The sequence below is a fragment of the Leiobunum rupestre genome, chromosome 4 (assembly GCF_980474605.1).
Source record: "Leiobunum rupestre chromosome 4, qqLeiRupe1.1.hap1, whole genome shotgun sequence".
NCBI lineage: Eukaryota > Metazoa > Arthropoda > Arachnida > Opiliones > Sclerosomatidae > Leiobunum > Leiobunum rupestre.
The window spans coordinates 45761726-45905904 of NC_143387.1; the positions used below are offsets into that span (position 1 = coordinate 45761726).

The 144179-nt window shown below is 35.5% G+C and overlaps 2 protein-coding genes across 9 annotated transcripts; both read left to right on the top strand.

Moving 5' to 3' along the window:
- Positions 1 to 225: 225 nt before the first annotated feature.
- Positions 226 to 27529, top strand: Set2 (SET domain containing 2). 3 transcript variants are annotated; one of them, XM_090172449.1, is made up of 22 exons: positions 226 to 523; positions 3614 to 3709; positions 4777 to 8400; positions 9110 to 9238; positions 10114 to 10165; positions 10242 to 10318; positions 10392 to 10593; positions 10653 to 10750; positions 10817 to 10976; positions 14459 to 14828; positions 16114 to 16368; positions 16461 to 16705; positions 17310 to 17523; positions 17581 to 17647; positions 17731 to 18176; positions 18453 to 18517; positions 21777 to 21833; positions 22256 to 23289; positions 23364 to 23661; positions 24228 to 24509; positions 25746 to 25931; positions 27114 to 27529. In XM_090172449.1, exons 2-22 carry the CDS (start codon positions 3660 to 3662, stop codon positions 27279 to 27281), a joined length of 8079 nt encoding a protein of 2692 aa, XP_090028575.1. In that variant the 5' UTR covers positions 226 to 523; positions 3614 to 3659; the 3' UTR covers positions 27282 to 27529. The 3 variants fall into 3 exon arrangements, with proteins under 3 accessions (XP_090028575.1, XP_090028576.1, XP_090028577.1); XM_090172450.1 differs by lacking the exon at positions 3614 to 3709; XM_090172451.1 differs by lacking the exon at positions 21777 to 21833 and having other exon boundaries at positions 227 to 523.
- A 4046-nt stretch (positions 27530 to 31575) lies between these two features.
- LOC149947971 (voltage-dependent L-type calcium channel subunit beta-1-like) lies at positions 31576 to 108939 on the top strand. 6 transcript variants are annotated; one of them, XM_090172477.1, is made up of 13 exons: positions 31577 to 31727; positions 31793 to 32013; positions 34599 to 34685; positions 103551 to 103667; positions 103737 to 103859; positions 103972 to 104105; positions 104175 to 104272; positions 104356 to 104492; positions 104564 to 104715; positions 104801 to 104913; positions 104976 to 105223; positions 105297 to 105605; positions 105673 to 108939. In XM_090172477.1, the coding sequence occupies exons 2-13, from the start codon at positions 31933 to 31935 to the stop codon at positions 106453 to 106455; spliced, it is 2382 nt and encodes a 793-aa protein (XP_090028603.1). In that variant the 5' UTR covers positions 31577 to 31727; positions 31793 to 31932; the 3' UTR covers positions 106456 to 108939. The 6 variants fall into 6 exon arrangements, with proteins under 6 accessions (XP_090028604.1, XP_090028603.1, XP_090028605.1 ...); XM_090172481.1 differs by lacking the exon at positions 31577 to 31727 and adding an exon at positions 100931 to 100985 and having other exon boundaries at positions 31973 to 32013; XM_090172478.1 differs by having other exon boundaries at positions 31576 to 32013; positions 104368 to 104492.
- The last annotated feature ends 35240 nt before the right edge of the window (positions 108940 to 144179 follow it).

Sequence of the window (144179 nt, forward strand, 5' to 3'; positions counted from 1 at the left end):
TCGATGTGGAACTAATAATGCGGCCTGGGCCGACTTGTTATTTATTTATATTAGATAATTTCCAAAATGCAACGCATTGCGTGTAGCCGTAGAGTGAAAATTAATTTCTTTGATTGCAAGTATAAGAAGAGCTATCTATCGGCAAAAAATAACAAAATTGCGTGGCTTTTCAATGGTATCGTTTTATGTATAATAACGGTTGTGAGATGGCGCTATGCCGCCAAAGGTTTTGACCTCCATTGTTGGAGCATGCGATGCTTCGCGAATAATCGACTTTTTTTCTGCAACTGCCAAAGGGGACTCTAGATAAAATATTCCTACGTAGTTTATGCGCATACGCAGAACGTCAAGGACAATTTAAAGGGAACAAAATGGAAGACGATAAAACTTCGTTTTCGGGCGTCGTAGGTTCCCAAATTATATTATTTAATTGATTTTCAAATACCAATAATTCGAAATGTGAAAATAGCGTTTGTGCACCGAACACTATGTCGGACATGTACGATCCAGCATATCCAACTCGGTGAGATACAATCTTAAATATTTACAACATAATGTATATTCTCTGTGCAAGGTTTAGGGTTATTTCGGCATCTCAACGTTTACTTCATGGCGTCGACGGCGTCAGTCTCTGTCTCTGTGTATTAATTTTTGAAGACAGCATAAAGAAATGGATTTCGCTTTAAGTACCTCGGTTTATACTTAAATCTATGTGACTTGTGATACAGCTATGATTTTCCCCTCGGTTTAAAACAATATGCTTTTGTTTCTCATGAATAGGGGTAAAGCTATTTTTAACAAAAGGCTTTTGTAAGAGTAGATCATTATGCACGAATGTTATATTTGGAGTGAGTTCAGTATCTGGAGATCATAATATTAAATGTGCTTCATCAATTATGTAATGTGTATTATAACATTTATATAATTATTAATTATATTTGGTATCTGTAATGTTGGAGCAATTCTGTTAGAGCGCTAATATTGTAACTACATTTAAGACAATAACCTCACTGCCATTTTTCATTCAAAGTTTTAGGCCTGATTACAATGAATTTCATAATTTATTGTTTGGAAAATTAAAAAAATTATCAGAATTATGTAAATATAACATTTACTAAATTTAATTATCAGTTACCTAATAATGACTGTTAAGCTGTTCACAAAAAGGGGCACAAGATCATTTCATAGTTGTCATTTGCTTGTTGATATTTAAATAACTGTTATTAGTTTAAAATTTAACTGTTAAAATGTATGTTATGAAGTAGGTATAATATAGAGGTGGTCCTCATAAGAAATTAATGTTTCCTTTTACATTCTCAATTTTTTTCCAGTGTGAGTTTTATTTTTCTAATATTTAGTTAAAGTTACTCACTAAAAGGGAACTAAATCTTTTGTTAGCGCATGATTATAATATCCTAAAGCTTAAGTGAATGTATGTACTATAAAGTGCTAGCAGTTGATGCGTTTTTTAAAAGTTAGTGACGTCACAGCCGTAGCTTCCGTAATGGTTGTCATGAAAACTCGCGTTTTTTCTCAATAGACGTTTAACATTGGTGACGTCGCAGGGTTTCAAGCTGCTGGCACTCTATAGAAAAAAAACCCAATGTTTAAGGTTAATTTGTATTTCTAGTAATCTTGGGGTTTACATTTTTGAAGTTATAATTATTATGACTAATTATGATGAAATCCTTGTTCTGCTAATGTGTCTATTGTCTTGTTCTAGAAGATAAGTTTTCAATATGAATACTTTAACCTATATTTGTGGAAACTATATTTTAACATTTAAATTGGTTTTATTATTTGAAGTATTTTTGTGGATTTAATTAACTTAGTAAGAATATCAGAATTATAAACAAAAACGTTAATAATGAACTGTTAAATTGTTTAATTCGAAATAGAAATCACCCCATTTATGTTTAAGTGCAGCGCTGCAAATTATTAGCGTTCTTTAAAATGATCTTTTAAAATATCTTTTAAAATTATTTTTTTTCTAGTTTCAATAAATCAGGTTGTTTTTTTTAAGAATATTTTTTATTTTATTGATATTTAGACACTTTTTTTTTATGGCAAATTGAATAATAATTTAAAACTAATCTTTTTTAAATTTTATCAGTACTTTAATTTGCTCAGAAATGGCATTTCTACAGAAACTATTGTAAATTTTTATAAATACATTATTATTAATTGATTTGATTATTGGTTTACAAAAAATAACGCTGTGGTTAATTTTCTAATTAAGGCTTATTACTTATTTTTTTTACTATTACCCTAGAGCCTCAAAAGATTCACTTAGGTTACTTAAATGTGTTATCTATCTGAAAATAAAAATATAAATGAATTTGGTTTTTTACCGAAACATTGTTTTTTCATTTTGTGAATTAATAGTGTAATGTTAGATAAGATGGCTTAAACATTTAATTATAAATTTTTTTCAACTAGTCATGAAAATATTTTATTTTAATAAATAAGATTATTTTATAAAATTGCAATAAAGAAACATTTTATCTTTATAATACTTTATATTAACTATATCTAGAATGAAATTATTTATATAATTATATCATTTATATTTATTATATTCATACCTGCCAGATTGGCTGTTGTATTCGCGTATTTTTTCATCATTGTTGTATTTATAAATTATCATATGCAATAAATTTATTTTGATAGATTTGAGCTGTAAGAATTAGCCCGCAGTTTAAAACTAAGTTAAACAACAACTTTATAAATATAAATTTATCACTTGCTTGTAAAATGATTGAGAAATATTTATAAAGCATGTAATTGTTTTTTTTTTTTTTAAATTATCAGCTTAGTTAATTTTATATAAATGCCTTGTTAAAATTTAAATTTAAAAATAATTTTTCCGTAATATGTAAGTAGTACAGGAATCCAATCCATTGAAATTAGGACACTGTACAAAGATAATATGTTATGTAAATTGTGAATGTATTTTTTATTTTTCATCTACAAATTGACAAATATTCCTAAAAATATTAAAAATGTTAATTGTCATTATTCTTGCAACAGTAGAGGTAGTTAGTAATTGGTTACTTTCTTTACCATGTTACCTTAATGGCATTTGAGTTTACAGAATAATTGAGACCTAGCCCCTCTATTTTGGTGCGCCCAATAAAAATTTACCATGTAACCAAGTCTAAAAAGGAAAAATATAATCTTTTTATATTGACCAATCCCAATTTTTTTTTGTGTGCAGCACCTGTACATTATTGAAAAATATTTAATTGAATTTTAGACCCTAAGGTGTAGTTGTATTTTCACGTTCAAGATTTATTTTAAAATCACTCCATTGCATTGACATAAGAGGCAAAACAGTTTTGTTCTTATTTGATACTGTTTGTGTGATCAAAAGTTCCATATTGTGATCAGTTCATCTTGTTTGTTTTCCATGTATAAAATTTACTCAGATAATATTTAACGTTAGAAAGATTTAAGGCCACGAAGAATGTTTTAAGAGAACCCAGAAAACGTGTATAGTGTGATTTTACGCACATATTTTTTTCTAGAAAATAACATAATTATTGCCACGATTTAGTCTTTTATTAAAATTCTTGCTATAATTTTTTTTTATATTTATACTTTAAATTTTCAGTTGCATGCATTGAATCATAAGAATGAGAAACATGTAATTGTACTAAATGGAGAATCAGAACCTAGTTGATAATGAAGAGTGCGAGAATGTACACAGGTACTTGTATAATCATTTGAAATAGCGTTTAATATTTCATAAAATGTCATAAACATTTCTGTTACTCAAATTCAAATTTATCAAAGAAATTAGTTAGCATATTTTGGAGTAAAGAACCAAACCCAAAAGTGATCGTGGGTTTGGTTTACAAAATTGGCATATTGCAATATGTTTGTCATAGTCATTTTGGTCGTATAAATTATTTAGTGCTCATTATGATACACAAAACTTGATAACATATAACATAATTTTGTTGATAAAATGAACAATTTTGCACTGGGGGCTGTAGTCTGAAAACCATGCACTTTGACTTAAATTAATAATACAATTTATGAGCACTCTTACTCAAATACAAAACTTTTTATTTGAAACCTAGCTATAGTTTGGAAAATACGAATTTTATTTTTTTTTATATTCAGGCTCGTGGATTATTGAAGTAATTAACTGATAATTTTTAGTGCATATTTTTATCTAAGGCTGAAAAATAGGTGCGCGAAGTACAGCTAATTAGTAAAATGAAAAACCTTTTTCCACTTATTTATGTGCATGATTCTGTCTTATTTTCCATCAAGTATGAAACACAGTAATTTAAATGCTATCTTTACCTTCTAAAATATTTGTTAAATTGTATTAGTATTGTGTAGTTAAAAAAAATTATAAAAATTATTGAATTTTTTAATGAAAAATCGTAACGAAGAAGTCAGCATAAGAAGCTAGACTTGTCAGTTGTACCATAAGTCTATAATATTGTTCCATAAGTTTGTCATTTTGGGGAATATTTTTCTGAGAGGCGCTTTCAAGGCTTAGTGTAAAATCAAGTGAACGCAAAACTGCGACGAAGCCCGTAATGCAGTCTGTCTTGTAAAACTATTGCATGTGAAGAATAGGAAGTGTCACACTTATGTAACAATATTATGCATATATCTTTCTGGGCTCTAGCCTGTTACTGTATTGTCCGTTAACACCTTAAAATTTTGTGATATTTGATATTAAGTAATTTTAGTAAATTCTTTCATTATCTATTTTGTTTTACTTTGTTTTGAATTTACAAATCTTTTTTTTTTCAGTGATGCTGAGTTGAGAAAAACTAAGAAGCTTAGTCTACCATCTCACGCAAATCGAACTAGTGGAGCTGAAAAGAAACATCTTGCCAGTCCTCACCATACTGCATCACTGTACGAAGGAGTTTTTTCGCAAATATCAGCAATATCACCATTGAATTCTGATTCGGAGAAAATGTCACCGTATAGAGGGAACAGGAAGGATTTACCTTTGAATGGCTTAAGCTCCAGTCAATTAAGGACAAAACCTTCACCAGATAAAAATCTTCCTATTTATGAAGAAGAAGATTTTGATCATCCCTTTCAGAAAAGTACCAATGTTGTTCAGAGCACGAAGTGGGAGGATTTAGGAATTACGCCTCTTTTAAAAACTGATTTGTATAAAGACATTTTAGAAACTATTCCTGAAGGGAAAAGTGAAAACAAGTTTCAAGAGGAAGCTCAAGACAATACTAGTCCCATTAACACTTCATCTAATGCTGGTGATGTGAAAGAAAATGTTAATGACTCTACTGAACAAAAGATTTTTAACATGTGGGATAATGTTGGTGGTTCAACTTTTGTTAATGATCTCTATGATGATATTGAAACTAAAACGGTTGTATCAAAAGAAGATACCAAAAAATTACCTTTACCCGAAAGTGAAAGTTATACGTGTATTCAAAATCATGAAAGTTCAAAGGTGTCTCCAAATTCAGACCCTAATGAATGCAGCTCACCTTGCTTATCAGTGCAGCTGTCTTTAGTTCCTCCTCATAGTTCAGATGGGGTGAATATTGATAGTCAAGTTCACCCAGAAAGAAGTGTTTCCTCTCATGGTGCGGTGTTTAAGCAGACTGAATCAGATCATGTTGAATTTTCTACAAATATAAAATCCCAAGTAAAGGATGAAAGTATTAATCAGCACCAAAAATATGAATTTGAAATGCCTGTATTGATTGAAAATGAAAAATGTGTGCCGGAGACAACAACTACTGAAATAAATGACTCTGATTCAGTTTATTTAGGTGTAAATAACAAAACAGAAGGTTCTAATCAGTGCTCGAAATTTAAATTAATTGAGCCTATTTCAAAACTTTTTGATGGGGACTCCAAAATTATTGATACGGCAATGCCACCAGTATTGGAAATGGTGGATTCTGAAGTTTCTCATTTCCATGAAAAGGAGTTATTACAAGAAGTTGAGCCTAAACAATCGATTGAACCAACGATTGGTCAACAGCAAGTACGGCCACAAGATGACATTGTAAATATAAATTTAGCTACTGAAAATGTAAATTATTTATCTAAAGAGACTATAGATAATGTTGAACAGCCACCAAAACTTGTTGATCAAGATTTTGAAAATCCTATTAATGCGTTTGAAAATGAATGTCCAATATTACTTTTATCACCAGAAAATACCAGTACTGTTAACTCTAATGAAATACGTTTAACTACTCAAAATATTCTGTCAGAATTATCACCACCCACACTTTGTGATAGCCGAACAGTTGTTTCCTTGCCCACAGATTTGCAAAGTCGAAACATTCTTCCTTTAGATGTGCAAAATGCCAATATTATTGTTCAAAATTTCCCATCCGATGCTAAGTTTGTGCAATTAGATCTCACATATACCAGTACTGATTTAACCCCAATGCAAGATGACCAAGTTTTAAACTTTGATAAAGAGTGTTGTCATGCTAAACCATTAGAGTGTCATTTGAAAACTGAAGAGGAAAGTCATATTTTGCTTGATGCTAAAGTTCAGATTGTCCAGACAAATGAGGTTATATTTGAAAATATCAAAGAGAAAGACAGAACAAAAATTATCGAATCCATTGAGAATATAGAATCTGAAAATGCATTATCGCCTAACAGAAGAGAAACTGATATTGAACCATTGCCTGACAAAGACAGACTTGAAACTGTACCATCTCAGGAGAGAGAAGGAACTGTAACTGTACCATCTCAGGAGAGAGAAGTAACTGAAACTGTACCATCTCTGGAGAGAGAAGGAACTGAAACTGTACCATCTCTGGGGAGAGAAGGAACTGAAACTGTATTATCTCTGGAGAGAGAAGGAACTGAAACTGTACCATCTCTGGAGAGAGAAGGAACTGAAACTGTACCATCTCAGGAGAGAGAAGGAACTGAAACTGTACCATCTCAGGAGAGAGAAGGAACTGAAATTGGACCATCTCAGGAGAGAGAAGGTACTGAACCATCTCCTGATAAAGTAGATGCTGAAAGAGTACCATCTCCTAGGGCTTCTCAAAGTCAATCTATACCTGATGTACCTGTGGTGGAGAGAGAAGGGGCCCTCTATACATGTACTGGTAACATTGTTGCTAGTAATTTTGATGTGGTCTCTGGAGAAATTGAAACTGAAGTTGTGCTCTCTCATTCTCATGAAGAGGTAGTCCAAGACATTTCTGGAAATTTGCAGGAAATTTGTGTGGAGCCATCCATATTAAGTCAGAGTGAGCGTTTCTATAGGAAGTACATTCCAGGCAAACGAATGCCTACCAATCCAGTTTATGATCTCCCAGAATCTGCAATTTCTGACAGCTCTGAGAATGAACTTCATAATTCTGATAATTCTGAAATTTGCCATTTCTCAAAGCAACTTAATAAAAATTTTGAAGTAAATAATAAAATTAATGTAGAAAAAAATCTTCTTCCTAGCTGCTCCGAAACAAAATCATTAGTCACATACAATCAGGGGCTGTTAGAATCTGAGTTTTCACAAAACTATGTTGAAACTGCGTGTATAGTAGAGTCATCTTTGTTAAAAAATGTTTCAGATGAAAGTCAAACTAGCGACTCATCCTCTTTAATTAGTCAAAAAGAGAATGCTCAAACGCATGATAAAATTAAATCGCAACTTAGGGATGACAGTGAAGGTCAAGCTTCGTTAGGTGAAAACAGTGAAAGCAGTGAAACAAAAGACAACTCAATAAAATCTGAACACCCTGTTAAAAGAAAATATAAGAAATCAAGCACTGGTACTCTTCACGGTTCCAGCAGTGAAGGCTCAGGATCACCAGCTAATGAAGATCAGCCAGTGCGGAGGAGTAGTAGAATTCGATCTCTTGAAGAAAAAAGAGAGAAACAAAGAGAGTTCAACCGAAAGAAAGATAGTTCTTTCAAACATAAAAAACATCCCGCTTTTAAAAAACTGTCTTCTTCTAGTTCAGTAGCTATGGAGCTTCAGTCTATTGCTGAAGATATTAGTCAAGTTGCTGAAGTGTCAAATTGTATTTCTACTGATGAAAACAAGAAAATAGATTCAAATGTTTACTCAAGAATCACGTCTAAAGCCTCGCCTTTTTTAGATGCCAACTGTATATCTCCGATCATTGATTCAAGAAGAAATACTAATGACGATGACTCTAGAAGACCCGAAAAAGTAAAGTCGAGATGGCGAAGGAGTAGTGAAATGGAAGGAGGTCACTCAAGCACACCATTAGGTTTACCTTTAAAGGTTTTGAATAACAATAGCAGTAGTCAGACACACTGTCTATCCGATCAAACAGAGCCAACACAATCTTTCGACCATAATCAACTTATCAAAGATGAAGGCAAAATTGAGAAAGAGAAAAGGCCTAATTTTGAGACCATTGAAGAAAATATTTATTTGTTTGAAAGGTACTTTGTTTGCTAAGGTAACTTAGTAGTATTAAAAGTAAATAGGGGAATTTGGCATCTGTAGCTTTGAGGCATGGAATATGTCGCTTGAGTACTAAGGAAAAAGTCTGCTGTTTTGCCATTATATGAGAAATATATAGGAAACTGCTCAAAATATTTTTGGATGTCATCTCTCCCCTATTTACTTAGTCATTGTTTTTAGCGAATTCCACTTGCCTTATAAAGTATGCTAATTAATTTTGGTCACTTAGCATGCCCCGTGATTCTACAGATTATAATGCCATGAGGAAAAGAGTAGCTACCAATGTAGCATACTTTCTAAATTCCTACACTTTGGCTGCACTCGGAGAGGGTTAATGGAATTTGCTATTAGTTAACTATTTAATTAATCTAGTATTACATATGACCATGAATCTATTCATTATACGCTTAAACATCCATCTGCAATCAAGTTGTAGGAAGGGCTAGCTGAAGGCATATGATTCCCAACTTTTGGAGAGGTCCCCATCACTTGGGTGTATAAGTCTAATATATAACTTCTCTTCACGAATTACAATTACATTTATAAAGATTTACTTCTGCCTTGCTCCAAGATAAATTAGGATTAGTTAGGGTATTGCATCTGCCAGTTAGATAATTTTGGATGTTCATATAATGAAAAAATTCATGAAATGGTGCGGTTCTTAAAAAATATTGTATTTATTTTCAGAAAAAAGTCCAAAAGTAAAAAAGAAGTTCGAAGAATGGTGTGTGACTGTACGTTAACCAAAGAGGAAAAGGAAGAAGGATACCTAGGCTGTCTTGACGATTGCCTTAATAGACTTCTAATGATCGAATGGTGAAGATGATTTTGGATTTTGTTGTATAATCATCAGCACCCTTATTCTGAACCACTATATTTGGCATTTGTAGTAATTGTGGCTTGAAAATATAATTACAATTGATCGATTTCAAAAATACGTTTTTGCACGCAACACAACCTTTACATTATGAGGTTTATTTATCTGCTTTTATACGCTAACATGGCGACGTATTTTCTCAAAACAGAAGAGGTTTAGATCGAGATACTGGTCCATAATTTTGCAATAGAACTGAGTTAAAATTGAATTTCCTAACCTTAATGGACTGATTTAAAAAAATTAACCCATCTATTGTCAAACGACTATTTTTAAAATATAATTTTTCATATAAAAACTTATAGCTTGCCATTGGGTAGGGTTTGTTGTAATCGGAACCTGAGCAGACCCGAAAAACCTGACTGGTTAGTTTAATCTGATACAGCAGTTGAAAATGCTGGTTGTCATTTCAGGTAGGCTGTCAGGTTTGGGTTACTTCAAACAGGACCTGACAGCCAGCCTAGGCAATAATCGATGTAGGGACATAATAAAGTAAAATTTTTTCCATGCACAAGATACCTTATAAAGATAAAATTTCATAGGAATCTATTTTCTGAAGATAGAAATCAATGAGCTTTATGGATTAGAATTTGTTCCATATACTTTTAAATTAAAGCAATAATATGTATCTCTTTTCCGATCCCATAGCGAGAAATCAAGTAGTTAATCAGTCCAATAAGGCTTATTGTTAGATACCTTTTATCTTAAAATGTGCTTTGTCGCTCTATTAGTAAATAAATGTTCCTGCATATTTCAGATAGAAATTTTGAAGCTTGTTTTCAACCCTTAATTAATTTTTTGTTATGTTTTATTTCAGTGGTTCCCGTTGCACATTAGGAGAATTGTGTGCAAACAAAAGGTTTATGAAGGTCATTATCTTTTGCCAAAATTGCATAAACAATTTATGGTATACAGATATGTTAAGAGTTTATTTTTGTAATCTAGAAACAATATGCGAAATCTGGTGCATTTAAAACAGACAAAAAAGGCTGGGGTCTCAAAGCCTTAGAAACAATGGAAAGGTTCATATTTCATCAATTAGCTCTAATATTTTTGGTTTTTAATAATACATTTAAACCATTGTTTTCATTTCAGCGGAACATTTATTATGGAGTATGTTGGTGAGGTACTAAGTACTCAAGAATTCAAGCAAAGGGTCAAGCAATATGCACGGGACAAAGTTGATCATTATTATTTCATGGCTCTGAAGGGGGATGAAATTATAGATGCTACGTTGAAGGGGAATATTTCTAGATTCATTAATCACAGCTGTGATCCAAATTGCGAAACTCAAAAAGTAATATTTTTATTTTTATTTTCTGAAGTCTTAACTTAATGTATGGCATTATAATGTAGTGGACTGTAAATGGTGAATTACGTATTGGGTTTTTCACAAGAAAAGATGTCAGTGCACATGAGGAGCTCACATTTGACTATCAGTTTCAACGCTATGGGTAAATTTTTATCTTTAAAGTTCATTTTTTATTTATAATGTTTTTTTTATATTTCTTATTTTTCAGTCGTGAAGCTCAGAAATGCTACTGTGAAGCAAGTAACTGTCGTGGGTATATCGGAGAAGAAAGGAAAATGTCATTGGAAAAGCCTGGCAAAACTATTCTTGCTCCTAAAAAAAAGAGAGTTGCTGAAGAGAAGAAAAAAGATGAACTTGAGGACCTAACTGTAAGCAGTATCTTTTTTTAGTAGGGGATTTAATGACTTATGGAAGCTATTGTAGGATATGGATAAATTTAAATGAATTTAAGTTGAATGTAGGTTTAAAAATTAGTTAGCCTTTTTTCTTGGGATTCTTAAGCCTATCTATAAGTTTAAGCATATTTTTGCCATATTTTGAAATTGAACAACAAAATATATCTTCAAAATGTATAAACATTTTTGTATTGGTATGAAATTATCGAAATTTGAACATTCAAATTAAATTTAATATCGGAATTTGTTAGATTTATTTAATTTTATCCATACGCGATTGCAATAGTCAATCCCCCATATTTTGAAGCAAAATTAGCTTTGCTTTTTGCTGTGGTTTTGGTGGAGCTAACCAAGGCCTTCTCTTCCAGCCCTCCATAACGCAGCTGATGTTCTTTTCCGGATGTCAAGCCTTGGTAGTGAACCGTTGTGAAAAATTCACTTTCATTTTAATATTGTACTAAGCCTTGATTTATTAAGGTAACTATAAGGATAAAAACCCCGTTGATTAATGTGTAATGAATTTAAAAGCCTACTGATTCTGGCAGAGCATATTAATAATGCTTTGGGTTCTTAGTTCCCAGTTTACTATAGTGTTGTTCAATTTCATGTATGGCTAAAAACATTTGGGCCAGATAATTTCGAAATTTTTAGGGTAGTGATTTTTTATAATTTAATCATTCAAGGCGCTTTAAAACGTTTCTAATATCGTGGGCTAAATTCTTTATTGCTATTTGGTATTGGGACCTTTTGACGCTACAATTTCCTTGCAAACTTAAATATTTTGGCAACTATCCTTCTACCTTGGAAGATAGTCATGACAGTTTATGTCCAAAAAGTAAAACCAGGCTACCTTCAAATATATTTTCACTCATGCGCACATTAAGTTTTGCAATTCTTTCTGAGAGAGCAATGGTGGTGCCAGGGGAAGCTTATGTAGGCTATAGCCTACTTTTCATTTTACTTGTGGAGCTTACAACTCTGCTTTAAAGTGAATATAACCTGCAAAGCAATCTTTATGGAAGACCCCTTAAATTTTCAAACTACCCTGTACAGTCGCGCCAAACATTTCTAAAGCCAAAGGCAAGAGCGGCCAGAGCGGCAAACTTTGTTGTTCCACACCAAATACCCGAGGTTATATTCCCTTTAAGGGGCCCCAGAACTGCCTCTCCTCATGGTTATTTGTGGTGCCCAAGGAAGCCCATTTCACATGCTTAAATCCAAAAGCAGGTTTTACAAAGAAAAATTGAGTACTTAGTAAAAAATATTTAAATTATAAGAAATCTTAAAGTATTAATTATTTTTAATGGAAATGAAGATTGAGACAAGTCGATTTACTTGGTTTTGGAACTTAGGTAGTGATTAACATTCGGTAAGGGCCCCCATTTCGGGTAAATTTTAGCGTACACCTCCTAAAATCCTGTGACTGCCACTTTGAGAGAGGGTTATTTACTCTTTAGCAGAGTCAAAATATTCCTGTGCAAAGTACATTCATTTCTGAGCTATAAGTATTTTAAAAACCCTCATTATAGACAAATAACTATGAACAACTCATCATATAAGCACTGCCCTAAAAACAAGAAATATATTTATTTCTATCTGGGCTGCGTCAAAATTCTGAGAAGGAATTCTTATCTTGTGAAGAGTTCTTCGTGAGAATTTTTCTCCCCGTGAGAACTCGCTAAAATGCGTCAAATGTAAAATGATTCTTCTAAAGATGGCGGCTTACAAAGTTACGATAATCCCACGAACGTAATAAACTAAGCCTTTGACAATTAATATTATTTTTACAGAATTTCACGACAATATATGAAGGAAGGAAAGATTTTATTTATAATTTAAAAGGAAAGGTTTCATAGGAAATTTAACTAACCATTCTATATTCTCTGAAATTAATAATCGTCCACAAAATTATCATAATGTTTATTTTCTTCAGCATCAAGCAAACTTATTATAATATTAGCTGCCATTTTTATTTGTAATTTGACCGAGTGAGAATGCCTCCGAGCATTCTCACTCTTCTCAAGAGAACTCGTGAGAAGAGATTACGTCACCTCCTGTGAGAATGACCGTCAAAATTTTGAAAAGTGAGAATTCTCACTATCAAGGGAAGAATTCTTAGAATTTTGACGTGCCCCAGATTATAAGCTGTAGAAAGGAGTGAGGTGTAACATAAGGTGTACAATGTATTTTCCATTTCATCAGCTGAGGTCATTGTCAGTAAAAAGCAACCATGTAGCATGGAATCAGAAAATAAATTTACCATAGTACATTTAAAAACAATTAAATTTGAAGATTTTAGTATTGCTCTCCTACAAAATATTTAGTTTCTCGTTAATTAATTAATTGCAAAAAAGAAAAAGTAGATTAATTAAGCATTAAGATAAGGTTTAAGATTACCCATCTCTAATAGATGCTGATATTAGTGAATTATAGACTTTATAGAATGCCTGGGCAAGAAATTATATATGTAGACCCTTGGAATGCCTTAGGAAGACTGATTCCCATAAAACAAATGTGGTTGAGGTATCACTTATGCCTTGGTACGCTAGCTTGGTGCCAAATTGAGCATAAAGCCTTGTCTCTGCTAGAAGTTTACTTTAAAAAATTTAATAATTTATGTGGAACAAGAAGAATTTTATAAATTCTATAAGAACATTGCGTTAGAACGATTTGGTGATTCTTAAATAACTTTTCTGCTAAGTGAGTTTTAAAATGCATTTCACTGGGTGTATTTGCATCACGATGACAATGGAGCCTTAGGTGTCATGAATGTATACATATATAATATCCCGGTATTAGTTATAAACCTTATCGTTTAGAACCATAGTGATCATGGCCACCCTGGTCATTCAAAACGTGAATTAATAATTTACAAAGCAACTTTTGTGTAGAGACTTTTCCAATAATTAAAAAAAGCATGAAACTAAATTTGGGAAAGACCTTTTTTGGTGTGATTATTGCAGTTTTATCCCATTTATTCTCAACCCATTATGTTTCAAGATAAAATACGTCAGGGGATACAGCCAGTTGGTTATTCCAAGTAATACTGTGATTTTTTTATAATTGTTATTAGCAGTCTATAATATTTTGATAAGTATGACACTTACTATACTTTACCGTTTTTGCTTCTGGCTGCTCATTGTCTCGCATAGTATTTGACAAGGGCTATTTTTGTTCTGTGCCAAAGTCAAAGTAAATTATTTTCCAGAGACGCTTTTGGAAAAATATTGTTTACTTTTTATTTTTTCTGTTTATTTTTCTATTTTGAGTTTGAGGGAAAGATCATTTAACAAAACAAACTCTACAAGGAGAGTATACATATATTTTCAAAAACCATATCATTTGATTGGGAACCATAAGCTTTTTCATTTGACAAATATTGTCCATACTCTCATATCTATGCAATATTTCAGTTTCTTTTCAATATATTCAAAACAATTTTTTTTTCCTTATAGTTGGAAAAAGAGTTGGAAAAACTTACTAGTGTTGGTGGTCTTAAGAATCGAGAACAAACATTGATGTTGAATAGATTGATGGTTCGTGCTGAGGCCAGAGAAATGCGACAGAGAATGCTAGACATCATACAGAGTACATCGGAGCAGGCATGCCTGAGACTCTTTGTAGACTACCATGGGCTTACTTTACTTTGGAGCTGGATGGTTGACCTGGGGGATGATGCTATTGAACTTAAAAAACAAATACTGGAAATCTTAGCTCTGTTGCCAATTTCCAATAAGACCATATTGCTAGATAGCAAGGTCATGAGTGTTGTGCAAAAATGGTCTATTCCAGAAGCTGTTTCCCTTGTGAAAACAGAAAATTCTTGTAAGTAATAGTTTTATTTACCTATCATTATTATGGTTATTCATTGTACCATATGTAACATTAGTAACTCATAAGTATGGCATAAAGGTATTTTATTTAATGAAACCTTGTTTACGGGATATGACATAAATTACATCACTTACAACTCCTTGATGAAAAGCGCACCATCAAAAGAAAGGCAATTATCTGTCTTTGACAATTTATAGTTTGGTTCGTGATTAGCTATCTCGAGATTGTTTCCATGGTAATCTTTCAATATAACATGAAATATAAGCATTTTTAATTAAACAAGGTTTTATTTTAATTTTTTCTGTGGCATACTTAAGAGTGATACATGTTATATGTCATTATATTTTTGTATATCAAATTGGAAATAACATGAACCTCCTTTCTTCTGTTATTGGGCTGTGGAGGTCTGGGGGCAGTGAAGCCATGGGAACAATGGGAATGACACTTTCTCCGAATTTCAAAATTTGTGACAACCTTTTTCTTATGAATGGATATTTGAAAACAAATTTGTGTAAAATATTTATTCAACTCTTCAATTTTTGGAAACAAGTTGATAAAGTCTATTTATTCCCTTCCAAAAACATGACTTCACTATACCCATGGTTGAAGGTAAGCGTTCAGCATTTTAAAGTATAGAGACAACATTTGTTAAGCTCTTGAGTGATTTTTACTACACAAATGAACCATATATATATAAAATGGTCAGTGCTATAAATTTTAATGTATAATTTTAGTATTGCTTAAGAGCTCTCCTCTCTGTGGGTCACACTGTACTTGGTAAAGTATAGTTATTTAGTGTGTTAGTATTTGTTCCACACTTCAGCAGTCAAATTTGGGTTGTATGTTGGTATTTTACAAGTGCTAGTACGTAATAATTATTTGAAAATATTTAACTCAAAAGTATCATAATTTCACTAAAATAAATTTACTATTTTAAATATTGTTATTCTAAATCCAATGGTTGTATGATTCTATACTATAATTTCTGAAATTTATGGCTTTTTAGTTTATGATAAAATGTCTTTTCTGTCTTTATTACTATCATCATTCATTACTTCTACTAGGAATGATTATCTCAGCAATTGCAGATAAACAAATTTTTGATTAATTGAAAGGTGAGAGCAATATTTACTTGCTGTGAATTCTTGTCTCTACTTGAAAGGTTCATACAGATCAGAAGGAAATCCCTGGCAGATAATCATTCCAGTTTAGTTGCAGTATTTTGTTCCAGTTCCAATTTTAACTTTTTATTTGATTGTATTTTGATTATCTTTAGACTTAGGCAATGAATTAAAGGATGGTGCTGATCTGTCAAGTGGTACTCCATCAGGCAATGAAACTCCAGTTTTAAATGAAAATAACAATGATAGCTCTTCTACTTCACTTCCACCCAAGGAACCTATTTATACTTCCGAAGAGAGTCCAGCCAAAAAAATTAAGCTGGAAGCTGATGCTACCATTAACAGTCAAGATGAGGTTCAATTGCCAATTCCCATGTTGGAAAACCTTAGTCATTGGCCATCCATTGATGGTAAGTAAATAAATTTAATTAACACCTCTTTTAAGATTCTTTCTTTATGGATTTGCACTTGCCCTCTAATGCTGTAATATGATCATTTTAAGATGATTTTATGGAACTGGAAGATGTTTGTCTTTCCGATATTGTTGTTGGTCAAACTTTAAGGAACCTAGTCAATGATGTTTGCAAACAATGCGAAGAAAATATTTTATTAGAGTCTGCTATAGAAAGTGAAGAAACTGACTTGCCTAAAATTTCTGAAGTTCCTGAGAGCTCTGAAGAGCCAAAGAAGATAATTGACATCCCCAGTTTGGCAACTGCTCTCTTGGAGTCATGGAGTGGTCTTAAAGTAGGCTTATTAGAACTTGGTATTGCAAAGGAGCAAAATGCCCAATATCATGTGCAATCAATTTTAGTGGTATATTTGTTCGATAAATTAAAAGTTGTTTCCTATTGTAGTATTAATTATTTAAATAAACCACTAGGTTAAGTAATAATCAGCATTAAGGCAATCAAGTTTGACATTTATTTCAAAACTGAATTTAGAACCTCTATTATTAGCACTGTTAGGAAGTCGTCTACAATTAAAATTTTAAATGATCAAATAAGAAAAGGTATCTTCTGAGGTAAATTGATGCCATAAGCCTAAATTTAGCAGTAAATTTTTCTATTCTAACTAATTATGTAGGTCAATTTTTAAATTAAACACAATCTTCTGAAATATATAAAGTTGTCCATAAGAAATGTATATTCCTAGGTTTTCCAGAATTTGCACAACCTTTTCTAGAAATCAGCATTACGTTGTAATAATATAAATATTGTGAAAGTTGAAAAAAATTATATAAACTTAAAATCTTCTTTTAGGCAATTAGCATTTTGCTCTTTTAACAATTTTTATATAAGAATGGGCCAAACTATGGCAAATGAAAGCATTTAATTTTGTTATTTACCAGGAAATATTTAGAATACCTCGTTTGGAACATCAAAAACGTAAACAAGATGAATTGGAAGCATCATCGGTACTTCAGGACAGGGGAAGAGACAGAGACTACTATGATAGTCCTAGTCGAAGAAGGGACTATGAAAGAGAATATTCTTCAAGGTCAAGAGATTATGATAGATCTAGAGGTTATGATAGAAGTAGAGATCGAAGCCCAAGATGCAGAGGTTTGTGCCTCTTAATATTTTTTATATTCTTATTTATAATTTAAAACATTTACCTAGATGATGATGATCGCAGGCGATCATCTTATGATGATACCCATGATTCATTTAAGTCAAAGAAGTTCATGTAAGCAGAAGATTACTGAATTTAAATAAAAAAATTTAATATAATAATCATAATAAAATATTCTCTTAATTTTGCGGGGAAAGGTCTTCTTCAATAACAACTGGTCCAAAATTAACTAAAGAAGAACGGCGTCAACTCTTTGAATTGGAAGTGAAACAGCGTGACCAAGAAGAAGCACTTCGCCGACAGCAAGAATATCTTGCCCAACTGCAGGCTGCTGAACTGACTGTAGTACCACAACAATTTATGATTCCGACAGTTTATGATACTGGAGAAACACCATGTGGTCCTCATCCAGATTACATTGGCGAAGCGGAATACGTTGTACCAACAGATTATCCTATTGAATTTCCAGGGCAGATTGACTATATATCATCCGAATATGTTGGACCTTCAGAATTTGTGGAGATGTCTGACTACATAGGGCCACCACCAGATTATGCTACCGAATCATATGTGTTTGATCCAACAACTGGAACTTATCATTACGAAACGAGCCCTAGTTATAATGAAGCTCCTCCTGGAATGGGTAAGCATCTTAATACTTGATAAAACTTAACTATTTCATTATTCTAGTGCACGTATACAATAAATTGCATGCAATATTCAGAAAGCAAAAAATACCTTTCTCTTTTATGTTCAAATGTTATGAAATAACCTGAAAGAATTGTGGTTTTGCATGTCTTGTCAAATTTTCAACCTATTGCAAATTAGTTATTGTTTAGTGTACAATTTATGAAATGTCAGGCTCACCACTATTATTATCATTACATATTTTTTAACCTAATGCTTTGTGTAATTAAAGAATTTCCTGAACCACCACCAGCTCTCATACCAGTTTATCCACCACCATCAGGATGTGCAGAATCGGTAAGTCAGCCAAATGTATTTGTTAAATGGATTAGTAAATAGTGTAAACTCTTCATTTGCTACATAAGGGATAGCATGAAACCTTTATCTCTGTTGAAGTCATGGTTATAGGTTTTTTCTGTATGAAATCCTTTTCAAATTAAGTTGGTCACATAGTTTTTATAATATTATAAAAATGTAGGACAATTGTTATTTAGTACATTGAGAGACATATTGGAGTGAAGTGGCTAATGCCAGAGGTAGGGAAAACTATGGCGACCAATGATCTGAATTTTGCAATCAGTTGTAACTGAACATTCTGAGAGTATCACAAAGCCCAATTTTTTATTACTACCTAGCTGTTGGCGTGTTATCTATAGCACAATAAAACAAAGGTGATTGTTTAGGCTGACAACCAGCCTAAAGGTTAAAATATCCTACCTGAGAAAGAGTTAGTTGACTCTCTCAGCTGGAAATAAATCCAAATGAAATAAAAATTTAAACCAGAAGTAATTTTCTGAAGATCAGTTCTTGGTTCCTGACCCTTTTGCTTGTAAAATCAGTATTGGTTATCCATTCAAGAAGTGGACATCTAGGTTAGAGGAAAATTATCATGGTACAAAATTTTGTAACTAAAACTAATGATGGAGCTGATTTTTTTCTTTATTGAACTAGAGATATAGAGGTTATTGGAAATACAGCTTGAACTTTACAAATTTTTGCACACTGTTATTATTTCACATGGCTTTGACAAACTTTGGCAATTGGCTAAAACTATAAATCAGATACTGAACCTAAAATTTGAGCTACTGTGAACACTTCAGGACTGAATATGCTTGCATTTGCTTTTCAGTAAATTTTTATAAACCTATAACCAAAGATAGGTGTATAAGTGAAGACCTTTAATAGGTACTGTTAAGGTGATTAACCCAAATTTACTTTTCTTTTCCTGGGATTTGCATTTTAGTGATGCTGCTCACGTTGCTCCACTTTTGAGTTATATTGTTAACTCTATACTAGATAATTTGATTTCAGCAGCTATGACTTTAAATTTAGTTTTGAAAGTTTTTGGTTGACCTCACTTGTGCCCAAAATTTTATTTGAAGCTTTTTACCATTTATTTTAGTCTTAAAATTCATAAAATTCAAAAAAATTCTCTCTTACGAGTATTTGTAGGTAATTGAATAGGAATTTCCATAAGAATGGTATTGGAGTTACGTCTTTTACATTACGCTTACAACAATATTTGAATGTAAAAGTATAAAGTAATTGTAGTGTATATGTATATCATTTTATCATGCAGTTTGATAAACCAGTGCCATATAATTATATCCTGAGCCAACAAAAGGAATGTTTATAACCTCGTTAAAACATTTACAGGGTGCTGCATTGCCCTTAGAGCCGCACATGCTTTTTCGAAAAACATGGGTGTATTGTAAATTTGAGGTGAAATACCATATTACCTCAAGGGGGGAAATGAGCAAGCCATTGTGTATATATATTTTTAACTTATTTGAGGGAGCTGTGGTTTATTTTAGTGCCATAATCTGACATTAAAGTACAGGATATTCTTGATACTATACTTTTATTTTTTATATTTGTGCATATATTTAAATATTTTAAATACCAAGGCCCTTGTGACTTAAAGACAAGCTATTTTTTCTTTATAAAGGTAACAGTAAAGTGGGATTATTATCCTGTACTTTAGTGAAAGTAAGGGAAATAATAAATTTCTTTGAAAAAGATTGTATAGTCAGCAACGACTAGTTTCCTGGGAGAGGAGGAATATATATTAGTTGCAGCAAGTAAGGGTAAATCATATAGTTAGCAAGTTTTTCCCTAGTTTTTTCAAACAAATACATGTTTTTAAAAACACCTAAACGTTTGAAAGTATTACAGCCTGATTTAAAAGATAGACTTTCTATTATTTATAATATTTTCAAAATGTTTATTTATTTTTTGGTCTGGCAAGTAATTATTATTATTTTTACATAAATTTTGAAACCTTTTATTTTAAGTATTTTGAACATTAATTAGAATACTACATCAACATTGTTTTTATTATGCTGGAAAAAAATGTTTAGTCATTTTCAATAAATCAATCCATTGGTATTTCATTTAAATTTTATTTTTTATCATTTTTAGTTCAGTTACTAACTTAATATTTAGTATTTTAAGTTATTTTTCTATAATAATAATAATAATAATAATAATCAGCTAGGCTTTCTTATTTATGGAATAATGTAAAACATACGTTGCTCTTTTGCTCATATGATCACATAGTATTTCTCGTGACGTATTCAACAATTAATAAGAGTATACTGCCTTACTCAGCTTTTGTTTGATCTATTAACTATCATTCAACTTGACTCTCTGTAGATAATATTCATTCCACTATTTCCAGTTTACTGGTTAGCTCTCCCTTCCATATGTTCATGCTGTATTCCCCTCAAGCTAGAGGCCTACTGTTTGCTAAATACATTTATTCATAATTCACAAGCGCCATGAAGATTAGTCAGAAATTTTCTCATAAAGTAAATTACTTGTAATTCTTAAAGAAAACTATCTCTACCACTATAAATGTAAATGAGGTACAAAATTTTGTTCAGTTTTGTTGAATCATGAAGATGTATATGAATATTATACGATTTAAATATTTGAAGCAGCTCCATTTGCGACTTCTGTTGGCTATCAATAGTTTATGAAAATGTTGTGTAATTGGGCCTTTACGATACACCCCTGTGTTTCAGGGAAGCACTTGCTGATCCAAGGGTTAACTCAGCATCCTGTATATTGAAGTTTGAGTTACTTATTCATTTTCTAAATGGCACTAATAAATAATTATTTATTTTAATAATAAATTACAAATATACATGTATTAATATAATTTAAGAATTCAAACAAATACTGTAAAATTGTAATTTAAAGAAATTCTTATATTTAAAATCCTGGTTTCACCCCCTAACTGCAAAAAGAGTTCAAACATCTTTACTTCCCCTATTAACCTCTAAATCATAGCTATGGTCTGTTAAAATTGGCAGAAGTTACGATTCTATGTGATCAAGTGGGGTGTTGTTGTACGAAAGCAAGGAAATAATTCGAACCTTTTTTTTTGGCAATGAGGGGTGAAATTAGACCATTAAAAACCAATACCAGGAATGATATTGTATGGTCCTTCTAACATCCTTAGAATGTTAAAAATTTAATTTCATTAGGCGACAGATTTAGACAGTGTACTTGTATTTTTGTGCTCATTTTAATTTGAGCTTTGGGTATGCAGAATAACAATAAGCATAAGGAAAGGGAAACCACATTCTTCTGGAAAACTCCTGAAAAAGCAAGTTAAAAACTTAAAAAATAAATGTTTATAAAAATTTTGCTTATATCTGATGTTAATAGTGATACCTTTGTTTTAAGATTCTGTAATTTAACAAATTGTATCACCATAATTCCCCACTATGTACACTTTATTTCCGAGTAATGGATATGAGATTATGAAAAGTATATTCGTAAATCTTTCAATATAGTGTTATCATTGTGGTATCACTGTTTCCAAGATATACAGTCTTCACTGCTATGACAAAAAGGCACATGGCATGATTTGTATACTAAATGAATTTTATAGCTTGCTTTTTGTGAAAGTGGATATTTTTTATCTATAGTTTTTATCTGAAATATATATCCTGCATTAACTGTTCTGCCATGTTTTAGAATTAGCCAGTGACTTTAAACTCATAAAAATGTTTTTGTGTATTTTAGGTGTCCTTTATATCTACTGTTGTTTCTTCAAGTAATATCACGTCAAATTCTCCACCAGATGATCTCGATGAGTATGAGGAAGAACTTGTACAACGTCCCATACAACCGATCAAGCCTTCATTACTCAGACCCACCGCATCATCTCCTGCACCCAAACCAATCTCTCCATATCCTTCACCGATTGAAGGGCAATCTCCATTTGAAGTTCTCTCTCCAGAAGATGAAGAAGATCACAATACAATTGAAATTCCTTCTCCCTCTGAAATTCCATTACCAGTAGATATTCCTTCCCCATCTCAAATACCACTTCCCACCTCACCAGCACCAAATGAAGATGTCGCTGTTGATATACACTCACCATGTTTGGGTTCCCCTCTGCCTGAAAAATTGCCGTATTTGCCAAGAATTCCTGAGCATAAACTATTTATGCCAGAATCTCCAGAAATTAACACTTGCCAATCCCCCGAACAACCAAATTATATATCATCTGAGACATTAGTTTTTGCACCTATACACACAAGTGCAGTTAAATCTCCACAACAAAACAATTTTGTGTCTTCAGAATCAACAGCTTTGACATCTCAATCATTATCTTTGGATTCTCCTAAATCAACCGATTTTGTGTCGCATGAACCAAACACCAGTTTGTCTTCTAAATTTGTAGCTGTGGCTTCTGCAGAACTATCAACATCATCACTTCTAGAACTAAATACTTTGACATCTCCTGAACAACAAACTTTTACGTCTCCTAAACCAATCAACTTCTCACCTATAAATGCTGTTGTGTCTCATTCTGGAGAAAACCAATTGGAAGGAGTATCTTCTCCAACAGGAATTGCTTCTCCGTTGCAATCCACATCTCTTCCAAGACCAATACCATCAACAACGCCTCTTATGTCATTATTACAGTTACCTCAAATGTCAAAATTATCAGCTATGACAGAGTCATCTCCTACTCCGGAAAATAGTCCTGAAGCAACAGATGAAAATTCATTTACAGTAATGTTACCATCTCCAATGCCTACATCTTTTAGGTAGGTAACAGTCGTCAAAATCATACCCTGTTTTAAGGATCTTATGCAATTGACAAAATAAATTTTTATCTCAGTTTTGATCAGCCTTCTCTAATACAAAGCTTATTGCAAAGAGTGACAGCAGAATCATCTCCAGCATCTCCCTTGCAAATGGCTCTTCCACCTGTAAACGCAACTCATTCTTCCAGTACTCAACCAACAACTTCACCAGTACCCGGAATTTTAAGTCCAGCACTCAATCAGCCGAACAGTATTTCAACAAGCACACCTTTTGTTTCTGGTCAGCCTCCTTTCCTACCAGTGAATCCTCAAGGAGGGCCTTTATACTACATGCAACCATCTGGCGCTGTGGTTCCTATAACTGAGCAATCTGTAAGTAATCATGTATTATGAATATATGTAAAGATCCCAACAAATAAATTAATGATAAAAAAATTAAGACCAGGCCTTATTTTATAAAACTAAATTGGCCTTGGAAATTGCCCTCTGATATTTAGTGAAAACTAAAATCATAATTTTACCTTGTACAGTAACTTATTTTACCTTGTACTATCACTTATTTTACCTTGTACAATCACTTATTTTACCTTGTACAATCACTTATTTTACCTTGTACTATCACTTATTTTACCTTGTACTATCACTTATTTTACCTTGTACTATCACTTATTTTACCTTGTACTATCACTTATTTTACCTTTTACAATCACTTATTTTACCTTGTACAATCACTTATTTTACCTTCTACAATCACTTATTTTACCTTTAAAGAAGTCTTGCTATTTTATTTAAATTCCAGAACTCCACTATATGAATAATTGATTTTTAAAAAATATATATATATTTTGGGAATCTTGTCAGTGTATAGTGTTGTGTAATTATGATATTGTGATTAAGTTTTTAATATATTGAAATGGAACTGTTACGTGTTTTTATAGCTCGCATCCGTACCTGGTGCAGTACCGTTGGTTCATGTAGCAATGGCTCCTCAAGCACTGGAAGAATCTTTGCCATCTCAACCGGCTAAACCAAAACGTCTTAAACTTCCGCCTAATTGGAAAACAGCCAAAGATGGAGAAGGAAATATCTATTATTATCATTCAGTAACAAGGCAGACACAGTGGGATCCTCCACCTGGCACTATTGAAGAAGATGAACTACCTATGGATGCTGATACTCCGACGTATGAAGAAACTACAACAACCTCCACTACTTCTAGGGTATGTGATTTATACATGCGTACAAATTTTTACTATTATCTAACTTTGAAATGTAGAAACCAAGGGTTAAATAGTTTTTGTATTAATAATATCATCATATATTTTACATTTCTAAGAATCTTTAATCATAGCATTGTTGCCTAGTAACTATAGTCGGTAATACATTAAACTTCTGAGTTCTCATGAGCAATAAATTAGTGATTTTTACAAAAATATCTATATTTATTTCATTACAATCATCATAAACCTAATTTTCTTTCAATCAATGTTTACAATGCGAATACGAGAACAAAATTAAAGTGGAAAATCAGAATTGAATTACCAACAATTAAATAGTCAGGCCCAAAATTCTTTTTTCGCCAGACTATCAAAGGGTTTTTCCCAGGACTTGGAACATTCAACTCATTTTATGATCTTATTGTCATTTGCACTATGGTGCAAAATCCAATTTCATTGATGTCCTGCACAGTGAATTTTCTGATAATTGCAAAATAATTGATATTCAGGCCTTGGCTTAGCTCTAATAGTAGATGAGTACTTTTGGCCTTCCCCCAAAGCAGTTTATGAACAATTTAGAGCTACACTTTTTTCTGGTTCAACTGAATGCAAAAGAATTGGTAGTGGTAGCTCAGTACAGCTTAGCGCTAGCAAATATTTTTTACATATTGGGTACCCTTATCCTGGATTTAGTAACAGACTTTCCAGTTGTTATAAGTCAATATATTTACTGTTAAGAAACTTGTTATAACCAAAACTGTTCTAATCAGAATATTTATCCCTATAGTGCTGATGTTATTTGCTTTAATTTACCTTCACCAGCTGCTGCTGATTTCTTGTGACTTATTAAAGCTATTGCATATTGTTAATAAATCAGGAAATATCAATATGAAGTGTAATTTTACATTTAACATTGTTAGGCAGAGTAAGATTTCAGTCGTGATGGGGTTAAACTTGTGTTTAAAATTTCAGAATTTATTTTTGCCAGTGGATTATTTAAAATTTTAAATTATTTTATTTTATAAGATTTTAATTATATTAAATTTATTTTGTTTATCTTGTTTGTTTTTATTTAAATGTATTGCAAATTCTTAAATTTTTGTGAATTTTTGTAGTTTTGGTAAATTTCCTCGGTGGTGAAAAACAAAGATTTATTTTCTTTGTGAAATGATTAATTTATTGATACTGCTTATCAAATTTTTTTTTCACTGTTCATGGTATTTTTTTTTATTCTATCAGCACTCCAGGAGGAGGACAACAACAGCTGCAGCTGATACATCAAGTGAATTAGCTAAGCGTTTGAAAGAAATATTTCGCACTAAGATGTCATCATACATTGTACAGTGCCTCAATCCTTACCGAAAACCAGAATGTAAACTTGGAAGAATAACTAATACGGATGATTTTAAACATCTGGCAAGAAAGGTACAGTTCCTCTTTGTAGCCTCATAAATGAAATGGCCTTTTAAAAATGACATTAACAGCTTGTATAAATCTTACATTTGGCTCATTTTTAGGGATGCACCAATATATCGGCCTATTTTTCTAATATCGGTATCGGCCAATATCGGCATAAGCTGATATTGGCCTATACTGGAATTAGAAAAATATTTAAAAAAAAACATTTAAAAATAGGAAAATTCTCGATTAACCTAATGATAATATTTTATTTTGTTGGCCGCGCCATGTACGCCAAACTTTAGAAGCTAGATCATACCTTTTTTTAGACATAGAGTTACGAGTGTAAACAAATAAAAAACAACGATATTCGATTTGTGATCGAAAATATGTATCACGTAAAATGAAAAGAAACATTCGGATATGATCTTGCAAACTTTTTTAATGAAAAATTAAAATAAAATGGTATGACAGTGCACTGGAACCGTCTTTTATAATGATTTTATCATATGATAGACAGGGTTGGCTGATTTAAATCAATTTTTATATAGTATTTTTCAAAAAGAAAAACCTCGCCAATTGCTATGATTTAGGTTTAAATATAATCTTTCTTGTACTTCCCCCTTAATGTTGCATTGGATTCTACCTGTGGGTGGGGATTCTGCCGAATTTTTTTGTAAAGTACCAAAATAGGTTTTAAAAAATAAAAACTTCTATATGATTATTAGCTTAAGTTTAGTAAATTCATTATACATATATATAGATTAAGTCTTTAAAAATTAAAACATTTGTTTAAGGTAAAATTATGATACTAAATTATATAAAAGTTTGAAATCTTAATTAAAATAAAAATCAATAAAAATCCGATTTAATTAAAAAAAATCGAATTATTTATTTATTTTTTTTAAATCAAAAAATTCCCAACCCTGAGATAGATAACTTTGTTAATATTGGCCGATATATCGTTCAATATTCCTGCTGATATTATCGGCCATCAATAGCCAATATAGTGGTTGTACCTTTATCGGTGCATCCCTACTCATTTTGTACCGAGATAGTAGTAAACATATAGGATTTAGAGTATGTTTTTAGGACAATTGTGGAAATTTAAATTATCCAGTTATATTGAAGAATTGAGTGAAATGGCCTATTTACCTATCTGTACTGAAAAGACTAAGATTACGTAATTGTAAAAACTTTTTTTAATAGCTTACGCATTTTGTCATGGCAAAGGAATTAAAACACTGTAAAAATGTTGAAGACTTGGAGTGCAATGAAAACGTGAAACACAAAGCCAAAGACTTTGTACACAAATACATGGGCAAATTTGGATCAGAATATAAAAAGGAGAAAACTCTTTCACCGAGAGACTTTTAATGCTTGTAATAATTTTATTAGTAAATGTAAAAATAGTCAGATTACGCACTAATGAAATTTGATAATGTCAACTATGTCTATACTTAATTAGTAAAAACAAATCATTTAATAGGGTTTTAGGCCAGTGCATCAATGTTTCCCTGTGGAATGTGTTTGAGTAAAATTTTTTGACGTAAATGTGAAGCAGCTCTAAATAGCTTGCTCATAGAGAAGTTGATATCTTATGTAAATAAATTGTTATATTTTTACCTTTTTCATGTGTTACTTTAATACAGTCAATTTGATATTACAATGAATAATTCGTTACATTTTTTCATGTTATTTGAAACATCATTAAGATTTGCTAATTTTACTATGTTTAATAAGAGCCAAGTACTATGAAGGGATAGCTTTACTTTTTATTCATACATTCAGCTTGTTTTTAGTTTAACAGTGCAACTGTTTTATTGCGTTTGCACTTTGCCTATTATCAACCTAATTGTCAACCATTACAAAGTATTTTTTTCTGTTATCAGTTAATACCGACCCCACACCATTATCTACAAGTGTCTTCACTACCTCATTTGAGTGGTGATTAAATAAAAATTAAAAAAGGAGACCCTGATTGGGAATTAGCTTAATTACCCTTATTTATTTGATATTACTAGTTTGCTTTCCATTATTTACTTTTGATATTACACGTTTTTTTCTTAGTATATGTAAGTAAAGCTATATGTGGTGTTAGACACTGGATTAGATCATTCATTTCCGTTTAAACGGTTTCCTCATATTTGAACTTTCGAGAATGGTTGCTTCTCCCTGAACGCCGGTGTGCTGCATGTAGAACACCTTTACAGGCGTTAGTAGGTCAATTATAGACCTATGGAGTAACTTCCGCGTACAAGGTCAGAATGGCCACACCTATATTATCAATGTCTTCCTTTAATTACACTTATTTTATTTTTTAAGTTTTTGGGACTTTTTCGCCTATGGTAATTGTGATTGAGATAGATGGCAATCAAATAAAGTTGGAAATCATTTCGAACAAAATTTCATCAGATATGGTGTCACACGCACAGTCAATTACTAATCCAAATTCCTGATAAGTATTTCAAGCCTACGTTTTTCTGAATTTTCAACGAAAATATTATATTTTTTATTTTATATCCAAATTACCTCTCCTATAAGGCCATATAATTTTTTTTTTTTTTTAGTTTTTCTGTGTTACCCTGCAAGGTCGTTTTTCGTAAAATAACGAATATTAATGGCAACCTTGAGTTTACATAAGTTAAATATCCGGTATCAACCCGAAGTTTATCTTCTGGCATCAGAACACGTTTTCTCCATAAAGCTCTGATATTTTTCTAATCACGTTCTAGTAGTCGGCATTATTGGGGAATAATTTTATTTACGGTCAAATAATATATCTGACGTAACACTATTTCACTTCGAACACTAGCAGGGCCGTCTTTACCTAATTGGAGGCCCCTGGGCAAAGCTATGGGCGATCCCCTGTAACTCCAACCCAAGTTTCTAACCTCGAGTGCGAAGTCCATCGTCGCTCTACAACTATCGGTTCAAATAGTTTCACTTGTCCTACTAAAGGTTACTGAAGAAGAAGCTTATTCTGAGTTTAAAAATACCAAAAACCAAAAGTCTTTATTCGTTTTAGATTTACGAAGCTTAGGGCTTTCGAGCAATGTTAAAAACATTTTTTGTGATTAAAATTTCTTTTGCATTTCACAATTTTAAAAATGGGGCCCTCCAGAATCTTGGAGCCCCTAGGGCAGTGCCCTTTTTGCCCAATGGGAAAGACGGCACTGAACACTAGCGAAAATAAGCTTTTTCTATAGGTTAATCAGCCTCGAATGCATAATATTTTTAGGTTTTGCACATCTTAATAATAATAATAATAATAACCAGCTAGGCTAATACCCTTGGCACCACCTTAGGCCTAAGTCATCAAGCGACTTTTGAAGTCTTTAAATTTAGGTGGCCGGGTTACAATGGATTTGGTGGCACCTTCTTTAACCGGTAAAGCTAGTGAAATATATCTAGAACCGCCGATTTTTACGCACCCCATTTTGTCCACTTAAGGCGGTAGTGGGTGACAAAGTGTCATTGTATCGTTTTATATTAGGTCTCGAGTGGGTGGAAAACGGGCCCAAAGCACACTTTGCTTAGGGGCATCTAAACGCGGCTCCCCTTACCTGGCCTACTTTCGTCTAACCCCTGGTGCCGCCACTGATTTCAGACAAGCAAGTCGAGGTACGTGACTTTTGAAAGAAATTAGAAATAAGATTGTATCGACCCTGTTTTTGTTAGCCCCCATTATACCACTGAGATCACGGACGATGTGTTAAAATTATTTTACAAAACGAATCATTCCCTTTCTCATTGCCTAGATATAAAACAAAAACTCGATTTTAGACTTTCTTAACTAAGTTAAAGTAGCCTTCTTATTTAATAGTTCGTGGCTTACTTTTATAGTACTTTCAATAACTCGCCGCCCAAGGATAGTATTAATTAATCTACAGCCTTTGGTAACTGAAGAGTGGGTAGATATTACTAGCCATTTTAAGTCAAGTATTGTTAGGGTAAGTTTCATTTAATAACAACTATACTATTAACTAAATTCCCGGGTATCGTCATTAGTCCAAAATAATAATCAGCTAGGCTAATACCCTTGGCACCACCTTAGGCCCAAGTCATCTAGCGACTTATAATGCTTTCAAACAGGGTTAAATTGCGTAGGAGGGTGGTGACAAGCCCTTCATGCCACGCGAGCTAACAGCTCCCTACACTTGCTATTACCGTTAACCTCAACAATTTTTTATGGAAAGGGGAAACCCCTTCAAAGTTGGGAGATAACAACTCAACGCGGAAGGAGTGGTTCCGAGTTTTCACCCAGTGCCACATGCTGGGATCGAACCCGGAAAATTTAGTGTAGCGCAAAGAGAGTTAAAAGATTTTCGAAGATGATGTCAGAGTGCAACTTTAATGTTCCTGGTGCGTTAAAGCTATTTCGTTGCATTAGCCAACCATCAGAGAAATGTATGTAGCAGACTACCATTCGGGCCAATCGAACTTGATTCTCTCTTACATTCACCGATTGCTCCTACTTTCAAAAGCCTAGGATTTCTTCTGCCGGTTTTCCCTTAAGTTTTCTTCCCGCCGCGCAAATATCCTGGTGGTAAGCCAACGTGTTCCGCGGTTGGCCTACCACCAGGATATTTGCGTGGCGGGAAGTAAAAATAAAGGAAAACAGGCAGAAGAAATCCTAGGCCTTTAAGGTATTTTCATCAAACGTTTAGTTGACTAAGTCTAAGTAGAGTACATTGGAAACCTAATATTTTGCGTATTTCTCGGGGGGGGGGGGTTTATAATTTTGTCATAACGGGGGTTCTACATAGGGAAAATAATGCCCTTGATCCGGTAGATATACTTTATTCACCGTATTTCATTTACTTCTGATATAAAGACGACAAAATACGAAATTAATCTTAAGTAACGTAAAAGCCCATTTCAATCCAAAATGACCCTCAATTCATATTCTCTGTATTGAGCGCGTGATGAAAGTACTTCGTGTTACGAATGTTTATATGACAAATTTTATTTCCGTTACACTTTTTTCGGTGAGTCTATTGTGTTTTTACGGTAGCGGCCGCTATTGGTAAATTCGGGGATCGATAGCGTGACGTACCTACTATTAAAGTGCGAGGCCTGAAAGGGTGGACAGTGCTTTCTAATTCCCGATTCACAAGGACGATTTACATAACTCACTTTTGACCATCTGAAATGTTGACAAAGCGTTTACCATGTTTTAAAGGTCCAAAGTAAATATAATTTTTCATAAATCCAAGAAAAATTAAATATCTATATTAAATTATTTTATGATCACGTAGGATTTCTCAAAAAATAGAACACACATGGTGATAGTCAACACGTCTATCGATATTTTTAAAATTTATAGTTTGGCGTTATGTTTTAGAATTTTTACCGTAAATTAACTACGATACCTGAAATTGAGACCTATGCCAATATAATAGAAACAAATATTGCTTTGTGTTTATGAAATTACAATCTTTAAAAACAAACGTTGTTAATAAAAACCAAATAATGTCTTTGTATATAATCTACAGAAATAGATAATGGAAGTCAAAACTTTTTTTTAATAGTATCAGTTTAAATATCGCAATAGATTTGACGTGACTAAAAATTAACCAGCTAGATATATTTTTAATGACAATTTTAATGCCACTGAGGCAGTTTAAAATTCGGCAAAATTAGCTCAACTTCAATATTTTGTTTCCGTTACATTCGGGGATAACTACGCGAATTGCGAGCAATATTTCTGGTCGATGAGGCGAGTTGTTCGTCTCGCGATGGCTGGTCTGTAGAGCGGAATCGATCCGTTGTCCGGAACCCCGCACGGAGCTCGAACTGATATGGATTACGGCAACCAAAGTACGCTTCCTCTTGTATTTACCGCAAAAACTTGTTAGCGGCGTACATTTTTGGTTTCGTGTTAGTTTTTGCCTTTTATTTAGTTGAATTAAACGGCGAAATGATGTTCCAATTGGACCAGTGAGGAGCGATTAGTAGCTCGGCAAAATGAGTTGGAGGAGTCATCGGAAGCCGCTTTCCGCTCGTCTCCGTCAATAGGACCGTTATGGAGCTTCCTTCATCTCTTGGCTCCAGGGAACAGTTCTTCCCCTTAGATGAACTTCCGCAGAACGCATTCAGATCCAAGGTACACCTTTCCAAATACCGATTATTCGATCTTGTTCATTTTAAGAGCCGCTTTGAAATTTTCAACAAAAATGGCTAAAAGATTCCCCGAGGTGGATCCTAACATGACGCGATCTTTTACGAAGCCCCTAAGCCTCGTTCACGTCAAGCAACCGCCGAAACCTAGCCAGTCAGTGCCTCCGAAATCGTCGTAGCTTTCTCGTACAATTTAATTAAAATTATCGAAATATTGGTCGAAATATGATTGAGCTAAAGCTCTAAGAAGTTAGGTTTGGCTAAAAACGTTATCATCTTATCGATTGCTTGATTTCAAATTGAATCACGCTAGTCGCGATAAGGGGTTTTTGCCTGGAAAGACATTGAGTCAACCTTCTAGCTCACTTTTTCTTTCCATATCGATAGCTTGGAAAACCACATTTATGCTCCACTATCATTCAGATTTACTTCTTTCAAAACGCCGATTCCACTAGATTAGATTAAATTAACAATTTACATAGGCGTAGGAAATTACTTGCTTCCGTTAAAAAATTAATTCGTGTAACACTGTTTTACTTTTTTATAATTATAATATTTATAATTGCGCTAAAATCAGGGACGGTTTTAAATATACCAAATCAAAATAGTGTATGGAAACATTAACAATTTAAATTTAAAAATCGAGATAATTTTTGTGTTATTGCAAATCAATGTTCTTAAGCGTTTTTGGGGTTTCGTGTATACTTTTGATTGGTTAAATGCATGTGTGTTACTAGTATTATTACTTATATCCAATTTATTTTAAGGATAAAGCATTCCTCATCAAATTTCGAAACTAATTTAGTTTAGATTTGTCTAAAGGGGACTAATGTTTGACTGTCTGCATAGGCTTATAGCCAACTCGTATGGCAAAAATGCCAGATTTTAGGTGGCCAAAATATAAAATTTGAATTAAATGATGGCAAAAATTTAATATTTTAACTAAATAAGGACAAAAATATGACATTTTAGCTAAGTGATGGAAGAAATATCACATTTTAGCTAAATAATGGCCACAATATCACGTTTTAGCTGAATAGTGCTCAAAATATCACGTTTTAGCTAAATAGTGCTCAAAATATCACGTTTTAGCTAAATAGTGCTCAAAATATCACGTTTTAGCTAAATAGTGCTCAAAATATCACGTTTTAGCTAAATAGTGCTCAAAATATCACGTTTTAGCTAAATAGTGGCCAAAATATCACGTTTTAGCTAAATAGTGGCCAAAATATATCGTTTTAGCTGAATAATGGTCAAAATATCACGTTTTAGCTGAATAATGGTCAAAATATCACGTTTTAGCTGAATAATGGTCAAAATATCACGTTTTAGCTGAATAATGGTCAAAATATCACGTTTTAGCTGAATAGTGCTCAAAATATCACGTTTTAGCTGAATAGTGCTCAAAATATCACGTTTTAGCTAAATAGTGGCCAAAATATCACGTTTTAGCTAAATAGTGGCCAAAATATCACGTTTTAGCTAAATAGTGGCCAAAATATCACGTTTTAGCTAAATAGTGGCCAAAATATCACGTTTTAGCTAAATAGTGGCCAAAATATCACGTTTTAGCTAAATAGTGGCCAAAATATCACGTTTTAGCTAAATAGTGGCCAAAATATCACGTTTTAGCTAAATAGTGGCCAAAATATCTCGTTTTAGCTAAATAGTGGCCAAAATATCACGTTTTAGCTAAATAATGGCCAAAATATCACATTTTAGCTAAATAATGGCCACAATATCACGTTTTAGCTGAATAATGGTCAAAATATCACGTTTTAGATGAATAGTGCTCAAAATATCACGTTTTAGCTGAATAATGGTCAAAATATCACGTTTTAGCTGAATAGTGCTCAAAATATCACGTTTTAGCTAAATAATGGCCAAAATATCTCGTTTTAGCTAAATAGTGGCCAAAATATCTCGTTTTAGCTAAATAATGGCCAAAATATCTCGTTTTAGCTAAATAATGGCCAAAATATCACATTTTAGCTAAATAATGGCCACAATATCACGTTTTAGCTGAATAATGGTCAAAATATCACGTTTTAGATGAATAGTGCTCAAAATATCACGTTTTAGCTGAATAATGGTCAAAATATCACGTTTTAGCTGAATAGTGCTCAAAATATCACGTTTTAGCTAAATAATGGCCAAAATATCTCGTTTTAGCTAAATAGTGGCCAAAATATCTCGTTTTAGCTAAATAATGGCCAAAATATCTCGTTTTAGCTAAATAATGGCCAAAATAGATTTAGTTAGAGTAATAATTTGAATAACATTCCTGTGTACCAAATTACATCAATCTGGTACTATGTACGGATTGGTAGATAGCGAGATTTGTATAAGATAATTGGATGGAATAATATTTTACGAAGATTCACAAAAATATTACCGCCTTCGTTAAAATCGATCTCGTAGCCATTTCTATGAGGTACAAATAAACTAAACAAAGTAAAAGCGTCAAATATTATTAAATCCTGTGATAATAGAAAAATACGTGTTTTTCAACACGAATTTAAAAATCAAGTACGGTGTAATTTGATGATAAAAACTTGATCGTCTTTTCAGTCGGGTGGACGCATTTCAAAACGTGGGCACAGAAGTAAACATTCCGATGGAAGTGTCTCCGATAGCTCAAACAGCTTTATAAGACAGGTAAGCCTACTTTCGAGTCATCACTGCTTTTGTAATGAATTTTTCATTTTCAAACTTGCTTTGCTTGATTGTCATAAAATTTTAGAAATACACTTATTTCAAATGGTAAATTGATCAAATATATCTCGAAAATAATGAAGGAAACATTATTTAAAATATCTAAGCTTAATTCTTGCGAGACAAATTTGATTCAATAGTGCACATTTTAAAATAATATTTACACTTTCAATGTAAAATCAGCCAACCATTTAAAGTTAAAAACTTTAATTGCATTGAAACTAGTGTACAATTATTGTTACTAAAAATATCCATCGTTCTCCTTATCGATAACTCTTGTGTGTTCCTGGAATTAGACCCACACCCACCAGAATTTCCACCGCAAAATCCCTCTTATTGACTTTCTCCGAATTGAGCCGCATTGAATCGGGAAATAAAATACTGGAAAGAGGATTCCACTCACATCATTAAACATTTAAATTTGAAAATTCACCTAATCTAGAAATTAAAATTTATTTTTGTAAAAATGTAATGATTTAAAGACGATAGAAATTCTAAATTTAAAAGTCAGTCAAGTTCTCAAATTTAAAAAATGAAGTAGAAACTGAATTTAAAAATTCGCCAGCAGATGGCAGCCGAGTGCTTACGGCTTAAAGGGGCCGAAAATCAATTGTTAAAGGGGATGGCAAAATGGAGGTGGGAAGCGAATCGATCTTATCCGGGCTTGCAATACAATGATTAAAAGTAGAGACAACTTTGTTTGTACTCTCCGTTTACGCTTCCATTACCTTGATGAAAATTTAACGCGTAATTTTTTAGACTGCCACCAATGATAATATTGCAAAAATTAAGGGTTAAAAAACGCCCGTGTTTTGGGATTAAAATTCAAATTAAATTGGTTCGGTGGTCTACCACAGATATTTCCTTGGAATTAATAACATTGCGCAGCTTACCGCGTTGAAGGATTATAAATTTAAGTGAATTAAAAAGAAATGAAGTTGCTGCAAATATTTCCCGTAGACCGGTAAACATTTCGTATTTAGTATTTAAATTTAATTTTTTACTTCCCCTTAATGGATTAAGTATAGAAAATTTTCAATTTTTATTAAATTATAAAGTGAAAAAATATAATACCCTATTAAGAATAAAAAATTCCAAGAAAAATCAGCTTTTAACGCGACCCCAAAATAGTAGCTTTAAATTTAATTACCAAAACTAACTCAATTTATATTAGTAAATTATTTTTTAATTTTGTTTTTGGTAATTTGTAATTTACGGTTTCGTGCATGTAATCTCGCGACTACATTCTCGAGCTATTAGTCATTGTAATCTTTAAAATTAATGGCAGCAAAAATCATTAAATTTATAATGCGATTGCAATCAATAATTTCCTCCACTTCATCTATAAAAAAAAAACTTGACATTGTGTTAGAATGATGGAAATCTTTCATATTTTTCCCTTCAATCTTACTTCCGGTTTCCTTAAAGGGAATATAACCTCTAGTATTCTAATAATCGACGCTTTTTTCTAGGGATTTTCACTTTGTGATAATCCTTAAAATTGTTGGAAGCTATATTCCCTTCAAGCGAACTGAAAAAACCCTCGGAGAATCCGGAATGATTTCGTTTGTTTGTTCAGTGTGTACACTTTTTTGAAAGCTCTTTCTCTTCGTGTATGTTGCGGTGTAGCACCACGAACGTATTTAGGTTACTGAGAATGTAAGTTTCTCTTTGAAAGCGAAACCGTCCATTTTCCTACTGCGAGGAAAATCTCGTCTTGATTTAGTTCTAGCAACTTTAAAAATTTATCGATGTAATCATAGATTTTCAATTATTGTTTCAAGTTAATATTTTAAAACAAGGCACCACCTTAGGCCTAAGTCATCAAGCGACTTTTAAAGCCAGTAATTCAGGTGGCCGTGTTGCAATGCGTAGGAGGGTGGTGGCAAGCCACGCGAGCCAACATCAACGGCTCTCTACACTAACTATTACCGTTAACCTCAACAAGTTTTTATGGAAGGGGAAACCGAAGAGCTCGGGGAAAACCCCTTAAACCAGTGGGGGAGAGAACTTGCAAACTCAACCCGGCGAAAGTACTAACCACTCTGCCACCTCATTTCTAGTCCCCGATAGATGACGTTACTGTTTGTTTTATTCGAGCTTTTCTATCTGGCATTGGTAGTCATGGTTTCCTGTAAACGACTCGGCTCATACGTTCTTAGTAGCCTAAATATGTTCTTGGTAGCACTGAATGTACGTGTAGCGTTTGCAAAAACAAGTTCGTCATTGGATGGGAAATAGATGCTCGGACGAGGCGCGTTTGGGGGAATTAAGCCCAGTTCATACTATACAATTAATTGGGCTACTTAATTGAAACCAACTAATTGTAAGCAAGAAAATTGAATAGTGTGAACAGAAAAATTGTAACCATTGTTCCAACTTTCTCTGTTCACACTGTACAATTTTCTTGCTTACAATTAGTGGGTTTCAATTAAGTGGCCCAATTAATTGTATAGTGTGAACTGGGCTTTAGTTAATGTCTTCAAATATTGGTCATATTGATTTCCGTAAATATATTTTATGAAGGTGACCTTTTTGACGCCACGATGAAGAAAGGATATGTAGCGAAAATCAACCGAGAGTCACACTTACCACTATTACGTTGTTACTTATGATAGTACTCATAGCAGAAATTTACGTCACTGTTAATAGCCTAAATATCAAAATACAACGAAGCCGAGTAAAATAGATAATTATTGTGGCCAATAACAATTTGAAAAATCACGATTTTTTTCATGATAAAAAATTAAAACGAAATCAACGAGTTTCATTAAATTTGTTCATTTAAAATTGTTACTCTTACTACCAAATTGAATCAATGTCCTAAATGTCAATTTTAAAATGTTACACCCCGTTAATAATAACAGGGTACTTCCATAAGTAACCTTTATCTTTTAAATAAACAGATTCTCTTAAAATTTCTTTTTACCCATTTATTTTCTTCCGTTTGCTAATCCGTTTGGTAGGTTTTCGTATATTTTATTTTTGCTCATTTTTTTAACAATTTTTAAATAAAACTAAATAGTCTCTTTTATTGTATAATTTTTAACATAAAAGCAAGTTTCGATAATATCGAACACACGCGCAGTTAGACGAAAAAGCAGACGAGGATGATGCTTTGACCTCATACCTCAGCGTGACCTCGGTGACTTTTGACGTCAGCTAAGGCTTGTCTTTGTTGTGATATATGTAATGGATAATTTTAAAGCCAATAGATGGCGGTGCGTTTATTGAAACTCTCTTACTAAGCCACGACTCAAAGAAAGTTAAATATAAATAATGGCGTTTATTAGGTCGCTTATGTCACAACGAACTTAAGAAATGTAGCAAAATTGTAAACTGTCGGCTTTTTACATAAATCGCGTGTAGGATGGGCGTTTGGTAATCGACGCGGTAGTTATCGTTGTATCGGCCAACGAGGTAAAGCTGGGCATATTCGCTTTTAGGAAGATTTACTCGTCCCTTATGAAGTAGCGGGTGACTGTGTTTGGACGCGATCGCTAATTGCTTAAAACAGGCCGAGCGTAGACCTGGACGAGGCAGTCTCAGACAGATGAATTGCTTTTACTTTAACAGCTCTTGAAGCGGAAAGTTTTATTAGTCTTTCACTCGTAACGGTTATGCCCGACCACGGCTCGCCCTCCGACTAATAAAGTACGCCACCTAGCTGCCAAGCGAAGTAACGGGGGTGGGGGCGCTTTTGGCGGACTTACGACAAGCAACAAATTTAGACTCGCAGGAAGAAAAAACATTATGCAGGAAACATACGGCTAGACAGAGCGACGCCCCCCCCCCCTCGCTGTCCTCCACCCTCCCCCCCCCCTCGTGGGATATTTATTTTTCGCCTTTTGTCAGCCTCCCTATTTCTTATTTCGCTGCGTTTTATTTAATCATTCGACTTCTAGTAAATCAAGTAAATTATCACGATAATGGCGTTACTTATTTATTCCATTTTTTGCGGTTTATTCGACTACGAGGTATATTAGAATAATTGTAACATATTTTGAAAATATTTATGTACGCTCCCTAAACAGTTAAAAGAACCATCGTAGTGGTATTATCAAAAGCGACATAAGACCCAAAAGTGTGTCAATACGGTAAAATGTCTCGAAGTAAAAAGAGGGAGTGGGAGAGGGGGTTGAAATTTTCTCCACTCCAGCGCCGCCGAGTGTGGCGTTTTAGAACGTATGTCTACGGGCGAGTTAATCGAAGAGACAAAATCGCGCCAGACCATAGACTAAATAAACAGTTACTAGTACTATTCCAACTAGTAAGTTATGTAGTCTATTGTGAGACTAGCTCTCAGAAAATATTTTAACGGGCGCAAAGGTAGAGTTGACACACTTTTAGGTCTTATGTAACTTTTGGTATTACCTCTGGGTTTTACCAGTTCGTCAGCCAGCGTTGCCAACCGTCCTATAATTATAGTACATTTCGATAATATTACCTTTTGATTTTCTCCGTACTATAATTTTAATCGCGTAGTATACAGGGTGTTTCAAAAGGTTAAGCAAAAATTTTAAGGCGTTGTTGAGAAGTATGCTTGTTTTTTCCCCATTTTCCTACGATGAGTTGAAAGTGCACCAGAGAGCCTGAAAGTGTGGCCTACTAGATCCTGGAAGTAGGCTGCAGCAACCGCAAAACCAAGCAGCAGGGACTTACAAGCGAACATTAAGGTTTGGGTTCGTGTGATATTTAAAAAAGGACTTTATAAACAAATCGAGGTAACCAGCGTAAAAAAGTAAACTTGAACAGTTTTTCAAGTCCCTGCTGCTTGGTTTTGCGCTTGTTGTAGGCCGTGAAACTTGGAAATTGCGTCAAAATAATTATAGCCAACTATGATCCAGTGCTGACACGGTATAACAAGTAATCAAAGCTGGCCGTAGTTGTACTATAATTTTCTAGATTAGAAAATGCGATAATTTCTGGGCTTCGATTTTTCAAGTTTTGGGATCTGGCTACGCTGGCGTCAGCTCCTTCCCAGACATTGCTACCTATGGTGTAATGGGCTAGAGATGCTGGAATTTCCCCCCTCCGGACACGTGACCTCCCTTTGTCCATCCTTGGGGTTAAAACGGCTTGCTGTAGGCTCAAGCCAAGTTTGAAGCGAGTAAATCGTTATGAACGTCAAGATGTCTTAAAAAGTAATTCTTGTGATGACGTCAATCCATTACTAGCTCTCAGTAAAAGTTTCCCCAAACTTATGAAACAATATTATAGACTTATGATAACATTTGGATTTGAAGTAGGTTTCGTATCCCCTGTAGCACATGAAGTCGTTTTAGGGTTGGGGTTCGGTCGAAAAGTCGCTTTATAGTCGACGACCAAATACCGACCTAAAAACGTGCGAACGTCTTTCGACACTAAAACCGTAAATCCTTTTTTTGGGACTATTTATGGTCGGTATGCCGACCATTATCCGACTTAAAATAGACCTTAAATTTAAAAGACAAAGAGTCTTTTAAGGTCGGGCTTTGGTCGAAAAGTCACCTTTCGGTCCTGGTCCAAATACGGACTCTAATAGTCCTAAACGTTTTTGAGAATTCCTCGTGAGTACGTTTTCGGTCGCTTTTAAAGTTGGTATAGCGACCTAGCATTTTGAACCACAAGCCGAATCTAAGAGTCTTATCATTGGAACTATTTAGAGTCCAAACGCCGACCTTGAATTGTAATAGCTGTCATGACTTGCAAAAGACATGACACATTTATAGCCCGAGCAACGGCCGACTTATATCCAACATTTATTTGCCAATTAATCGCTCAAAACTGTGAAACTTTGGCGAATTAATAAAACAAATTGAAATATTTTTAAAATAACTTCCTTTCTGTATTATATTTTTTTGAAAAAGATTATATATTCAATCTGATAATGTTTCCGTATTAAAAATCTCTCAGCTCAAGTAGGTTACATTCGTTTACCTAAATATGTTAGGCTAAGATATTAATGAATATCCATTCGTTATTGTTACTAAACCCCAAGAAACTATAGAACTTTGTACTCCAGATTCAAGAGCTTTCCGATTGATGGAAATAAACTCATTGTTTCACTCCCGTTCATGGGACTATTTATATAGCTATATTTATGGTTTTATTTGGTTATTTTCAGTCACATAAAATATCAAAAAGTAAGTCGTTTCGACGTAATTATACAGTACATTCTAAGTCGGGATAACGTCGTTTCGGGGTCGGTTTTGTAGCCAGTTTCAGTTGGTTTACAGTCGTATGGGATGAAACCTTTAGGGTCGGCCGACTCATTTACCCCTAGGACATTTGGACCTTCAAAAGTCTATCTCGTCGACGGTCGGCCGACGTTGCCATTTTAAGTACAAAAGCCTACGTCGGCCCGACTCTGATTTGCTACAGGGGATGTTAAATCTTGTAAATGCCGTTTAAAAAAACGGATTATTGAATTGTACGCATCCTTCGAAACAGATGATCTCTCTTTTCCGATTAAAGGGGTGGGGGGGGGGGTTTCTTCGCAGCGCGATTGTTTCTTGGCGTGTTCATATTCGCGTCTAAAGCGCACTCGATAATGTATCTGCGCGTATATAAAATGCGGAAAGCCATTTTTTCGCTCATCCCGGCTGCTGAAACGATGCGTGCCTTCCGTGTTGCGTTTTCGTCGAATGGCGGACAGGGTGGAACGCTGTAGGCTCATACGATAAACATTAACGATTTTTCGAGATATTTCGATCTCTTAACGGAGTCACGATATGGTCGGCCAAGAAGATACAACGCCGACGACGACGACCGCGGTGGAAGTTTCAACCAAGGCAAGATACCGTAATGACTCGAGACTTTGTTTCGCGTCAAAATGTGGACGCCGCCATTTCATTTCGCTACGTCCACCATTCTCGATCGAATAGTAAAGATTGTAGATGTCGATTTAATGCGCCTACAGTAATCAGGACCGTGCAGAGAAATTTTGGGCCCTGGGCAGCAGCTTATGTCGTCGTAGGCCATTCTAACGGAAATTTCCGAGGGTGGAGGTAGTGAGGTGGGTTGCGTTGAAAGACCATGTCCTTTCCAAATATCACTCTGGAAGGATAGCCACTAATGTACTTGCTCAACGATTTAATCGGTTGAAGACCAAAATGACGATTTAAAGTTAATCAAGGCCTAATAAAGCAACAATTTCGAAACTGAACACTTCCGCTAATTTTATTATCTTCAGTTTTGACTAAATATTGGTTTGGTATCAACTTATATCCTAAAATTTACTAATGTACTTATATATAATATCATAAGTCTATAATATTGTTTCGTAAGGTCGTTACTTTGGGGAATATTTTACTGAGAGCTAGTAACGGATTGACGTCATCACAAGAATCACTTTTTAAGACATCTTGACGTTCATAAAGATTTACTCAATTCGGTTTTAACCCCAAGGATGGACAAATGGAGGTCACGTGTCCGGAGGGGGAAACTTCCAGCATCTCTGACCCATTGAACCATAGGTAGCAATGTCTGGGAAAGAGAGCTGAAGCCACCATTGCCAGGCTTTCAAAAAGAAAATTGCCTACGATCCAAAAACATTTTGAATTTGTTTCAAATGTTTTAAAACGTGTTGACACTAATAATAAAGACCCTAGATTCGAATTCTGATAGCTTTCTGATTGACGGTTTTGTAACCAGGCGTTTACCCACTTCCGGCACGTGAAGTCCAAAAAATCGGCCTTCATCGGTCGCGGCCATAACGCGTCATCAAAGTTGGCTGCAGTCTTATCTATAGTTGGTTACCATGGTAACTATGGAGCAATTTTTTCTTGAGTTCTGACAGGAAGTGGGTAAACGCTATTGACTAACAATTGTAAGCGCGAGCCTGTTATTTCGAATGTAGGGTACGAGGTTTATATTATCTTTGCTCATACTCTTCTGCTGTGTAAATATGGCATTTATCATACTTAGAAAAATACTATCTTCACGATAATGGCGTAGCCGGGATTTTGGTTCGGAAGGCGCTAAAAAATTACCATATGTCACTATGTGAATTGTATCTTGCAATTTTGGTTTCCAAATTTGGGGGTTTCGAATTGTTGCATGAAATAAGTCGCTATCTAGCGACACCATGTGTGCACCAAAATAAAGTTTATTATTTTTGAAAAAAAAAATAATTTTTTTTAACCTTTTTTAAGCGATTTTTCTCTTTAAATTTAGTCGCGTGCTTTTGTCTTACATTTTTATATTATTTTCAAATAGTTTGGTGACGTTATTGGTTAATAAAGGCAACTTCCATAATGCATTTGCGTGCTCTTTTCGCGGCGCTGCTAGCTTGCATCGCGACTATTGAAAGATGGTAAAATCAGAGGGATCAGGCAGGACTACTGGTACCCTAAAAAAATTCGTATGATGGACTAGTCGTCGCATACAAATAAAGATTATTTAAAAAATGTCTTTTATAATACGAATTGGTTTTTTTACTGACTATATAAGGAAAGTGTCATTTATAAAACGACTGACTATATAAGGAAAGTGTCATTTATTTACATGCTATTATGAGTTCTAATTCTGAAATGGCAGGTGTATTAGAAAAGAGTTCCCAGCGCTGAAAAAATATTTTTTGTCATGACGGATATTCGTACACCGTAAATAAGTTCGACTGTTGAAATTAGTTAGATTTAAAAAAATTGTTGTTGTTCTTTGGTTTTGTCACGACCTGTATCGCGTTCTGTATGATTGGTTCATTGGTTATTGCACAGACGAAGCTCCGTGTTAAGGTCTACCTACAATTATAAGTAAACATTACTTATTAAATTATTTTACTGATGCTACAACTAACAAAGAACCATCATAGAAATATTGACGGTCACCGTTTCTTCAAAATGGTGACACATAATTGGACGCGAAACAGTAACTGCAATTACGTCACGTCTTCATTCCCCCTTTTCCGAGAAGTGTAAAATGTTTCACCTTCTTGAATCCTGTTTCACACGGCTTGGTTTTAGGTCGCCCAAGTGTTTCGTGTCCAGGGCCGGACTTAGAGAACCTGGGCCCATAGGCAGATAAGGAGTCTGGGCCCCTTTTTCACGCGCTGCATTTACTCTTATCCTTGGAACTAGGCTGTGCCTGAATTTCCCTGATTCACCGTAGAAGTCTGAGCTCTACGGTTATATATTTTTTTTTATTCAAGGAAGAAAGGGCTGAGTGAGTCTGAGAAGACCGCGAGCCCGGCGAAACACCATCTGATTAATCAGGGCGAGATATGTGTAACGGCCACGCCAACGGGGGTATACGTGGTGACAGGGGTGGGGACACCCGTGGCGGAAGTATTCCGACCACCCGTGGCGGAAGTATTCCGACCACCCGTTGGGGAATTGGTAGTCGTCCTCACACGACCATCCACAAACTCTGCCTCCCGGACGCCTGGGATTACAGGAGTGAGCCACTACTCCCGGCAACTCTACGGTTATATTATTAAATAAAAGCTCTCAACAATCGTCGACTAAATATGCGATAAATATGCAACATTGCGATTTAAGGCTGCGTCCGTAAACTGCCAGGCAGAAATTTTGGTAATTTTAAAACAAAATATTCTACCTAGGAAATTCTCCAATATAAATTACGATTGATATTATAGATTTAAGGCTTCGAATACAGTATTTACGGTCACTGGAGGGCCCTTTCCAAGGATGGGCCAACCTAGGCCACGGCCTACGTTGGCCTAGGCGGAAATACGGCACTGTTCGTGTCCCGTCGAGACGAATCGACTCTCTTGGGAGGATTCCATTTTTTAAATTCCCGTTCACAGTGCACTACAGATAATGTTTTGCGCAGAATACGCGTGGTCCGAGCGAAGTTAATTAATGGAAGGAATTGAATTATTATGGCTTTGGTATTAAGACCAGGCCGTGTGGGAACCTGCGAAAGCATTGCAACACTGGTCACCCTCTGATTTAATAATAATAATAATAATCAGCTAGGCTAATACCCAAGGCACCACCTTAGGCTTAAGTCATCAAGCGGGGGGGGGGATAATTCTGCTAAGCTAAAAACGGTCCACATTTTTCCTGATCTGAGCTATGAGTCGATAATTCTAAGCTAAAAATGGTTGAAATATGGCAATTTTTACTGGATCTGAGCTTTGAGGCGATAATTCTGCTAAGCTAAAAATGGTCAAAATATGGCAATTTTTACTGGATCTGAGCTTTGGGGCGATAATTCTGCTAAGCTAAAAATGGTCAAAATATGGCAATTTTTACTGGATCTGAGCTTTGAGGCGATAATTCTGCTAAGCTAGAAACTGTCGAATTATGGCTGTTTTTACCGGATCTGAGCTTTGGGGCGAAATTCTGCTAGGCTAAAAGTGGTTGAAATATGGCAATTTTTACTGGATCTGAGCTTCGGGGTCGATCTGTGCCATATATTCTTGAATCCAAGATTTGGGATAACTCTGATAGGCTAAAAACTGATCGATATATGTCCATATTCCCGCAAGTAGGCTATTCTAGTTTTTCACTCCTTGGCGTTAGTTCTCTTTGGCCGCTTGATTCGGTCTAGTGCGAGCGCACTAACTGCCCGCGCCTAGTCACTTTTCAGAGTCATTAGAAGAGCAAATTTATGTATCTCACTTTCTCGCGATTTGATGCGAGAATTTGGACGTCATTGACCCTTGGATAACGTCTTGGGCTTTTGGATAAACTCGGAGACCTATTAAGCAGACTTAATTCTAAATATAAATGAAAAATGGATATATTTTAATCGTTTTTTTAGCTGTACCGGAGAATACGATATATATATATATATATAGGGCGTTGGATACGAAAAACGTGTTTTTACATCTTTTCGTGTATAAGCTTCATATACGTGTATTTTATTCTTGCTTCGTTCGAGTCCATTTTTTGAGCGCTCAAAGGGAGGGTCGGCGAATGACCGTTTCTTACCCGTGACGTAACATATACGTTGGCGGCGTCCAATTAGAAGGCCGGCATGTATACCCTTTTCTTCCCCTTTAAATCTATATCGGGCTGAAAGAACAGGGGGGGGGGGCACTTTTCAAAGATTAATTCGACTCGCCCCCCTTTTTCTCGTGAACGGGAACTATTAAGGGCAAACGACGACGACAATAAGGTTCGAGTAGTAGTCGCGGCCGAACCCTATACTCCAAAAATCCGCGTGTTCGACCCGAAAAAAAAACCCACCAATCGAGAATTTCAACCGCCGTTTTCGTCGCGTTTTTCAGCGACTGGTTGGCGTAAGCTCGTTTCTGCTCAGTAACGTCACGTTTTGGGCCACTCGGAAACGAATATTTAATTCCAACACGCGATAATCGCGCTCATACTTGAGCCGCGAAATACGCGATCGCGAAGATTACGTCAAATTTCTCGGGCTCGGGTCGTCGCGAACGCTTTCACTATTCCGCTGTGGAGTGTTATGGTTTGCGCCGCCGGCGTAGTTTTCGGCGGCAGAATGACGGAAAAAGGCGAAATCGTCCCCCTGATCAGGTCCTCCTCGGGGGCGCCCACTTACAGGGGCACGGCCAATCCCACCAATGACCGCCTACGAAATAACCACGTCCGAAGGAGCGTCTCTTTGTAAGTTTGCAATTCTCATTCTCGTCTAACTAAGTAGTTAAGTTAAATTTTAATCTAAATGCTAAACTAGAAGGACGTAGGATTGTCTCATTCTCGAATCTTACAAATTGTTCTCAAATACGCCTTATTTTTTTCGCTTGGAAATCCTCTTGACGGGTTTTCTAGTGAAACTGTTAATAGGCGAAAACTACCCCTGTAGCACGTATGAAGTCGTTTTAGGGTCGGGGTACGGTCGAAAAGTCGCTTTGTAGTCGACGACCAAATGCCGACCTAGAAACGTCCGAACGTTTTTCGACACTAAAACCGTAAATCCTTTTTTTGGACTATTTATGGTTGGTATGCCGACCATTATCCGACTTAAAATAGACCTTTCATTTAATTATTGGATTCATCATCAACTTTATGAAACCGACCATATTTATTTAGGAAAAGGGGATATTTTAATTATTTTCTGACTATTTGATGATATTCTGAGATAATTTTTTATTCACTTTTATTTTTTCTTCAAACTTATTTACAACTATTTGAAAAACGCGGCATCTAATAACTAGATCAGTTTTGGGTCGGAAATAAGCATTAATATAAAGTCGGCCCGACGTCGTTTAGGAGTCGGTTCTTAGGTCTATTAAAAAACGGTAAAGAGTCGACGTATTATAGTCGGCCGACCCTTTTACCCCTAGGACATTTCAACCCTCAATCCAAAGGTCGGCCGACTTTAGTGTTTAGTACCTTTAGCCGACGTCGGCCAGACTCTAATTTGCTACAGGGGTACTCGCTAGTTTTGGAGTAATTTTTAAGAAATAGCGAGCAACTTCAAAATACTGTTTGGCTGTTATTGTATATAAGAAGTTGGTAGTTTCTAGTAAAAGGTGGTCTTTTCGTCCCAAAACGAGCGAATAGTTTTGGCCTAGTTAATAACTTATAACTTTTCAAAATCTGGTACATTGAAGGGACTCGTAGGGGAAAGTGTAAGGGAAACAGTCTACACTACTACACGTTATCCATACGCAGGATTAAAGTGATAGGAATAAATTCACTTTCATGTCCAGAAACTTTTCGTTTTTTTGTCACTAAGTTGAAATTGTCTTTCAAACGCCGGTGGTAAGTGAAACCCTTAAATAAAATGTGAAGCCACATCTGAAAGATTCGATTCGGTAGATTTATATGAAAGGGCGGCTTCTAGGGATAAAGCTCTAAGCCGTCCCTTTTAGGAACTACAAATTATTTACGAAAAAAATTATTTATCTAGGGGAATAAATAGAGAAGGTTCCAAAAGCTCTCCCAAATGACTATTTCAAACTGCCTCAGTCAATCGCGCTGTCGAGTGCTCTCAGCAAAGTTCATAAACGCCGGCTTTCGGACAATTCAACAAACGTTTCTGACGCGGTATTGACCACAAAATATCCGTTTTACAACCCTAAAGGTTTTAATTGACATTTCAATGTATTTACGCTTCGTATTAGAGTTTTCACACATTTGAAAACCAATAACGTACGCTAAATGTACGAGGTATACGGGTATAAGAGTAAAGACGTTGTTTTCGAGTGCCAACTCCGCGCGCTGAATATATTTCGTCTCTTAAAGTATTTCCCTAAATTAAAATCAATAAAACGTGGGACGAGAAGAATTGATTCTCCATTACACGGACACGGGCTTAATTCTCTACTTCGCGCCCTACTAGATACGATAGACTTAAATACGCGATAAAAAAATTAATTTTTCCACGCGTTTTATTAATATCTTGAACTCGACGAAACAATTAAGCCATTGAAAGTGAGGCGTTTCTTTCGGGGCAATTAAGAATCGAATCGCGGGATAGAATAACGCGTCCTCTGGCTGAAGGCTGGCTTTTCGCGTTCCTCGTATATTGAAGCGGAATTTTTCTTGGAAATATTGTAGCGGCCCAGGTAAGAGCGGATTATCGATCCCGGCAGCCGTTTTTCCGCCACTTTTTAAAAGTAGTCCTCGTTTCCGAGTTCTTGCGCGTCGTGCCACGCATACTGAAACAACTTTGCGCGGTAAATATACTTAAGGGCAACGAGAAACGGAGAAAGCCTAATCTTTATATTTACCGCTACGCGAAACGTCCATTTTCTCTGGTCCCCAACCTCGATCCATACTGGACGCTTCCTCGCGGTGCGCGCGCCACCCTTCGCTTTCCCCCAAAACACTCCCCACTATGCGTATAGAACTATAAGGCCCTACTATTTTTGTTTTCTACCTTTCGGCTAAAATAACGGCCGGGTTACATTGTTACCGGAGAAATGGTTTTTCACCTCTCGTCCGCTGTAGTATACCCCGAAAGGATATTACTATTAAATGGGTTTGGTAGTCGGGTCTCAGAGCCCCGGATCTCTATCGAGGGAGGTTTGCGTTCTTTAAACGCTCGATTTAAGAAATTCACCTTAAAATTATTGTTTTTTCGAACCCGCTTTCACGTGCTAGAACGTATTACTAAATTTGATTGATACAGCCAAGAATGCATTCGGATGAACGGAGAATACGCGTTTAGCGTCCAGTTCGCGTCCTGATTCCCTCAAGAAAAACCACGCCCTTCCGCCTTTCCTCGTTCAATCAGGGGGAAGACACTCCGGTAAAATCGCAAGCTCTTTCTCTTTGTAGGCGGGGAATATCTTAGGGGGATCATGAAAAAAAGAGGCTGTAGTTGCTGTCATTGAAATAGTAATGTGCGCTATCCGGTAATCTCGAGGAAAACGGGCAAGCTAGAAGGCTGCCATGAGAGCGGAATCGCTATTAACCCACGCAGGAATGCGCCATCTATTAAAAAAAATTGATACTTTAAATTTTTTAAAATAGATTGCGTGCTCCCACAAAGAATACTGGCGATTCCACTCTCATGGCAGCCTTCTAACTCGTGCATCTCACCACAACCTAATTGTGCTTCTAGTCTCATTTCTATTTCTATGGTATAGAATGGATGAAATTTGTTATTTGATTTCCGTTTTTATTAATATTTTTTTGTAATGGATTGTTTTAGTTTAAAACATTTTGGACATCAACTACACATATAGTAAATTTTCAAAAATTATTTAAAAAAATGAAGGTAAATCTTATTATATTAGTTAGGCCAGCGGTTCCCAAAGGGTGTTCCGCGGAACCCTAGGGTTCCGCGGAAGGGTCACAGGGGTTCCGAGAATTCGCAGCGCGGCCATTTTTGTTTGTGTCAAGAGTATTTTAAGATATGTAAAAAATGAGTGGTGGTTCCGCCAGAATTTGGTGGATAATTTAGGGTTCCATAACAAAACAAAATTGGGAACCGCTGAGTTAGGCTAATACCCAAGGCACCACCAAGTCATCTAGCGACTTATAATGCCTTTAAACAAGTGGCCGGGTTACAGTGCGTAGGAGGGTGGTGGCAAGCCTTTCATGCCACGCGAGCCAACAGTTCCCTACACTAACTATTACCGTTAACATCTACAAGTTTTTATGGAAAGGGGAAACCCCTTTAACCAGTGAGGAGATAACTTGCAAACTCAACGCAGAAGGAGTGGTTCAGAGTTTTCACCCAGTGCCACAAGCTGGGATCGAACCCGGCTCCTCTCGCTGCGAGGCGAAAACGCTAACCAATCCAACACCCCACCTTCGTTGTCTAATGTTGTATCTAGAAGAAAAAAAGCCTAACAAGTTATTTTTCTCTTTTATAAATGACAATGTTGAGATAAAATCTGTAACAAAAAGGAAATCATCAAACACAGCGGTTCCCATTGCTAAGAAATATTTAAAGGAAGCCTTGCAAATAACACTCATTTTCGTCGCTAGAGTTCAGGTAAAACGTTCGCCACTACCAAAAACGCAGTGCATGCCGGGAGGGCTTAGGCAGCGTTAATGGGGAAGATAGAGGTCGGGGACGGTTAATCATTATCCATGTTTAAATTGATTTTTTTCGGGAAAAAAATGTAAGCAAAGAAATTTACCGGTTAATATTTCAAAAATGATTAAAAAACATGTATTATTCGTAAAATTTGAGCGTTTTATCGAAAAAAACCGTCGTTTTTCCGATTAATTTTACAAATTTATCAAAAAATTAATCGGATAATACAGAAATATAAATTACTTGATCAAAACGTTTTACGAATAATTTTGAGAGCTTTATCTATTGTATAAAAGTTAACCATCCCCGACCTCTAGGGGAAGAGACTCAATGCTACCGATATGAGCATTTCCGCTCCAGTCAACTTCCCTACTCCAAGCTTGCAGCTACATATTCTTTGTTTACACGAATACCTCAGCGTAGTACAGGGTGATAGTTTTCAGATATATTGTGCCGGATTTAGACCTTAGTTCGCGTTCAACCTTAACGACAATGTAATGCACCAAAAGTATTTCTATATTAAAGATAAAAAAATTTAAACGGAAATCTCTTTAAAGATTTATAATCGTGTTTTCCAATTTTTATCAAAATAATTGAAAATACAACAAATATTCTCATATACTTTAAATGAAAAAACAAAAGAGAACTGTTATATTACTTTATTGACTCTTTAAGTATGATTACTGTAGCACCTACGAGCAACAACCACAGCACCCCACACAAGGAGAACGCAAACCGTCCCAAGTAGTGGATTTTCTCGCGTACAGTTTTCATTGGTTAGACGCTTTAGCGCCTGCTTCCGTCGGAAGGGGAAAATTCGGAAATTGTCTTCCCCCCCTTTCCGTAAAACGTTTAGTGTAAAAGCTCGTCCAATACAATTTGTGCACAACACTGTGTTAGCGTTTTTAAAGGCTAGATGCATTTTCCTTGTGTTTGTTGTTCCTAGGTAGCACTAATATACCAGAAGTTTATAACAAACCGCTTGGTTATTGCAAGAACTTTTCTCAATGAACTAGTAGAAAAATTAGGCAAAATTGTAATTTTCTTCAGTGCGGGAGCGAATTCTCCGATATGGAATTGTTTTCAACTAAGACAAATTGAAAGATTACTTCGGATTCTTATTGATTTTTAGGTGCGAAAATGCCGCGAAATTTAAATTTGAGAACAATATTAAAACCTTTTTTATTTTTTTCTTCAAAATACGGAAAATTTTCCAAGTAAAATATTCCGACTTACAACTCAAAAAAAAAAACATTATTTTTATCAAACCATGGTTGCTAAACAAACGTTATTTTTTTTTAAAACCATGGTTGCTAAACAAACGTTATTTTTTTGAACCGTGATTTCTAAACAAACTATAATTTTTTAAAACCATGGTTGCTAAACAAACTATAATTTTTTTAAACCATGGTTGCTAAACAAACGTTAATGGTTTTTAAACCGTGGTTGCTAAACAAACTAATTTTTTAAAACCATGGTTGCTAAACAAACGATAATTTTTTTAAAACCATGGTTGCTAAACAAACGTTAATTTTTATTAAACCATGGTTGCTAAACAAACGTTAATTTTTATTAAACCATGGTTGCTAAACAAACGTTTATTTTTTTAAAACCGTGGTTGCTAAATATGTGTTTTATGCGTATATTTACTTGGCTTAAACAAATTGGGCTTTTATGATGGTCTGAAGACGCTTTAAAAAAGGGATTAGTTATATTTTATTTTATTTTGTTGCTAAACAGAGTATTCACTACTGAAACTAGTATTACAAGTACTTTTAAAAATTAAAGGCCTGAATTCTAAGCCTTATCAGGCACTTGTGCTCTAAATTCAACTTTTGATTTTAAAAGTCCACAAATTTATTTGCAATCAAAAGACAAATAACCCAGTTCTCTTTGAATTACTTCCAAAATGTTTTTTTGTTAGAAATATATCTTATATATTTCTGATGAATGTATTAGTTGGTAAGTAATTTAATAAGGAAATAACCGTTTTAATAGGGCTGTTATAAGAAAATGCTTTTATTAGTTAAAGAAAGTTAATAACAGGTCAGATAAGACTGTTTCGCGTGGCCAGTGATTGTACGACGGTAGCGATTTTAAGAAAAATTCCTTCCATGTTCCTACAATCATCTGCTGGAGTGCTTCCCATTTTAAGTATGATGGGACAATGGTTTGGTCAGATCAGTGCGAAACCTAACATATATTTTGATAAAATTTTAAACAAACCCTTGTTTATATTACGATAAGGATATCTTATTGTTTGTAGTAATATACCATTTATGATATTGATATATTTTGAAAATCACTCTCTCCGCATAGGTTACCTTAGCCTTATACCAAACATAGTCCTTCGGACTACGGAGTTAGAAAATTCTAAATTGAAGATGGAAGTGCTATATATAGAAATTAACTAAATTCTTAAAAATGAGCAGTATAGCAGTGTTGCCGGTAATAGATTGCTATAAATGGCGGCGTTTACATCATGATACAAAACCATTTCGTGGGGTAAACGTGATCGAGTTAAGATATGTTAATTTTGGGAAAAGAAACCGTTAAGGTTAACTGCTAAAATAATCGTTGTAAATGTAAAGGCAGAACCGCAAACGCGAGGAAAAAATGAATCTAGAAACGTTCTAACAACGGATTTGAATCAGCGGCGTTATAAAAAGGCTAATTTCGGAGACGTCTCTCTGCCGGACCCTATACCGGGGCAATTCTCTGATGGTTGATTTTCTTGGTTGCGTAGCAGCGACGTGGTGGAGAAAAGACTGTTTTAACCTCGTTGTAGGATCCGCCAAACGAAGTTAATTTAAAAGGGCATATTTAGCACGGCGAGCACGTAGTGAATATTGGCTTTCTGGATTTTTATATCATTAATTACGGCTAGCATTAGGAACAACACTTACTCACTTATACGCGCCACTCTATCGTGACCAACCGATATTAAAAGCTTTTCTACGGCGCCATCGTTTGCCAACCTTAATGTCGTTTCTTAATGGGCCTCGCAGAGGGCCGCGGATGAACGCAAAAAACACACACGAACAAAATTTGAAATCTGATATTAATATTGGAAATATTAATAAACGCAACTACTACTTTTTTTTTTTAAAAAAAGTAACCTTTGTTTTCTAATTTTCGTTTTATAATAACGGTACTGGATTTTGATTGCAAATTTCCTTATGTTACTTTTCTGCACGCCTGAGCTGTACGGCTTTGGGAGTCAACATAAGAATTTCCAAGTAGTTAAAAATATCTAAAAAACTAGGTAAAAAATAAGTAAATTAGATAAGAATTATTGTTACATTGAAATTACTAGTTAATTACTTTAAATGATTTTCTATTATTTCAATTAATTACTTTGTTTCGATCTAGTGATTTTTCTAAAACTCCTTTTCTATATTATCATTTGGTATATCACCGAATATTTAAAGAAATTCTTCTCCGGGTTATACATTATTTTTAGTTGTCTTGATATAAAGTGTTGGATTAAATTTAATTTTATGTTCACCGTTTTAGATTTAGAATGGCTAGTACAGCCCACAACACACTTAGGCCTTTGCAATGCCTTCTTATTATTATATCGACCGCGTTTTTGTGGAGTTACTATTACATTATCAAGGATACCGCTTAAATGAACAATTTCTAAATTTAAGTAATATCACGTTCAAATAAGACGGAAGTACCTCAACAAGAATGTATTCAAATTAACAGAGAATATGCCAGTTTCCTGTTTCTGCCGGTGGGTTCGATCGCATTGTCAGTAAACAGTACTAAATCACCTTCTAAGTCGTCATTGGCATTGAACGCTCCAGGCGTACACCCACTATAGGTGTCCGTAGTATGAGTTTCGCTTACGCGCGTAAGACGGGGTCGGAAGGAAAATCTCCCCTCCGAGCCACGCCGTCTCCATAGGAACGGGGAAAAAAAATGCTCCGAAAACAAGGCGACACGAGAGAGTTCGTTGCTTGATCTCCAGATGGCGGCGGCTGTTTCGAGAGGTTCCTCCTTTCCGGTAAAAGGTTGAACGCAGCGTCCGGACGCATTCCAGCCGGGAATACAGCGCGCTAACGTGTTTGCGATCATTGGTTCTTCTTATCGATTTCTCTTCCTTATTTTACTTCTCCGCTTATTATAAGAACCAATAAAAGCCACCATAAAAAGAGCTTCATTTCCACTCGTACACTAGTGAAAATATCGTTAGGAATATTTCTCTGTAAAAAGATATCACTCGTTTCGTAAACATTACTTAGACTCAGTTATTTAACGATTTTCAGGGTTATATCTAGTGTTATAAGTCGAAAAATTTTCCGTATTTTCCCGCAAAAAATAAAAAAAGTTTTCATTCTATGATTAGTCTAATATATTGTTTGGAAATTGAAATAAAGCGGCATTTTCGCCTCATTTGTTCGAATCTAAAAGTAACAAGTTGGTAAGCCAAAATATACCTCTCCTCGGAAGAGTTTTTAATTTTCAGTAAAGCGTAACTCTATCCGTGGTTCTGCGGTAGAACGTTCACCTGTCGTTCAAGAGGACTCGGGTTCGAATGCCGGCCGATTAAAGAATTATACTACACCCAATGACAAAAGAGGGCGCTTTCGGAAAAACCTTTTCCCTGATTCTAAGAAACTGCGTACGCAGTGATTACCCTTTGCCCCGAAAATGCGAACGCGTTCGTAGGCCTGACAGACAGACCCACAGACAGACAGACAGACACGGTGGTTGTATAACCCCTCCTAGGGTACAAAGTCCCCTCGGAGAGGTAAAAACTAAACCTCTAGACTAGTTAATCTGAGTAACAATGTAACACTTTTAATATTTTTAGTATTAGTATTAGACATTTTATATCGATAAAAAGTTAAAAACATTAAAAACCCTTTAAAGTAATTTATGTTTCAATTTTACATTTTTCCGATTTGCGGAAAATTTTCCGCATTTTATTTTACCGGAAAATTAACAACACTAGTAACATCAAACCTCAAAAATTGTTAGGGAAAAATTACCACCAATTAAGTTATCACAAATTACCGATAATTTTACCAATCCACATATCAGTTACAGTATACACATCGTACACGTTTTTTTTTTATAAGTTAAGGTACATTGTCATTTTTAATTAGGTTCGTAGTGTTTTAAATGGGAACGTGACATATAATAATAATAATAATACAGTATTAATCAGCAAGGCTATTTATGGACTGCACCAGAAGATGTAGTTACCAAAATAACCAGGTGTACAAATAGTAAATAATAACGGGAATTAACCCAAAAAATCACTGAAAATCACAGAAATCAGTAATCAGGTGTACAAATGTCTATTGTACCTATTCATTTATCGATTTACTGTACAGAAAAGTTGTTCAAAATAAAAAAAAGCAAAAGTTACTCAATTTTTTTTTAATATGTGATTTTTCCTTTTTTTGCATCCAGAAATTACTGATAATTGATGCTAGTTTATCGCTCTAGGCACTAACTATGGCCACCCTTTGAAATCCCTCAGTTTCTCTTTTCGGATGTTAAATGGACCTGCAAAATTATTTTAACACATGACTCGAAATGGTCAGATTGTCCGCCATTTTGACGCCTTATTTGAATAAATTCGGTTGGCTAGTTTGGGAGTTACGGGTGTTAACCATAGATATATGAAATAGTATAGATCCACAATTCTACAAGAGACTGATACGAAAGTGAAAGCTAGCAGACAACGCGTATTATCTGGATGCGCTACGCTATAGCGCCATCTTTCCACCAATAGAAAAAATGACACGTGACTTCAACTCCGCGTTACGCTAGGGCTATCAACATTATTAAGCCTAATCTACCGCGTTTTTTATCTAATACTAATTTTGGTCACCGATAGATGGCACTATTACGTAGCGCATCCTGAAAATATTTTCCAAATACTAATTTTGGTCACCGATAGATGGCACTATAACGAAGCGCAGCCAGATAATATTTTCCAAATACTAATTCTGGTCACCGATAGATGGCACTATTACGTAACGCACCCAGAAAATATGCGTCTTCTGCTAGCTGTCTTTTCCGTGTTCTTCCCACTAGCCCGTTTCCAGGCTAAGGTATCTATGCTATTTCATATATCTATGCAGGGCCGTAACCAGGGGGGGGGGGGGGGGTCGGGCCGTGCCCACCCTGAACCGTATGGTTGTATGTACAATTTTTTATTTTTTTTTTATTTTTTTCCATTGCGTGCCCACCCTGAAATCCAATCCTGGTTACGGTGCTGTATCTATGGTGTTACCAAAATGTCTGCCATTTTCCAAGATGGCGGACAATCATACTCGATTCGAGTCACCTGTCCGAATTTTTCCGCATACACGAGGGCCTTTTGAAATCTCAAAAAGGTAAACTCGAGGAGACATCGAAATATAGACGAAACCGTAGCAAATGTGTAGACTAATAATAGAGATTTGTTTTTAAACGATATTTCACGGACTCCCTTATATTATTCATCAATCTTTATTTACATACTCGCGGAAGATGCTTTCAACTTTTGCCCTATTGGATTTACCAACGGAGCTATTTCGAAACTTGCTTTTTTCTCTCAACTTGAAAGTTAAAAGGCAACGTTGTAAATTGAAACTGTACTTAGGCTTACTGGCGGCGTATCGTTTGTTTCGGATGTACGTTGGTTTAAAACGTTAAGTGCCAAAATGTTTTGCCTTTATCAGTCGCTTATTCGCCGTCCGCGCGTCTTCGAAGATTGCATTTTCAGAGGCGCGAAAGCCCCTCTAATTGCTCACTAAGTGCGAAGAGTTGGGAACGCAAAATGGCCCGGCCCTTGAAGACTTTCTATTTACGGTAAACGTTGTTGTAGTCGCGGCTAATCTTCGGTTTTAAATTAAGGTCTTGGATGGCGAGATAAATAACAAAAGAAAGTTGCAGTTTTTAAGCTCGGCTGCTCGCGATGAGCTTTTTTGGCCACGACAGATTCATAATAGCCACGCTTATAACGCTACCCTTTCCGACGCCCCGCCAAAAGCTCATTTCATACTTCAACACCTAACTTCATGAGCTTTATTATACAGCCGAGCTATAGCGGGAAATGTAATTACAAAACAGGCAGTGTGTTTTTTTAAATTTACTTACGTAAATTAAACATTTACTTTTTATTTACAAATAGAAGTACTTCACCCGGTATGTATTTTGAAATATTTAGAAGAAAATCCCACTTTACCAAAATTAAAATTATTATAATTTAAATTTTTACGCTAATTTCATAGTTCGACACTTAACTTTGGTGTTACGGATAAGTATGTCATAAATTTTAGATCGTGTTCTTTGGGTCCTAATGAGTCAGATATGTCAAATGAACATTGGTCCTAATCATTGAATTGGGAATAGTACCGCTAGAATTACAATTTCAATCTGCCTTCCGCGAAACAAATTTTTAAAAATTGGGAACTCTATCATTGGTCGGTGGCGCCATCCGCTGTTAGCGGTGGGAACTATATCCTATGAAAATGACTTTTCCCAATATTCCACCTTGAAAGTGATAGATGGCGCCACGATATAATGATAGAGTTGACGGCTGAGTCCGCCGAATCAAAATTTCAGAATTTGTTTCGCGAAACCACGACCTTCGAACGCGACCATGTCATTCTAGCAGTACTATTCCCAATTCAATGGTCCTAATACGCTTTTTGTTCAGAGTTTTAGGCCCACAAAAACGGACCCCAAAACAACGAAAGTAATGTGAAGTTCGGTATTTGCCTTGAAGCCAATTGTTTCCATTTATTATTCATTTGTTATTAGAGGCGTTAAGTACTATAGCAAATGCCAAAAGTGCATTATTGAACTAGGAGAAGTGTGCTAAATCCTACAAAGATTTTATTAAAGCAAAGTTCCATTATTTCAAAGAATCGAGTTTAATCGACACTGTTAAACATGGTCAGATACTCTGAAAATAAGCAACTTGTACGAAGTGAATGCTAATTCAAAGTATTTACCACGATGGATGCTGGAAGTACTTGTTAGTGTTGAATACGCGAAATGGTTCTTGCGAAAGCTTACAATTGTTTCCATTTAGTAATAATTTGTTTTTAATGGTGAAACGACAATGACCGTAGCTGATGTCATTAATAGACTTGAGTATTAAGTGTCATAAGTCCTACTATGGATTTAATAACACTTACAAGGAGACTACCCGAGGTGGTTATCACCGATTTTGTTGAAATTCGGGGGTTAGGTAGACCTTATGGTAGTATGAAAATTGCCAAAGGGAAAAGTTGCAATGGGCTTTAGTTTTTAGATGGCAACCAAAAATGTTTTTGATCTCTCAAAACCAAAAATCTCCATTTAAAAAAGCATGGGATTTTCTCGGTTTCACAAGGTTTACATACTTAAAATTTTCAAAACTTACCCAAAAAGATTAATTTGACCATTTTTTGGGTAAAATTGATCAAGGATTTTGGGTAAAATTTATAAATTTTGGTAAAATTTTAACAAAATTTGGTTAACCGAGAAAATCCCATGCTTTTTTAAATGGAGAGATCAAAAACATTTTCGGTTGCCATAAGAAAACTAAAGCCCATTGCAACTTTTCCCTTTGGCAATTTTCATACTACCATAAGGTCTACTTAACCCCCGAGTTTCAACAAAATCGGTGATAACCACCTCGGGTAGTCTCCTTGTTAGATAAAGTTTTTTAAAGAATCGACATTAATGTTAATTATTTAGAATTGAAGTTACAATTGCAAATTTCGGTTTTATTTAAAACATTACATAAATTGTTCAAAATGGCCACCTCCGGCTCTAATACAGGTATTAGCTCGTCGTACAAACCATTATCGAGCTCTTTTAAAGATTCCAACTGTGTGGCGGATAGTTTCACAGCCATCAATTATGCGTTGACGCAGGACGTCAACGTCCCGAACTTCAATCTTGTAAACTAACGATGAATATTCTATAGAAATTCTGAATATTCTATAGAAATTCTGAATATTCTATAGAAATTCTGAATATTCTATAGAAATTCTGAATATTTTATAGAAATTCTGAATATTTTATAGAAATTCTGAATATTTTATAGAAATTCTGAATATTTTATAGAAATTCTGAATATTTTATAGAAATTCTGAATATTTTATAGAAATTCTGAATATTTTATAGAAATTCTGAATATTTTATAGAAATTCTGAATATTTTATAGAAATTCTGAATATTTTATAGTAAGTCTTTAAGATAGCCCCAGAGGAAAAAGTCGCATCGGTTTAAATCGGGAGATCATGCTGGCCACACAACTTGTCCACCACGACCTATCCACCTTGCGCCTTCTCGATTCTAACGGTACGTCTTCGAGTAGCTCCGGTAAATCATCTTGTAAAAATTGTAAGTATGCCATTGCCTGATCCCAAGGGCGTATCCAGGATTTAATTTAAGGGGGTTATGATGGAAAATTTCAAGGCGGGGGGGTGCTGACGGAAGTTTCACTGATTTTTATAAGGCACTCCCCCCCCCCCCAGGTCATCAGCAGTTCGGGGGGGGGGGGTTGAACCCCCAAAACTCCCCCCTTAAGTACGCCCTTCCTGATCCTTTAACCTAGGTGGAAGGAAAAAAGGACCAACTAAATGGTCTAAACTGTACTTGATCTAACAATTGTCCAGTGGGGTTTTTCTTGACTACACTAGTGAGTGTTGTGCAAGTTTAGTATACCATCACGGGAAAAATTGGTTTCATCGGCTGTTAACAGAAAACTCGAGAATTGATGGTCACGACCTACTTTGTCAACAAACCACTGAGAAAAGTGAACTCGCCTAGGATAGTTTGCGTCGTTCAGAGCTTGAACCTTTTGAAGGTGATTCGGTTGACATTGATGACCATGCCGAATTCACCAAACCATAACGTGATTTACACCCACTTATCTCCCAGCTCGCGGGTACTTGTTCCAGGATCGTTTTCGACAATAGTTAGAACTTAATGTAATTATTATTTAATTCCACCTTGGTGAAGTAATTTACTTAACTAAAACATGTTTTAATCAAGAACTAGTTGAATAAAATTGTTCGAAGTACCTGTTCCTCAAGGTCTTCTAGTACGTTTTGCACTGTCTCGCGAGTTTGTCCTGGTTGAATTTAAAACTCTGAAACAAAGCATTTTAGGACCCATGTTCATAGGACATTTTTGACTCAATAGGACCCAAAGAAAACGCCCTAAAATGTATGACATACTTATCTGTAACACATTGTATAGTCGAGCTACAGTGGGAAATGCAATTACTTAAATGAAATATTCTACTTTTAAATTACAAATAGAAGTACTTCACCCGAAATGTATTCGAAAATATTTAGAAAATAATTATTTTTATAAATATTGAAGACTTATATACGCCTATATTAAAAGGTCCACGGTTAAAAATATCGAGCCACCCTGTGAAATTTGAATTTATATGAAAACGAATTTCCGGTCTTGCGTAATTTCGTGTTATCGGTTTAAAATCGTCCGCGTTCCAGGCTCCATTAAGTTGGCCCCCACTCTCTACAATTTTAAAAACTTTCATTTGCGATCGAATGCGACCTCGATGCGACGTTATGCGAAACTAAAAAAAAAGATGCGACATAATTGTTAAGTTGGAATAATTAAAACAAAAGGGGGGGCTAACTTAATGACAGCCCCCCCACTTTCAACTATCAACCCGGAAACACAACCAATAGAATGCGACCTCAATGCGACGTTATGCGACACCCTTACTTTCGAATGCGACATCTTAGTTAACGAGATAATCGCTTTCGTAAGTGGGGGGGCTAACTTAACGTGAGCCCCCCCTATAACAGTTGAGGCCTCCAAACACCTTTATTCGATTGCGACCTCAATGCGACGTTATGCGACACCCTTACTTTCGAATGCGACAGCTTATTTAACGAGATAATCGCTATCGTAAGTGGGGGGCTAACTTAACGTGAGCCCCCCCTATAACAGTTGAGGCCTCCAAACACCTTTATTCGATTGCGACCTCAATGCGACGTTATGCGACACCCTTACTTTCGAACGCGACAGCTTATTTAACGAGATAATCGCTTTCGTAAGTGGGGGGGCTAACTTAACGTGAGCCCCCCCCTATAACAGTTGAGGCCTCCAAACACCTTTATTCGATTGCGACCTCAATGCGACGTTATGCGACACCCTTACTTTCGAATGCGACAGCTTATTTAACGAGATAATCGCTATCGTAAGTGGGGGGCTAACTTAACGCGAGCCCCCCGTATAACAGTTGAGGCCTCCAAACACCTTTATTCGATTGCGACCTCAATGCGACGTTATGCGACACCCTTACTTTCGAATGCGACATCTTAGTTAACGAGATAATCGCTTTCGTAAGTGGGGGGGCTAACTTAACGTGAGCCCCCCTATAACAGTTGAGGCCTCCAAACACCTTTATTCGATTGCGACCTCAATGCGACGTTATGCGACACCCTTACTTTCGAATGCGACATCTTAGTTAACGAGATAATCGCTTTCGTAAGTGGGGGGGCTAACTTAACGTGAGCCCCCCTATAACAGTTGAGGCCTCCAAACACCTTTATTCGATTGCGACCTCAATGCGACGTTATGCGACACCCTTACTTTCGAATGCGACATCTTAGTTAACGAGATAATCACTATCGTAAGTGGGCAGGGCTAACTTAACGCAAATGAATGCGACCTCATTTTAAATGAATGCAAATGAATGCGACCTCATTTTAAATGAATGCAAATGAATGCGACCTCATTTTAAATGAATGCAAATGAATGCGACCTCATGTTAAATGAATGCAAATGAATGCGACCTCATTTTAAATGAATGCAAATGAATGCGACCTCATTTTAAATGAATGCAAATGAATGCGACCTCATTTTAAATGAATGCAAATGAATGCGACCTCATTTTAAATGAATGCAAATGAATGCGACGCCATTTTAAATGAATGCAAATGAATGCGACGCCATTTTAAATGAATGCAAATGAATGCGACGCCATTTTAAATGAATGCAAATGAATGCGACGCCATTTTAAATGAATGCAAATGAATGCGACGTCAATGCGAAGCAATGCGACACCATAATTATCGAAATAATCACCGCTATTCGAATGCGACAGCCGTGTTAACGAGATAATCGATTGAACCAGATCGAGAATCATCAAATATAAATACGGAAACACAGGTCGATTAAGTTGGCCCCCCCCCCTTTTTTGATTTCCCAGAAAATTTCTCTATCAATTTTATGCACCCACAATGCGACAGCAAGTGAAAGAGATGTGACTTAACCATTATCGAGATATAATTAAAATTAAAAGGGGGCTAAATTAACGTCAGCCCCCATAATTTCGTTATTCAACCAGAACAGAATATCATAGCCACTACATGGCAATGCGAAGAAATGCGACAGATATAATTTTGATTGCGAAAAATAGTTTATGAGAAAATTAATAGAGAAAGTGGGGGGGGGCTAACTTAACAGTAACCCCCCATATTAATTCATAATTTTAATTAACCTTAATATAAAGAGACGTCAATGCGAATTAATGCGACACTATTTTTAACGAATGCGACAAATTAGGTTATGAGATAATAGACAAATGAAAAAAGGGGGCTAATTTAATGGCAGCCCCCCCCCCCCGAAATATAAAAAATAAGTTCTATAAAAAAAATTAAGTCGTCAACGCGGACCAAAGCGACAACCATTTATCCAAATGCGACATCAATAAAAATAGTTCTTCCTAACCAGATTGTTATGTGACCAATAATAGATAAAAAAGGGGGCTAATTTAATGGCAGCCCCCAAATTTTATATTTATAATTTGTAATTAAAAATAAATTACGTCGTTAACGCCAACCAATGCGACAATCATTTTTCCAAATGCGACATCAATAGAAATAGTTCTTCCTAACCAGATTGGAATATGACCAATAATAGATAAAAAAGGGGGCTAGTTAAACGGCAGCCCCCAAAATATAATGAAAAATTTAAAAAAAAATAATTTGCGAGTGTAACGCTAATTAACACGACAATCGTTTTTTCAAATGCGACATCCATAGAAAGAGTATTTCCTAACCAGAATTTTTTTTATCAGATTTAGAAAAAAAAAACAATCTAAGGAGACGGCAATCAATTTAATGCAACACTGTTTTACACGAATTCAACAAATTAGGTAAAGTAAAAAGCTAATTTATTGGTAGCCTCAGAATATTAAAAATTAAAAAAAAAATTAATTATGTTTTTAACGTGGACTAATGCGACAACACCTTTATTAATTGTGACAATATTTCATACCTGCGAAACTGACTACTAAATGCACTCCATTTATGTTTTAAAAGCGATAGTTTTATTCAAGAAAACTGATAGTAGCGACTGCGTATGATTACGAATCATCTCTTTTTGATAGCGACATCTGGGTGACTGCTTGAGACATAATTTTAATGAATGGGACATCATTTTAAGTGAATGCGACATCAATATAAATGAACGCGACATCAATATAAATGAACGCGACATCAATATAAATGAATGCGACATCAATATATATGAATGCGACATCAATATATATGAATGCGACATCAATATATATGAATGCGACCTCATTTAAATGGACTGCGACCTCATTTAAATGGACTGCGACCTTATTTTAAATTAATGCGACCTTATTTTAAATTAATGCGACCTTATTTTAAATTAATGCGACCTTATTTTAAATTAATGCGACAATTTTAATGTGAAACCTTAAAATTAATGCGACATCAATATAAATGATTCCGACATCAATATAAATGAATTAGACCTCATTTTAAATTAATGTGACCTTATTTTAAATGATTGCGACCTTATTTTAAATGATTGCGACCTCATTTTAAATGATTGCGACCTCATTTTAAATGAATGCGACCTCATTTCAAATGAATGCGACCTCATTTCAAATGAATGCGACCTCATTTCAAATGAATGCGACATTAATGAAATAATTGCAATATAATTAGCATTGAATGCGATATAATTTGAATTGAATGCGATATAATTTTTAAATATTGTGACTTTAATTTAATTGAACGCGGGACCATATTTATGTCATCAAACCGCAATTGTACGACGTAAATAAATTCTATTGAGGGTGTTAAAGATAAGTTTGTCAAATATTAAGAGGAGTGGCGTAGACAAGGGGTTTCTGTGTCCAACGCCCCACCCCTTTTCAGCCAACCTTTTTCTGTTTTATATATCAACTCCTTCTTAACATTGACACTCGTCGACACCTTTGACGTATTTCCGGCTACGTCACAGATAAGGAGCTGTTTTCTATGGATCCTAATGAGTTGAACTTGTCTAATGAACATGAGTTGTAAAGTGCTTTGTTTCAGAGATTTGGGTTCCTAAAAAATTACTTGGAAAACCCAACACAGCCTTAATACTGATAATCGGTATTCTTCCTTAAACCAATTTTGATTTCATAAAGTGATTAGATATTTTTTATCAGTGAAATGAAATACTTTAATATGTGGCAAAAAATCATTATTGTACCTTTAGAAGTAATGTAATTCTGAAGAGGGATTCATGTTTTTTAAAATTAAACGCTCCAAAATAGTTATTTCCGTTTCGATGTCAATTTGAATGGCTATAAAATCACCGCCATTTTGTAATCCCTCAAGTCATTTTGTACCGCCTCCTTGCTAGAGGTCGGCGGAACAAATAAATTAACCGCAACAATTTCAATTAATCATTAAAATTAGTATTATCTGTTTTATACGAATAAACAACGATTTAACATGCACAATTTATAATTTTTTTCGAATATTTCTGAATAATTCTCGGTTATGGATAAATATTAACAATCGTATAATTTCTTATTCAAACGCCGACCTCTACTCCTTGCAGAGACCCTCTCAAAGATCAAATGGTTGTTCATCACAAAATCAAACTAAGACGCTGCAGTCGCTCAGAAGTGAAAATAAGAAAACTATAAAAAATAATTAAAAAACGACCGCTTTATGTTTTTAGCGTGGTTTTCGCTTGACGATTCCCCTGCAATATTACGAGATTATAAAGAACGATCTAAAATAAAATAGTGGATATTACTTTAAATTTAAATTGGGGCCCAGTTATTAACTGTTAAAAGGCCCAGAAAGTTGATATGGTGAAGCCCCAACCCCCCTGGAAGTTGGGCCAAATTTGTATATAAAAATACTTGAAACATTTTAAAATACTAGCACCACCTCTGGTTGCCCGTTTTTTGTGACAAACAAATTTATTCCGTTAGCCACAATAATGTTGTAACTTTACAATGCCTTTAATTAAATCGCTATTTAAAAAATGAACCAGGCTTAAATGAAAAACTCATTCACATTCATTTAAAATGAGGTCGCATTCATTTAAAATAGGGTCACATTCATTTAAAATGAGGTCGCATTCATTTAAAATAGGGTCACATTCATTTAAAATGAGGTCGCATTCATTTAAAATGAGGTCGCATTCATATATATTGATGTCGCATTCATTAATATTGATGTCACATTCATTTATATTGATGTCGCATTCATTTATATTGATGTCGCATTCACTTAAAATGATGTCCCATTCATTAAAATTATGTCTCAAGCAGTCACCCAGATGTCGCTATCAAAAAGAGATGATTCGTAATCATACGCAGTCGCTACTATCAGTTCTCTTGAATAAAACTATCGCTTTTAAAACATAAATGGAGTGCATTTAGTAGTCAGTTTCGCAGGTATGAAATATTGTCACAATTAATAAAGGTGTTGTCGCATTAGTCCACGTTAAAAACATAATTAATTTTTTTTTAAATTTTTAATATTCTGAGGCTACCAATAAATTAGCTTTTTACTTTACCTAATTTGTTGAATTCGTGTAAAACAGTGTTGCATTAAATTGATTGCCATCTCCTTAGATTGTTTTTTTTTTTCTAAATCTGATAAAAACAATTCTGGTTAGGAAATACTCTTTCTATGGATGTCGCATTTGAAAAAACGATTGTCGTGTTAATTAACGTTACACTCGCAAATTATTTTTTTTTTAATTTTTCATTATATTTTGGGGGCTGCCGTTTAACTAGCCCCCTTTTTTTATCTATTATTGGTCATATTCCAATCTGGTTAGGAAGAACTATTTCTATTGATGTCGCATTTGGAAAAATGATTGTCGCATTGGTTGGCGTTAACGACGTAATTTATTTTTAATTACAAATTATAAATATAAAATTTGGGGGCTGCCATTAAATTAGCCCCCTTTTTTATCTATTATTGGTCACATAACAATCTGGTTAGGAAGAACTATTTTTATTGATGTCGCATTTGGATAAATGGTTGTCGCATTGGTCCGCGTTGACGACTTAATTTTTTTTATAGAACTTATTTTTTATATTTCGGGGGGGGGGGCTGCCATTAAATTAGCCCCCTTTTTTCATTTGTCTATTATCTCATAACCTAATTTGTCGCATTCGTTAAAAATAGTGTCGCATTAATTCGCATTGACGTCTCTTTATATTAAGGTTAATTAAAATTATGAATTAATATGGGGGGTTACTGTTAAGTTAGCCCCCCCACTTTCTCTATTAATTTTCTCATAAACTATTTTTCGCAAACAAAATTATATCTGTCGCATTTCTTCGCATTGACATGTAGTGGCTATGATATTCTGTTCTGGTTGAATAACGAAATTATGGGGGCTGACGTTAATTTAGCCCCCTTTTAATTTTAATTATATCTCGATAATGGTTAAGTCACATCTCTTTCACTTGCTGTCGCATTGTGGGTGCATAAAATTGATAAATAAATTTTCTGGGAAATCAAAAAAGGGGGGGCCAACTTAATCGACCTGTGTTTCCGTATTTATATTTGATGATTCTCGATCTGGTTCAATCGATTATCTCGTTAACACGGCTGTCGCATTCGAATAGCGGTGATTATTTCGATAATTATGGTGTCGCATTGCTTCGCATTGACGTCGCATTCATTTGCATTCATTTAAAATGAGGTCGCATTCATTTGCATTCATTTAACATGGCGGCCCATTCATTTGCGTTAAGTTAGCCCTTCCCACTTACGATAGTGATTATCTCGTTAACTAAGATGTCGCATTCGAAAGTAAGGGTGTCGCATAACGTCGCATTGAGGTCGCAATCGAATAAAGGTGTTTGGAGGCCTCAACTGTTATAGGGGGGGCTCACGTTAAGTTAGCCCCCCACTTACGAAAGCGATTATCTCGTTAACTAAGATGTCGCATTCGAAAGTAAGGGTGTCGCATAACGTCGCATTGAGGTCGCAATCGAATAAAGGTGTTTGGAGGCCTCAACTGTTATAGGGGGGGCTCAAGTAAAGTTAGCCCCCCCCCCACTTACGAAAGCGATTATCTCGTTAACTAAGATGTCGCATTCGAAAGTAAGGGTGTCGCATAACGTCGCATTGAGGTCGCAATCGAATAAAGGTGTTTGGAGGCCTCAACTGTTATAGGGGGGGCTCACGTTAAGTTAGCCCCCCCACTTACGAAAGCGATTATCTCGTTAACTAAGATGTCGCATTCGAAAGTAAGGGTGTCGCATAACGTCGCATTGAGGTCGCATTCTATTGGTTGTGTTTCCGGGTTGATAGTTGAAAGTGGGGGGGCTGTCATTAAGTTAGCCCCCCCCCTTTTGTTTTAATTATTCCAACTTAACAATTATGTCGCATCTTTTTTTTTAGTTTCGCATAACGTCGCATCGAGGTCGCATTCGATCGCAAATGAAAGTTTTTAAAATTGTAGAGAGGGGGGGCCAACTTATTGGAGCTCGCGTGGCTCACGACGCACAGTGGGGTATTTAGGTCTAAACGTTGGTCAAAATTATTTCAGTCATATTTTCTTTATAAATCTTTGAATATGTATTTAATGAACTACTTAGGTAATCAAACTGGTATGGTCTTAAAAAAAATTTTAATATTTAATATTTTTAATTAATATTTAAATATTGTTTTACAGTGCTAGAGAAAAATATTAAAATTAATCAAAGGCGCAAAAAGCGCAGCTAATTATAATTTAGCTGCAAACTAGAAGCCCTATTTAACATATATATTTAACATATTGGTAAAACAAAATGAGATTGGAAGCCTTTGGAAGTCTAACATTTTCAAGTGAATATTCGCGAAATATCGCAAAAAAAACCCAAAAAACGAAACCCAACTTCAAGGTCGCATAAGTATACATTGAAAAGTCATAGAAGCCCCAAAAAATACATTAATATGAAGTTCTTACCTTGTTCGACAGCTTCCATAATGAAACTGTTGAAAAATATTTGTTGACGCGAAAAAACCCGAAAACCAACGTTGAGTGCATTGTTTTGAAATCCAAGAAGTAAAATGTTTCAATTAAACTTCGTGAACTTTCGTCTGCTACTAGCTGACTAAAATTTGTGTTTGAAAAAAAATATTTGTGTAAAGATGTAGTCTCGTATATAGACTACTAAAGGGAAAACAATTATACAATTTGGACAATTTAAATTTTTTTGAATTTTGACCAGATATTGTGCGACGTGTAACGAAATAGCAGTTTCTTACTGAACTTTCAAATAAATTAAAATTTCGCTGGGTGCATCGGCATTTTTACCCATCTTTCAATGTCGACGTATAGCCTGAATATCGAGTTAAAAGATCATATTTGGTATTGTTGAAATATCATATAAATTAGAAATTTACACCATAAATAATAATCATAATTGTAATTAACTATTCATAATATTATTTGTAATATTTCGAAGTTCTTTGCACTATCAGTAGCGACTTCAAAATGTAAAAGGTGTATTTTAGTTTGGGTTTTAGGTATTAAAAATATATATTAACCGAAAGCTAATTTTATTATTTTAAACATTTATTGACAAAATATTAAATTAAAGTAAAGTTATTTGAATTTTATTATTCGAGATATTTATTGAAATAAATAAATAATAATGTTTATTAATTTTTGAAATCCTGTTTATTTATATTTTACATATTTTAAAGATTTTAAGATTCCAGCCCAGTTCACACTATACAATTAATTGGGCCACTTAAATTGAAACCAACTAATTGTAAGCAATAAAATTGAATAGTGTGAACAGAAACTTTTAACCATTGTTCCAAATTTTTCTGTTCACACTGTACAATTTTATTGCTTACAATTAGTTGGTTTCAATTAAGTGGCCCAATTAATTGTATAGTGTGAACTGGGCTTAAGTCTCAATGTAAATAAATAATAATAACAATTAATGTACTAATATATAAGTGGGAGTTGATACGCTAGACTTCGAAATTTTAAAAATTTGATCAGGAGGTCTTTGGAACGAAAAACCTTCCCACCTCATCCGCCTGACATTCAAAACTTTTCGCCCACCACGGAACTTTTCATTTTTGTCGCGAGAAAGTCAAGAAAGTTAGTTTACAGACAAAGTCAATAATCAACTGAGAAATTTACCAAAGGTTGTATTCGAAGTATAGATGAAATTTGTACACTTCTATAAAGGTTACATGATCAAACACTTGTTTAAAATATTGAATTATTTTATTTGGGTAAAAACCACTTTTATTCTAAAAACGGTCATTCCTTGAGCTCGTTATTATTTTTTCGTGACGTAATCTTATTTTGGTCGTGACGTAGCCTTATTTTTATACATGCACAAATTGTTCTTTTTTTAATTAAATGCGAAATACTGAGTCAATGACGGCTCACTATAAATAGTAAAAGTAAAGCCTAATATATATATATATATATATATATATATATCTCGAAGTGTTAGTCTAGTCGTCTCATTCAGTAAAAACGAGTTTTATTTTGAAGGGAATCTTTGGCACGTGGGTACACGTTTCAAGCTACGCGTTAAAAATAGACCGCCTCAAACTAAAGGTTTTTATTTTAAGACATTTTCACAACTTTGAATTTCATTTTCCCCCCGTGTCTAGTTATTATTTACGACTCGCGTTCAAATTCGATTTTAACAGAAAAAAGTTTGTTCTTTATACCTCCCCACTCGGCTTACATTCACCCTGCTAAAATTTAATTTTCGTTTTAAAGGGAATAATATCTAGAGTATTTGGTGCCACTCGAGATGAAGAAGCTTACTTATTAGGAAGATTGTAAGTTCTCATCTGACTGTACAATTACGAAAAAGTGAAATTTTGTGGTAAAGATTTTAGATTTTAGACTTGACTAAACGATTTTAAAGCGCTATAAGGTTCAATTTTGTCTGATTTTAAATCAATTTGATCTAAATCAGTAATTTAATTCCCGATTTAAATCAAGTGATTTTTTAAAAAGTATTATACTTCTTCTGCGTGAAGGGCTTGCCACCACCCTCCTACGCATTGTAACCCGGCCACTTGAATTAATTGACGCCTTTTAAAATTCATTTTGCGCGTGAAAATACCTCTACATGTTATGGTCAAAAAAGCACGCAAAGAAGTCTGTGTGCCCAAGACATGTACCGGTAGTGTCGCGCGCTAAAACGTCATTTCAAAATCCGTCAATTGCTTTAAAAGTCGCTTGATGACTTAAGCCTAAGGTGGTATTAGCCTAAAAAAATATTTATGAAAATGTACGAAATTTCAATTTGGAGAAAATGCAATTAAATTTCATTATTAATAAATAATTAAATTTAATAAATATAAATTTAAACCACAGATTACGTTATCGCGGCAGTCAAATTATTTGTCAATTTGTCAAGAAAAACAGGCATAAGACCTTAAAAAATACAAAAATCAATTAAATCAATTAAAATTCCAACCACATAAGCATTAATCATTTTTCTTGAAAACTTTCAAAGAATTTTCGCCCTTATGTCGTTGTAAAAATTCTTACTCTACTGTATTGGCTTACTTAAATCTGCTACAGGTTGTAGTTCCAACCTGGCTGGAACTCCGAAATTATTAGAGGTCATATTCCCTTTAAAAAAACCTCCTTGCCGCGTGATAGTCATTGACCAAAACGGATAAACGGATAATGCGTTGGAATCACGTGGATATGTGTTGCGTAGAGTTTGCAAGTTCTCTCCCCACTGGTTTAAGGGGTTTTCCCCCGAGATCTTCGGTTTCCCCTTCCACAAAAACTTGTTGAGGTTAACGGTAATAGTTAGTGTAGGGAGCTGTTGGCTCGAACGCGTGGCATGCAGGGCTTGCCACCACCCTCCTACGCATTGTAACCCGGCCACCTGAATTAATTACTTCATAAGTCGCATGATGACTTAGGCCTAAGGTGGTTCCTTGGGTATTAGCCTAGCTGATTATTATTATTATTATTATTATTATTGTATGTAAGGTTGGTGGGGGTGGGAATTCAATTTTCTTTACACAATAGCTATAGCGCTTATATTATAAGTCTTCTGGGAGGTTATTACGTCTATCGTAATGTTGGTTCGGGTCGGTTCATTTATAAGACGATTTAGCTAAAGGATTCAGTATCATTTTGGTAACCGGAGAAGACGAGCCGTTCTTTTTCCAACCAAGGCCGATAATAAAGATCTTTGGCTGCTTTTCGGATGCTGGCGACATTTTTTCCCAAGTTTCTTAGCTAATACGAGCGCGTCGTCTGAGGGTTTTTTTAACTCTTTAGTGCTATTTCTACGCCGTGTCTTGACGTCACGCGGACCTCCCGCAAGGTTTGCCTCGCTCGTTGGCACCGTTATCATTCTCTCGCGCCTAATTTGCGGAGCGTGTCTTCCCATTCATCGAGTACAGCGCTGTGGCCGTTCTGGAGACATCAAATGAGAAACATTCCACGGCCGACGCGAGATGCCTCCGAAGAAAGCTACTAAGCGTTAACTAGTATGTTGACGCGGGTGCGCTTGACCCGTTAAGGCAGCTCTAAAAGATGATTCACGCCGCGCAGATAGTAAACAATGCTAAAAAGCTCCTTTACATCGGCTAAGAATTTAGTTTATTACTATGGTTTTGTTTCCTCAGGCGATGTTTTAAAAATAAATAAGGTTATCGCTGATAAGCTCGATCACTATATATTATCATAAGTGTGAAATAATGTAACATAAGTGTGTTGTTAATTTTCCGGAAAATAAAATGCGGGAAAATTTCCAGAACATTTTCCGCAATTCGGAAAAATAAAGAATGGAAACTTTTTAAGGGTTTTTAATGTTTTTAACTTTTTATCGATATAAAATGTCCAATAACAGTAAACATACTACGAAACATTAATAGTGTAACATTGTAAACAGTTTAAAGCTAGTCTAGAGGTTTAGTCTTACTTTTAGGTTCGAAAAAAATGAGGCGAAAATTCCGCTTTATTTAAATTTGCCAACAATATTAGACTAATCATCGATTGAAAATTTTAATTTTTTTCGGAAAAATACGGAAAATTTTCCGGAAAAAAGACCTCGGTCATTTTCCGTAAATATTTCGACTTACAACACTAACAATTGTATTGTGTCACACTTATAAGTGTGACACTTCCTATTCTTCACATGCAAAAGTTTAACTGAGAGCTATTCACAAGACAAACTGCACTACGGCTTCGTCTCAGTTTTGCGTCCGCTTACTAAAGCGTCACATGTACCCTTTGACAGCGCCTCGCTAGGGGGAGATTTTCTTCTTAAGATGACGTCACTCCGTTACTAGCTCTCAGTAAAATATGCTCCAAAGTGACAAACTTATAAAATAATATTATAGACTTATGATATTACCAATATTTGTGGTAATTTAGAAACGCGTTTCAAAAGTTGGACTCCATGTGGGGTTTTATAGGTACTTGATCGGTGTTGGGGATTTTATTTTTCAGGTGACAACCATGGTATCGGATGTTGGTGAACGGTGAAACGAACGTAATCGCTTCGACCCTAAACCGGTTTTTTTTTCGGTTCGCGCTATTTTTGGGGGCAAAATCGCCTTTGAAAAATGAGGTCCCGCATCTGGGTCCGCAGTTGTACTCCGAACACCCACGCCTATAGCGTAGAAACGTAGACGAGACTCGAGTATGACGTACTGCTTGACGTAGGCGATCTTCAAATATTTAAAGCTCGCATCCGCGTTGCTATGATCGGAGATCGCTTGTCGATCGTGAAATTATAGACTTTAATCTTTTGACTAATTCGTTTTACACGAATTAAACAATTCAATACCTCTTTTATTCATTTTAAAGAATTAGAAAAAATGAAAAACGGAAGTCGAAAATAAATTTGACTAAAGACTTTTTATGCAATAACCTAATTTACCGCTACTGTAAACTACTTTATTTAATTAATTTGTTTTAATTAATTATAACCAGCTAGACTAATACCCAATTAAATCTCCATGTATGAACAGTGTTGCGGCAATATATCCGTCGAATTTATAATTTGGTGGTAATTTATCCGATCCAAATTACCGCTATTTGTGATATTTCTCTTCATGGAAAAGATATATTTAAGATAATTAAGTTCCAATTCGTAGTCTATAAATTATTTTAAAACATATTGGGGCAATATATCCACCCAATTTATGGTTGGTGTTAAATTACAACTATTAATCAATTAAATACAACTTAAAGCAACTCTAAGTAATGTAATAGTTATAGCCCGTTATAATTAAAGTTTATACTCGTACATTAGAAATGTTTTAAATGTTAAACATCTCTATGTAGAAGCAGTGTTGGGGCAATATATCCGCCCAATTTATAGTTGTTGATAAATTATAACTACAAATACATCACAATACTGCTGACGTTAAACTACCCTTTATAAAGAGATAGTTATAACATTTTAATTATAAAATTACTATTAGTAAGCTATCAATTGTTAAAACGATGTTGCCTCCAAGCATTTTATTGTTTGTGGTAAATTTTAATTACGTGTCCGTTAAGTTACTGTTACTGTAAATCTACCCTATTTAAAAAAGATATTACTTGTTAGAATTAGTTTTAATTCTTAGGTTACAAATTATTAACAATTTTTTTATGTAGGAACAGTGTTGGGGAAACATATGTCTAATTTATGGTTGGTGGGTAATTACAACTACGAATCCATTAAAATTAATATAACTAGTCGTGAAAGTCCCATCCGGCTGATCTCTAATTAATTCTCAAATCGGCCATTTTTTAAACGTGGTGGCCAGCCAATTAGTTAAAAGAGTTCCGACCCTTTCGCCCAAGTACTTTTTACTATTAGTTTTAATAAAATATAATTTATCGCGAAATTGTTCTCCAAGCTACCATAAATTAAATTGTATTCCATCATATACTATAGCCAAACTGAATAATTAAAATTTTTAATATAAAGATTAGCTGGAAAATCTCCTTTAATCCGAATACGAACAAAATTTAATTTGATTTAATTTTAATATATCCTTTACTTAATATTATTATGAAAATTAGTCCAGATTAGAGCATTAAAGGCTAATTCCCACTTGGCGAATTTTCGAGACGAATAAAATTTTCGCGCAATGAAAAAAGACGCGTTTTTTCGGTCGCTGGGGAAGCGGTTCTCACTTTAGCGCGAAAATTTAAAAACGCTGAAAACAACTCGAGCGGGTTTTTAGTAATGTTTTAGGCCTAACATAAAACATCAGTTCAAAATGAACCAAATGGATGTTCCTGTTGATAATTTCAATAAATAAACGATTCCATTCGTGAGTTAATTACCTTTACTTCAGTATCTTGGTCAAGTTGGCTGAGCCGCTTTTCTAAAGACCTAGGCTTAATAGGTGACGGACGGGAGCGGAATAGATCGAGGGAACGCGTTTTCTGATTGGCTGAAGCTTTTATTGCCAAGGTGTGGACGTCAAAAATTAGAACATTCGCTAGATACCGCGGAGACGCGACTTTAGCAGCAAATTTGAAAAAAATCGCAAATTCTATCCGCGAGCGTCAATTTTCAGCGCGAAAATTGTTTTTTTTTTCGCTAAGTGGGAACTACGAGGGGTCAGACAATTACCAAAATCCCGTACACTTTGTCTAAAATTGCAAAATCTTTTAACTCTCTCTATGGTAAATTAACATTGAAATCCCAAAATCACTTCAAAAAGTAATGATACAATTGCCAAATCTCTACGAAATCCCGAAATCCCGTACAAAATAATGGCAAGTGTCCAACCCCTCGGGGAACTAGGCTTTAATCGGCCTAAAATTTTGAATCTTTTGGAAATTCATTCACATTTGGTATTAAAGTAGCAAAACTTGAAAACTTCAAGATACTAATTCGCGATGGTAAATTTAACTCGTCTAAAATGTATTATCCATCTCTCGAAGTGGCGAAATAGACCGCCATGAAAATGGTGAGATGTTATGACGCGCACAAACGGCGGCGAATGACAAACTTTTTCTTCGTTTCTCTTGACCCCGAGAACCAAAACATCGCGACTTTAAAAACGCGAGCCAGTTTCCAGAAAGGGTGTTCTCAAAATATAGCTCGTTTGTCATCTCGTTACTTCGCCAAATTGTATCCAAATTCAAGCTGTCATAAACTTTTCGGGAAAATTTTTCTAACGCGCGTGGCATTGTAACGAAATTTAGGTTGGGAATTGGCCTTTCAATAAAGTAACATTGGCCTTCTTGTTTAGATGTATCGGGCGCGTCACTCGTGACGTAGAAGTGACGTTTCGCTATGACAGCCAATAGACGCTATAGCGTAAACTCTATTCGTGTCTAAAGCCCCATTTTCATGCTCGCTGGTAGCGGGTAAAAATCGACAAAATCCGCTTCCGCTACACACTTTTCAGTTTCCGCGTCGATCTGTTTCAAACAGATATTTTAGCTTTATTTTCACGCTTGCGAGTTGCGGAAGCGAATTTTGTCGATTTTTATCCGCTACCAGCGAGCATGAAAATGGGGCTTAAAGCTTGTTTTCCACTGGCGCGCAACGACGCGTTTCTCAGCTTTGAACCGTTCAAACGTTTTTACGCGCATAATGAAAATAACATTATGACGCGCGCTAGTGGAAAACAAACTTTATTCAACTTGTTTAAAGTTCCACGCGCGTCTTGAAATTTTAGCGCAAACTGGCTCGAGCGATTTCGCGCGTGCTCCCTGAAATAAAAATGCGCGAGCCTTTTACGCTAAAATATTAAAGAGCGCGTGGAACTTTAAACAAGTTGAATAAGATAGGAATTAAAATTCGTCGAGTCGCCCTTTTTATAAAGATCTAAACTTTGAAACTGAACGTATCTCGTGGCGAAGGCGATACATTAAAACAAGTTCGGCAAGCGTAATGACTGTATAGAAAGGCTTATTGAAAATTAAGTTCTCTTAAGCAATATGGCTATTTGAATTTCAAGTTTTGTTGAGAAATATTTCTAAACTTTTTTGGTAAGGAATGTATGGCCTGTTTTAAAGTTTTTTATTATTTTTTTAAATGCGACGGTTTACTTAAAACTAAAAATGCATTTACTACTTATCCGCCATCACGAGAGGGAGTCAATGACATAACGGGTCGATTTGATTGGTGGATTAGTAGAAACGCTAAACGTCGTCTTAACATAGGCATTCTCATTTAAATATAAATAAATGTTTACTTGTTAACACCTGTAATTTGAATATCCCGAACAGGTTCAGAGGAAACTAATATTTACGGAGCTTGAACCCTTACAATTCTGACGACGAAAACGTTAAATATCCAATCATTTTTAGTTATAGAGACGAGAAAGATTTTTTGAAGAGTGACACTAGTGTTGTAAGTCGGAAAAGGACCGAGGCCTTTTTTTCGGAAAAATACGGAAAATTAAAAAAAAGAATTAATTCCATGATTAGTCTAATATTGTTTGCAAATTTAAATAAAGCGACATTTTCGCCTAATTTTTTCGAATGTAAAAGTAAAACTAAACCTCTAGACTAGCTTTAAACTGATTAACAATGTAACACTATTAATGTTATGAAGTATGTTTACTGTTATTAGACAATTTATATCGATAAAATGTTAAAAACATTAAAAACCCTTAAAAAGTAATTTGTTTCAATTTTTATTTTTCCGATTTGCAGAATATTTTCTGGAACTTTTTCCGCTTTTTTATTTTTCCGGAAAATTAACAACACTACTTGGCACGTTTTCAGCTGGGTTATTTAGGCAACTTAAACCCTATTAACTATAGACATAAGTAATGGCCTAATGAGTTCCCTCGGACGCGTTACAAGTGGTATTGACAAGCGCCCTTTGACCCCCCCCCCCCTCTCTCTTTGGCCGACTCGTCCCGATGACGGATTGGATTTGGCCATGTTTATTCTCGGGCCGTACAAAATACGCGAATCGCTCGATATACGCTGTATTTTAAGGTGATCATAAATGTCCGAACGGTCGAACATTTTTCTCTTATTTTTCTTATTGACCCATCAAACCAGTCCTCCGCCTTTATCGGCGACTCGGCGGCAGCAGCTTCAAATCGAACTAGTCCTTGTTCCGAACGATAAAAAAAACTATGCAATAGAACTTAGCTTCCGCGGCGCAGCTTCGACTTCCGAAAAGAGTTGCTTTCCAAGCTTACATTTTCAAATCATCATCAATTTCAATCCATAAATGTTGTATATCTATAAAAGTTACTTCAGTTTTTGAAATGAAATAGTTAAATTTCATTATATATATATATATCAAATATATTACAGCTTGGAGCTCGGGCTTTAAATAGGTTACAGCAGGAAATTATATTCGTATTCACTTGGAATGTCTAAGGCTACATTAGTTCCACGCTGCTATATGTTAATCACACTAAAGTTATTATGTTTTACGCGTATATTCAGATATGGAAACGTTAAAGAAAATTAAGATAATGAGCTTAATTACATGGCTTAATGTTGAATCGGCGCCTAGTTTAGCGTATTATGATGTAAGTTAAAACCACGCCCGTTTCTATCGGAATAATCAGTCCTAGTGTATACATATGTGGTTTCCAGATTAAATTTATTTTATTTTTTATTTTCGACAAAGTCTACGCGATACAATCATAAGTATATTACGTCGAGTTACCAAATCGACTTATGGTGGAATATATAACGCGGGGTCGGGCTGAAGTGTATGTACAATTCTCATCAAAAGAAATTAGTACTACGTCTGGATGCGGAAATATAATTTTAAGAACAATGTATCTATCGTAGTCCGTGAATAAAATTTCAACGAAACAGGAGATCATTGTGAATCCCTTTAAATTTGGAATGTTGCCAATTTTCGCGCGCATCTCTCATTTCACGAGCCATACCAATTCGGATTAATTTTCCTGGCGTTAAATTGGCCGCGTTATTAAAATCCAATTATCTTCGATGCAATACCAAAATCCCTACAAAATGAGAACGAACTCCTAAAAATAATATTACCCCGTTCTTAAGCCTAATCTATCTACATCTCTTTCCTTATTTAAGATTACGTATAATCCTTGGCTGTTTATACGCGGGAAATCAACGTCTACCTAGTTGTACCTACGGCCGAAAAGCTCCCTCTGGCGGGAGACGCCGGAACGAACATTTGACCGGGGAATATGTGTCTGTGGAAATGAATGGGCTGAATGGACACCGTTGCGCGACAAAGCGCCACCCGTGTTTGCTTATAAGTTTTCTGCCTCCTTTTATTGACCAAATTCTCTACCAGGGGGAGGGGCGAATTTTAATCGATTTTTTCACATATTCAAATTGATTTCGAATTTTAGCTAGTGAGTGAAATATACCCGAACCGATCTTCTCACAGCCGCGTCAATTTGGCCTATTTTCCGCGTTGAGGCGATTCCAGCACGTAAGCGCCCTGTATTGTACCCTAATTATTAGAACTGAGGACTCGTGGTTCAACTACTGATCCGGGTTACAGAAAATTATTCCATACTACGGTATTTTAATTTGTATATAAAACAAAAATTAAAAGTTGATTGGTTTTTATTTCTCAATATTTTAAAATAATTTAATAAAAAAGCTTTTGCTAATTTTCCATTTCAAGTGAATTTGTTAAAACCGATCTAATAATTTGAAGAGTCAATAGCGTTAATTTTACATCGAATCAATAATGGAACAGTGTCGAAATGGAGCCCAAAAAACATGTATTTCTCGCATTGGAAACAAAGATGCACACAAACTAGCAGAGGGCAATAAAATCTAAGCATTAGCATCAAGACTAAGAGAGTTGAGAGGGGTACTCTCTCTCTCAGACGAGTCTCTCTCATTCTCAGCATCGGGAGAAACGCGTCACGGATTCCAGCTCTTTTAACGGCGTCGTCCATTGGTCCCGAATGAGAGAGGCTCTTCCATTGGATCGTCCGCTCTTTGCGGAGTTCAGGGAAGAGGAGAGAGAGAGAGCGCAGGCACCGGCCAGAGAGAATATTCTAACGGGAATCCATGTTGTAGGCTAAAAACGATGCCGAGCGTATACCGCTACCGTCTGCGTGACGTTCCAACAATCCTTCTAGAGCCGGGCAAAGGCGCGAGACTGGAATCAGGGTCCGACCGTCTTTTGTACGAGAAATCCCGCCGTTTCCCGTAGACTAGAATTTTGGTGGTGAAAATTTGAGCAATAGGGCGGCGAATTAGAGCTTCGTTGGATTCACTCGTTAGAAGGAGAGAGAGCCGGCTTAGCCTTCCTCGTCGCCAGGAAGAATGCCGGTGTGCGCGTGTGACGACGAAAGCCGAGCGACGCGCTAAGCCTCGGCGCTATGCTTCCAACGTCTATTTTCCTTTCAATTTGTTTTCAATTCTTCCGTCTTCCCAAACCGAGTGCTCGCGCTGTTCTAGTTCGGCGTGACGAATTGACTTCGCCGTAAAAAAAGGGTCAACAGCGTCGCGTGATATTGCGCTTCGAACGCCGGATCCGATGAAACTAATTCAAAGAGTGGTAAGTCGTCAAATTGAACCGCTTTTAAATCGCTTAATTAGTTTTCGCCAGCGCCTCTTTGTCGTCGTCAGTGCGCTTTCAACGTTGCTTGTCGTGTCGCGCTCGTTTTGATTTCTCTGACGAGCGACCCTCAACAGGAAATTATCCGCAATTTTTTTTCTCCGCGCCGTCATTTCACTTGACCACGGATAGCTGTTTTATTTTGTCCTGGGAGCGAAGGATTAGGCCTGACCGGCCAGTAGGCATACGCGACGAAAACCAATTTCCGGGAAAGTATGTACCCTCTTCATACGCTCTTTTACGTCGTTATTTACTTAATAGCGGAATATACTCCTCTAATATACCCTCGTTACGCTTTCATCTTCAATAAGTCCTGATCAATTTCGAGGGAATAATGGTAAACTAGTTGGCTAAAAATGGTATAGGCTCGTAATAATTAACAGGATTAAATCGACGAAAAATTTAACACGTAAGATTACGCGTGACAACCAAAAAGGTATAGTAAAAACCACGGTTAATTTAAAATCGTAAACTTCAATTTAATTTTTTTATGTTATGGTTTATTTCATTTATTTTATTATTTGTTTTTATTTATATTATTATTTGTTTATTTTAATATGTATTTATTATACATAGTTGTATATCCAGTCTGTAAATATATATCGGCTAAATAATATCAACGGTGATCAAACATGTATGCAATCTTAAATCCGACTGAAATGATTTTTACACAAATTCAATATTTTTTTAGGATTTTTTTCCGATTAGTCTGTCGCGTTTTTTGAAACTTTTTTGTACCTACTTTTGTGTATCAACTTTGCAAATTTATAAAATAAATAAATCCCCTAATAACGCACTTCAATAAATATGTACTACGGTTTTTAAAGTATGTAATATAACTAAATTCATAGTTTTATGATTTGTATCACTCATTTTTTATTTACAAATGAAATGTCTATACTCAGTTAAGAAACACAAAATATCTAGTACATTTGGCGGAAAGATACTAGCACGAATTTCCGGTAAATCAGCGCCGTTAATTTCAAATTTGGCCTGTTTACGGTTGAATAATAATTATATAATCTTGGAAAATACCGCCTATTGCGTTATATTTCAAAGTTATAATTAATTAATTAACATAGATAAGATTTAAGAACATCTAATAATTTATTTTTAGTACTACAAGTGAGGCATACCTAAAAAATTTAGTTTGGCGAGTCCAGGGTAAGTATAGAACGGGTAATACCGAGATTACCACGTTAACGTAAATAAACGTGCGTTTCGATGATTGTTTGGGAGCATTATACTAAAAATACGCTAAGCTTAAAAATAATAATCAACATTAAATATTTATTGATCACTTTAAAATTTACGCAATAGACCATTCTATAAAATACTACTTATGTGGTTATTTACTTTTGTGTATAGAGAGGCAGAAGGCTTGGCCCGATTTTTCATGAACCAGGGAGGCTCAAAAAAGGATTATCTGGCAAATCTGCCAACCTAAATAATGGATTTCTAATCAAAGTCCTACTCATTTAACGGTTATAGTTTTATACAAACCATAATAATTAGTTAAGTAACTATATCTCATGGATTTTGTAAATAATTCAGTTATGGACTTACTATATTTTGAAATATACTATCTTCACGTAGGCTACCTTAGCTATATTTTGAAAATCAAATAGGAATGAGCATAAGCACAAATTTTAGAACCATAGAATAAATAAGTTTACAAGTCCTACTGAAGTAGCGCTACGTTATCTTACAGTGAAAGTGGTTGGCCAGTTTAGCTAGGAATTTTTAGAAAGGTCTATTGAAATGTTTAAAATTGATTAATATAAAACGCGTAGAAACCTTTAGGAATATGCCTTTCTATAAAATAAGCTACGCTTTCTGAACTTGTTTTTATGTAGATCATTCGTCACGAAATACGAAGAAGTTCAGTTCAGTTTATGCTCAAAAACAGGGTGCCTCGTGGAATCATGGTCGAATTTACTCTTACGTTCAGGGCTTTTCATAGTAAACGTCATCGATACGTCACCCGTGACGCAGCAGTAACATCAAAACAATAAGGCCAATTCCACAGAAAATAGGCGAAATTCTAAATTCCCGCTCCAAATTTACCGGAAATTTGTGCTGGTATCTTTCCGCCAAATGTACTAGATATTTTGCCTTTCTTAACCTGTAACCGAGTACAGAAGTAAGGTTTTACTGTTTAAAGTCTGTTAGGCTCGTCGTAAAAAGAAAAGTTGAAAATCGTTTTTCAATGACACTGTCTATCGTGTAATAATGATAATAATAATTGGCTAGGCTAATACCTTAGGCCCAATTCATCGAGCAACCGTTAATGCCACTAATTCAGGTGGCCGGGTTACAATGCGAATGAGGGTGGTGGCAAACCCTTCATATAAACAGCTCCCTATTACCGTTAACCCGAATCCTACTGCTTTAATAATTTCTATATTCCCACCTTTGATTTCACATAAATTGTCAAGTGGTTACTTAACGGGACGAACTTGTTTTTCATTTAAGCCTAACACACTATAAATTTAGAGCGAATCAGCATAGCTTAAAAAGATGTGTAATCGTGTCAAATACCCTTCCCACGTTTTTTAAATTTGGGTGAAACTAAGATATCAATAAGTTTCTTTAAAGCTTATGAAATAAAATGAACATAATTTAATGTGGTATCGAAAACTCGAGGCAAAGAAATTCCCTTATACGTTTGAGTTATAATCTGCACCTAGCGCTATCTGGGAGTCGAGATAAACAACAATAGTTATAAAAATTTGCCCAGGTATCCTCGAGTAATAATTTTTTAATAATACTTTTCTAAAGCGTATTAAATGTAATTTTCTATATATTTCAAATATTTTTAATCGAAACTAAATTTTAAAATGTGTATATTGCTTTTACCATTGAAAACGTGAGTTTGAATTTTAAAGAAATATGCATGGAAATGTAATTATATTGTGTATTATGTTTTGAAAAAATATAGTTTGAAAAGTTTTAATTTGAACCTGGTCTCACTCAATAATAAAAATATAGTAGTTTTGCAAATTCCAGCTGGCGCGCCTCAAATTGATCAAAAGTTGATCAGTTTTGATGTTTTTTTGTCAATTTTTATCTATTTTTGGCATTTTAGAAATTTTGAAATTTTTTAAAATGATTCACAGGGGGGGGGGGGGCTAGGAATCGGTCAGAATCCCATGTTATTTTCAATGGGAAAGCTTAAAATGTTTGTTGTCAAAAACATTTTTCGTTGCCATGGCAAAATGGTTGCCCATTGAATAAATTCCCTTTAGGATTTTTCAAGTTACAGGAAGGTCTACCAATCCCCCGAGTTTGAACAAAATCGGTGGGTTACACTTCGGGATGTCTCCTTGTCGGTTTAGGGGCTCGCAGCTTTTTTCATTCAACCCAAAATTCAATTCGAAATAATATATAACGAAAACGGAAACCTGTGTTGTATCTTATATGTTTCGAGCTAAGATATCCTTGAGATATCCTTGACAAGTACAAACATAACACTGCACTATTGCAATTATATATCAGACGGACATCTTGTACGCATTGTAACCCGGCCACCAGAATCTATAGCGTTAAAAGTCACTCGATGGCTTGGGCCTAATGTGGTGCCAAGGGTATTAGCCTAGCTGATTATTATACTTTATTCGATGAATAATGTATTTGTGTATGCTTAGTTAGAATTACTATGTTGATGGGGGGCAACCAATGAGATGTTTTGGGAAAGGAACTTACTGTAGAGTCTCGTCTCAACATGCTCATTTCACGCGACCCATTTTGACCACCCGAGAGGGAGGAGACAACGTTACATTGAAGCAATTTATTTTGGATCTCGAGGGGGTGCAAAACGGGTCACAAAATCGCATTGCACCTAGAGACCTCAAGTGGTACGAAAGCGCCCCCTGGTCATTATCCCTAAGAAGTAATAGATTCATTCTTGATACAGTTATAAGCCAACCAGAAAGTTCCCCCTAAATAGAGCTCCAGCCTTTATTTGCTACGAGCACGTAGGTATTATATAAGGGAGCCTCCTAGTGGCTACGTTCTTAACTAAGCATTTCCCAAACTCATTTCGCGCAATGTACCTTGAATGCGCAATAGCCATGCACTTACGTTTTTTAACATTACTTCGTCAGCAACACTTCTCACTGTGTACAACTTCCAGGTAAAAATGTCAGACGAAAGCTTTTATCTGAGTAGGCAAGGCTTATTGATTGAAACGCTTTATTTTGAGTTATTCATAGCTTAATAATATAATATTAGAAACAATGGCAGAGCCCCCAGACGTCCTATATTTCCTATAAAATCTTATATTTTCATAATTGTCCTATAAAATCGTATATATTTTAGCAAAGTCCTATAAAATCCTATAATTTAGATATTTTGCCCATTTCAAATCGCGCCACCAAGTTAAATTGCTATGATCTAGCTATAGGATAAATTCCTATACTAACGTCGGAAGTCATTCTAGTCTATACTTTGATAATTGTTAAAGGCCGACTACATAAATCTTCAGTTTACTGTCTTTCACTGGAAGTAGGCTTACTGCAATACACGTGTGCCATGCAGTCGGCCTACTTCCAGTGAAAGAAGAAGTAAACCTAAGATTTATGTAGTCGGCCTTTAGCATGGTTAGCTACTAGTATATTTTTGTGGTAAAATGGTTTCTATTTTTTAAGTGTAAATCAAAGATTTATTTAACTAAATATAGATTTTGTTTTTAAATGCATAAAGTTAGTAATTGAAAGAGCATATATAGTCCTATAAAAAAGTCTTATATTTTTAGAAATATAATCCTATTTTCCCAAAAAAATTAAGATTCGAGTGGGGTCCCTGCAATGGTTATTAGAATTCTTCGTAGTAGATGACGGTACTACACAACAGGGGTCCATTTAATTTCTTATCACGAGGACAATACGTACCGCGTCACAGGGTTAAGTAACTGCTAGTTATAGAACATCAAAGCTAGAAAGGAATTGAATTGAGTTACGCGTACAGATATTTATCAAACGTCCTTCAACTTATCGAAAGTTAATTTCCTATTTTCCGTATGGCGCCTAATTAGTGCCCCTTAACAGTTAATCAGTACATTTATCCGCCGGTTTACTAAACCAATTTAAGAAATACCTTACAACGTGATGTAACACCGCGCTCATGGGTATGGAGGAGCGAGGGTAACCTAATAAATTGTTATGCTAATTATTAATTATTCTCAGATGCAGCGTGTAAATTATAGTAGAGATAGCGCATTTCCGGTAAGCCCGAATTTAGAATACGGCCTTTTGACAATTGTATTTTAAATGGACCCTCGTCCACTAGCTCATATTTTAAAGTGATAACTAATCAATTAATGAATCGAAATATTCAAAAACATCGTGATGATCAATTTATACATTTATTTTGATAGTGAAATCTTATAGCAAAGTATATTTGCACGCGGAAATAAACTTCACTAATTATAATTAAAATATCTATTTATGGTAGGGCTAGTTAGTTTTTGGTTTCTAATTTTCGGTTTAGCTTCAACTGTTCATTAAAAGCGTTTTATTCTACTGCTCAAGCGTTATTAATATTTTATTCAGATAATTTAGTTTAATTTTCATGAAAATATGTTTTAAGTATAAATTACAATGTTCGATGACCAATCGTTTTGCGATTTCAACGTAGCAACGGTTGTCAACTTTTATTGGGCAAAGTAAATTGTTTTTATCTGAAAACAAAAGAAAGAAAAGTAGATAAGTCCATAATTAAAAGGGATAATATAGCTAAATCCTAAGCAAATTTGAAGAAATTAAAAAACTTACAAATAACTCGTACCAATAGGTCTTCGAGCAAACAAAAAACGCGAATCTCGGATCAAATAGATCTTCGAGTAATAAAATACATAAAATCTAAATAAAATAGCCAGAATTTCCAACGGTAGACCGGTTTCGTACCGTGCGGGAAATCTGGCTGGCGTTTGTTATATCTAAAAGAGAAACTAAGCCTAAACATTAAAAATTTCAAAACGCGTTGCATAGCAACGGAAAGCCGAAAAGGGGGGAGTGTGGTGGAGAATAGTATATACGATAAGTTAAGTTAGAAGAAACCACCTATGGACTGTGCGAAGGATGATAAAATACGTGAAAAAGTAGATAAGTCCATAATTAAAAGGGATAATATAGCAAAATCCAAAATGGACTAATTATGGACTAACCAAATTTAACATAACTTAAATTTAACAAAATCCCGCAAAAACCTATGCTTAGCAATTTAACCCGAGAAAAGGAACACGGTGACGTAATCAGTATGACACTTAGAAACCATTATTTCTTCTCTTTATAAATCTTGAAAATGTGTCTTATATGAAAATCGGCCCTTCAAGGAAAAATATCCAAATATCATTTTGTTAGCTAAAGGTAAAAGGAACTTCTGTTAGAGAAAATTTAAAAAAATTCTATCGTATAATTGTATAGAAGGTCCTCGGGGGGGGGGGGGGGAGGCTGGTACCCCATACGAAAAAAGTACAAATGGCCTATACGTAGAATGGAGGCTTTTAAAAGCTGCAGGAATTTTGTAAATCTAATTTCGTCATACCGAGAGCAAAGCCCCCCCCCCCCCTGCCTTTTAAGCGTAGGAGTGTAGTCCCTATACGTAAGACAGCCCCCGTGATAAAACGGAACGAAGTTTGATGCAGGCCTTCTGACCCCGCTTCTGACCTTTTCTTTTTAGCACCTACCCCCTATTGTAAACCGTTTCTGAGAAAGGAAGTGTAGTCGCGTTTTGTTAGCGTGTCATTAGAACAGCCGCGATAAAATTTATATTGGATACGTAATGACCACAGGCCGCATTGCTGACCATACACGCTTACATAGTGTAATAACGTTCGGTATTGGAATGATCGAATTAATAGTAATAATTATATTAATAACGTAATAATTATATTTTAGGCGGAGTGGTTAGCACTTTCGTTTCCTAGTAATAGGAGCCGTGTTCGATCCCAGTTGGGTTCCCGACTGGTTAAAGGGGTTTTTCCCCGAGCTGTTCGGTTTCCTCTTTAAATTAAATTAAATTAAATTTGTTAATGGTAATAGTGAGTGTAGGGAGCTGGTGGCTTGCGTGGCACGAAGGGTTTGCCACCCAGGGGCGTAGGAAACAGGGGGGGGGGGGGCAAGGGGGGCAATGCCCCTCCCTATAATTTTGCTGGGAGGGGCAACTAATATTATTGCCCCCTCCAACTTTTTGGTCAGTAGAAATCTTCACAAGTCTCAAATTCTCATTTTAAAAGCATAAAAAGCTTATAGAACCTCAACTGTGTTTAAATTTCAGTCTTTTCCCGCCAATTTACATAGTAGTAAAAGGTACACATGCATTCGGAGAAGCTACACTCGATTAAAAATTAAAAACCATTCTCCAGACCCCTTTTGGTTTCTCTTTGCCCCCTCCAACTTCTAGAACGTTCCTACGCCCCTGTTGCCATCACCCTTAACTTAGGCCATCTTAATTAATTACATTAAACGTCGCTAGCTGACTTAGACCTAATGTGGTGCTTTGGGTATTAGTCTAGCTGACTATTTTATAATTATTAAAAATATATTAATAATTTTTTTAAATATATGATTATTTATATAAATTATATTGAAATTATTATGTATTAATTTAATAACACCAGTAAATATAGAGTCAAGACTAAGAATTTTCCAAAAATATGACGTTAATTTGTTAGAGCTGTTTCAAACAAAGATGGGCACTTGTTTTACCTCTCAAAATCATTAAGATGGCACCACTATCACTATCCCGATCAATTTTTTAAAAACCCCACAACATTTAGAGGCTCTTTCCATGAGCGCACCCAGAGCAACCTTTCGGTGTCGACGCATCTGAACGGTCATGGAAACGGGTTAGTGCGATAAAAGTGGTCGACCTTCTTGGCACGACAAAAGAGGTGTTCCGGGGAGAAAATATCGCTCCTTTTTGTTTCTTGGAAACGGTCATCGCATCGTTCTCACTACATTTTGGGTGTTTCTCTCCTTATTCCTTCTATACTCGGTGTGCCTCTTAGCCAATTTCCGAATTGAAAAACAACTGGTAAATCTAGCGCTTCTAATTTCTATCTGAACATGTCAATCCGTTATCTTTTTCTCACATGATCAGGTACAATCTGAATTATATATCCAAACTGCTTCACTAATTTCACCGTCAAATTTACATTTATATGAACGTATAAATTTGTGGCGTAAGCGTAAGTCAAATTAGTTTGGGTGAAAGTCGAGTTTGACTTAATCCACCGCATTGAGCTAGAAAGAAGATATTAGGATAAATGCTTCAAAGTGCCAGTTAGTAGCGCTACAAATGGAGCGATCTACTCATCAGTGGGGGTTCGATTCGACAATGGAAACAGGCGGCGATATCGCGTCGCGTAATTTTCATGACCGTTCAGATGCCGAGACACCGAAAGGTCGCTCTGGGTGCGCTCATGGAAAGAGCCTCTAAGTTATCAATTTAAAATCAAAGATGAGTAACTTTTTTCTTTATAAATTTTCTTTCCTTTCAAAATTTTCATATAGCGCACTATCACTATTACGATCAATTTTTCAATCAATATCCCAAAAAGTGTAAATATCAAATGAAAATCAAAAATGAGTACTTTCTATCCAATAGAGTTTTACCTTTCAAAAATTGAGTAAACACCACTATCAAATTACTATCAATTTGTATCTAATGGTTAAGTCTATATATCAAATCAAAATCAAATGAGTACTCTCTACCAGATCAATTTTGTTTCTTTCAAAAATCTTTACAAGGTACCTCTATTAAATTCCAATCAATTTTTCACTAAAGTCACTTAAGGTTATATATCAAATCAAAACCAAATGGGCACTTTTTTCTCCGAATACCTTAAATAGAAATTTACAACCCTAATCCCTAATCCACCGGAATAATGTGCACTACGGTTTTGGTTTTAGTTTTACTTTGCCCACGGCCAACTTCAATGACGCGCGAACAGCGCGTCATCAAAGTTGGCCGTGCTTTACCCATGCCGAAAATATATCATTGCACGCGAAATCACGTGACTCTCGTCAAAAGACATGTTTTAGAGGAAGCATGGACGAACTGCCGTATAAAAAAACAACGGTTTACCGCCCCCCCCCCCCTTTTACCGAGAGCCGAAGATTATATTAAATTCAAATCAATATTTGGCGACCTATATCACTTTCAAATCAAATTTTACTTGACCTGTAAAAATGAATATCATTTAAATTGTTTTCAATAGATGTCGACACGTGTCCTATCCCATTAAAATCAAATTTTCGTAACGATAAATATGCGGAATCACAAATCTATCAATTTTTTTGCGGTATTCTGAAACCTTTCAAAATCAATTTTTCTTTGTATAGAATTTTTAGTGTTAAAAATCATATCAAAATTGATAGAATTTTAAAGAAAATTTCTTAAATCGATCGAAAAAAGTATCAGATTCAAAAAAGATATGATAGTGCCCATCTTTCAAATATATTTTAAAATTATCCGAAATACATTCTTAAATTAAAATTAATTTGGGTAATATTTTCCAATTCGCTCATTTGTTTTTGTAAGATTTGTTATTTTTCAAGGTACTTTTAGAATTTATTTGCTTTAATACGTATACCAGGGCCCCAGATGTCCTATAACATCCTATATTTTTTGCTAAATCTCGAAAAAGTCCTATAAAATCCTATAATTTTGATATTTTGCCCTTTTCAAATTCCGCCACTCACGTCATCAGTTAAATTGCTAGATTTAGCTATAGGATACTTTTGTTATTGTTAACATGGTTAGCTACTAGTATATTTTTTGTGTTAAAATGGTTAAATAGTTTCTATTTTTTAAGTGAAAATCATAAAATATAGATTTTATTAAATGCATAAAGTTAGTAAATGAAAACCTATAATTTAGAAAAATATTCCTTTAAAGTCCTATATTTTTTGAAATTATAATCCTATTTTTCATATAAAAAATAAAGATTTGAGTGGCGGCTCTGGTGTACCAAAAATCTAAAATAGTTAGCTTATAATAATAATAGATTAAAATAGTTCTTTTTGATTAAAAATCGATTGGGTACTAACTCAAAGTTAGTTTAGTGCAAAAGCAGCTTCATTCATTACCGAGTTAAATCTAATTAACTACTGAAATTACAACTGTTGAAAGTATTTCAAGCACTAGAGCAGAGATAACTCTACCTTATAATTAGTTTTAAATAAATACTTTTAACTGGAACTAGCACTAAAATATTGTTATAAAAATTCCGCAAATATTTCAATATATCTGTAGCGTAAACTATTGTTTGATATATCTTATTAATTAAAAAAAAAGAGTTATGTATTACATTTTCATCTTTGATTATGAAGGATTTAAAAGTCATGGTGAAATTAGTATTTAGTCAGTCATGAAGTATCGTGTCTCTTTTATACAATTTTACTAATTACATTTTCATTTTCAAACACGCTGATGGCGCAATAGTGGTCTTACCGTAAGTCTATAATATTTTCCATAAGTATGCAGGGCTCCCAGATTTCCTATAATTCCTATAAATTCCTATAATTTCAATATGCTCCTATAAATTCCTATTTTCTCAAAATTGTTCCTATAAATTCCTATTTTTTCGAAATTTTCTAGTTTTTCTATAGCTATGTCCAGAAATTCCTATAATTTTAAAAATTATGTATTAGAAAACAGCCCTAACGTTTGGGAAAAATTTGCCTTCTAAATAGAGCTTAGCTCTGGCTTAGGTCCGGTGTTCCCGAAAACATCCTATAATTTCCTATTTTTTTAAATTGTAAAATTGTTCGTATAAATTCCATTTTTAGCTAAAATGCTCCTATAAATTCCTATTTTTAGCTAAAATGCTCCTATAAATTCCTATTTTTAGCTAAAATGCTCCTATAAATTCCTATTTTTAGCTAAAATGCTCCTATAAATTCCTATTTTTAGATAAAATGCTCGTATAAATTCCTATTTTTAGCTACAATGTTCCTATAAAATGTTATTTTTTGGCTAATAATGTTCCTATAAAATGTTATTTTTTGGCTAATAATGTTCCTATAAAATGTTATTTTTTGGCTAATAATGTTCCTATAAAATGTTATTTTTTGGCTAATAATGTTCCTATAAAATGTTATTTTTTGGCTAATAATGTTCCTATAAATTCCTATATTTTCTATTAAATTTCCTATAATTCCTATAATATTTACAAAACAATCGCTGGGAGCCCTGAAGTATGTCAAAGACTACGTTAGATTCACTATGTTCACGGGAAAGTGTTCGCTTTGAAGCTTGTTTAGAGAAGTTAAAACGTGAAGCGTCATACTTACGAAACAATGTCGTTGACTTATGGTCTTACGTATCGACTATAAATAGGTGCGTCAACTCTCTAAGATTTCTCGGCTCGCGAAAACTCGTAGCTTCGGATGGCGCCATTGAGGTTAAACTCTCCCGAGAATTCTATAGTCGTATTTTAATTTAAAAAATGGTGTATTGATATATTTCCAGTAAGGTTTGATCGGCAAAAAGTGTTTTTCGTTTCGTCGCTAGAACCATAAATTTTCTTTTCCTGGCGAAAAACTTTTTGCGAGTGTCGCCGACAAATCATGACCCTCTAAATCCGGTCTCCGAATTGTTAAAAACAAGCCCGAAGTCTCCGTGTATACCCGACTCTGAGCACAAATATCCGGAGTTTTCTTATATATAAAAGTATGCTCGAAAATAAGTCGAGCTTTCGGCGAGTGTACGAGGACTGCACCCCTCTGCCCGGGTTTCGTTTCTGAGGGATTACTCTGGGTTATCAATTTTAACAAGCCCATTGGATTGGAAAACTGTCGAAGCGAAAGAATAAAATTGAAAATCCGAATAGAACAGGAAGTGAATAAGCAATCGATCCGAGGCTCGTCGCAGTCGCGTGAAGGACGGACGTGGCCGCGATATGACCCACTCCTTTCAGTTATTCCTCCGCACAAACAGACACCTCCTTTCATTTATTACTCCATTTTTTCTTTGCTTGTTGTAGTACTACATTTATCCAATTGGTTTTACCATAAGTGTATAATGGAGATCTTATAATAAAGAACAAAATTTGTATCAGGTCTAGATTGCATTATTTTTAATCTTTATGCAAACAAAGCTACAGATTTTATCATGATTAAATTATACGAATCCTAATAACCAAAGGAGTGAATTATCGTTTACGTCAGGAATCCATACCTCTACTTGGAATGCTTATCGCTGCAAATTTTCGTATCGATGTGGCTGACGGTTTTTTTGACGTTACTTATAGCCACGTTCACACTTACCCCTTAAATCGCTTCGTTTAGATAACTAGTTTTCGAAACCAGCGTGAGAAATCGCTTCGTGTTGGTTCGGGAAGCAACTTGTCCAAGTCCGCTCGCTTAGAATCGCTTTCAAAACGACAAGGTGGGGAAGTCAAATTGCTCGTATTTTCCAAAATAATGGGAATAAAATTCGAAATAATGTCCAATAATATTACTGTATGTATAGTTAACATGATTAACTAATTGTTTTGGGATACATTTTATAGTATTTTCAAAATTCTAGTCATAATTTGAAAGGACGTTAAGCCTTGGCTATAAGCGATTTCGCACGTGTGAATTATCGTCGGCTGTCAAAACTGGCATACAAACCAACCTAAACTGGGTTTTAGGCTCTAGTGTGAACGAGGCTTATGTTAACTTAACAAACAACAACGTGAGAGGGGAGCACGCGCAGAGGGGATTTTTCACCTTCTTGAATCCTGTTTCACACGGCTTGGTTTTAGGCCGCCCAAGTGTTTCGTGTCCAGGGCCGGACTTAGAGATCCTGGGCCCATAGGCAGATAAGGAGTCTGGGCCCCCTTTTCACGCGCTGCTTTTACTCTTATCCCTGGAACTAGGCTGTGCCTGAATTTCCCTGATTCAGCGTAGAAAGTATGAGCTCTACGGTTATATTACTAAATAAAAGCTCTTAACAATCGTCGACTAAATATGCGATAATTATGCAACATTGCGATTTAAGGCTGCGTCCGTAAACTGCCAGGCAGAAATTTTGGTAATTTTAAAACAAAATCTTCTACCTAGGAATTTCTCCAATATAAATTACGATTGATATTATAGATTTATGCCTTCGAATACAGTAATTACGGTCACTGGAGGGCCTATTCCAAGGATGGGCCCCTAGGCCACGGCCTAGTATGGCCTAGGCGGAAATACGGCACTGAGGCGGAGCCAAAGCCGTCAGAGTGATCTTACCATACGCGATACGGCAGGCAAGCATTTCAAGTAGAGGTATGGATTCCTGATCTTACCATACGCGATACGGCAGTATATCCATTCCAAAGTAGAGATATGGATTCCTGTTTACGTTCAATTGATAAAACGTTTCTGCAAAAAGATCTTTTGGAAAAATGTTTTCAAAATAAAGTAAAACCCTTAATTATATGACGAAAATTTTGTAGGAAAACTGTACTATAATTATAATTTTCTATAAGCTACGATTCTCAGATAATATCAAAACTTCGGTCTATATTTTAGGCGAGTCATTTTAGTGACTGTTTGTCGTGACCCAACCCGGGACAGTTTAGTTAATTCGCTGTCCGATTAGTGATTTAGAGCGTAGATTGTTCTCGTCGACCCTGAAGACGGGCGTAAAGGAGCGTGGTGGCTTTGCTCGGAGCCCTCGAAACTGTCTGTATCCAGTTTGGCGTGACGGCCTTTGCTCGCTCTCGCGCGCGCGTTCGAATCCGAGGGTATCAAAGCTTCCCTTTTTGCCTTCTGTCTCCGCTATATCTTTACATTGTTCTCCGTTGGCTCGCGATCAACTTCGAGGCAATATGATGAGCTCGCGAGATTTCAATTGCCAACTACGGCATCCCGACGGCTTCTATCCGCCCGTGACTTCAGCGGCGTTCCTTCTGGCAACCCCTTTCCACCCGGGCCAAGCGATCACCCCATTCCTCCTTTGGACTGCTTCTAATGAGGCGCCCTAAAAATAGGAAGCCACCCGTACCATCCTGGAAAACGGAGATTGTTCGGAAAGTCACCAGAAGTGAAAATGAAATAACCCAACCAGTGTCGCACCCAGGCGGCCACCTTCCAGAATAGGGCTCGGCGTTCGGATAAGAAAATTTCCGTTTATTTCTTTTATATCCGTATCCGAAAATTTTCCGAATAAAAGAATATTTGTTGCGTAAAAAATCGTATAATTGTCGCGAATAATATCCATAAATAAACCGTTAATCGAATTTTTTATGATTAATTGAAATTAATTTATCCGTTTCCCCGAGCTCTACTCCAGAAAATTAAGTTCAGAGGAACCACCTGCGAATAAGTAGAATAGTCCATAATGAAAAAGGATAAAAAAAAGCTAAACCCTAAACAAATTTGAAGAAATTTAAAAAACTTACAAATAGCTCGTACCAATAGGTCTTCGAGTGAAAAACTTAATTAAATTAAATAAAATGCCAGAATTTCCAACGGTAGACCGGTTTCGTCCTATTTGGGACTCGTCAGTACCGTGCGGGAAATCTGGCTCGCGACTATGACACCGAAAAGTGAAACAAAGCCTAAACATTAAAATTTTCAAATCGCGTTGCAAAGCAACGGAAAGCTGAAATGGGGGAGAGTGGTGGATAAAAATAAGTACGAAATGTTAAGTTAAGAGGAACCACCTTATGGAGTGCATTGCAAAGAGTGATAAAGACAGATTGCATTACGTAGCCTTTGACAGCGCCTCGCTAGGGGAGATTTTCTTCTTGTGATGACGTCACTCCGTTATTAGCTTTCAGTAAAATATTCCGCAAAGTGACAAAATTATGGAACAATATTATAGACTTATGGTAATACATATTAAAATAGGTTGTGTTAACTCCAATGGTTAGTAAAGTAATCGGTTTTTAAGGAATAAAGATGCGATCAAACTTCGAGTCTTCTAAAGGCCAATTAGTTGGCTTCCCATTGCGCCGAATCCTATTCGACCGAATTCCGCGAATGTTTTTGATGAAATTAGCCCAAAGGCGGGTTTTGTATTTTTCTAATCGACCGACGCAATATTCACAATTGAGCGACCGCAAAAAAAAAATAGTTTTTCTTTCTACTCCTTTTGATTTTTTATGGAAGCGTTTTAATATATTTTTAAGTCTGTTAGGTTAGGTTAGGTTAGGTAACACAACACTGCATGCTGTTCTGACAGATGCTGAAACGGATAAAACCGAATCCTAAACCCGGAGAAGTGCGGGTTTTTCGGTCGAATGGGATTCGGCGCAATGGAACAGATTCAATTAGTTTGGTTATTAAGCTTGTCTAAAGTACCATTCAGACTATACAATTTTGTTAGTGCCAAATTAGTGGTTCGTATCCGAAGTACCAATTAATTGGTCGCCCTACGCTGTTCACATCTTTCCGCCAAAATGGGGTTTGATTTCGATTGCTGTGGGTCCGAATAGTACGACAATTGTCCACACGATTTGGGTTCATCCAATGGGATTATTCGTAATTTTTATTATCGTCTGCTATACTATTCTATATACGAAACTTAGAAATTAGGTGTAGCTTGTCAAAATTATTTATGCCTGCAATTTCGATTTTATATCGAAAATCCGAAGATTTGATTCCAACAAACCATATTTTGGCGAACCAATTGTATTCTTACTTTTTTCAATGTGCTCTTCAACTTTCTCATTGACTTTTTTTGCTGCGACCTACCGGTGAAAAAATAAATTTTCCAAAACGCTCAAAAAAGCTTTGATTTTTCTTAAATTTACAAATTCAATTGATTACTATGCGTTGTATATACCCTGAAAATTTCACAATTTGCCGTCTCGTCGGTTTTGAGAAAAACGCTTGGATCGATCAATTTAAAAGAAACTGTATAGTAAAGTAAATTTCATTATTTGAATTTAAAATAGTTGGATATTTCGAACAAATGGAACAACTGAAAATTGGGCACCGACCAGAAAAACGTTGCGCGTTGGTCCTCCAAAGAGTGTCTGAAATTTTGCTGTGCACACTGATTAATTGGTGTCTCAACTAATTGGTTAACTATTTGGGAATTTAATAAGCAATATGAACAACCATATTTGGTACACGCTTTGGTGTACCATTATTTTCAGATATGACACTTTTTGAAAATCAACCTATGAAATTGAGTTATTCCATGGCGTCACTGACGCGTAATTTTGAAACCTTTGTCTGTTTAGTATATAATACTTATTATCGAATTAGCAGCTAACGCCTTTCGTTTTGGTCTAAATGGCATAAATAATTGGACCGGCTAAACCTAATTTCACGCAGAGAGAATAACGCGCGAGTATTAAAAATACAAATAATCGCATTGGAGAACCAAAAAAACACCTTAGCCTTCTTGTGGCCATTACTTTATTTTTCTGGTTTAATTGAGGCTCTTACTTTTACAAGTCTACGAGAGCGCTCGCTACAGTCGCCAGAGGAATATAGATTTTTCTAGCGCGCGTGCAAATCGCTCATGCGAACAATATACTAATAAAGCTTGGTCTTGTGACGTAAGAACAACATTTTAACAAGTTGGGCAAGATAACTATTGTTGTATTTTTACGATAAATTGGCTCCAATAAAATTGCGTAGTTTGAATGCTACTTTATGTTCATATGCAAGGTAAATATGTTGATTTTGCGAGGAAGATCTTAAAAATATGCAGTTCAAATTTAACCAAAATGCGATTAAATTACGCCCATTGTGAATTTATTTCAAAATCAAACCGCGACAATCATTGTTAACCCATTTACTGATGAAATGAACTTGCATTTAGCTTTCTCGGTAACGTTTATACAAAAACATGAGGTTACAACAGTGCCCCCAGAGGTTCTATAATTCCGATAAAATCCTATATTTTCAAAAATGTCCTGTAACATCCTATATTTTTAGCAAAGTCCTATAAAATATCCTATAATTTTTATATTTTGCCCATTTCAAAACCCGCCCCTCAGTTAAATTGCTAGATTTAGTTATAGGATAAATTCCAAGTCATTCTAGTCTAACATGTTTAGCTACTAGTATATTTTTGTGACAGAATGGTTAAAAAGTTTATATTTTTTAAGTGAAAATCAAAGATTTATTTAACTAAATATAGATTTTGTTTTTAAATGCAAAACGTTAGTAAATAAAAGAGCATATATAGTCTTATATGATCCTATAATTTTGAAAAAATAGTCTTATAAAGTCCTATATTTTTAGAGATATAATCCTATTTTTCCTGAAAAATAATTTCAGATCGCAATTCCAATTAGAAATATTCGTAGTTGGAAGTATATGATAAATATCTGAGACAAGTATTAATTTCAATATCCTGCCTAATTTTAATATTGTCAGGCGGAAAAAAACAGACGGTAAATTTTCAGTCCCGTAATTTGGCGAGAAATAGGCTAGCATTGGAACCAGCGTAGGATTAATTTTAATTTTTATAGCCTAGAAATATATTTATTTCTAACGTGCTTAAAATTAACTATAGAACATCGATAAAAATTAATAGCAATTTTCAGGGTTGCCATACGTCAGGGAAATCAGGCAAAAATTAGGGAATTTAAAAATGGTCCTAAGAAGTCAGGGAATATAAAAATAGGCCTGAAGGGAATTAAATTTTCTCTTGACACTTTTCAAAGGTAATTTTACTCTAGATCCATGACAAATTCTATGATTATCATTATTGATATTGATCATTGTAACCCGGCCACCTAAATTAAGGGCTTTAAAAGTCGCTTGATGACTTAGGCCTAAGGTGGTGCCTTGGGTATTAGCCTAGCTGATTATTTTTCTTAAAAGTGTGGCAAATTTTTTCAACCTTTTTACTGAAATATAAGTCCATTTAAATTTATCAACTTCTGATAAAACTAAAATATAACCAAAATTTTGACCTTAAAAAGTCGGAAAATCTCTTAAAGTGGTCGGGGAATTTTAATCTGAAAATTTGGTGGCAATCCTGTTTTTCTATATTGATTTAAATATTTTTAACCAGCAGTTATCTGGAAAATAGCTAAAATAGGTATTCTTTTCGAGCAGCGGTGAACTATCGAGAGGTGAGCTCCAACATTTTCGGTCGCTTTTCCCTAGTATCGGATTCGCTCCAGTATCGCAGTCTGGGTCAATGACCCTCGCCGAGTGGCTTTGCTCCGACGCGAGCATCTAGGCCGCTATTTGGTTCGCTCATTCTAGGCCGCTTCAACGACATCTAGGTTCTTGACGTTGCTCAAAATTTTAAGCGAATGAAGTTACGTTACGTTAGATTTACACGACAAGAAAATCGCTAGTGTAGAATTGGTTGTTTAAACTGTCGAGAAAATAGTGAATATAACTTAATATTGTCTCTGTAGTAAAAGTTTGCTTACTTTGAAAAGCTGAGTACATAGCGTAATCTAAAAGGGCCTACTCGAGTGAGGAATTTTCACGTCACTCGAAATATTCATCTGGGTTCGGGTGCACGGGGCAATGAAAAAACGCGCTAAATTTAGATTGTTTTGAAATTCCTTCGCGGTGTTGAAGTTTTTCTGTTTTGCGGCTTTGAACGATTTAAAGTCCTCGATAGCAATGCCAAAAAAATGGGTTTTCCGCGGTAGCAAAATACCGTAGTCTTAACCTCTACGACTTATTTCTCGAAAGTGGGTTAGTGGTGTTTTGGAAACGTTAACCGCGGAAGAGTGACGATACTTTTGAAGCCGTATTTGAGAGAAAAAATAAGTTATAGTTTGCGTATTTTGAAGGAGATGCCAGAACGAAAACATTTCGAGTGTCGCTATTTATTTTATATTTAGAATTGAGCTATAGTTAACGAGAAGCCGTTACTTGATTGTACTAATCGATTCGCGAAAACAAAGCCCTTAACTTTCTCAGTAGGCTATTCTAAATGAGAAAAAACATAAAATTTATTTTTTTTATAAAAAAATTAAGTTTATTTATTGATAAGAGAGTGGTTTTTGTTTGAGAAATTTATAATCAGAAAATGTACATTTGAATATAGCTATCAAAGGTTATTTCTTGATTTGTCGATATATTTACTAATCTTATATATGATGTAAAATGTATCGGCAAATCGAATTTTGAATGTCTTACAAAAGTGGTAGACTTTAATTCAGTCGGAAAAATCGATTTATTTACTATTAATTTTCGTTGTAGAAAAATCTACGATAGCCAATCTCTAATGTTTAATATTTTAATATATAATTCTAATCGATATATATTTTAGAGCCATTATAATAAACGCGTTGTTCGAAATACATATTTTGTAAATCTCGCTGCCCAATGTGGTATTTATTATAATTTCCGAAATATTTAACTCTAACGCGAGAAGAAAATTCACGGTAACTTCGACTTTCTTTTCCCGTCTTTATAAGCTTCAATATTGACTATTTCTCTAAATTCCACTATTTTTGGGCAATGTTTTCCGAAAGCTTTTTGAGCTGCCAAAGAGCCGCAGTCTCGCGGCACTGCGCAGGAACGCTGTCCCCAGTCGCGTTTTCCCGTAATTGAGAGTTCGAGGCACGCGGCCTTTCGCTTCAGTGACAAGTGACTGTCGCGGCTCTAGTATTAAAAATCGATAAGATACGGCCTGAGAGCCGGATTTCTGGGCGGTCATGTTCCCTTTTCGCTCACGTCGAACGGCTTCCAAATATTTTTGTTCTCGCTCGACGCGAACGCGAATAAACTTCAATTAACCGTGAAAATATAACCATGTATTTAAAAAAAAAAACAGATTTACGGCTTTTGAAAACCCTATATTTGAAAAAGAAAAATATATTTCGATGTAAATAAAAAAGCTAAACATTTTTACAATACTATTAATGTAATTATTAAAATTATTCATTTAAAAATTTATATAACTCAGCCAGTATATAATCAAAGTTTCCCTTGTAAATGCGATCTTACCATTATTTAAAAGGCACGGGTCTACTTAAAAATATTATGGGTCTACTTATAAAAATAATAATTAGCTGGTATGCGTATGAGCAAAATAAATATGCAGAAATAAAAGTTTGAAATAAAAATTTTGAAAGTCCTTAAATACGTAACTTCAAATGAAAATTTTTAGTCCTTTTACGTAATTTCAAATGAACATTTTGAAAGTCCTTTTACGTAATTTCAAAAGAACATTTTGAAAGTCCTTTTACGTAATTTCAAAAGAACATTTTGAAAGTCCTTTTACGTAATTTCAAATGAACATTTTGAAAGTCCTTTTACGTAATTTCAAATGAACATTTTGAAAGTACTTTTACGTAATTTCAAATGAACATTTTGAAAGTACTTTTACGTAATTTCAAATGAACATTTTGAAAGTCCTTTTACGTAATTTCAAATGAACATTTTGAAAGTCCTTTTACGTAATTTCAAATGAACATTTTGAAAGTCCTTTTACGTAATTTCAAATGAACATTTTGAAAGTCCTTTTACGTTATTTCAAATGAACATTTTGAAAGTCCTTTTACGTTATTTCAAATGAACATTTTGAAAGTCCTTGTACGTAATTTCAAATGAACATTTTGAAAATGTTTTTACGTAATTTGAAATGAAACTTTTGAAAATGTTTTTACGTAATTTCAAATAAAACTTTTGAATATGTTTTTACGTAATTTCAAATGAAAATTTGAAAGTGCTTTTACGTAATTTCAAAGCGATATCTTAAATTTAAGAAAAAATAAGAATGAGTTTTTCGAAAAGTCCGTCAATACACCAAATTTTGCTGTCTTATCTGGTAATCTTTCGAAAAATACAAGCGTTTTCTAAAAAAAAATTAATTGAAAAAAATATATTTATCAGTAATTGTTCGGTGTTATTAAAAAATGGCAACTTGTTTTCAAATATTACAAAATCAAGCTTTGGCATTTGACTAGAAAGGTCGATTTTCGATGTTTATTAAGGTACGAAGACTATTTATTTTCAAAATGAGCGTGAAAACTATAACGCGAGCCCCCATTGATCGTCGTTACGTCAATTGAATAGTGTTATGGCGAGCGAATAAAAGCGTGAAATTTTCTTTTACACGTAAACATGATTTCTCTATTTTTGAGTGCTCATTTTCTGTGTTGTTCTTTTATTGCATGTTTGCGTGGACTGAACAGTCTTGGCCCACACATCCAACCCCAGTGTTCTGTTATGTCCAAGTACACACCACTGGTAAGCTTTTTGCTTTCTTTATTATTTCATACGACTTTTCTTCTTTTTATTTATAGTATATTTATATATTGTTTTACTCTTGAATATTTTTATTGTTTTTTTTTATATCAATTTATCGAGCACTGCACAAGCTTTTTTTTATCTTTTCAATAATGTCTTCAAAATTTTATTTTGCTATGTTTGTCTTGCAATTTTTCTTGGATTGTTTTTATTACTATGGTGATGTTAAAGGTGGAGCGATTGTCAATTCAAACTTTTAGAGTGGTATACTATTATATCCGAACTGGATTACTCTTAATCATTTTGACAATTACCAGGTAATACATCTACCTCGTCGTTAAATCAATTACAGGGTATTAATTTCAACAATTAAAATTATTATTTGAGTGTTCTTGAAGTTAAAATCCCTATAATCTGTTTAAAATAAATCTATTGAGGTTTTTAATATATTCAAAAGACTGCAACTTAAATACCGTATGATTACTACCAATATCAAATAATTACTAACGTACTCCAACTTTAATGTCAAAATGCTTCTTCCCCAACTTTAATACTAAAAGTCTACTACCCAACTTTAATACTAAAAATCTACTACCTCAAATTTAATGGTAAAAATCTACTACCTCAAATTTAATGGTAAAAATCTATTACCTCAAATTTAAAGATAATATGCTTCTACCCCGACTTTAACACTAAAATGCTTTTATCCCAACTTTAACACTAAAATGCTTCTACACCGACTTTAACACTAAAATGCTTCTACCCCGACTTTAACACTAAAATGCTTCTACCCCGACTTTAACACTAAAATGCTTCTACCCCGACTTTAACACTAAAATGCTTCTACCCCGACTTTAACACTAAAATGCTTCTACCCCGACTTTAACACTAAAATGCTTCTACCCCGACTTTAACACTAAAATGCTTCTACCCCAACTTTAATACTAAAATGCTTCTACCCCGACTTCAATACTAAAATTCTACAACCCCGACTTCAATACTCAAATTCTACTACCCCAACTTTAATACTAAAATTCTACTACCCCGACTTTAATACTAGAAATCTACTACCTCAAATTTAATGGTAAAATGCTTCTACCCCAAATTTAATACAAAAATGCTTCTACCCCAACTGTAATACTAAAATTCTTCTACCCCAACTTTAATACTATAATTCTTCTACCCCTAACTTTAATACTAAAATTCTTCTACTCAATTTTAATACTAAAATTCTTCTACCCCAACATTGATACTAAAATTCTTCTACCCCAACTTTAATTCTAAAATTCTTCTACCCCTAACTTTAATATTAAAATGCTTCTACTCAATTTTAATACTAAAATGCTACTACTCCTAACTTTAAAACCAATAGAACGGTTTCCATTTTTAATAAAAAATCTCTAAATCTAAATAAGCCAATTAAAATTTAATGAAGTTATTACGGAATGACAGTATGTCTCTAATTTATACGCATTAAAAAGGCAACATCGAGATTTCGTGTAGAAGCGAGCAATTTGCGCGGAGAATACGTTCTTAGAAGAAGGTTTTAAGGCGGATCAATGAAATCGACGAAAACGCAAACTGACCTAGATCATGGTTTGCACATACTTTTAGCGCTGTGTATCATTTCGTTGATTCATTTCTTCGCAGCCTCGCGTCGTTTTATATCAACTTCAAATTTGTTTCCGAGAAAGTGTTTTTGGCCGCGCTTGGGTGGGGCAGCTCCCTGTAGAACGGACGGGGAATTTACCGTGTTATGGTTAGAACGTCTGTTTACCATATCAAGCTAATACTTCCTTTCTAATTATCTCTAAATTAAGGCGCGCTTAAGCTCTCTCTTTGGAGGTCACTCTTTTAGAAAAGCTATTACATTATTAATTTCCCAAATTCCCGCATCCTTCAAACTTAGAAATACTTAGCGGCGGCCTTTCGCGAGACCAATCTTGAGCAAAAAATGCTTCTGGAAACTAAAATTCTTTCGTACCTGAGCAGAAATCCAAAAAATATGAAAGAGGGAGGTTAATTCTTAAATAATTTATCTTCACCCAGTTTTACGTTACAATCCTCGAAACCCTAACAACTAAGATTGCAGCCGATTACATCCATTTTAATAAAAATGAAACAATACGATATACATAATTTATTTGATAAAGTTATTTGTTCTCTTTGCGGTAAATAATGATATAATTATTTGTTATCTTAAAAAGACTCTTGATTTAATTTCGTAATAATACAGAAATTTATTTTCACGTATTAAATTTGGTAAATAATAATTATGATTATTGGCTATAATTTACCAAAAGATCTTTAACTAGCGCAAAAAAATAACTTAAAACGTTCTTTTTAAAAATGATAATTCCTAATAAATATATCTATGCCAATTATATAATTATTACTAAAACGATAGCTTCTATAACTTGAAATCTGTATTGTACCGCAATAAATACGTTACAAATATGTACTAGGTTGATGTCGATGAGAGCTCTTAAGTATGAATTAAGTAGCTGTTTTGTAAATATTTGGAGCGGCGTGATTGTACTTAGAGTGTCTTGGTATTCTTTTCAGGGATCGGCAGACTCCAATTATAGCCAACCTTCCTCAGATCTGTCGCTAGACGAAGAACGCGAAGCTTTACGGCGGGAAACAGAACGTCAAGCCCTAGCACAACTAGAAAAAGCTCGAGTACGCTCATTTTAAATTACAACGAAACATTTGGCGCGATTACATCTGATTCCATTCTGAAAATTTCAGACAAAACCAGTAGCATTTGCGGTGCGCACCAATGTGGCTTATGATGGTTCCCTGGATGACGATTCCCCAGTCCATGGCTGTGCTATCTCATTTGGCATCAAAGATTTTCTCCATATCAAAGAGGTAAAATGGATTAATTAACCTAGTTGTTTGTACTGGTGTACTTATCAATCTTCACCGTAGCGTAGCTATTGAGAACCACTATTAATAAACGCGCTTTCGTTTCAAACTTTAGAAATATAACAACGACTGGTGGATTGGTCGTTTGGTGAAAGAAGGCTGTGATGTTGGATTTATTCCAAGTCCCGTGAAACTAGAAAATCTTCGACTGCAGCAAACTCAGACGAGGAGCAATAGGTTATATTCTAGGTGAGCGCCCCTAGTCGTATTTCGCGGCATTGGCAATGTTGGAAATCCTCAAATATTTTTCTTTCGCAGTAAAACCAGTTCCTCCAACAACTTGGGAGGCCTAGTCAACGATGTCCTTTCAAATTCCAAATCCTCCAATTCCCGGGGTTCCACTCCTCCCACACCAGGTTAGTTCCGCGATGACTTTCGCGTCGGCGAACGGAAAAGGTTGAAATGTTTCTAGAACGTTCAAGTGTTGCAATGTTTATAGGGTTTGAAACAGATCAGAATGGCTTGGAACCCAACCTCGGTGGTGAAGATAGTGACAGCCTCAGCAACTCCAAGTTGGGAAAGTCTACTATCACAACGCCACCGGCTAAGGAGAAAAGAAAGCCTTTCTTTAAGAAGGTGAGTCGAGCGTATTTTAAGGGATAGACTCGGAAATGAGCTGTTCTTCACTTCTTTCTCTGTTTTTTCAGTCTGAAAATATTCCCCCATATGACGTAGTGCCTTCCATGCGACCCGTGGTGTTGGTGGGACCTTCATTAAAAGGATACGAGGTCACGGATATGATGCAGAAAGCTCTTTTCGACTATCTAAAACATCGGTTTGAAGGGAGATCGGTTATTGGGTTAGTGGACGTGTCCTTTTTTAAAAAAAGAAATTTGTCGAGCGCGAACTCTCTTTGACGTTTTTTCTACTTTTTTTTATCGAAGAATAATTATCACCCGAGTGACGGCTGACATATCACTGGCTAAGAGGTCGCTCTTGAACAACCCTAGCAAGAGAGCTATCATGGAGAGGTCGAATAGTAGATCATCGTGTCTCGGTTAGTTTTGAATAAAATGGAATCCTTGGTAGATATTACTAATCGCCTCTTTATCAATTCAGCTGAAGTGCAAGCGGAAATCGAACGTATATTTGAGTTGGCTAGAACGCTTCAATTAGTAGTTCTGGATTGTGACACTATAAATCACCCATCTCAACTTGCCAAGACTTCCTTAGCGCCTATCGTTGTTTATGTTAAAATTTCTTCTCCAAAGGTTTTGCAACGATTAATAAAATCCCGTGGCAAGTCTCAGAGCCGGAATTTGAATGTACAAATGGTGGCAGCTGAAAAGTTAGCCCAGTGTCCTCCAGTAAGTTATTTTCCGTCAAAGTTACGTGCTTACGCGACTGCGAAAAGGTCTTTTAAAGCGCCTTATCCTATAGGAAATGTTCGACGTCATATTAGACGAAAATCAGTTGGAAGAAGCGTGTGAACACTTGGCAGAATTCCTAGAAGCTTATTGGAGAGCGACGCATCCGCCAGTTCAGACGCCTCCTCCGACGATACAGAGGCCGATTCCATCGCCTCACGCGTCTCCCAGGATAGACCCAAATTCCGGGGATCCCAACTTAGGACACGGTCCGGGTTCGGGATCTTCGGGCGCGGGGCTTTCCAGGCACAACACAACACCTCCAGGCCTTCACTATAGAAGTCAGCTAGATAATAGAAGAGGGCCCAGGCACGTTGGAGACGTAAGTATTTCTCGGCTTAGGATGGAACGGGTTGGTCGTTCATCGATTGCCTTTTGATCATTGACAGATGTCTTCTCCGGACATGGATATGCCTTTAGACTACATGGGTCCTCACGATCTTCGCGGTGATCCTCGCGACCACAGGGATCGTCGAGACGTGATGGCTCCGTACGACCGGCATCCAGCCGAGCTCCACGATTTTTACGGGCCTCCCATTTCTCACGCGGCACCTCATCCGCATTACCAGAGTCCAGGACCAGGGCCCGGAGGCCCGATCGGTGTCGGTGGTGGTGGTGGTGGTGGTAGTTCTAGTAGTAGCGCGACTCATCATCACGGCGGTACTCACGCGCATCATTCGACGTCGGGGCGAGACGGACGAGATCTCAGAGACCGTGATAGGGATCGAGGTGGTATGTCCGGCGGAATGGGTACTAGCGGCGGCGGGAGGGGACTGAGCGGAGGCCCCGGTCCAGAGTGGGGACTCGAACCCTCGCATCCTTCCGCGCATCATCACCCGCACTCGCAACACCCCGATTACGAAGACTACGACTCGTCGTCGATGGAAGCCAATCCTCAGCTGATGCGCGGCGCCTTGAAAGATGACGCGCGCCAACACGAGCTTCGCGACATGAGAGACGCGAGGGAGCACGAACCTCATTACGGAGGACACTCCTCGTCTCATCATCCGCACATGGCGGGCGCCAGTGGAGCGCCGATGGGGAGCGGCCCGGGAATACACTATCCACCTCAGGGCCACGGACCCCCTCCGGGCCACCACATCCGCGAAAGAGACTACCATTCTCCTCACAGAGGGAATAAACCACCCAGTCGACCGGTAAACGCGATTTAACGAATAGTAGCTAACGTAACAAATATTAACCAAATTTTAAGGATATTGCACGGCGCGCGCTCTAAGGGGGTTTTCTCCACTCGTTCTTATTTCATTTTCATCCATCTCGCTCGAAGAGTCTATTTTTAAGAAAAATATGTCGTCTCCGGCGAACGGCGATTGTCGTTCGCTGTTTTGGTCTCCGGCGGGTGGGCTTTCGATGGCGACGCCGTGACAGCTTTTGACGAAAGCTCTAGCGTGGCGGCCAGTAACGGTTCTCGAGTTAAACCCCCTTAATTTGTTATATATAAACTTAAAAGACAAACGTATAGGAAGAGTTTAAGAGACAATATAACCGCGACAATTTTACTGTGATTGGTGAACGAGAGAAGAGGCGCGTGTGTGACGGCTGATTTAGGTCTACGTCTTATAAATAAATGAGACATTTTGTCTATAATATCCATATAATAAATACTTCGTTTTTCAAGAAAAATCTTTCTATTTAATAAAACAAATTCACCGAATCTAATTATTTTATTCCATATAGTTTCGTCGTTGTAAGTACGCGTTTGAAAATAGCTCGCAATTTTGTTAAAATAATTTTAGGAAAAATCCGGGAAACGATTTTCAATTGTTTTCTTAGGAACGTATCGTGGCGGCGTATAATGCTAATTTCTAAACCCGGCATAGATATAACGACGTTCAAATATATAGTCAGATATAAATAACCTAAACAAAATGGACATAACCGTATTGAACAAAAACTTATACACCTAAAATAGTGACGAAATTGACTTCCAGATTATCCTAAAATATATTTTAACGAAAACTTTTTCATTTAGTATATTGTAAATGAAAACGTTTACTTTTTAAATGGAATGAGTTTATATTTGCTTTCGCCAAAAGATATAATGTTTAAAAGAAAACGTTTGAATGGACACTATGCATCTTCTTAAGATATAAATATATATATAAAAATAAACATTGGGAAAACAAAAAGATCACAAAATAAAATATGAAATCCCGTCGGTTTTTTCTACCCAAGGTATTGTACAGTTGTTTAAATGTTTCAATTTTTCAAAAAGGGTAGTTTGAAAAAAAAATTTATAAGATATATAAAAATACTATTGTGAAGATTTTTTCATTACCGTATCTTGAATAATAATCGTAGCTGTTCACGACGTCTCCCGATTTTCATTTGATTTTCTAGCAATCTTGCCCGCTATTTCACGACGTCATCACGAGACTTTTAAAAATTGGATTGCTCGAACGTTAGAAATATTCTACATTTTCCCTCTGAGAGTGACAAAATTTTGGTTTTCTTTTCTTGAAAGCGTTATCTATGTAGGCTTACTATATCGTAAAAGAGAATCCGTCTTAAAAATATTGAAATTATCTATAAGGAGTATTTTGAAACTTTGAATTGGCAATGATTTAAACGTACGAGAGCGAACTTGAAAATTTAACTCGAAAAAGTTGCGATTCAAAAATTGGCACCACTCGATTTTTCTTTTGGACGTAAAAGATTAGAAATTAGGCTTTATTTTAAGAAATTTTAAAGTACCGGTATATGAATTGAGTTGATTGTTTTGCGGGTCGAAACCCCCTCATTTTTGTTTCTAATTTAGGACTGTTCTAACCTAAGATAAACATTTTTTTGCGGATTTTGTTAAAACAATTGCTTGGTCGAACTGTGTAAATTTGAAAAAAAAACTATTTATCAAATACCTCTGTGTTAAATTTAATTTAGTTCAAGTCAGCTAATCTGGTCGGAAAATTACGATAATTTAAAAGGGCCTGAAAAAATCCCGGAGCTGGTAGACAAGTTTTAAGAAAATCACGTTACCGAATTAATATAATTCTGACCCGTGTTTCAGTTAATTCAATACGGTGAAGAACCGAATGTAACGCGTATAATTCAATAACGTGAAATCGCGTCTGTCGATCTGCTTTTAAACCGGGAAATCGTAAAGTAATTGAAATTTGTAAATCGCCATACGAATCAAGTACGATATAAATTCGGGAGTGACTTTTATATCCGTGAAACTATCTTCCGCTAAGGTAAACTGACTTGAATTTATAGACACGTTAATTATGATTATAAATATTGATATACCGGTATGATAAAATCGTGTGAAATTGATCGTTTCTCGCGCAGTTGTTAAAACAGGCGAGTGCTAACAATTAGAAGGAAAGACGTTATTTTTCCATTGTCTAAAATAAGCGCATCCCATATTTCTTGGAATGCCTGTACATAGCATTATATAAGCTCCTAACCAAGCTGCCTTTCTCAAACTTCTATAAAACAAACCTTTCATCAAATGCTCATTCTTAAGCACCTTAAAAATATGTAAATGGAAGAAAATTTTCAATTTTATGAAAACAACACGAATGAAACTTGAACTAGCATTTGTTCAAATATAGTGTTTTCGTTTATTATTTTATTCACGAAATGAATAGTTTTTACTTTAATTCTCCGTGTATATGACAGAAACGTTTTAAAAATTTAAAAAATGCGTGTGTCTATATAATAAACAAGAAAGGTTTTATATAAAAAAAGAAGTATCTGATCTGATATCAGATCGCGCGTAAGCTCACGCGGGCTTTGCGAGTACTCTTTGGTTTCAAATGTTATAAAGATTATGAAAGCATTTTCAAAAGCTATATTAGTGTTGGTTATGCAATTTCACACAATAGTTTAACGAGTTACAAATCTTCCAAAAAAAAACCACGCGTGATCCGACTGACATTTTTAAAAATAATAATATATAGGATCCTAATACATATATAGCTTTGTGAACCCCGGAAAAAAATAATTTCTCGAATATCGAGAATTATTAACGATATTTAATTTTTAGACCTAATATTTTAAAAGGTTTAAAAATATCCATACTCGCGAACTCGAAATATTGTTCGTGACGAAAAATGCCAAATGAATAATAGTGGGAAAAATTCTTCTCTTTTTTCAAATCACCGTAGAATTTTTTAATAAAAGTAAATGAAAAAGTCCCAGAATTGAGAAATAAAATTAAAGATTATACGGTAAACACTCATAACGAAATTCAAGGAAAAATAAAATAATGGTAGATTTTACTATAAATGCTCGATCATCTTACCGAATTTATCTTAAAATTTATAAAAAAAAAACCATCTTCTAGCCTGCACCGTTTTGAAATACTTAAATTATTGCAATACGTTTGCGCGAAAACTTATATTCCGAGTGTTAATTGCGGTATTCACTTACTGTTCGAAATGGAGAAGGTGTTCCACTATGTGAAATTTAATACAATCTCGTAATTACAATTTTTTCGGTTTTTATTACATTTTTATCCTTTTTTTTTAATATTGAAATTTTTGCGCGTGCCATTCAAGTCGTGGAACAACTTCTTAAACTCATTTTATATTTCAAACATTAACTGAATAATACGAATGAATTGCGAAACAATGACACAATTCACTTGACATAAATTGACCGCGGCTCATTACGATTAGAAATTTCGACGAACATGGAACAAATTTAACGAAGCCTTAAAAAATGTCGAAAAATTAATTTATACCAGGAATTGGTCGCGTGTAATGTTTACGCATAAATATTTAAATCTTTAAGAAATCCGTGGTTCTATCGCGTTGTTTCACACTTTCTTTCTAAGGCTGTATTTTCATCTAAATTTTGTTACTCGGTATTGTTTTGAAGATTAAAATGGGATAATTTATCGAAATATATATTAAAATAAACCCCCGAAATAATGCACGAAGCTAATTCACAAAACGCTTCAAAACAATTCGGATTAATATTTGTTAGAACTTTGTAAATAAATAAAACATGGAATTTAATTCGATGTCTTTTTTTTTCTTTATCTCTGAAAAGAGCTGGTGTTACTGCTCTTGTTATTAGAAATGGTGCCAGGGAGTAAGCCTTACTCCCTGATGGTGCCAGTTAGGAGCAGGAAACACAGCACCCCACACAAGGAGAACGGGGGTGATGTGGTTGTTGCTCCTAGGTGACAGTGACTAAGAATTCAGTGAGTCGACAAAGAAAGAATAGTTTCAGTGTCAGTAGACTTTCGTTGTATACGACAATTAAGACTTAAGGATTTGCAAGTATAGATTTAAAATACAGAATTCGTTTATCATTTAACAATGGGCGATCAACGCTAAGCGCAGGCATCCGTTACTATTTGGGAGGTATTGAGGCATATTGTTATTGAGTATGAGTTCTCAAATGTTTTGCAAATTGGGAGTTGGATAGTTTTGAAGTTTTTCTTCGCTAGGTGATGAAATAAGTTTTCATTTGGTAATCTTGAAAATATAACGAATAATCATAAGTCTATAATTATTATTAATTTAATTATTATTAAAAGTGTGCAAACATGTTATTTTACAGGCAATAATCACCATTTGAATTGAATTATTAAGTGTTAATTAACCATATATATTTGTGAGGTAGAATTGACGTCTCTAGCGAGAAACAACGAGTCTGAAGTTCACCGAAATATTGGGTTTCTATAAAAGGAAATTGCAACACGTGGAAAATAGGGATTAGGGAACCAACACATATGACCGAAACATTATTATAAATTTGTGTCTTAACAATTAACTGTTAACTATAACGCTTGCCTTTTAAAAATGTAACATTTTTCAGATTTTGATAACTCAACACAAATGATAAATTGAATTTCTAAACATATTTTGAGCTTATACCTTTGGGTTGTGTGAATAACAGGGATAATTTTGACCAATTAGGTGAATTTAATGTTCAAATAGTTTTAAAGCCGAGTGGTAAATAACTCGCCAGAAAAGCCAGTTCGGCTTTTTAGAAAAAGATTTAAATCGTGGCATAAAGGGCTTGCCACCACCTTCCTACGCATTGTAACCCGGCCACCTGCATTAATGGCTTCAAAAGTCGCTTGACGACTTAGGCCTAAGGTGGTGCCTTGGGTATTAGCCTAGCTGATTATTATTATTATTAGTATTATTATTATAAATTAATTTCGTCGCACACTGACAAAACATTTCTTCGAGTTTCTTCGAGTTTCTTCGCAATAAGAAGCTCTCGCTGGCGTTAGCTTACGTTTTTGGGTATCGCGCGCTATAAGTTCGCTAACAGCGGAAACAGGAACCACGTAGGATGCGCGCGTATTCGTTTATTTGGATTGCCGTGACTTGATTTGCGTTTCTTATTGCTCAAAATATTCTTTTTATATTATTAATAATTTTAAACTGACTATTTTTTCAAATTGTAAAAATTATAATTGATAAAAATTTCTTAAATTAGTTTAGTTGATTAGATATACCAAAATGAATATATTTGCACGTGCTTCCTCGCGTGGTGCAATATTTTTTATTATAAAATCATAAATTTCCCACCGTAATTCAATGGGCGCTTCAATAAAACATCTTCCAGGAAATTGCCAAGAAGTAATATTTACGAGAGCCAGGACCTGCAAGTTACTGTTTATATAGTGCTTGTTGAAATACTGGAAACTTTTCCCCCTTAAACAGAACGTCGTGTTTTTGGTAAGCCTTAATATGTCAAAAAAAGCTACCTGGTTAAAAGGGAACGCTTGTTGCATACCGTAAACTGAAGAGTTTCCATTATTTCAACAAGCACTATATAAACAGTGACTTACAGGTCCTGGCTCTCGTAAATATTACTTCTTGGCAATTTCCTGGAAGATGTTTTATATAAGCGCCTATTGGATAGAAAGAAATGTAATTTCTTGGTCAGAGTCCAAAGGCGAGAGCAGCGTCAAAATGTTCCACGAAGTTTGTTGGAACAGCACGTCGGCTGCACCGGCGCGGTTCTTCGTTGCTGCAATCCACGATACATTGTCTTTGGTACCAGCGACATTTGCTGAGACGAAAAACCGTACAGTATTCGACGGGCTTAATGCTCAAAATGTTATTAATTTTAGTGTCAAGTAGGGTTGTGGCAAGCCCTTCATGCCACGCGAGGCAGTCTTTCCAACAGCTTCTTATACCTACTAAGACCGTTAACTTCAACAGGTTTTTATGGAGAGGGTAAAACGAAGAACTCGGGGAAACCTCTTTAACTGTATTTAATTGAAACTATATTAAGATACGTATTAACGTTATAATTTAATGCATATAATATATTATAATGAAATGTTTAATGTGCACATCAACAGTACAGACCTTCAAGTATTTACGCAGTAATTGGACACTATTGGAAAATTCATATAAGGTACAAAATCACAGTAAACATTCATGAAATACAAAAAAGAAACTTTGTTATACTCACATTTTGAAATATAAATTTTTAAGCTTTAAAATATCTTAGTATTTACAGGAGAAAATATCAATTTCGTCATTGAAATCGTTACAGGTCATTTGGAATCTTGTTAAAGGAGATGAAATTATATTTTTAGAAAATGTTATCTTTTGCCTCGTTTTCATAGAGGTATACGTTAAATTTGACAGATTATGTTAAGTCGGAATTTACAAATAGTTTTGTCAGAAGTATGAATTCTCGTTTTTTAGCGAAACATTCTATCGATTCCAAGCATAAGTGATCGACGAGTAGATAGTCGTTGTCGTAAGGCAAGTTTTTTTTGTTTATTTTATTTAGTAAATACTCGGCGCAGCCTCCCCAAGAAAGCATATCGAAGGTAAGCTATATAATAATAATCAGCTAGACTAATACAAAATGCACCACCTAAGGCCTAAGTCATCAAGCGACTTGTAAAGCCATTAATTCAGGTGGCCGGGTTACAACGCGTAGGAGGGTGGTGGCAAGCCCTTCATGCCACGCGAGCCAACAGTTCCCTACACTAACTATTACCGTTAACCTCAACAAGTTTTTAGGTCGTACTAGGCTGAGGTAAAGCGTTTTGAAGCAGTTGACCGTGTTGAGTTCCTTGGCGTTATTCTACATAGACCGACCTACTTCGCCACTTGTTCGGGAAAATGAAGGCCCGCATCCATGATAATTCCCAAGTCTAAAGGGTTTGACTCTTTACCTACGTAGGTAAGGTGTCAGCTGGAGTTGCTACAGCATCCACTCTTAATCCCACTGCTGTGTGCGAAGTGGGGATTGGTCCACCCATTGCTGCTCCTTCTGCTGGGTTGAGTGGCTCGCGTCAAAGGTGCGACCATCAGTAGTAGGGTACTGCTACCCATGCTGGATTTGTCACCTGTCCGGGCTAGGTGGACGCTGGCGTAGGGCACTATGATGATAGGTCTCCGGTGGTATGGTCTCTGTTACTAGGTACACCGGGCTATAAATTCTGACACACTGTCGGTGTGAGGCACCACTTTGTCATTTATTTCGTAATTATGTACTATACAGATGGTTTTTCGTGTAAATTAAAGTGTTATTTGGCTTTTGGTTTCGTTGATGATTATTAAAGTATAGTATATTTATATAGTATTATTAATAGTACACCAAGCTGAAACGCGATCGACGTCGCTTTGAATAATGTTACGATTAAGATTTTATAAGGTAATGGACACTCTCTGGGAAGTATTGACTTATTAGTATAAGTTGGATTTCCGTGGAACTTTTGAGTTCGTATAATGTAGATTTTTTAGCTTAATATTCGAATTTGTTATTAGGTTTCGTCCATAAATAAAAAAAGATATCTCCACGAAAACAAATGCGAAATTTATGATGTCCAAAAGAATAAACGTGTGTGCTTCAGGTGTATGTACCGGCATACATCGAAACTACGATTGCCCAGAAAAATAGCCCATCGAACCATTTATCGTCAAAAATGCATACACAATTTTATTTCTAGAAAAACACGCTTTTGTGTGGGCTGAAGCGAAGCGAATATCAAGTAGCGAATCGATTGGTCTCCCACTCCAATTTGGAAATGCGCGTATTCGCAGAAAATATTTTAAATATCACCCGGTTTAACTAAATTTTTAATATATCAACAAGAGAGGAAACCCGAATTTCGACCTGAGGCATTTAAAATCAAAATTCAAGCAATATAAATATAAAATAAATATTTATAAATAAATGTATAATTACGTCCAAATTTGACATTCTTCTGGAAGGTGTATAGAAATAACGACCGCTGCAGGATTTCCTAATACGTTCGCTCCAAGAGTAAGTATTGACGGAAGCTCGACTTTCCCTGCTAATGCGTTTTAAATTTAAAAAAATTAGCACATTTCGCTTCATTATTTTTCAAACGTAGAAAATGTAGGTGGTTCATCGAAACCTTCATAAACTATATTTAGAAGTGTTACCAAAAACTACACTTCAAAGCACACAATGCTAAAAATTTCGCTCTTAACTATCGCATCGCATTCACTAAAAAACCAACAGTCAAATTAAATTTCCCGGGCAAGAGTGCGTGTCCTTGCATCTCTTTGCGCAACCAATTTTGAAGATATTGTAGCTCTATTATAGTTTTACCATTGATTGCGGATACATTTATCCCCTCTAGCTTTAAAGGGGAACGGCCAAGCTTTTCCAAATATGGCCATATTTTCGTATCAAAAGATTAACAAGACGTTCAATATACTAACACGTACCTTTTTTGTCTTGAAAAAATAGCTTTTGGCCTAAAAAGTTGAAACGAAAAATAACGCCAGGTGTTTGGGTTTGAATTTTCGCCGCCATCTTAGGGGCGGCCGCCAGCGCCCCTAACCCCGTATGAGCGATTTGCGAACTATCCTAACTTTAAAAATCGAGCAATTTAGGCTTAGGTCGCTTATAACTGGAACGCGCCGCGCGTGCAAAACATATTTTTTGCGTCTTCAGCAGCGCGCGCTTTTACGTTGTTTTTCTGTCTCACCGACTTCTCACCAGGTGTCGCGGCGGACGCGCGCTTTTCGATTTCCCGAAATTTCTTTATTTTATTAAAAATTAACCACTCAATATTTTTGATGCGGTTTTCGCAATAAATTTGAGTTTTTAATGGGCTATAGGGCTATCTAACTGGTTAAAGCTTGACCGTTCCCCTTTAAATAAAAAGAAATAATTATAAATTGAGCTTATAATGGAATGTCTCTTTTGAGTTCTCTTTTAATAGGTGTTGATATAAAATTAGTCAGGGACCGTGTTTATATCGCTTTTCAACAAGTTCAAATTCCTCACAAATAAATTATATTAAAGATAAAAATATGAAAAAGTTTTGAAAATTTACAATATCGCGAGTGTCATGTTATAGAACGACCTATTCAGATTTGAGATAAATTCATATATCTGTAATACAATATCTCATGAGTATACCATAAAGGTATACTGATATAATATGGATGGGGAACGGAAGTGAGGTAAACGGATTTCGAAAACGTGCAGAATTCGTCTCGCCTTTCTCGGTTTGATAATCTATAGTTAAACTCGGGTTCACGAGGTTATGTTTCCATGGTAACCTTTCAACAGCATGAGGAGTATAAGCACTTTACATTCACGGTCCACTAATTGGATGTTACTTATATTTATGAGTGATTATGTTACATATGATACAACATTAAGTACTGCCAGTATTATCATGAATATATTTAACCAATGAATATTCAGTGAACCGAAGTGAAAAATGGTAGTTGACAAATAATGTGGCAAATAGTGGTAAATACTGAAATGACCAATAAGACATTTTCTGGCTAATATGGCCAATCCCAATATATAAAAAAAAATCAGTCAAATATATTGGCTAAGGTGCCAGATTTTGGGCTAGAAAATAGTTTATAACCTAATCTATCTATTTATGTTTGACGAAATAACGGTTTTTCTGAAACCGTCTCGGTCTTCTGCCAGATTTTTCATTCATTTGCTCAAAAAGTATCGCATTCAGGGATATTTTTGGAGAAACGTAAATTTTTCCAGATGGTATTGGACCTGGTAAAGCTCTTTTAACACAACTATGTGTGCAGTGTGGTGAAGAAGTTAATTTGAGAGCTGATGACCATAGAAGACACCGAGTGAAGTGCGAAAATTATCTAAAACAGAAAAACATTTTCATTGTCACATTTCCAATAGTTTAAACGTTGAAAAGCGACCAAATTGCTTACGACGAAAAGCTGCAATGTTTTCTGTAGTGAAAATTTATCTGTTAACAATGCTAATGGCAAATTAAATGTAATTAAATTAAATGTACTGTAAACTTAAATAATTTAAACCTAAATGATTTTAGCAAATAGCCCTCAAATCTGTAGAATTGTAAAACCCAATAATTTAAAATGATCTAAAATGTATAACGAAAATATTGTAAATTATGAAATCCTAAGCAACAATGTTTTTTTCTTCCAACACTCTCTGGACAAGCCCAAATTTCTTCTATTTTGGGGAAATTATTTAAACGAGGGCATCAATAACACTCCATCGATACATCGGATATTGGAGTTCTTTTCCTCACCAGGTGTTTGTTAACCGGTTAATCGAGTTTTGTTCGATGTTTCAGGGAGCGGTGAAGGGTATGATCACCAAATTTGTTAACCATTAAGGTCAGGCCCGTAGCCACGGGGGGAGGGACATTCGGGGGCAATGCCCCTCAAAAATAAATGTTGCCCACTAAAATGAAATTTTTATTTGCCCCACCTGCCCCCTCAATTTAATCCATTCCCCCTCAAAGAATATTATCTGCCCCTTCATCTGTATTATTTTTTTAAACTTATATTCGTAGAAATTTTCCTTCTGGACCACTAGTCTTTGTCTAAGGTTTAGATCGTTATTTATAGCTAACTATTTCTTAATAAAATACAAGTTGTAGAATGGTCTGTTTCAGAAAGCAAGGTTTTTTTTGTTGAACACCAAAAACATTTGACGGTGCCACTTATGTTAATTTTCGAAATTAAGTAACGAAAAAAATGTGCCCCCTCACAAACAGCTTCTGCCCCTTAACGAAATTTTTCTGTCTATGGGCCTGATTGAGGTTAAAAATAGACATTTTTCCAAAATCTCAAACTTAGTCTTCATTTCGGAACCCTAAACTTGGAGCTATAGTCTTTAAAAAAAATTCCCTTAACTTGTTTTTAGTCCGGGTTAAGGGGATTAGCTTCAGTGTCAAGTCTTCGCCATGGGTACAATCAATCCACCGAGTACTATACTTACGGAGAAAATTACTTGAAGAAACTTGATAATGGAACTAAATGGAAAAACGGGAATAATAGTACAAAATTGATGTTCTGATATCCATAATGGACCGACTTTTTCCCGTGCAGTAAATTGTAATAGAGAAGCATAATTGATAAATTCGGTTGTTTGAAAAGCAGATGAAGATATTGTTGAATATTCATCAAACGGTTGAAGAAACACATTAGCCCCACCACGATATTTTACCAAAACTTTGAAACAAAGCAAATAGTTTTATTAAATATCTGAAAGATGCACAAACCTAGCTATATTAATTGAGAAAAAAATATACTGCACGTCATTACCCCTCAAACCCTCGTGTCGGTCCAATTTCTTTACCATTTATGCAAAACAAAATATGGCTAGTAAGTACTGAAACACACCTTTAGTGGATAATTTGTATAGAACATAGCTACATGGGCATACTCCTTCTGCGTTGAGTTTGCAAGTTCTTTCCCCACTGGTTTAAGGGGTTTTCCCCCGAGCTCTTCGGTTTCCCCTTCCATAAAAACTTCTTGAGGTTAACGGTAATAGTTAATGTAGGGAGCTGTTGGCTCGCGTGGCATGAGGGCTTGCCGCCACCCTCCTACGCATTGTAACCCGGCCACCTGAATTAAAGGCTTCAAAAGTCGCTTGATGACTTAGGCCTAAGGTGGTGCCTAGCTGATTATTATTATTATTACTTATGTATGAGTATAGCATAGCAGCGTTATTTTCTAACAATAGTTTGCAGTTCATGGTACCAATATTTATTGTAAACGGGTACGGCCTTCGAACGTGCTTTTGGAACCAAGCTAACCGATCAGAAATTAAAAGCAATGTAAAGTTATATTTTTAAAAATCACTTTTACAAATAAAATATTTTCGTAAATTTTCTTGTTGTGGGTGTAAATTAAATTTCAGTTTATTACATTATAAACATTGTGTAAAATATTTCTTTGTAACACTCAATAACTTTATTGTGATAAAAAAATTAATTATACCTTGCGCGGTTTTTTTAATGAGTTGTAAGTTCTATTTTATTTGTTTAAGAACTAAGTTAAAATAGAAGTTACAACTCATTAGTTGTTGATGTTAAGTAACGTGATATGCGGGATTTTTCTTTAACATCGTTTATGGATAGACCCATACAGAACATGTCCCTATTTCTGATTTCACAACGCATACTGGCGGAAAAATTAAGACCTCACCCATAATTTGATTTCACCGCGTTCATTAAACACGTGATTGGGTGAACTAGACATTTTTGTTTTGACATGAATGACCTTGCGAATTTTAACCTAAAATAAATGAAATGTTAAAAGGTTTCAGAGAGCATCATAAGCCTAATGCGCTGCTAAAGGAGAAAATTTGCCTGAAGCCTCAATTGCTAACCAAAGCTATGTGTTTTAGTCACTTTGACTGTATAAGGATATATTGAAAAAAGTACGTAGAAATAAGTCGGTATTGAAAAAAAAGTACATAGAAATAAGTCGGGTGGATGGAGAATGCTCAAAATCTGTTGCTAAAACAGTAAATTTAATCTAGCAGCTTTTGAGAATGTGCAAGAGTTATTGGAGCAAATGGAAGGAATTTAATCTGAGCTACTTAAATCCAATCTGACGGAAGTATTATCCCTTACCAAAACAGGAGACTTATTATAGGTTGTAATAAGGATCAAAAAGGATTATGCCTTAATTAAGACAGAATGTAGTCTGAAAGTAAAATTTCAACACAAAGTTTTTGTAATATTTAAATATAACATATATTAGGTTTATAACCAAGTCATATTTTTAAAGACCAGCTCAAAAAAGACTTAATTAGCTTTTTAATATGACTGTTGTTTTCAGCTTAAATTAAATCAAGTTTAAAAGAAGACTTGTATAAGACTGTAAAATGAGCATATTAGGATTAGGAGAACATAAATCTTAAAAATGAAGATCAAAATGAGTCTTGAATTCGCTTTAAAAATACAGCCTTATTAACCTAGATAAAATAAAAATATCCCTATTTTTTACTTACAATAGTCTTAAAATAAGATTGGAATTACATAGTTTTTAAAAATTAATTTAACACTCAAATAAGACTTAATTAGCTCTGAACAACGACTGTTTTTCGGCTACATTCCCGTTTAGATCAAGTATATAATAAGACTTGTATAATACTGTAAAATGAGTATTTTAGGAGAACATCAAGCTTAAAAATGAAGATCAAAACGAGAATGGAATTCGGTTTATAAATAGATCCTTAGTAATCCAGAATAAAAATATCCACCCAAAAACCATTCGGTTAAAAATTGCAAGTAGTGAAATCAAATAACGGGCAAGATCTGTAATTATATTCCCATAAACGTCATAAACTGGACTTATTTATCGACAAGTGATGTGCTCTGAAGTAATATGCTAGACCTTGCGCGTCCTAAGTGTTTTACTGAGTTAAAATCCTTTGTACAACCATAAAACATTTCAAAGAGAATGGCTAATATTAGAATCGCATTGTATCAAATATATTATTTAGATCGAAATATATTATCTACTTTGTTTAAATTTACTCTTTTACCTTAAAACCATAATTAAATAAAGCAGACAAGTTGATGACTGCAGTAATTACGTCACTGCAGTCAAAAACTTGTCTGCTTTCAGTAATTGGACAGTTTCAATAGTCGCACCTATCGATAATGTTCAGAAATGTTCGAATACCACTAGTACGGACAGTTTCAGTAATTTTATCGAGTGTTTTTATTTTGTCTCGGTTGGCCAAGGTGGTACTTTGAGCGAGACAAGAATTTAACACGTGCCTACGTTTATTTCACTGCCAAGTTATGTTGACCCTGATTATTGAAACTCGTTTACTATGCTTTTAAGGTAAAGGAGTAAATCTAAACAGAGTAGATAATATATTTCGATCTAAACAATATATGCTCCTATAAATAAAATAAACAAGCCGGGCTACGTTTTTCGAGAACGAAGGGAAACTTTAAAGTCGGGAGGTTGAAATGGTCCCGTGATTAGGTGATGCTGCCATCTACATCGTTTTTAGGAACTAATTCTTGATATTTATGCTTGTCTTTCGTCCGCTACGTTGTAAATTTTATCATTTGTTCACTCTTTATACATTCTTAAGAAAACTTTTTATCTGATATTGACCTTTTTCTTTAATTAACTTTGTAAATTATTTATCTGATATTGTATCATTAGAATCGTTACAGCTAAGCTAAGAAAACTTGTCTCTTCTAATATTAGCCATTCTCTTTGAAATGTTTTATGGTTGTACAAAGGATTTTAACTCAGTAAAACACTTAGGACGCGCAAGGTCTAGCATATTACTTCAGAGCACATCACTTGTCGATAAATAAGTCCAGTTTATGACGTTTATGGGAATATAATTACAGATCTTGCCCGTTATTTGATTTCACTACTTTTATGGCCTAGAGTAATATAGGACCGTTAGGACGTGACGTTTTTGTTTAAAGGACCTTGCAATTTTTAACCGAATGGTTTTTGGGTGGATTTTACGCCTTTTTGTTTATAACAATAGAAGTGAAGTTATTATAATACCTTCAAACGTAACAAAGCGGAAATAATATTTATAAACAAAATTGGAAAGTGAACTTTCACCTATTTGGAATATTGAGAACTGCCTAGCTCTTTCGCCAACATTGTGTACGTTAAGATATTGTTTACTTTAATTTTTTGAAAATGTGACGTCATTATGCTCTTTAATTCATTTTTTAATGTTAATAAATAAGCTTGTACGATTGTTATTAAACTTTACACGTTTTTAACTGTGTTTATTACTCATTGGCATCGTTTACCGCCCTCTGGCGGCACACTGCCCACCCTGACACTGGCGAGACACTTCGAACTCACTGCACCTCTTTCACTTAGAAACAACCTATAAATCATTAGCATTCGAATGTTTAATCTATTTCCCTAGGACAAGATAGGCAGTAGTTTACATCTGCCCCAATACTAGTTTTGGGTGACGTAGGGTACGCGACGATAGTATTAATAGTTGTAGACTGAACTAAGGCTTGGTTCAATAGAAAACAGGGTATTTAAATACGGAGCAGCTACAAAAGAGCGAGAAATGGCTTGTTTGAATAGAAAACAGGGTAATTAAATACGAAATAACTACAAAAGAAACAGAATTTTTTTATTTCAATGAAAAACAGGAATGTGCATTCGGAGAAGCTACAAAGGGCCAAAGATGGCTGGTTTCAATGGAAAACCAGGTAATTAATAACGAATCAGCTACAAAAGAACCAGAAATTGCTAACCTAACCTAACCCTAACCTAACCTAACGTAACCTAACCCAACCTAACGTTACCTAACCCAACCTAACAAGCCTTGAAACGAGCCATTTCTCACTCTTTTGTAGCTGCTCCGTATTTAATCAATATGAACATCAATATTCTAGTCTACAACTATTAATACAATCGTCGCGAACCCTACGTCACCCAAAACTAGTATTGGGGCAGATGTAAACTACAGTCACAAGATCTGTTATTATATTCCCATAAACGTCATAAACTGGACTTATTTATCGACAAGCCCTATGGCGGACAACCCCCCCCCCCCCCCCTGACACTCGCAAGACTATTGTTGTCGAACTCAGCGCCCCTTTTACCTACAATCCACCTATAAATATGTTCCATACATAGTTTCCAAGTACATCCGTCATAGCGGGCATTTTAACCTTTAAGACAATTTTTTCGAACACAGCACCACTTTTTCACCTAGAATCAACCATCAAACCTTCTGCATAATTTTTTTAAATCGCTGGTCGCTCCGGTTTAGTACTTCTTATGTGTTTATTACTCCATGGTTTCGTTACCGACTCGCTGAACTGTACATTTGTCGCCATAGCTCAAGAACTATACCAGATATGAACTTCTCCTTTGGCAGGACACAATGGGAGCTTAATATGAAACTGTATACCAAATTTCATCGGTTCAGTAGTTTTTGCTGTAGAGTGGTCTGCGAGGAGAAGATGGAAGAAGAAGAAGAAAAATTAAGCCTTACTTTGCCCCATTACTACCAAACGTCGCCTCAACCCTGTTCGATGGAATTCGTATATGTTTGTCGCGTTCCTGTACCCTTTCAAACGATACATCACTTGTTTTGATACGACCTATAGTTTTTGAGATACGAGGGGGTAAAATCGGCTTCATTCTGACTCGAGATAATATAGCAAGTGCTCGGGTAGGTGTTCTTTACCCGGACCTTGCATTTGGGACTACCGTCCCTTTTGATGCCGTGCAAAATAATATTATTTTAATGTCTTAAAATAAGATTGGCATTACAGCGTGTTTTTTTAAATTAACACTCAAATTAGATTTGATTAACTCTAAAATAAGTTAAACAATTCCCGTTTAGATCAAGAGTTAAATTAACTGAAACTGAAACTGTAAAATGAGTATTTTAGGTAAACATAAATCGTAAAAGTTAAGATCTAAAAGAGTCTTGAACTAGGTTTTAAAATAGGCTTAATAACACAAATGAAATAAAGGAAAACCCTGTAAAATATCGTTATTTAAACCATAAAATATATTTTAAATAAGATTGGAAGCACAGTGTTTATAAGAAAAACTTTGACGCTCAATTAATTAATATAACTATTCAAAATGTTTCTCTCAGCACTTTGAGCAAAATTTCTGAGTTACACAACTGTACTCCATTTTATGCCTTTAGATTTCCATTGTGCTCCAGTCACGTAGACAATGGCAGCTGTCAAACCCCCTAGTACTAAATGGTCAAGGTTCGTAAAAAATGGTACTATAAGGCTGCCTCGATCGCATGATTTTTTATCAAAATATTACTTCTCTTGCGTTGCTAGGTAAAATTGTGACGTCACCTAGATGAGATCGTATTGAAAATCAACGGAAGTTCATCTGGGTGACGTCATCAATTTTAACTCGTACATAAATTTTTTCAAACATCTTCTTGGTCGAGACCCCTTTGCTAAATGGTCACCCCCTTCTCGACCCCTCTGAACCTTTACATAGGGCAAACCACCCCTGGATGGCTTTGATATAATAATAATAATACGTAAGTAAACCGTTTTGGGGGTAAAATCAAATCATTTATGATTTATAAATTGAAAGCCAAAATTGTAAACCCGAAACGGTGTTTTAATAACCTATAAAAGGTTTCAATTTCTTATGGACTTTATTTAATCCTTTTCATTTCAATAATGTAATTATTTTTGACGTTATTTTTTATCACACCACGATAAATCTTTTATCAAATTAGAGATGTTTTAGTGACAAAGTTAGCTCTAAATCGTATAACTTACTTTCTTCTTAGAAATCCAATTAATTTCAAATAATTATGTTTTAATGTTCATTCATAAAAACGGCACCTCATACACAATTTGGTATAAAATCCGATTATATTTTTATTTTATACTTAGGAATTCGAAAACAAAATAATAGTATTGTTTCCGAGCGATTGTTTCCTTTAGTTTTCTCGCCAAATAAGAAGATCAATGGATTGATGAATGTCATTCTGTTGGCTCTCAGCCCATTTCAATATTTATTCAAAAGGAATGCTTAATTTCAAGGAGAAAATAATGCTGTCAACACACGCATTTATAGATTCAAAGCTACAATCAAAAATAGATTTAAATTAAATGCAAGTTTAAATTAAATCCGGAATTGCTATTAGTTTTGTAGTTTAAATTGGTACTAAAATATTCATTATTTTTGCAGTTTAAATTGAGATTAAAATTAATATTATTTTTGCTGCTAATAATATATGTAGAATAACCCTAGCAGTGTACGCTTAAGTTTAATCTTAAACAAGCCTTCTTTTTCATCTTAAACAAGACTAAATTTAGAGGAGAAATATCAGACTTAAATTAACCGTTATAAGGAGTTGTAAATAAGACTTTCACCGAGCTGAAATAAATCTAAAATTAGGATGTATTTGGGACTGTGGCAGTTTAAAAAAAGTCTTAGATACGTTTTATTGGGGCCAGCTTATTTGAAACTAGCAATCTTAAATAAGTATCTATTTTCAGTCTAAATAAGAATGAATTAATTCTGAAACAAGGATGCATTTGGGACTGTGGCAGCTTAAAAGGAGTCTCTCTTTATATTAAAAAATACAGCTTTGATTTCGGTATAGGATTGCTGATCAAAATACAAATCTCAAGTGAAAAACCAAATGTACAAAGCAGTAGGTTAGTTTTTTTATTGCAAATCTTACGCATCCAAATTACCAGGGTGAACAATTTAACCTTTTGCAAAGAATAGGAGTGTTAGACGTTTTTATTGATAAATCTTTTACATTCTTAACTAAAGAAGTTTTTCTAGCCAAAGACCAAAATGTCTTCCCAAAGAGCGTATTAAATGAAAATCTAATGAAGATGGCTAATTCGAGTAACTGGTCGGTGTCTCTCCGAGGAAATGACAATATTCCAAACGCATCAATTACGATGCTGAGTTTCTCGTATCGCTTGTCCACAAAGCGCTGCTTCCGTTGCTCGAAGACCTATCGGTACGAGTTATTAGTAAGTTTTTAATTTTCTTCAAATTTGTTTAGGATTTAGCTATATTATCCCTTTTAATTATGGACTTATCTACTTTTTCGCGTATTTTATCATCCTTCTCATAGTCCATAGGTGGTTTCTTCTAACTTAACTTATCGTATATACTATTCTCCACCACACTCCCCCCTTTTCGGCTTTCCGTTGCTATACGCAACGCGTTTTGAAATTTTTAATGTTTAGGCTTAGATTATCTTTTCGATTTGATAGTCGCCAGCCAGATTTCCCGCACGGTACTGATGAGTTCCAAATAGAACGAAACCGGTCTACCGTTGGAATTTCTGGCTATTTTATTTATTTTTAATTTAGTTTATTACTCGAAGATCTATTTGATCCGAGTTTCGCGTTGCTCGAAGACCTATCGGTACGAGTTATTAGTAAGTTTTTCATTTTCTTCAAATTTGTTTAGGATTTAGCTATATTATCCCTTTTAATTATGGACTTATCTACTTTTTCGCGTATTTTATCTTCCGTTGAAAGAGTTTTCTCTACTTTGAGTTTATCCTGACGGAAAAAAAGAAACTGGCTAAGTCAAGAAAAAGTCAAGAAGTTACGTTTTTGCTAAAGTGCTTTGAGGAAGAATGAACAATCGGCAAGTGATAACACTGATAAATAAACATAAATTAATATTAAAGACGGATGCTACCACTTATAATATATTGATATGATTATATTTTGAAAAATAAATCGTTTACTTTCAATTATTTACATCATTTTAATGCAATAATTTATTAAAAGACATATTTGATACTTTTTGCCACAGGCGGACTTTTCTCTAAAAATTGAAAACAAAAAACAGCTAAGATCACCTCTGTTACATCGAATTTTCATATTTTGATTGCCTAGTAATAAAATATGGACTTCTTCCAGCCACGCCAATTGGCGACGAGAAAAAAAGGAATACCACGGACTCTGCGAAAAAGCACACCCTGAAAAAGCAGAAAAACTTATTAATTTTCTCACTGACGTTGTTCGGGAATTTAAAATTATGTACACAAATTTTGCCCAATTAATCACTAATTTACGTATTAGATCTCAAAAACTAATGACAAGGCTTAAAGTGATTAGTGTGCCGTAGTCCGCCTGCGACAACTGCGAGTGACAAGCTTCCGCTGGTTGGAATTATGCTTTTTGGCTTAAAAAACCCTTCACTAGAAAAAAGGCTCCACCTTTAGCATTTAAAGAGGGGACCATTTTGTAATCATAGAGTGGAATATTCATGGTATAAATAAATTCATTGTTTTTTAATGCCTATCCTTACGTGATATCCCCTTCACCCCCATTGTCAAAATTTCACGTGCTATGAGACAACGGAACTTAAGGAAGCCAAAGCATTTTCATTGCCACCAGGAGCGCGTCAAAATTCACTTCTCAAAATTTTGACGGTACTTCTCACAGGAGGTGACGTAATCTCTTCTCAGGAGCATTTTCACTTGGACAAAAAGGAGGGATATTGTAAATTAAAATGGCAGCTAATATTCAGATTACTTGATGCTGAAGATAATAAACAATATGATATTTTGAAAATGAATTTCAGATATATATATAGAATGGTTAGTTAATTTGAGATGAAACATTCCCTTTTAAATTATAAATAAAATGTTTTCTTCGTGAAATCGTGTAAAAATAATATTTTTTGTCAAAGGCTTAGTTTACAACGTTCGTGGCATTCTCGTAAACCGCCATCTTTAAATAGAAGAAATTTTTTAACATTTGACGCATTTTAGCGAGTGAGAAAAATTCTCACGAAGAACTCTTCTCATGAGAAGAATGATAAAATTAGCGAATAAGTAGATTAGTCCATTATGAAAAGGGATAATAAAGCTAAACAAAAAACAAATTTGAAGAAATTTAAAAACATACTAATAGCTCGTACCGATAGGTCTTCGAGCAAACAAACAGACGCGAAACTCGGACCAAATAGATCTTCGAGTGAAAATTTAAATTAAATAAAATTAAATAGCCAGAAATTCCAACGGTATAGACCGGTTTCGTCCTATTTGGGACTCGTCAGTACCGTACGCGCCCCATATATGTAACATAATCACTCGTAAGTATGCCGTAAACGTATTTTCATTAATGAAACCTCGTTCACGGGTTATGACGTAAAGTATGTCACTTCCAACTTCGTGACGAAAAACACGTCATCAGCTTTATTTGACAGTCTATAGTTTAGCTCGTGCCTCGGTATCACGTGCTTTTGTTTTCATGGTACCCTTTTCAATAGCGCCAGGATTACAAGAATTTTTGAATATTGTTGTCTCGCGTGGGATGAAGGGCTTGCCACTACCCTCCTACGCATTGTGACTTGGGCCTAAGGTGGTGCCAAGTGTATTAGCCTAGCTTATTATTATTATTATTATGTTTATAGAGTGCTTTCGTCTGATACGATTTGGAAAACTTGTAACTTCACAGCTGTAGTGTTAACAGTGGCCGCCATGAAAGTTACCATTTTATATCAATAGACAAATTACATTGGTGACGTCGAAGATCACATTTTCACGAACGACGAGTCAATTACAATAACTCGAGCTCCTCCACTTTCTCCACGGCCAACTTTGATCACGCGCTGTTCGCGCTACAGCGGCCAACACATTCGTCGAAATTCCGCGAGCAAGGATTTTTTTTTAGTCGATTGTGACGTGTGGGACAATTCAGTCCTCTCGTCCATTTGATTAATCAGGGCAAGATATGTGTAACGGTCACGCCAACGGGGGGATATGTGGGGACAGGGGTGAGGACACCCGTGGCGGAAGTGTTCCGACCACCCGTTGCGGGATTGGTGGTCTTCCTCAAATGGCCATCCACAAACTCTGCCTCCCAGACGCTTGGGATAGCAGGAGTACGCCACTACTCCCGACGCGAGCAAGGATTTTACCCCTATAAACTGTACTATAATGTGTGGGAGTTCAGCGCCACGCTCGGTTTTTATATTGGCTTCAATGTAAATGCTATTCTAAAAATAATAATCCGCTAGGGGCGCTGACGTCATACACATCTTTTGCTCATAGGTTAATACAGAAACGTCAACGAATGAGATGGCCGCTGTAGCGCGAGAGATCAAAGTTGGCCGTGCTTTCTCCGAGGTATATGTCATGGTTTTAGTTTCTCGGCTACTTCATAATGTAATTAACTATTTAAATTTTCAATTAAATAGCGCCATATAACCGCAAAACCTTGGACAAAGCAAAGCGGAAATGGCTGGATAATTTCGAATTTAGCACTTTAATACGAGGAAATTAATTGCAATACATTGTGAAGGTTTTGTCAGAGCACTTTGCGGAATGCTATTCTCTAAGAAAATCCTGGGAAACGTATTACTAGTATTAAAAACCAAATTACATTAGTAAAGTTTTACCAACAAGAATTTTCTGCCGGCTTCGCTTAATCGGGCTGGCAGAGAAGGGAAGCACTAACGTACCTACAGGCCACCTATTTTCACCCTCGTAACGCCTAGCTTGTACATATCTACCAAACCAAAGGAATTATTATATTATTATATTATTGTATTATTGTATTATTATATTATTATATTATTATATTATTGTATTATTGTATTATTATATTATTATATTATTGTATTATTATATTATCGTATTATCGTATTATTGTATTATCGTATTATCGTATTATTGTATTATTGTATTATTGTATTATTGTATTATTGTATTATTATATTGTTATATTGTTATATTGTATTGTTATATTGTTATATTATTATATTGCTATAATGTTATATTGTTATATTGTTATATTATTATATTGCTATAATGTTATATTATTATTATTAACATGACAATAAACTTTATAAAATAATAACATGTATTAAGGACTGCCAAGCAATACAGTTCGACCTTCATAATATTCGCAACTGGTGTCTGCAAAACAACCTACTATTTAACGGCGCTAAAAGCCTGGCAATATCATTCACGAGAAAAACGAATGCTATATTCTTCACCTATAATGTGAATGGCGATCCTGTCCCACGGACGTTCACCCTAAAAGATCTCGGTTCGCTTTTCGACAGTGGCCTCTATTTTCGAGAGCAAATCTCTCGCGTAGTAGGCCGTACTAGACGCCTGCTTTTTGGTGTACTCCGCCTAGCGAAGATGTTAAAATCCGTTGTCTGTTTTCGCACATTGTATCTTAGCTTAGTGCGCGTTAAACTGTCCTATGACGCTCTATCATGGGGTGGTTGTGCTAGCTACCTCTTTAACCGAATTGAGAATGTACAAAGAAAGTTCGTCGAACTTGCACATACTATCTTTTTAAAAAATGAACCGTATGACTATAACTACCTCCTGGACTACCTGGGCTTAGAAACCATTAAGCTATTCATAAACAAACGTGAAATCATTTTTATCTTTAAACCAATGAATAAATCTCACATATCCGATTTAACGACTTTTCTAAATTTCCACACGCCAAACCACTGTACGCGTCCAAAAATAACTTTTTCTAAAACCAAAGTTATTACCCCTATTTCACGCATGCAACAAACTTGCAACATGTATAATAATCAAATCGACATTTTATCTTGTAAATATTCGTATATCTTTAAAATTGTATAATTTACTCACTATGTCATTGCCATAGCCATTACTCATGTAGTTAATTATTTTCCACTTTTTCTGGTGTATAACCATGTTGGTGCTATCTGTACTGTTGTTATGCATGGTAAATAAACTCATTTCATTTCATTTCATTGGTGTCTTAAGAATAATTTACCGATTAATCCGGCCAAATCTGTAGTTATATCATTTAGTAGAAAAACATCTCATATATGATACACGTATAAAATAAATGATGACATCATTAATAGAAAAAGTAGCGTACGTGACCTAGGTGTAATATTAGATCCGGGCCTTTATTTCAAAGAGCATATTCAAAAAACCGTAAGCTCGTGCAGGCGTCTATTAGGCGTCATCCTTAAAATTAGCAAAAATTTAAATTCTAGTCGGCATTTCATATCAAAGCTTAATTCGATCGAGAGCTATGTATGGATCAATTACTTGGGGTGGCTGTAGTGAATACCTTATAAATAACATTGAAAGTATTCAAAGAAAATTTATTGATAATTTATACTTCTATTTCCTAAAACATGAATGTCGTTATAATTACCAAAATATTCTCAAAGACATTGGTTTACCTACGCTTTATAAATCGCGAGAGAAATCAGAACTTATATTTTTGTATAAACTCTTTAAAATTACTTACCATGTTCCAATATTTTATCAGAAATCAATATATGTGTACCTAACTATAACACTAGAAATTATACGATGTTTAAAACGAATATTAGCGAATTACACCCATTAAATCGAATACTAAAAACTGCCAATAAATTTGGTCGGGTAATTGATTTTTTCGATTGCAAATTGAAAGATTTGAGAAATTTGTAAAAGTTCTTCAATTTTTTTTTCCCTAACTGAATTCGACTTTGTATCGTTAATTGACTCATATTCCAAGGAAAATATTTCTATACAAATACCAAATTGTTTAAATTAAGAGAGTACTCCATGTATTGTACAACTTGTTAACTTACTGTAGTGTGTGTATCAACTTGCTGATACAATTGTATTGTTTTGGTACACATTAAACCCCGTTTCATTTCATTTCATTTTCATTTTATTATTATATTATTATATTATTATATTATTATATTATTATATTATTATATTATTATATTATTATATTATTATATTATTATATTATTATATTATTATATTATTATATTATTATATTATTATATTATTATATTATTATATTATTATATTATTATATTATTATATTATTATTATTTTTTTAAGCCAACCCATCAAGGAGCGGGCGTTTATTGTATCCTTCAAAAAAGTGCAATACACTTTAAAAGGAAAAAAACATTGGATATTCTTTTTGATGGCCTCAGAATTTTAATTTTATTTTGGACAATGAAACTAGTAGTGACGATGACTTCTTGAAACAAGTCTGTAAAAGGGCAAAATTATCGCGTGATTGGTGCCCTCTGAAAGTAATTCCGGACTTAGAATCTGCGAAAGCCGAAATACAATTCGAAAAGAAGTGGAAATACCGCGTTAAAAAGGACCAAGAAAACGAGACTAAGATATTTTACCATTGTCAATATTCCCGTGAGAGTCATCTAAAAATGTATCTTCTTTTGAACGGGAACGATCAAAAAGTGGAACTATTTCGCACTAAAAATGAACGTGATCACGGAGAATTGAATATAATAATAACCAACGAATTTTATCGACACTTGTAGCCTGTAATTGGTGAATCTCGATTTCTACTCTTTAACTCTATAGTAAATCAAGAACATCTTCCAAGCTCCTTGTCAATTGCCATCATTGTACTGATTTTTAAAAAAGGTGACCCAAATTCCTACGAAATTGGCGTCCTATATCTCTCCTAAACGCCGATTATAACATTTTGTTCAAGGAAATCGTAGGTCCTAGGAAATCGGATTCGAAAAGTTATAGAGAATTCAATCCAATTATCCACGAGGATCAAACGTCCAGCATTCGAATACGCCAGTATTTCACACGACACAACGACCCCTGGTCATTGTTTCCAAACGAAGGCTTTTGACTTACAAAGGAGACGACCCGAGGTGTTACACACCGATTTCGTTCAAACTAGAGGGATTGGTAGACCTTCATGTAACTTGAAAAATCCTAAAGGGAATTTATTCAATGGGCCACGGTTTTGCCATGCCAAACGAAAATGGAAATTTTTCCTATTTAAGCCATATCGATTCATTTTCACCCATTTGGTTATCAATTTTGATTTTTTTCGTCAATTTTTAACAATTTGTTTTATAATTTTTGGTATTTTAATTTTTTTTCAATTTTTTAAATTTTTTCACAATCGGTCCAAATCCCATGTTATTTTCAATGGGAAAATTTCCAATTTGTGTTGTCAAAAACATTTTTCGTTGCCATGGCAAAACCGTTGCCCATTGAATAAATTCCCTTTAGGATTTTTCAAGTTACACGAAGGTCTACCAATCCCCCGAGTTTGAACAAAATCGGTGTGTAACACCTCGGGTCGTCTCCTTGTTAGTCAATCACGGCTATTTATTTAAAATCCTAAACCACGTTGGGCTTGGAAATATTATCGGCGGATTTATAAAAACAATATACCAATCAGCGGAAGCCAGGATGAAGTTGAATAATGTACTCCCATTCAAAACAAATTCAAGGGCATAAGACAAGGAGACCCTTTATCGCCGTACCTCTTTAATTTGTCGCTGGAGCCTTTACTGTGCCACTTAAGAGAAAAATTAGCGGACGATTTAAATAGCTTAGTAACATCGAAAAACGGGAAAAATTTTCAATTATAAAAGCCAAATGCATGAATTCGATATTGAAAGACGAGTAACGCGTGTGTTCGGTTGCACACATCGTAATTTTGTATAGTACATGTACCTATATTCGTTTTCAAATGTTCATATAGCGCACGCGCGCGTGAAAGTGAGTTTTTGGTTGCTGTTAAAAAAGGTGTTATTTTGCGCGTGTAAAAATAAATTAACGGCCAGTTCTGTTTTGAAATAAGAGGAAAAAGGTTTACCGGTTTTTATGTCGGAAAAGTTCGCGTCTTTTATTTCGCTGTTCACGACATTTTTTGGTCCGTCGAGCCGGATACATTCGTCAACTTGATTATGTTCCTCAACTAATCATCGAATCGGCTATCTTTCCGTGAGAGACAGTGAAAATTAGCGTGGATTCTCCGTTGGAAACCGTTTAAACCATCGATCATATCCCGATCGTAAACGAATCAACATAAGTCATCATGGATGTTCTGGTGAGAAGAAGAGCAGCTATCAAGGGACAGATCACCAGGATTGAAAATGCGGTGGGTCAAACAGCAACGAATCTATCTGACGTCGCCTTGAAGCTGTATGTAGACAAGGTGGAAAAACTATCGAAAGACTTGGATGAGGTTCACGATGCCGTAGTTGCAAATATCGATCCCGACGACGACGATTTCGCGGATCACGAAGATGAATACAACCCTCTAGTCGCTCGACTCGAAGATCTGACAATCCTACTCGTCACTGAATCAAATGAAAGAGCAGCAAACATTCCAGTGAGACAAGTCAGACCAGCTAGTGATGTACGTTTACCTAAGCTGGAACTTCCATCATTCAGCGGTGGTTACGTCGATTGGCTTCCATTTCATGATCTCTTCACGGCCACCGTACACAACAACGAATCGCTCACCGGAGCTCAGAAGTTTCAGTATTTGAAGTCATCATTACGAAAAGAAGCAGCGCTCCTAGTTCAATCTATTCCGGTAACTGACGCTAATTATCTGGAAGCTTGGGATATCTTAAACAATCGGTTCAACAATACCCGGGAAATCATCGATGCACACGTAAAACGTCTCTTCAGTCAAACTAATGTCATCCAAGAATCTTCATCCGCTTTACGAACGCTCATCGATACCACCGCCGAATGCATAAGGGCGCTCAAGGTTCTCAAAGAACCAGTACAACATTGGGACTCCATACTACTTCATCTTGTAAAGGAAAAACTGGATTCAGAATCTCGCCGACAATGGGAACTTTCCCTGAGGGGGACCGAAAGACCAACTTTCGAGGATCTCGTTACATTTCTTGAACAACGGGCCAGAGCCTTAGCAGCAGCTCCGCCTACAACTACTGCAATCAAGTCGAAGCCTCCATTACATCAGAGACCGAGTACAAAGGCTCATCATGGTGCTCTGAGCGAGACGTGTCACTTTTGCAACGAAACACACTCTGTATACAAATGTACCAATTTTCTGAATGCATCTTCGGACGAGCGTTGGAACATGGTCAAGAGGAGTGCCATGTGTTTCAATTGCTTACGAACCGGTCATCAAAGCAATGACTGCAAATCTGGTCATTGTAGGAAATGCAACGCACGACATAACACACTTCTACATCAAGAGAAGGAATTAACGAAGACGAAGGCAACCTCCGGTGTAGTTTCATGCCCATCTCGTGAAATAATTGGATCAACCCAAGTTATCTTGGCAACCGCAATGGTCCAAGTCAAGGGACTTGACGAGCAACTTTATCCAGCCCGAGCGCTTCTGGACTCGGGTTCTCAAGCCAGTTTCATCACGGAACAATTCACGAGGAAACTAAGATTGAAGCGAACACGTTTCAACGTCTCAGTTGACGGAATTGGAGCAACCGGAATGAACACCTCTCAAGGCAGTGTCATGGTGAATATTCAGTCAAATATCATTAACACGTCGGAGGTCATCGTCGAGGCAATCGTCCTGAAAAAGGTCACGGATTATTTACCTAACAGTCCGTTCGATCCTGGAAATTGTCTACACTTGAAAGGCTTAACACTTGCTGATCCAACTTTTCATAGCCCTGGACAAGTGGATATTTTACTAGGTGCTGACGTGTATCTAGAGCTCTTACAAGATGGCATTTGCAAGGGGAAAGAAGGTCTTCCAGGTGCCTTTAATACTCTTTTCGGATGGGCAGTTTCCGGTCCATTGCTGATGTCCGGAAGAAGTTCGAAAATAAAGGTCCACCATTGTACATTGGAAGCAGATTTGAAACATCTTTGGGAGCTAGAAGACATCCAGCCTCGAAGAATACTATCTCCAACAGAAATTCAATGTGAAAAGAACTTTGAAGAATCACATACACGTGACTCTACAGGAAGATTCACTGTACGATTACCAAAGATAAACGATGCACCAAAACTTGGAGATTCTAAACAAATGGCAATCCGTCGATTCTCTCACTTAGAACGACGTCTACGTGTTAACCCGAATCTCTATGAGGAGTACCGCAAGTTCATGGGGGAATACATTGCCCTTGGACATATGGAACTCATTCCCTCGAATGAAATAAAAATCGAAACCAATCCATCTTACTACGTGCCTCATCATGCGGTATTCAAAGAAGACAGTACCACCACGAGAGTTCGTGTGGTGTTCGACGCCTCTGCCAAATCTACAACTGGAGTTTCCCTAAACGATCATCTGCTAGTGGGGCCAAAACTTCAAGATAATTTGGTCAACCTCCTTATTCGCTTTCGTCAACATTGCATTGTAATGAAAGCAGACCTTGCCAAAATGTTTCGTCAAATTAGAGTACATCCAGACGACTCCGATCTTCAAAGAATTGTTTGGCGAAACAACTCACACGAACCCTTGCTCGAATACCGTTTGCTAACGGTTACATATGGAACCGCATCAGCGCCATACCTAGCAACTAAAGTCTTGAAGCAACTCGGCCATGACGTGAAAGAGACACTTCCGTTGGCATCTTCGGCTTTACAAAATGACTTCTACATGGACGATCTAATGACAGGCGACGAAACGATTGAGAACGTTTTAAGACTTCAGTCAGAAATCATTCAAGCTACATCTCAAGCAGGATTTGAAATAAGGAAATGGGCGTCGAATGAAGCTGCATTATTGGATACACTACCAGCCAACATGAAGGATTTACAAAAGCCACTATGCATCGAGAACGACGAATCAGTCAAGACTCTCGGCCTATATTGGACTCCTTCGGCTGATAATTTCTCGTTTATGGTTACTTCTCCAGCGTCAAGAAGTTCAATCACTAAACGTACGATTCTTTCGGATACAGCAAGGATATTCGATCCTCTGGGACTGTTGGCACCAGTAACCGTTCGAGCGAAACTGATGTTACAGGAAATGTGGCAGCTAAAATTGAATTGGGATGAGCAACTTCCCCAACCACTTCAAGCTAAATGGAGGTCGTTTCGAACCGATTTACCAGAAATTGAAAACATTACGGTTCAACGGCACATTTCGCAAGCTAATGCTACAGACATTAGCCTGCATGGATTTTGTGACGCATCGGAGAAAGCGTACGCAGCTGCCGTATACCTGAAGACGGTGAATAACAACGGACAAATCAAAATACAACTGATCGCTGCGAAAACAAGAGTCGCTCCGCTCAAACAAATCACACTTCCGAGACTGGAATTATCTGGTGCATTACTTTTGGCTTCTCTGATTCAACTGATCAGGGAGTCATTGAGATTGGATATAGCTGATGTTCATTGCTGGTCGGACTCAACAATCGTCCTAGCTTGGTTGAAAGCTCCACCGCAACGTTGGAAAACGTTCGTAGCCAATCGAGTGTCAGAAATCCACGAGAAACTACCGAGAGCGCAATGGCATCACATTTCAGGAGACAGCAACCCTGCAGATTGCGCTTCTCGAGGAATATCCGCTAGCGAACTGGGAAATCATGGTCTCTGGTGGCATGGACCGCAGTGCCTTATTTTCGCCGCAACAACGCAAGAACTACATGAACTCTCAGAGCCAAATGAATGTTTATCCGAGGAAAGACGAATTATTTCTTTAGTAACACATCATCAAATGGATTTCACGCTCCTTTCCAAATTTTCAGCGCTTAAAAAACTCATTCATATCACCGCCTACATTCTACGTTTTGTCTTCAATTCGCGAAATGCGACAGAATTGAGGATTACTGGACCTTTATCGAAGGAAGAGAACGAAAAGGCGCTATCCCATTGGATTCGGGTCGTCCAAAGCAACAGTTTTAACGAAGAGATAGCTTGCCTTAAACAAAACAAGGAATTACCACGGAAAAGTAAAATCCTTTCGACGCGTCCGTACATCGATCAAGATGGGATTCTTAGAGTTGGTGGCAGACTTTGCCACTCCAACTTACCATACGAACAAAGGCATCCGGCACTGTTACCGAGACAGAGCAAATTAACAGAACTTCTAATACAACACGAGCACGAGAAACATTTTCACGGAGGTGCTCAACTACTAACTTCTGTCTTACAGAAACGTTATTGGATCGTCGGTCTTCGTGATGCCATACGTTTCCATATCAGAAGATGTGTTTCATGTGTACGACAGCAGGCAGTCACTGTAAAGCAACTTATGGGCGATTTACCACCAGCGAGAGTAAATCCTGCTCGGCCATTTTTGAAGTGTGGAGTCGACTACGCAGGACCATTTACCCTTAAACTAATGAAGGGACGAAGTCACTTCAGGTTTAAGGGATACATTGCCGTCTTCGCTTGCTTTACCACAAGATCAATTCATCTTGAACTTGTCAGTGACATGACCACCGAAGCATTTCTGGCAGCATTGAAACGCTTTGTTGCTCGACGAGGAAAATGCGCCGACATTTACAGCGACTGTGGAACCAACTTTACAGGAGCCGATCGAGAGATGAAAACATTCATCAAATTCATAGTCTCTACAAACAACAACGATCAAGTGTCACGATGGCTCGCAGACGAAGGAATTAATTGGCACTTCAACCCGCCTGCAGCGCCACATTTTGGAGGCCTCTGGGAAGCCGGGGTGAAGTCCGTCAAGTATCATCTGAAACGAGTTCTTGGCACCATGGTTCTAAACTTTGAAGAAATGCAAACGCTTCTTTGCCAAATCGAAGCTTGCTTAAATTCACGTCCGTTAACGGCGTTAAGCTCGGATCCAAACGACTTCAATGCGTTGACACCTGGACATTTCCTAATCGGAGATGCGCTCACCGCAATACCCGAACCAGATCTCACTTCTGAAAACGTCAACCGCCTGTCACGTTGGCAATTGGGCCAACAAGTACTGCAGCACTTTTGGAACCGTTGGCGAAATGAATTCCTCTCTCGCCTTCTACAACGTCCAAAGTGGACTACACCAAAACCGAATCTACGAGTCGGCGACTTGGTCTTGCTCAAAGATGAAGATTTACCTCCAACCAAGTGGAGAATGGCAAGAATCACTGAACTTCATCCAGGACAAGACAATCAAGTTCGCGTCGTAACTGTCAGAACCTCTGACAAATCACTGAAAAGACCCGTAGTTAAATTATGCCAGTTACCACTAGACTGATTTTAATTGTATTCAAACTGTTTACTAAGGGTTATTTATGTATGCAAATGTAACTTTTCGGACTTTTACTATCTCATTTGAAATTCGTTATTTCAAGGCGGGCGGAATGTTCGGTTGTACACATCGTAATTTTGTATAGTACATGTACCTATATTCGTTTTCAAATGTTTATATAGCGCACGCGCGCGTGAAAGTGAGTTTTTGGTTGCTGTTAAAAAAGGTGTTATTTTGCGCGTGTAAAAATAAATTAACGGCCAGTTCTGTTTTGAAATAAGAGGAAAAAGGTTTACCGGTTTTTATGTCGGAAAAGTTCGCGTCTTTTATTTCGCTGTTCACGACAGCGTGCTTTAATCTCGAGTAAAGCATCGGGCTCTGGCTAAAGGAGCGTGGAAGGACAGAACAGGTACTCCTTTAAGAATCTGTTGGAGCAACAAGAAGATACATATTTTGGGACTAATTTTTACTACAAAAATTACGCGGGATATATCTACGTCTCTTGAAAATGTCAAAACCTCCCTAAACATGTCATACAAATAATCTTATTATTTGCTACCCCACATCGATAACCCTGTTGAGATGTCATCTCAATTATTCAAAACATTTATAGGCGTTATTTGGAACAGCGATAACTAAACATTGGTGCTTTGCTAAAGATACCACACAAACAATTGGAAATGGAGGTCTCGGTCTGCAAAAACTTGAAATTCAGTGGCAAAAATTGGCCTTTGACAAGCTAAAAAAATCAATAGAAGGTCAAGGTCATTCCGTTGAAAAAGATTTTATTAAATACTACTTAAAATACATACACAAAATGCACTTCGATTTCATCATTTTGAGCTATCGCGAGTTTAACCTCGCTCTCAACGAATTGCCAAAATTCTATCAAGGTCTTTTTTATTTTTGGAAGTCGCTACCTGTCCGGTTAAAAAAGCCGTCAAATCTTCCTAGCCTATTGACTTTCCAAATATGGAAATGTCCTTTCTTAAATTTAACTCGGTTTCATCCGAGGTGGAAAGCGAAAGGTTTCAAATACTTTCGGGATATTTTCGAACCGGGAGGCCAAACGTTCTCAGATCCAGTAGAGGGTAAAGAACTCAGCGCAGCAACAGCCAGAGTGATATCTCGTCAGTTCACAATGATCCAGACCTCTTGATATAGATAATTTTCGGTTGATTTCTTTAACGAAGATGCCGTTGGAGCGTCAATTTTCACTTACTAGGAGAGTACCGGAGGTGTTTATTGCCGATTTTGTTCAAAGTCAGGCGTAATGTAGACCTATATGAGATACGAAATTTCCCAAAAGGAGACGTTGCACTACCCATTCGATTTGCCATGGCAACCGAAAATGTTTTTGACCACTTAAAGCAAAAATAAGAATTTTTTTCTTATTTTACCCAAATATTGTTACAATTTTACCCCAGAAATATCCAAATTTACCTAAACTTGATGAAATTTACCTAAATGAGGTCCAAATTACCCATTTCGTGATTTTCAAATTAAAAAAAAAATCTTAGGCGACAAAATCCCATGCTTTTTTAAATGAACATTTTTTGGTTTTAAGTGGTCAAAAACATTTTCGGTTTCAATGACAAATCTAATGGGTAGTGCAACGTCTCCTTTTGGGAAATTTCGTATCTTATATAGTCTACATTACGCCAAACTTTGAACAAAATCGGCAATAAACACCTCGGGTACTCTCCTTGTTAGAGCTTAATCTACACAATAAGAAACAGGAGCTATTAATTGATACTGATAAACTCGAAATTGAAAAGTACTTGAATCCAGTGTCATCTAATTACAAATAAAGGCCATTAATTTTTTTGTGATTCGTTAGATGAAATGAACGACATCGCGATTAATTGTAAAGTGTGTTGGCGTTGCTCGTTAAACTCGCACGAAAACAATATCCGGTGGCGTTTAATGTAATTGTCTTTCAAACTGTATGGTCTTAGCCCCGCGTGTCTCTTTTGTGCTAACGAATATGGAACGCTGAAACATATGTTCTTTAGTTGCGAAGTAACCCAATTGTTCTAAAGGATTTAGACTTACAATAATAATTTTATATTGTATACTGTCTGTATAACGTAAATTGCCAACCATTTTGTAACGTAACAAAAGTTATTCTCGTTATAAATAAGCTCGCTGTATTTTTCTCTTACAATAAGAAAATGAACGACTGCTTAGGCAATAGTTCTAAATTAATAGAAAACCGCTTTGTAGCAAGACTGTGCACTTTGGTGGAAATGGAAAATCCGAGGGGCTGATCACTCCACGTAATCGGTGTACAGAGCCGTACCTTTGACTGTACTAATGGGATTACGCGTAATCTTTAAAGTCCCTGCCTTTGGCAGTGCTAATCTAAGTGTAATCTGGTGTACAGACTTTTTAAGAGTGGTTAGCCCCTCGGGAAAATCATAGCTAATAAACATACAAAATTCAATTGTTTAACGAGCTCTTGGCTAGCGGGATTGATACAATAAACGCCAGCTCCTTGTTAGGTTTGGAGTTTGTCTCAAACACTACAAGAGTTACGAAATTTTTAGGGTATTATGTCTGGTAAGTGAAAGCTTAAAATCCAAATCTCCAGATAAATTGTACAAATTTTCACATTTTTTAAAGTTTTATTTTTTGGCGGGAAGGTGTAGAGCACTGTCGATAATGTACAAAGAAAAAATTCCATTGAAAAAGACCACTTTTCACGAAGATACGAGGGGATGAAAACAAACAAGCTGTCCATATGGGGCAATAGCCAGTTTTGTGCGCAAATTTAAAAAAATGCCTTAAAATAGGTTTTTGCATGTGATTTATCCAAATGGAAAAAAATCTAAGACCTACTAATAGAACATTTTCTGTTGCTTTTTCGCAAAGGTCGGTTGTCAGGTACTATTTAAAGATAAATCTTTCAGTTTTAAACCCATTTTTAACATTTATTGAGTGTAATCAACAACTATGCCACTTTTTTCTCGTGAGCAGCGCGCTTTTATGGTCGAGTTATTTTAGGGAGATGCCAATCGTAACGCTCATAGAATGTTTAGTATTCGCTACCAAGCCACAACGCCGTTCTCGGAGCTGTTTGAGACTTCGACAATTACGCAAACGTCAATTCCAGGTTCTGTGGACAAGTTCGTCAAAACCTCAACGTGGAAGAAATCGTTCTAGCCTACTTTGTTGCGTACCCTCGATTAAGTATTAGAGGTGCAAGCGACGATCTTAGGTTATCAAAAGGAACTACGTTTGGAAAACTGGCTAATTAACATGCCTGATGATGACCCAAATTTCATAACTCATCTTCTGGTGACCGACGATTGTTCCTTTGGGAGAGATGGACCTTTCAACCGCCAAAACAACCACATGTGGAGTGATGAAAATCATCACTGGGGTTTCCCTTACCATAGAGGAACTATCCGCCTACCATCATCAATGACAATTTCGACTGAATGTTTGGGCTGATTTGATCGGAGATAGAGTTATCAGCCCATTTTTCCTTCCCAATCGTCTTATTGAACAAAATTACTTGGCACTCTTGCAGAATGAAATAGCAGACACGTTAGACGTCATTGCGCTGGAAACTTAGGGACAACTATGGTACCAACATGACGGTGCACCACACCATCAACCTCGATGGGTTGTGAAGCATACCTCGGCGTCGGATTGGTAGAAACGGTTCCACTCGGTGGCCTTGGAGGTCTCCAGACCTAACGCCGATGGACTTTCACTTATGGGGTTTCATCAAAGAAAGAGTTTACGAGACGCCCGTTGCGAGCATAGATGATTTACGACAACTAATTATTGCAGCCTTCGCACTTCTCACTCCGGATATGATTACCGGCTCGTTTCGAGAGATGCTCCATCGTGCCAAAATACACAACGTGGCCAACGGAGATATCATTGAACCTTACATGTAATAAATTTTAAAATTAACCTATTTTAAGACATTTTTTTAATTTGCGCACAAAACTGGATATTGCCCCATATGGATAACTGTTTTTTTTTCATCTCCTCGTACCTTCGTGAAAAATTGGTCTTTTTCAATAGAATTTTTTTTTTGTACATTATCGACAGTGCTTTACAACTTTCTCATTGGAATTCTTTTGTATAGCACCTTCCCGACCAAAAAATGTTTTTTTTTAAAGACGTGAAAAATGTTCCAGTTTTTCTGGAAACGTGGATTTTAAGCGTTCCCATACTAAACAAAATACCCTAAGAATTTCGTAACTCTAACTCTTGTAGTTTTTGAGAGGAATGCCCTGTCAGAGCAAAAAAAGACACCCTGTATTTAAGGTGCTAAGATTTTCTGTTGCTTTACGTTTTAAGTTAGTTAGGGCGAATGAAACTTCAACAATGTAATTAGAGCGCGTAAAATGTTTTAATAGCGAACTAAATTTAAACGGGTTGTACCGGTTTATTGTTAAAGATTTAAAATAAATATGAGGGAGCATTTTAGTCTAAAATTGGGTAATTATTCAGTAAATTTAATGATATGAATAGTGGAGCTGTATGTTCACGTGAACTCTTTTTTTTTCAATAATTCTTACGCTTCGTTTCTGAAGCCTAAATAACCGTGACGAATTAAATACTAAAGGGGAACGGTCAAGCTTTAACCAGTTAGATAGCCCTATAGCCCATTAAAAACTAAAATTTATGGCGAAAACCGAATCAAAAATTATTGAGTGGTTAATTTTTAATAAAATAAAGAAATTTCGGGAAATCGAAAAGCGCGCGTCCGCCGCGACACCTGGTGAGAAGTCGGTGAGACAGAAAAACAACGTAAAAGCGCGCGCTGCTGAAGACGCAAAAAATATGTTTTGCACGTGCGGCGCGTTCCAGTTAAAAGAGACTTAAGCCTGAATTGCGCGATTTTAAAAGTTAGGATAGTTGCAAATCGCTCATACGGGGTTAGGGGCGCTGGCGGCAGCCCCTAAGATGGCGGCGAAAATTCAAACCCGAACTCCTGGCGTTATTTTTCGTTTCAAATTTTTGGGCCAAAGCTATTTTTTCAAGGCAAAAAAAGGTACGTGTTAGCATATTGAACGTCTTGTTAATCTTTTGATACGGAAATAAGGCCTTATTTGGAAAAGCTTGGCCGTTCCCCTTTAATATAAAGCAATAACCTAGAATATATTGAATTACATAAAAATACAAGGTGAAATATATTTCGCCATAGAGAAAGTGTTGCGATATTCAAAATTTAACTATTGAAACAATTCAATTTACGATCATTTTCGAAGTATCTGTCTCGAACATTTTGAGAAATGTCCTTTGAAAATACCGAAAATTGGAAACCTGCTACATTTGGATAAATATTATATTTATTGCAAAAATGTAAATTAAACACATGACATATAATTCGATCTATATTAAACACTATAGCCGTTTGTGATCCCTTATAGAATTTACGTCAGATAACGATTCTTGTTGAACATTTATTAGAAATGATGTTTTAAAAGTTAGTTTTTCATTTTAGTATACGTGTTCAGTTCAATTCAATACAGTTTATTTGCGGTGTATTTCAAGGTATACCAAATTGACAGTTAAGGGCCAAGTCATCAAGCGACTTATAGCCCTGACAGGCCGTGCTTATTTAAAATAATAGTTAATGGATAAATCAACAAAAAAGAAAAATAACAATAAAAAATGCATTAATATTACACATTAAAAAAATTCGCTAATACTAGCTCCTTAATTGTTTTTCTGACAGCATGAATAGTAAGACATTCTTTTATGAGGTCGTAAACCATATTATATTTCTTGACACCGTTATAAAAAATAGAATTAAGATTCTTAGAGGTCACAGAACACTTTTCAATACAAATTACTTGTTTCATTTTTGTTATAAAATTAATTAGTCCAAACAAGATCACTTACTCCATTGCTATCGTGAATGGTGTCATAGCTCAAACCAGGGGAGGGCTAATTCGTATCTACAGGATTTTGCAGCAGTTATAAGAAAAAAACGCCTTGATAGGAGCTAGTCACGTTACGCAGACGTTTTCGTTAAGTAGCTTTTCTAAAATAGTACCATTACATTGGAATCATTCCAGATCCATCAGCCACGTCTTTTAAAATAAAGGTGGTTGTTGAGGTATAGTAGTTAGTGCTCAAGGTGGTCGGGTTCGAAAGACCCTTTGGAACCCTGGGCTAAATTTGTATGTCCGTTGTCTAAATTCAACTATCCACAATAATCAAACCAAAACTTTTAATTTCAAAAGTATAACATAGGCCTACTGAAAATGAGATTTTCACTGACAGTGTTAGGTTTTAGAAATTGTAGGTACCGTATGATACAAGATGTGGCGATGAGTA

Bases quoted from the DNA above. Each gene is read 5' to 3' on its own strand.
- Set2 (XM_090172449.1), top strand. From the start codon at position 3,660: ATGGAGAATCAGAACCTAGTTGATAATGAAGAGTGCGAGAATGTACAC. The intron at 8,401-9,109 runs GTACTTTGTTTG...ATTTATTTTCAG, and splicing joins AATATTTATTTGTTTGAAAG to AAAAAAGTCCAAAAGTAAAA. The intron at 21,834-22,255 runs GCAAGTTAAAAA...TGTGTATTTTAG, and splicing joins TCTGGAAAACTCCTGAAAAA to GTGTCCTTTATATCTACTGT.
- LOC149947971 (XM_090172477.1), top strand. From the start codon at position 31,933: ATGGAGCTTCCTTCATCTCTTGGCTCCAGGGAACAGTTCTTCCCCTTA. The intron at 104,106-104,174 runs GTGAGCGCCCCT...TTTCTTTCGCAG, and splicing joins AGCAATAGGTTATATTCTAG to TAAAACCAGTTCCTCCAACA. The intron at 105,606-105,672 runs GTAAGTATTTCT...GATCATTGACAG, and splicing joins GGCCCAGGCACGTTGGAGAC to ATGTCTTCTCCGGACATGGA.